The sequence below is a fragment of the Cydia splendana genome, chromosome 10, assembly GCF_910591565.1.
Source record: "Cydia splendana chromosome 10, ilCydSple1.2, whole genome shotgun sequence".
In the NCBI taxonomy this organism is placed as follows: domain Eukaryota; kingdom Metazoa; phylum Arthropoda; class Insecta; order Lepidoptera; family Tortricidae; genus Cydia; species Cydia splendana.
This window is the reverse complement of record NC_085969.1, coordinates 10,297,177-10,423,886: the sequence shown is the minus strand read 5'-3', so window position 1 is coordinate 10,423,886 and position 126,710 is coordinate 10,297,177. Positions and strand designations below refer to the sequence as shown.

Here is a 126,710-nt window from a genome sequence, read left to right as displayed (position 1 = left end):
ACTAGTGTAGTCTAAATCTTAGTTAGCAAAAATATCACATGCAGCGCAGATAAGTAATGGAAAATTGTTATATTAATAAACAAAAGCTTGAGGTTTCAAATACCTATAATATTTTATGTAGAAGTCTTGTATTTCAAGTGTATGCTCAGCGACCTCTATTGGTTTTATGTAACACTTACAATACTTACATGTATCAGAGATATATATCTCTCCGTATAAGCAAAGACATATGTAACTTCGTATAAGATGAATAAAGTCTAAGGAAAAAACGTGCCTCGGGAATCAAGAAAAAGTCATTCTCGGATAGATGGCGCACACACCTTTGGCTTATGCTCGGCTAGATGGCGTGACGACACCGTTTCATATTTAATAATTTTAACACATAGATATTAGTGAATGAACATGGGTCAAAATGATATAAAAATAATAAAATCATTTATCCATATATATATAATTTTTTTTGATAATTTTATACGTTTTCATTTTTAGTTTTAGTCGTGTGTCGATAGATGGTAGTAAATTTACTGTGACTACAAAATTTACTATGACAGGACCCCTCTATACTATCTATTCTCTTTGGTATAAGATAAATAAAGTCTAAGAAAAAAACGGGCCTCGGAAATCAAGAAAAAGTCATTCTCGAATAGATGGCGCCATACCTTTGGCCTATTCTCGGCTAGATGGCGTTGACGACACCGTTTGATATTTAACAATTTGAACACATATCAGTGAAAGAACATGGGTCAGTATGGAACAATAAAAATTAACAAATTAATAAATCCGTAAACATATTTTGATTAATTTATACATTTTCAATTTGATTTTAAGTTTTAATCGTGTGTCGATAGATGGCAGTACATGTACCGTGACTACAAAATTTACTTTGGCAATAGCCCTCTATACTATCTATTCTCTTTGCATGTATCTAAATAAAAGTATTACGTTGGTCGCCTTACGTTTAAGGTGGTCGCCTAACAATTTACAAGCTTCATAGCGCCACCTATCGGGGTTTTCTTCAACCCTTAACCTTTTGTAGAGCGCCATGGGCTTAAAATAACATTAACTACGTTACATCGCACAGTAAAGATGCTTAAAACCGTTAGATGGGGTTCGCTTGGTGTTTTGTGAATCGCAATGTGTTCCAACAAAATGTTTTAATATTATGTTCGTTCATTAATTATGATTAATTAGTGAAAACTAGTTTTCACCCAGTCTCTTCGCAAAGTCCAAGTACATTCACGGCATCACGGCACAGTCGCCAATCTGCACGCAAATTCTTGGCTCATTCGGAATGTATACTTTTACCCCCTTTTATCATAAATGTGTTTTATCCCTTTCTTACGGATACATAAGTCAAAATGACAAATAAAGACAAACGATTATTAGCTAATTGAGGTTTGTAGCGCGTTTATGAATAAGGGGGTTAGCGACTATATTAATTAGGACCCTGAAATCGCTGTTCCATATAAAATATCGACAAAATGACTCGCCCTAATCTACGAATCACCAGACCTAGCCAAGATGCCAATCGTTGACAGAAAACGCCAACCGAAACTTAAATATCGTATGATATAGTCACGTGACACATCCCGATACATTTTCTCGTTTTGTTTGGCCAAGTTTGAAGTAAGTATGTCGATGTATTGTCATCTTGGCTTGATCTTTCTCGTAATTTTGGAGTCTGCCCCATAATAAAATTTGTTCAGTAAGACCTCTATATTCAATTCCCAGAGTACGGTCAGCTAATAATAATATAGGTAACAAAATATTTATGTCCCTATGGCATGTAAATTTTACTACATTTTCGTTTACAATGTGGCTAATTCCGTCCACGAGCGTATATTTCTTTGATTTTCAATCGTAGGAAAAAAAACCATTTGCTTTTGATTGCTGAAACTAAAAGCAATCGCTGCTTTGTCGACGAAATTATCAATGTTGTTCGTTGTTCGAGAAAAACGCTAGTGCACGGAATTGTCCCTGTGACCGAATTAGCTACATTGACCTTACCTAAATATACACAACATACTAACAGTTTGTATGCAGGTACAATTGAATGAACGAGTACTTACTACGCGGATGAAGTTACGGTAAACATAAGATCTATGCAAAGTCGTACGTGTTCGCACATTCAATAATTCGTCTAAGTAACTTCCTCGACCTTAAGCAAGGATGCCTAAGGTCCGTGCATTAAACATCAGGTACGAAGGAGCAGGCCGGAAGTCGCTCCATAACTTATAGCTTCCGCTAGTTTCCGAGATGGATAGGTACACACGAACACACTAGGCGATTTTAGAGTTAACAACATTGGAAAACAAAATAGTTATTATATCATATCATTGAATAGAAATCATGAAATGCACGGAAAATAATGCTTGTTTACATTTAATTTTACTTTTTTTTTAGAAAAACAGTGGAAAACAGGAGATAGGTAGCAGTGTTGGCCGAAAGTTAATGCGAATTGAAAATGTTGGCCATTAACCATTATAAATTGAACCTTACACCGTAACGGACGATTACAGTTTACGATTCAATTTATAATGGTTAATGGCCAGCATTTTCAATTCGCATTAACTTTCGGCCCACACTGATAGGTAGTAACCGTGAAATCAAGGATTATCATGGCATGGTAACTATTTTTCACCTGTCCTGTCTGCATGTCTGTCTCTAATCAAATTCTCCAAGCTAAATTTGACCCAGTTTCCGGTTTTTAATCTAACTGAAATTGACATACCAATTGCAATACGGTGATTTTACTACGGAGACTGAACGTTTTAAGGATGACTCACGTTAGACCGGGCCGTGTCCGGGCCGGAGCTTCCGGCGCTTACTTTTCTATGATATGACAGGCAATCACGTGATGCTTTTCATAGAAAACGATGCGCCGGAAGCTCCGGTCCGGATACGGCCCGGTCTAACGTGAGCATCCTTTAATCTCATAATATGTAAAACAACGGACCGAGGCGTCCGACATGTCATTTTCTATGACGGCTGATCGGTGGTCACATGGTACTTTCCATAGAAAATGAAACGCCGGAAGCTCCGGCCCGGCCCCGGCCCGGTCTAGCGTGAGTCATCCTTGCATTTGGGTTCGTCTCAGTGGGCGATAAAAGTTTGCATACTTTTTATCTAAAATATGCAAATTATAAGTTCACTATCTAGTGAAATTACAATTTTTGGCTGTGAAACAGCACCTCATGTAGTCAAGGTTAAATAGCGAAATCTTAACGAGACGAGAACGGCTTGGAGAATAGAGATTAATTAAATACAACTAGTCGGAGGCCGGATATTAACCCACGAATTACTTTAAAGTAAGCGGCTCCGACGTCTCAGTCGGTAACATAATTATAATTAATAATAGTATATGCGATCGATATTAAATTTAATCTTGCTTGTTACTGCTTTGTTATTTAAAAGCCTCTGGTGTCCATGGGTAATGGTAATCGCTTACCATCAGGCAACTCATCTGCTCGTTTGCCTCTTATATCATAACAAAAAAGATTCTTGAGTGGTAATAGGTAGACCAAAGTTCAGAAGTCTACCTATTTTTCCAATCCAAAAAACCATTGCCGTTGGAGTGGAATACTCAATCTAGGTTCAATGTTACGAATAATAATTCCTTTTATTTTTTAATTTTACTAATTTACTTTTTAATTTTAAATAAGGTGTTTTATTTTTAATTAAACCTAATTCTTATATAGATTTTTTCATTGCTGAGCTGTTATTTTGGGCGCATGAACCTATATCTTGTCTTTATAACTTTAAGCTGCACATATTATATACTTCGTAATACCTACATATATCCATCTTCTCACACCAATCCCTCCAAGTCCAAACTTAGCCGCCTACTAGACAAGTACAAGACGCTCTAATTAGGTCTACTAAGTTAAACAAGTTACTACCGCAATACTAATTAAGTGATACGATGTTCCGTTAAGTTGTGCTAAGTTCAGCCTAAGTTGTATTGTCTTAGTTCAGATGGGATTTGGTTAGGCTGAGGCAATCTTAGTGTAAATGTAGTGTTGTGTGTGTGTATGTAGGTAGCTATTATTTTTCACTTAATAAGACTTAAAATAGTAGTAACGGTACCTATTCAATTGATCGCTTTACACTATAGTATAGTAACCTATTTTATATGAAATAAATGAAGATGAACTAGAGTTCTTTTCCTACTTCTCAAACAACCAGATTTTTATTTTTTTATTATTATGGAAAAACTTCAGTAGAATACAATTTAAGGTGCATTCCCATTGAGTGATAACTACTACTACTATTGATGTAGTTAAAATACATTGGTTATAAGTTTATCTAATTTAATGAATTTAGCAGTATTAGGTATTTTATTACATACGTAATATCGTACTTTACCTGGCGCAGTTTGCCAAAAGCATAATACTATAAAAAATATGACAGTAAATATTATAGTAAGGTGCGACCCCAGTGTCATTATGCCCCAGTTGCGTTATGCGAATATCTATAAAACGTAGTGAAAAAACATAAAAAAGCACTCGAGCGTAACAGATGCGTAACAATAGCTCATTACAAAACAAGTGACTCGTGATATTCATGCCATGTTGATTGAGTTCTTTATTTCTTTATGCCGTTAATTGATAAATAAGTCAATAAAATATATGCAGCAGTCTGCTATACTTTATATTATTTTTATTTGAACAAACAAATTATTTCGTTCCAAAATTATTCAAAATTCCGTTCGAATTGCTTAAGTTTAGAAAAAAGGGAAGGATATTTAGTCCAGATACTATATAGTACAGACAGACTTGTCCCACCACGAATAACGATAGTAAGTAAAATTCCCGTTTAAGAAATTGTTTACCAATGTATCTATCCCAAGTTCAAACTGATTTGCCAATCTCACTTCTCACTTAAGATTGTTATGCGTGCTACTAAGGTATATAAGTACTTTAATTTACCGAATGAATGAAAATTTGTAATATACAAAAATCCAGTTTTCTAAGGAACGATACTCAAGACATTATGCTACTACAACAATAAGCACTAGACTAGCCGCTTGACCGTCAAAAAATGGCTGCTAATGGCATAACAAAAAGCTATTTAACAGTGGGCCCAACTGGGCCATTACGCTGGGCCGAGTGTCGGTGCTTATTAAAAATGTGGCCTGAATATCAAATTGCTATCTCCTATTGTATCGCACCCCTGCCCCGTCCCCATTTTGAACAAGTTTTCACAGTGTAAGGGAGAGTAGATCCAAACAGATCTACATGGAAATATTTAACTACGAATTCAGATTACGATTTTTCATTAGGTTTTAGATAGGTACTAGATATAATTTACCTCGTGTAAAAATTAGCTTCTAAATAATACATTCAAACAAAGTTTAACATAAAACAAAAATGTAGGTTTTTATTTTTAGTCGAGTTTTAATCAAGTAACTAAAACCGAAAAGGCAAAGTTTGTCTTATCAAATTATCAATTCAAATATAATTTTACCCAAAGAGGAGAGGTTCGGCAATGTTTGAGTTTTACCAATGTAACTCGTCAAATTAAAAACGTATCTCTTACTTGTAAGTACCGGAAACATTGGATAGGTACTTAATGTTCATAAGCTTGCTTCAAACCATTATTGCACAAAGCGTTACTGATCTGAATTAGCTAATGAATCGTTTGTCTTTATCTGTCATTTTGACTTATGTATTTGTAAGAAAGGGATAAAACACAATTTAACTGAATCAGGCCTGTAAAGTTTTATGAATAAGGGGGTATGTTTAAATATGTGTAACTATTTGGTAGTCTCTATATCACTTTAACCTGTACAAACTGTAAGTACAGGATGAGCAAGATTGTTATCCAGGGGCACTAGTCCGGCCCGGGGCATTGTTTGTTTTTTACACAATAAATTCAGATGTCACATCGCGCGTGATAAACGATCGGCCTGACACGCGAGTCATATGGCGAATTTGCGCACAAGTGCTTATTTCTGTAGTTTAAGGGGCTGGTGTTTTTTATGGTTAATAAAACTGTTCAAGTTCATATTTCGTGAATGCTTATTAAGTTCCTGACCTGTTTTGCTGTTTTGGTGTATCTACGCAAATCTTAATTTTCATTCTTTTGTTTTAATTTATGTTAGTTTTACCATGCGCTCTCTTAATTTACTTACCAACATTTACCAAAAATAAAAGCTGAGTATATCATCTTCTTTGTGCGAGCCTTACATTTTAAAATTTTCGTTTTAAAAAATGTGACTTATTTAGGTATGTGGTGCTAGTGGATTAAACCTTACCTGTCTAGTTCAGAACCATTGATGGAGTATCAAGGGTTGTTTACAGAAAATCGCAACTAAATCGGTTGATCTGTTTCAGCGACAATAAAACAAAACAATCTCTACCCTAAACGCAAATTTACATGTATTAATATCAATAAATATTCTTACCTAATCAGAACTATCATTTTAAAATATTTGTTGTTATTTTTTAGAATAGTTACCTACTAGTTAGGATATACTAATAGTTAGGATATATCTTCAATTTGGTTAAAAAATACAATAAAGGAAACACTTCTAAAAAAAAAGTACCTAACTAATCAAAATCACTAATATGGCATTCAGTAGATATTTCCGTATAGGTAATATAGATAACTCTTTTAGCCATCCCTTATTAACCAACTTCAAAAAAAGGTGGAGGTTATGAATTCGATCGTAGTTTTTTACCCCTATACAAAACATTAATTTAATACAATATAGTTCTTTTTTTTAAATTAAATATGTACTTAATCTAGTAGGTAGATGAGGTACCTATATTGTATTTCCTTATCATTATTTTGATACCAATTTCAGTGAAACAAACCGTAACGCTGATATTATTACCATCATAACCTGGCAGCTAAGTACCCGGAGTGAACCTGAATAAGTTAGTGGAAGTCAAATCCATTTGGGCGGGCTTCCGCGTTTTTTCGCTGCATTACGGCGGCCAATTCTAAAATATTGAATAAGTAATAATCAAACTCGCGGATAGGATAAGAGTGGAAAAAGTATAGGCGACACACTGTTCAAAGGAGAATTGTAGGTGAAATACTTAAACTTGGCATCGAATTGGTCCGTACTTTGTGGCCCTAATGCGTAAAATGCGACAAAATGTTAAATAGTCAAATTAAGACATGACAATGTGATAAAGGGTTCAACGACTTTGGGACAGGCGTCCGAACAAAATACCACATACCTTCACAAATACAAAATAACCAAATAAACTTCTGTCCACAATCGCAAGCACGAGTAGTAGAAACGTAAATACTTAGTTAGGTATGTAAGTTATACTAAACAACATTTATTTAAACAGTTAAATGTGTCTGTAAAACATTTTGCTTAATTTACTTAGATTAGGTTTAACGAAATCGGTTCATACAACACCAGCCACAAACTGTCTGTAGCAGTATATTCATTGGCCCACAGAAAGGCAACAGCTAAACGCATTACGACCTGTTACGGAGCTTCGTCATACACAAAATATTCCACCTCAACCGCCACCGTTCCCACACCATTATCCTGACCGTACATTGCTATTGCTTGCCAAGCGTGGGTAGGTGCCACGTTCAGGTCTTCAGGCTAAATAGTGACTGTGACCTTACGGCTTACAATCTGTACCAAATTGAATGGTGATTTATCTTTTCGATACTCGATAATGTTGTTTTAGGGATCAAAATATCTACATGGATTGAACCAAGATACCTATCTATACAAACTAAGCGGATTTTTTTTTGTGTTTTCAACAAAACCGTATATATTTATTTGTAAAATGTATCATTTATGTACAAACGCCATCAGATATATCGGAGCGGCCAAGGTGCTCACAAATATCTGAACGCGCACTCTAACGCCTTGACAATAGAGGCGTGTTCAGATATTTCTGAGTGCATTGGCTGCTCAGATATGTCTGATGGCGACTCTACTATGTTGATTTACGTCTGTATGATCGCAGAGTTCATATCGTTTACTGGTTTTCAGAGTGTTCAATTCACTCGTGCTCGGCAATAATTTGGAACAGCACCCCTGATACTTTCAGGGAATTTTCATTTTTTACCGCGCGGCATGAACGTTTTTACACTTCGCATAACTGACATATTTCATAGTGTTAGTCTTTTTGCGCCCTGTCCGTTAGTCTGACTATTAGAGAACAATTTTTGTTAGTGATGTTAATTGTTTTTCGTGTTTAAAATAACATACATGTATTTCCTTGATAGTTTTAGTAATAACAAAATAATAGGTATATCTAGTATGTAATATATACAAAATATGTAGTGTAGCCAATTATAATGTTCCAAACTTTTAGTAATAACCAAACCTAACAACTAAAATCACATTCCATGAATATCCCAAGATAAGACGTAGTTGCATTATTTCCACCGGTTACAATTTTAGGGTTTCGTAGCCAAGTTGTAGTTAGTTTCGTCACGTCCGTCTGTCTGTCCATCCATTCGTCTGTCCGTATGTCACAGCCATTTGACTCGAAAAAGGTAAGCTATATTTTAATTATTTTTTTAACATTAAGTGTACTTTGTGAACCTCTACTTAGTTAGTTAAGACGTTAAAAAAAGGTATAAACTTAATGTAACTTAAATATCTCTAATAAAACAATTTGAAGAAATATCTTTGCAATTTTAATCCCGATATCTGTAATTGACACAGCATGCTAGAGTCAGTCCATTAAAAGTCTGCAGCGGATTTGATAGCCCTCGCAGTGCAAGTGTTATTTTAAACGTCAAACTTCTATGAAATTATGACGTATAAATGACGCACTGCGTGGGCTATCAAATCCGCTGCAGACTTTGCTTGGTCTAACTCTACAACTATGCGGCGAATCGCAAAGGCAACTTGCGGATTCGTTTCAAAATGATGTCGGCATCTTCCACCCTGTTAAAAGCTTGACAAGCTGTCAAACCCCTTACTACCTATTATCGCTACTTACTCGTAATTTTGAGCACAAAGTCACTGCTCTGTTCTGCTTGGGTTGTTTTGTCAAATTGTTTGCTCTTTTGTTGATTTGTTTGTCACAGCTGGATATTTTAACCGCAAAGTAGTTAAAAGCTCGGGAGTTGATGTGATTGACACTTGAGTAAACAATTAAATAATATTTCTAAGGCTTGTCAGATTAGTCAATCGACTACACAATCATATATTCTACTTATTTGGATACCACTAGAACTTAGAAAGGTAAAACGGCTCGTGAATAAAATTGTCATAACTGCCTTATGAGTTATGAATGAAACTTAAAAGTACCAACTCACTAATTCTTTGAAAACGCATAAGTTCAAGCTGCTCGATCGTCAGATGTTCACAAGAGTTCACACCTTTTTTCAAATAAAAATAAACATCTGCGTATCGTGGTAGCGCCGTCGTTTGTTTTTATTGCCGCGCTTCTTGTCAAAACCACTTCAACTGCAACTTAAAAAAAAATACTAACCGCGAAATATAATGTTCGCACTAATCAAACCCCGATCAGCTTCCGGTCTCATCTGTCGCGTTGGACATTTCCGGGGCCTTCATAGAAAAGCAATCGGAACGTCGTAAATGTTAAGGGTCTGAAAAGGCCCCCTGGGGTGCAGCTAAAGGCAGGACGATGTTTCTTGACACTGCCAGAAAAAGTACTTGGTAGCCCTTAAGTCTGTACAGCCGTCAGGGGTGTTATAAGGGCAGCAAAAAGCGTAATTTAAAGCTGACTTAAGGTTTCGAATTAAAATGAAGATGGGACGGGGTCACGGGTATATGGGGAGTTAAAGGGATTCCTTTTGATACTAACATAGAAGGGACGATAACAAATTAGATACCTTAGAGGGAATCTTTTTGGACAACACGTTGTCATTGATTTGGCTTTATTGTTGTTTTTACTTGGGTACTGATTATTTTAATTGAAACGACGAAATACAAGTATGTAAAATAATAAAAACACTTAAATTAAAAAATAAAGTTATTCATAGTTATTAATTAAGTTTCAATAAATTATTTATAAATACCTACATATGTTTCGGAGACAATGTCACATAGATCGACTAGACACAAACTAAACATGGTTTTTACTTGCATTTTAGCATTTAGCAAAACGCCTCTAAACCAGGCCCCAATTTCACCACGGTGACAGGTGCGACAATTGTAAAACATCACTGTTGCTGACGTCACAGGCATCCATGGGCTACGGTTACCGCTTACCATCGGGCGGGCCGTATTCCTGTTTGCCACCATCATTGTATTATTTAAAAAAACTTTATTATGTCGGAAAAAACAGATATTTCTCTTGCTAAGTTTATGACAATTGTCACAAGAAGCACGACAATTGTCACGAAATTCCGACATATAACTCATTTCCTGTCTAGATTCACCGACAATTCTACAAATATGTCGACTAGAAAAAATAATTCTTGTTTCACAACATAATTGTAATACATACAATTGTAGCAAAATGCCTGTCATGTTTGTAAGTATTTCTATAGAAAATATTTTATAAAATTGTAATATGTCACCTGTCGCTTGACAATTGTCGCTCGACATATGTCACTGACAATTGTAGCCGTGGTGAAATTGGGGCCAGGTGATGTTATTGGAGAGTATTTAATAGTAAAACGTGTTTTCAAAAACTTCGAATGTATGATTATTTCTTACCTCAAAAATCGACTTTAATTTCCCATGTGAATTAATTAATTATCCAGTAAAGGTTCCTGTTGCAGTCAATCATAATTGGACTGTGTTATGGAATAATCGATCAAGCCACAGTCAGTTGGCACTGAGCAAATGAGGTCGAAAGATTTGGAATTTTAATTGATTGTAGTAAGCATTTTTTTACAGTAAAATTTTCAATTTTAACTGTGATCCTTTGAACAGATAAATGCCCTTACCGGGATTCAAACGGTTCAAGCCCGGGACTCCAACTTCGTAGGCAGACTCACTGCCGACTATGCTAGGAAGCCGATATAACTTAAGGCTTCTTCTAGTGAAATAATATATGATATGTCTCGGGCTAGGCATATGGTATAATTGACAATGTTGTTGTATTTATGTGTTATGTATTGCTCCAAATAAATATTTTCTATTTCACAATGTCGAGTTAGCATGCGCAACCGGTTTCCGGCACCTTACCGGGAACAATGGATCTAGATCGGTATAGTAATCAGATCAGATGCCTAAGCGGTGGTCCGAAGGGAAATTACGCTTGCAGACTTAATTATTTATAGGCTGTCAGGTACTTGCTTGTGTTAGTAATGTGTTATGCTTAGAATTTCCCTTAAGATGAAATCTCAGACTTAATCAGAAATTACATTTTCTAACGCTAGGTATTCTCAATTTAGAAAAAAAGTAATAACAACTGAATGACTTTGAAAATATTAAATGATGAGGGGTCGATCCATGGATGTGGGGTACGGAGATGAAAAGTTTGATGCTTATAAACTTAATGCAAGTTTTCATATTTAGGGTTTCGTACCCAAAGGGTAAAAACGGGACCTTATTACTAAGGCTCCACTGTGTCCGTCTGTCTGTCCGTCTGTCTGTCACCAGGCTGTATCTCATGAACAGTGATAACTAGACAGTTGAAATTTTCACAGATGATTTATTTCTGTTGTCGCTACAACAACCAATACTAAAAACAGACTAAAATTGTGTTGTGTGAAATATTTAAGTGGGGCTCCCATGCAACAAACGTGATTTTTTGCCGTTTTTTGCGTAATGGTACGGAACCCTTCGTGCGCGAGTCCGACTCGCATTTGGCCGGTTTTTATTCATGTCATTCTTTCATTCATACTCGTATTGTACAATCATGTGCATCGCAATGGTTGAAACAAAATTATTATTAAAAGATCATCTACCATAGTCTCCTGCCACCGAAGGCATTTCAAAAGCTTCTTCAATTTATTGAAATAAATTATAATTTTTCTATTGGTACCATTACATTTTAATTGTTTCAATTTGTTCGATCAAAAAAATATTTTCGACAACATTGGAATGCAGTGCCAATTTTAGGATGGACTATCGTATACCTAAGGCAAAAGAGTCCGAAAGCGAAGGAGTGTCATATTTTCATAGAAATTTGGCAGTAATTAATGATGACATGCCAGACTTTGTCATTGCCAATGCCATGCAGTGTTAGCTATATTAAGCGTGAGACCTAGGTTGGTACAGCAAGCTGCAAAATTGCATGGACACAATATTATGAAGGGAATTAATTTAAAAAGTGGCCATGCTCTTTTGCAGATAGGTGTACATTAATGTATGTAGTAGGATAAATCTAATATTTTCCTCGAATCACAAAAAAAAAAGAATTATGTCTACGAGGAAATAATTTTATTTTTAAGCCAAAAAAGTCATTAAAAAAAAAATCATATGTATAGTCTGCATCAAAAATACAGCATCAGACAATAAGTCAAAAGTATCTACCATTATCTGATAGCTTAACAAACAGAGATGCCTCTACATATATATAGAACAGTTAAACTGTTGCTGATACTTTTAGTTATAAATTCTCCTTAAAATACATAAAGTCTGTATAAATAATTTACAAAGTAATTATATTTTAGAAAGCACCGTCTGCTACATATTTTGTTATAAATTAAAGCCCTAATATATAATTCTCAATACGTCTTGTAGCGTATTCTCTAGGCACACCGAGTGGGCGTGGCCAGAGGTAGGCGTGGCGGGGCGGTCTCTCCAGACCGCCCAGCACTCAGGAGACCCAAGTTTGTTACTGATGTTGGAAATTTGGGAATTGTTGGGGAAAGGGTGTTTTGATGTTGATGGTGATTATTTATGTATTTTTTGAGTAGTGAGAAATCAGGATGAGTGTTTTATATTTGAAATATTATAGTGACATCATCATTATCATCAATATACTTGGCTCATGAAACATCTTCGTCAAAAGCAGAGAACACAAGTAAAAAGTACAAAAGGCGGACTTAAAGCCTTGACGCATTCTCTACCAGTCAACCGCTAATGACGCAATCAGACAGTTTTTAAATACCTACGCTTGATTTATTCATTGGTACTATACATATACCTATATGTTCAAACAGTACCTAGGTCCTAGACGTTTTTAGCAGATTTGCTTCATTTCATGTATATGTCGCAGTCAAAAGTGTGAACTGGTCAAAAGAACTTTTAACCGACAAAAACAGGCAAAACTGCTTTTGACTGAGCATGTTGGTCAAAAGTAGTTTTACTTGAAAATCATTGGTTAATAGTAATTGTGACTGATACTATCAGTCAAAAGCATTCGCAGAAATAGGTAGGTTAGGGTTATTTTTTTTTTGCTACGCCCTAAAAACGAAACTGTTCCCAGAATAGAGATAGGTAGGTTAGGGTTATTATTTTTTTGCTACGCCCTAAAAACGAAACTGCTGCCAGAAATAGGTATGATTTTGAGGTAAAACTACTTTTGACCAACATACTCAGTCAAAAGCAGTTTTGCCTGTTTTTGTCGGTTAAAAGTTCTTTTGACCAGTTCACACTTTTGACTGCAACATATATACAGGCAAATGGAACGAAAATCTGCACTTTGAATGTAATTGTCTATGATTTGCGTGTAATACCTAATAATTACTTCGTGGGGACTACTTGGTTTGTTTACCTTTACTTTACTTCAGTGAAAAGGCAGTGAATGTGTTAGGTACAAAATTGTAGTTGACAAGCTAGACAAAGAAAAGTTAACCCCCTTATTCATAAAACTTTACGGGCCTGATTTAGTTGAAATATGTTTTATCCCTTTCTAACAATGATAACAAATACATAAGTCAAAATGACAGATAAAGACAAACGATTATTAGCTAATTGAGGCTTGTAGCGCGTTTATGAATAAGGGGTTAGTGTATAAACCAGCGGTCGGCAACCTTTTAGCAGCCAAGGGCCACATAATAGCCTGTTGCCGACCGCTGGACGCTGGTATAAACAATCATTCTGGTTATTAACTGAATCTCATGATTTAAATGACCATTAAGATACTTAACTGGAGATGCAGATATCCATAGGTTACGATGATCGCTTACCATCAGGCGGGCCGATACCTGTTTGCCAGCGACGTGGTATAAAAAAAACTTAAATTATTTCATAGAGTAGGTAACCTATTTGCAGTTAAATCAGTCTTTTGTTACCTACTTACCTAATACATAACAATACCTTAATATTTGCATTCGTTTTAACTCGTCGCTGACACTGGCCCACCACGCATACTAGGTAATCGTAACAGCCAAGGAAAACCTGTGTGTAATGGGGTTGCCGGTCGAAGTATTTAGCAGATGGCGCCAGCATAGCTTGCTCTGTCAATCCCTAGAATTGTATAATTTTTTTGTTTTTTTTTAAGGAATTTTATGCCCTGGATGCCCTTTAACCCAAATCTCATAGATGGCGCCATCTAAGGTTAAGTCACAGTCGAGTAATATGTTGATATTGGGGTAGATCATGTACAAATGTACCTATAGACAAAAGTGGAATTCATATTCTTCCAACTTTCCGATTAAGAGAATATCCCCTGAAAGGCTATAAGCGCTAAATCTGGATTCAGCAAGTATTTTCTCTAAGAACAAGTATTTTTTCTACAAAAGTGTCGATGACTTTTTGCGTAGAATTTAATCGGCTTTAATGTTGCCATACATCATATTGTTCTAGAAAACTTAGATTCCGGGTAAAACGCAATTTTTTTCAAGCTTGTACTTACAAATTTTCCAAGATGGTGGCGGTTCGTCGAGGTCCCCAAATGTCAAATATGGTGGACATGAAAAAGAGACCTTTAATTAACATACATACCAAATTTCAGGACTGTTCTAGAGATTTCGTTGTATTGATGATGGGGAAGACAATCCTGTGCACAATCTAAATTATTGTTTTATTTAAACTTAACAAACTCAGCCAAACGTATACTTACTTTAAATCTAATATGGAGATGTACTTATTAGATTAAAATTATAATTACGTACGCCCAGTCCATGACTACCGCGACGGTGATATTAACTTTTATAATAATCAAATGACTAGTTGTAAAAGTAGGTTTCAGTTCCAGTTTTAAGCTTTTGAAGCTGACTGGTTGACTGGTGTTGATCTTGTTATAAAACACTTTTTAAGTCGGTAAAATAGCGAATAAAATCAAAAACTACTATGTTTCCTTTTTAATGTTATATATTTTAGCGATTTAAGATTCCATTAAAATTCCGAATAGAGATTTCTTTTTACAAATACATACCTACGATAATTTACCGATATTACAGCATACTTAATCACGTCATAACAAATGAGCCAACAAAACCTCATCTCACGAGTAGTTAAAGTCAATTCCCAGTGAAATTTCATCATCGTCAGTCTAACGTGGTTTAATAAGTGATCCTCGAGGGCCGTCCCCTGGCGGCTGGTCCAGAGAGATGCTGTGCGTCTCACCACTAAAGGCATCCCTTACCCGCGCGCCGCCGAGCGGTCTCTGAGGGAAACCTCGCACCGACCTTCCATTAGACAACTCGACAACGCTCGCATCGCACGCGAATAAACCTTAAAAATATTTTAATAATAGAAAGATAAATACTGGCTGTTTTTTAAAACAAAAAACTATAGTTTATTAGTATTTCGAATTTTGAATTGATATAGAAATGTGGCGCCACCTAGGGCAGTCGCGCCGTCCCGCTCGTAAGGCGAGGGCGTGTCCCCTGGGCGCCTCCCTCAGGGGGACGGGGGCTCCGCGGCAGGCACTCGGCGCTCTCCCGCGACGCTTGTTAGTGTTCCGCAAATCCACAGCGGGATCGCCCGTACAACCGGGACTCGATCCCCTAACGCACATACGATAACGAATCCTGGCTGTCATTCGCAAACTTTACACTTGCTATTTTGGGCTCACGTGCAATATTCTCTATCTTTTCTAAGTGTTTTTGGATTAGAATTTAAGTAATATTTCGGGTTTTCTAAATTTTTATCGAAGTTTGAAGAATTATGCAACGGACATTATAAAAATTCCCAACTACTTAACAACATACCTCTCTTAATTTTAAAATTGTCTTGCAAATAATCCGTTCGCAAAATCAAAAAGATTCGATTCGCAATTCAAAAGCGGCGCGCTAACCGTTCGTGCGGGTCCGGGAGAGTTCGCGGGTGGTTCGGGCCGGTTCGCGATTCGGTCGGACGAGCTGAACGCGGCGGCGGGCGGGTACTCGGGCTCGCCGTGGCCGCCGCTCGAGCTCGACCCGGTGGGATGGGGACGGAAGCTGTACCCGCCGGCCGCGCCGAGGTCTTCAGGTATTTTTCTTACATTTTCACGTAATACTTGTTACGATACCTAGTTTTTGGTTTAGGAGTATTATTAAGACGAAGTTTTATACTTTTTATTCCTTATTATTGTCATGTAAAGTTTTATGTTCGGCTTCATTTTTATATTGATTTAATACAACTTTACGACCCGAAACATATTCACCACAGTATTCTTGATTTAATTTGTGACAACTCCTTATAAGAAACTCATACCTACTAATTTATTTGCTTATTTGTCGCATTATTTCGACATATGAAGGTATTTCTTGATGTTTAACTTAATTTGCTATTCAGTTTTAAGTCCAGTTCTTGATCTTATTTATTTTGCAATATGAAGAAGGTAGAAGTCGATTTCCAACACGCCAGACCCATAATTAAGTTAAGATTCTTACCTAAATATTTTTATTAAATGTTATAACATTTGTTTGGAAAATAATTTATGTAAGTATTTATTTACGTTTACTTACTTGAAAACAATATAGTCAACTCCTGTATGTACCTAATCTAGATTTTTAATTATAGATTATTTAACTGTTTAAAGTTTTATCAAACTGCAGTTTTAAATTTTAAAACTTAAATACGCGATTAAGTCCCGGGTGCAGTTTGATAATGTTTAATAATCGTGAAAGTTTAAATCAATGTGTTTAAAGTTTTGTTTTATTTTGGTCGAAGTCGCCTAATGTTTCTTTATTATTTGCTTAATCAGTTTTGATAAATTGACATTTTATTTTGCAATTTACATTGCGTCACATCATAGTAGAAGTATTAAGATAACGGTTTTATTACGGATAAATATTGTTAACTTCAATGAAATTGGGTTTGTAAAAATGTCTGGTAAGTATTTTAGCTTAATTACACAATGCCGGTTACCTGTATATTTATTTGAACAAAGTAGCGAGCTTTTAGGTATATTTTATCCTTACACAAAATATGTTTTTTTATTAGCATTTGAAATAATGTTTTCCTTATCAATTATAAAACGTTGGTTAGTTTTGCAAAATTAAGTTTATTTTCAAGTGCTTGTATTTTATGACATTTTTGTTTTGTTTGATTTTATTTCGTGTGTCACTTAAGTACTAAATTTAGACTAATAAATCCGCCATTTTGCCTATATCACAAAGATTTTAAATTTTATTTTATACCTAAACGCAAAAACTGGTTTTAAGTTAAATTTTCTGTGTATTTTTTTTATTTGTTATCACAATAATAAATTAATAGTTGATTGAAACGGATTATATCGCGTATATTTCCGTTTCAATAGTTTTATTTCATGAGTAGAGTAGAAGACAATATTAGGTAGTATAATCATTATTAATTGTTTATTTTTCATTTAAACAATATCACTCATGATTATAATTGTTATACCCCAGTTATTCGTACGTTGGCACTTTTCTTTTGTTCCGATGTAATCGACCGCGAACATTTTTAACCTTATTAATTTTGTGAGAAAAATAAATATAATAAGAATATAAATGTCTTTTTTTTAATGTGACTTAGAAAATTTATGAGTGCATGAATCAATAATATTTATTTCTAACTTACCTAAATAAAATCCATATTTTTATAAGTACCTACATGTTAAAAAATTGGTTAGTTTACTAAAATAAAATAAAATAAATCGTAAAACACCAAAATACTATAGAGGGCGCCAGATATTTTATACTTAACAATAAATTATTGGGGTGATGTAACTCGAAAATTTAAGTATTTTCACCCAGAAAAATAGAATTGATTTGTCCCATCTCCATTCACTAAGCTGGTGGTGCTGTTCCATACCCTGTGCATCAGGGAAGCGGCTAGTTTGCGGGTTATTGTGTAAAAAAACACCTATTTTAATTTATATAGAATCTATTACTTCATATCAGCCATAAATTTTGTGTCAAATGTTATCTAAATTGTTATAAAGGACTATGATACACTTGCTGAGCAGAAGGATCACACAATTGATAGTACCTAGCCGTAGTAAAAGTTGAAGTCAACATTTTTTTCTTTACCATGTATAAACTTAGGTACCGTTATGTCTATCGCCGCTTTCCTCGAATAGTTACTTACATGTTTATACGTAGTCGCTGCGAAGCCTGGTGAGTCTTTTACTAATTCAGTGTTGGTAACTTGTGCAGGAGGCCTCATGTTCGGCCTGCACCACCAGGACGCGGGCGGGCTGCACGCTCAGCCGCGCGGCCCCGTCACGTCGCTCAAAGAAGAGCCGCTCACTCGAGCCTGGATGACGCCCAGCTCACTAGTTGACAACACCAAGTAAGTCCTTAGGCTTTGTTCTTTGAGCTAAGAGCTGGGTGCGTACCAAAGGTGCCAACCTTTAACGCTCCGGAGCGAACGAAACGCAATGGCACTGTCGCACTAATATGGAAGAGGATAGAGAGAGATGACTACGCTACGCTACGGAGCGTTAACTATTGGCAGGTTGGCTAAGCCCTGGCCAGAAAAGGCTAAGATAAAGTTATTTGGCGAGTTTTTGACTTACTGAGCGCTGATTGCAGGAAAATCAAGGTTGGCTACTTGGCTCCAACCTGGTACCTATGTGACTTTAGATAGATAGATAAACAGATAGACAGATAAATCTACTTCTAGTAAAAGTCGTGTGTGATGTTAATTGAATACAATTTTTGTATTAAAGTTTCAAATTCAAGTTTCAAGTTCTTTATTTGGCCAAGTAAATAAAGAACGTTACATCTAGCAAGTCAAATACAGGTCATTGCTAAAATTAATCATGCAATGTCCTAATATTAATAAAATTATATAAATCAAAATTTATTATTAACATAGTAAATTATCAAAATAGTAGGTACCTATTTTCAATTTCATAGAGTGTAAATAAAAGTATTTTACATAAGAAAGTCATTATTAAAGCGAAAGTATATAAGAAATATAGCTTCAGTTTTTCCATAATACAATAAAGTTTCAATATCCCTTTATATTTACACTTTTCATAAACCTTTTAGCTCCCGAAAAGAGCATCACAATAATGTTGTTACGGCAAATCGTATTAGAGCCGCAAAGTGAGCAAACGGCACCAAATGTCCGTGTGACATTAAATAGCTGCATGGGATTAACAAGGGGACTCTATGGTTATTTAAGCCTATGTTTATAAATAAAGATGCTGTTCGGTAAGAATTTATATTTACTGGAATATAATTCCCATAAATAAATAAATGCTTGATATAGGTAGGTCGGCGGTATGAAAACTGTCAATTCCCTAGATAAACTTAAGAAATATGAATAATTGAGCTACAAATTATAACTTTTATAGAATTTATAGATGTATAGGTCCGTACCAAAAAAGCACTGTGAATTTTTTAACAAAAAAAGAAATCTCATTATTTCCAATAATGGAAGAGGAAATAGGTACTTACCTACAATAATTATATTAAGTTGGTAGGTAAGTACACTATAAAAAAAATCGATAAAGAATAAAATCTATATTACTATTAACGTATTAGAAGGTAACAACCGAATTAGTAGGTTACAATCGAAATACATACATATTATGTAAATCATTTGGCCATATTCCATTCTCTATTTTAAAGTAAGCATCTAGTTAGTGATGTAGGCAAAGTTAGTGGAAAGGTGACAGTCTAAAGGAGCCCACTGATTAACAGTCCGCCGGACGGTATCGGCCTGTCAATTGTTCGGAACTGTCAAAATTTTGTTCTAGCTGACAGGTCGATACCGTCCGGCGGACTGTTAATCAGTGGGCCCCTTAAACTGAACCACGAAACGGAGTCCCACTAGGGCCGCCTTACTATTTTTGCAAACTAAACAAATACTAACAAGAATCGCAAAAATCCATACACTTCGTAAAACCATTATTTCCCCGTCATTATTCAACCTGCTACCGACCTGCCGATGCAACAATGACTTCATTATCGACCAATCAGGGGCGAGCGTGCGATAATGAACAGTAACAAGTGCGTATTCATAGAGGGCGCCATTAATCATGCGAGGGGGGACACCGGTGTCCCGCTTTTTTGGGGACGGACTGTTATTGTATCAAAAGCTAAACGTGTTGGTTGTATTGTTCTGTACAGTTGACTTGATTTTTTAAGAAATGTATATAATAAGTAAGAAATGTTTAGAATATCGAAAATAAAGTGAATACAATCGTACCTGACAAACTGAATGATAATGTTTTGCCGAGACAAAAAAATATCATTACCGTAGGTATATAAATTTATATGAATGTACTGTACCTAATCGACACAATTTGAATACATGGTTGTTTTGTAAAGTTGCAGAAAAGAAGTACATAGAAAAAGGAATAGGTACATATCCCTTCTCTGCTTCTATGTTTGATTAAAAATGTAATTAAAGTATCTTTAATTGAGTAAAGTATTATATTCTACTTATATAAAAAAAACAATATATTTACAGTACTGTACAAGTAAGTATCAGCAATTAGAAATGGGGTATGCCGCAACAATATTTAATTTTCCATCGCGCCCATAACTAAGAACACATTTGTTTTCCCAACAACCCCCAAAAATAACGTATTTGTGCAACAAGAGTGAGCATTTGGTACAGTTAGCGTATAATATGACGTATCTATTGATGCTGGAATTAGCGCGCATTGTGTGCACAGAGCAACCGCCCCATCTGTCGCACGCTTCATGTTCAAGTGTTTGTTATTCTATCTGTACTTATTTAAATATTTTATTACTTAATTTGAATCAATGGTGGTTTCTGATCGATTTATTTAATTAAACCCGAATACATATGTTTTGTGGTACAATCTAACTAGCAATATGGGATAATTGTAAGAGTAAAATATAATTATTAATAGTGTTGGTAGGGACTCGAGTCTTTTGAGTCTAAGTTTGAAGAACACGTTTTACGAGACTCGGCGCTTAATACTTCAGAGTGTATTAAGTCTCTAGTCGAGTCCATTATTGAGTCTCTTTGAAGCGCAACCCAAAAGGACTTAACTCAAGCCTCCGAATAAAGACTCCGACAACGTGAAGAAAATAGGCGTTATTGTATATTTGTGTACCTACATAACCCGTCAATTTTACATGAAGAAAATGCATTTTGATTTTTTTTTGTAAATAATGAGAGTTCTCTGAAAATAACTCAAGTACCTATCTACAAAAGACTCGTGTGTTTATCAAGTTGAAAAGAACTCGAGTTTCAACTGAATCATAAGAGTCTTAAAAACTGATTCGAGTGCAGGACTTAAATGTTGTCAAGTCTTAACCTAATTAATAAAATTATTAAGTATGTTTAAAACTATGTTTCTTATTTCACCATCATTACCAATGAGAGCAATGAGGTCGTCATAAGTAATCAATTTAACTTATGTTTCAATAAAACGCCACATGGCACTCAATATTTTTAATAAGTTGAACAATCAAAGTGATTATCCGGTACCATCAGTGATCACGCAGGGCGCGATGACAGCGTCATTTGTAACCAGCTCGGATCATTAACCTCGCTATTAGAAGCTTTTATTAAATTGCATTGGTCTACTTGAACGCCGGTTTAAAAAAACAACTGGCGTCGATTAGTTGGAGTAGGAGTGGAGAATCGGTATTGTTGATTAATTAAAACATAGGCTACTCGAGTAAAATAAGCTCAAATTTAAAATAATGACAATCGCTGTTATATGAAATGGTCGCCAAAAATATCCTCAAAAATGTATCAATTACATTTAAACAATTCGTAAAATTTACTAACTTTTCAATCAAATCAATCAAAAAGAATATTATTCATATAAAGGTAGTGAAATATACTCAAGCATGCACTTAAGCATGCGTATCCATCTGGAGTTATTGGTAGGTACTATTAGATTGATTGCATTATACTAGTAGGCCGATTACTTCAATTTATATCAATATTTATAACTCTTTGGGTAAACCAAGATAGATGATATGTATTTCACTGTATAGTTCATTAAATACCTTTACTAATCTCAAATTCGTTACGCTTGTACAAACTTACATTAACAGTTTACTTGGTAGCTTGGTACACCGTTTACAAAAACAGCTCACTACCGCAGCTGAGAGGCAAAAAATACCGCCTCACGTTTTCGGTCGAAAATATTATGGTCATAAATTCTACATTCCTTCAACAGTGAACGTTCTATTTGTCAATAGACACCCGTATTCATGGACCGCGGGGCTGTGAAACGCTAAGAAAGACAATGGAATAGATTATAATCCTTTTAAAAATGATTTATTGAGTTACCGTTACTGTGCAGATTTTGGGGACTCACTTTGTTTGCGTTGTATTATAATTTTACCGAGCTATTGGCAATGATTAGGTAAAAAACTAAGAAATGATCTATAGAAATATTACCTTATACAAAAAGTCTAGTTGTCAATGATACTGAGTTGACTAGGTACACAATACTATACTTATACGTTATAGTTTAATATTTTATTTTGCGAATCAATTCACATTTAGATATTGTTTATTTTTTAAATAAAACAAACTACCTACGTAACTACCTATATACAATTCGTTTGTAAGATTTATGTGCAATTCAACTAAAATATCGATAACACAAAATAGAGTGATGACACACAGAATAGCGCCACACACCTCGATATCGACACGTGGTCTCGGTCTTAATAGAGGGACCAATGTTTTAACTGAGACCTTATTGGAAGTAGGCAAGGGATATTTTAGCGTATTCCTGAACTCCACAAATGTATGTGTTCAATAAATAATACACCACATCATTAGTCTTATATATCATTGAGGTCATTTACCTACAGGGACTGACAGAAATAGTACGAGTAAGATGCAATGTTATAAATAGTACCTATAAAATAGGATTAAAAATGGCGAAATACTTCCTATGACGAAATTTGTAGAACAAACTCTCTATTTTGTAGGTAAGTTCTAATTTTATCTTGTTTGAAGTGAGGTATAAAATCCCTCAAATGTCTGACTTCTCGACACAGGCCTCCTCTCAAAAACGACACACACACACGACTCAAAATTCCCTGGACCTCAATTTAAATGGATATATGAGTATTGATTCTGTTCCTTCTAAACACAAAACTTCCACAAGACTCTTAAAATTAATTTTAAATACTTACGTATTACGTAATTTACGTATCTCATCGATGTTAGGTAACGTTTCCGCACTATCGGAGCATTACCGTACCGTATTACGCTATGGTCGCCCATTCATCTCTCCCCGCTGCAGAATTTGCGTAAACAAATTGGTTTCGCGATTGCCATTTTATACTCTCGCACGCGACACTCCATTGTTTTATTTATCGCAACCAGTTTCGGCACGATGTTACGCGATTAGGTACCATCGGGCTTTTTTGTTCACGGGCGCGAGTCTTTTGTCAATCTTTGTTGAGATTCACCTTTGTTTTTTGTTTGAATTATTTATGAATTACAAGAGTATAAAGTATCTACACTAGGTCAACATGAAGTAGGTGGACGAACTCAAGTCTCAGCATGTACTAGGTAACTGTCAGATTAAAATAATATTTGTTTTTTTTACGGGTAAAAGCTCGCGTTTGTCGTGTAAGATTAAAAAGAGGTTTTAAAAACTTTAGTGTGTCATACATTTAATCATGTTAAATTATATCAAAAGCAAATTAATGAGACGAGCTGCCGTATTCGAACTTCAAGATATTCACAAAAGACGACACGTACTAGATCCATTCTAGATACGTTATAGTTTAGATATCAACTAGTTCTCTTTTGCAGCGCAATTCGGGCAACCAATGTCACTATTACGTCAGAGTAAGATATCTATTCGATGTGAATTGGATCTCTAAGTCATATCCTGTGGAAATCGTTCAACAGTATTTCCAGAATCGCGCATATGTCAAATTTGACAGGTTAGATCTTAAACATATCGTTATCATATCTTGGTGATGTCTAAAAGATGTCTAATAGATGTCATTTCAAAATCCGTATCGGGCCCGAGGAAAGTTCCTACATACTAATACAGTTACAGATTTAATCGCTTACCACCGAGGATCAGGTAGTGGTCCTGGTCATATTCTAGGAGTATTAGGTTACATTATATTCTAAATGCAAAAGTGGCGTATGTGTTCCTTAAAGCAATAAAAAGAAACGCTTTAGTTGCTACACTAAACTGGCGAACTGGTAATCTGTGGGCCCCTTAATAGGCCACCTGCAAATCTGGGAAAGCAACGACTTCCAGGGTTGCTTAGTTTTTGAATTGATCCCTGTTAATGTTCTGAAAAAATGTTCTTTTTGCACAGTACCGTGGGCGTCGGACGCGCGCACTTCGAGAAGCAGCCGCCGAGCAACCTGCGCAAGAGCAACTTCTTCCACTTCGTGGTGGCGCTGTACGACCGCTCCGGCCAGCCTGTTGAAATCGAGCGCACCGCCTTCATCGGCTTCATTGAAAAGGACCAGGTACCTACCTACATATAATCACATAACAAAACATATAGTTATATCCAGGGTGTTTTTATCACCGTTATTTAGTATCAGCCATATACGAACTTTAAGATACGTCAAATAATAGATATGGCAACGATATGGATTTCTTTGAAGTGAAAGTGACGTTTTGGTTTGGAGGTTTCTACAAACCAAAACGTCACTTTTGACACTTGTTTGAGACTGACATATCCAATTTATATCGTTTCCATATCTAATATTTGACGTATCTTAAAGTTCGAATATGGCTGTACCTACGTCACATACTAAACGAGATTCAAAAACTGGGTGCGTATTAGCCAAGATGACAATCGTTCGCTGCGTGGTGAATAATACGGTAGTCTGTCTCTATCACTCTTCCATATTAGTGCCACAGTAACAATTTCGTTTCGTTCGCTACAGAGCGTAATCGATGGCATATTTGCTACGCACCCGCGTTCGAGAAAAAAATGGCTGTTAGAATGGCTGTGTGTTTTGGCATTTTGTTTTGGCCTCTAAGTTTAGAATTCAAATGCTCTTAGAAATGCTCGTAGATCTTGTTCTGTTTGTGCCAATTTCATTTATAAACTTAACATTTACGCGAATGCGAGAAAAACACCTAATGTAGGCACATATAATGAAAAGCTTAAGGTACTTACACGTGGAAAAAAAAACGGAGGAAAGTTAAGTGGGCATGTTTATTGTTCGTTATGGTTTACGTGTTAATGGTTGCTTCTCTACTGTGGTATTTCATCAGATTTATGGATAAATATTTGATCCCTATGATACAGCATTTAATAAAATCTCGATCCTATACAGTCCATGCCGTAATTACGTATTAAAATCACGCGCACAATGGTCGGCTGTCATGCGCAGCCTGATTGATACTCCATTGATTTCTGATATCATCTGTCTGTCCAACTACGAAAATATGCTGCTCGAAGACATTAAGCGAGGAATATGCAGACTAGAGTTATGATCGGAAATCAACTTTTCCAGCAATATTATTGATCGTATTTCAATTCATATTTTATGAACTTTATTTCGACAAAAAATCCCGGATATATTTTTTATGGATTTTCAGTCCCATCCTAAGCTAGGATTTCTAGTCTTACGGAACCGTTGCTTTCAAAAGCATTAGTTACTTTGTGTGCATAGTTTTCTTTAAATAGAAAATAAATGCCTTTGTTTATATTTAGGTGTATACACGCCATATATTTACGGACATTCACACGTGGCATTTAATTATTCAGATGGCAAACGCGCACATTTTGACACGCCATTATGGCGATACTCGTAATAAAATGCAAGTCTTTCTTGTATTACTAGTAGATCCACTTGTACATATAATTTTGTTCGTTTAAGAAATATTAAGACTGCTCTTTTATTAATTCAAACTTTATTGCATAAAAAACTGAACTGTATACATATCTGGTTTAATGTCTTTTACAAAAAGAAAAGTAAGAAAATGTTCATGTACCATGTCGAAGAACGCTGAAACGGACAATCAATAAAATGATATGGTGTTGACCATTATTTTTCTTTCTAGAGGAGGTTCTTAACTAGACTGTTTTATTTTTTATGTTTTTGCAATGTTACAATATTTTTATATCGACGTAAAATGAGACTTTTACCTATATCGTTTAGTAGTTATTTTGTATACATTACTAAATAACGATTATGTTTCTAGGAAGCCGAAGGCCAGAAGACAAACAACGGCATTCAATATAGGCTACAATTACTTTACGCTAATGGTGAGTACCACAAAGTTCTACACGATCTCTCATAAGCATTGAACCTATTGATCTTAGAACCATTGACAAATAAACACACACAAGATTCAGTTTCTCAAATCCAGTGAGACAACTTACACGTCACTTATTCATAATGTCATAGTCCGGCTGCACACAAACCAGCCAAATCTCGAATGACCGCCTTCAACCTAATTTTAACTCTATACCATTGATATACGGAAGTTGAGACCTGCATGGGATATTGTGGTATTAGATGTTCTGCCAAATCTTAAGCGACCTCCAGCAACCCAATTTGAACTTTACATTTATTGTCATAAGGTTGTAGGTAGCTGCATGGGATAGCTTGGTGTTTGATAGATGTCGAAGACAATACAGACGTCGGTCGCATTGTAAATATTTGCCGTCTTGCCGTTAGAGCGGGATAATGGAAAATTGGCACTGAACAGACTGTCTCTTGGCCTATGAATGATGATTGCGTCTTAGCCTCTTAGACTATGTTTGCTGCCAAGAATAGAGTATCGGAAGATAATGTGATCTAGTTTAGTTTGTATTGCATGTTCTCGGTAGTTCAGTAAAGATTGGAACATGGAAAATAAAATCGTCCCATCCAAAACTAGTTCGCAACATGTTCAGTCAGCAGCAGAAGTTGCTAAGCGGGCGAGGTGTTCAAAACTACCTTGACACGCTCTTATTCTCTTAACAATAAAGTCTCGTCAAGATCATTTTAAACACCTGGTCCGCTTAGCAACTTCTGTTGTTGACTGTTAATTTTTTTTTATATTATGAGATATATTTATGACATTATCACGAAATTGATTAACAGGCCAATTCAAAAGTTCACTGACATCAGAATTGATATCTGACTGAATGATGTCATTTAGTTATCGCGTATTTCGCTTGCACTTGTCCGTACATGTATTGGCGAGAGCGAAATGCGCGATAATTGAACGACATCATTCAAATATCAGTGTACGTTCGAATTGGCCTGTAAGACGTAGTAAGGAATCGGTGTATTGGATTAGATTGCATTTGAATATTTAGTTAATTGTTAGTATTTAGTTAATTATTGTTTTTCATTTTCACTATTTTTCACATATTTGCGTAGCAATGTACAAATTGCAGAACATTCCCAAAAAGCGGAAACGTTCTCGAGAATGTTCTCAGAACATTCCTGCAACATGGAAATTATTGTTCCGCCATCTTGGATTTTTTCAAAAAAAAATTTTTTGTCATAGGAATCTAGAGGCCTCTATCTCCCGCCATGCCAAATCTCAGCGCGCTCGGACCAAATTGAAAAAATTAAAAAAAAAGGCCATAATGATTTTTTTAAATGCAGTTTGTTTTGTCTCGGGGCCATCTATGACATTTGGTCGAGCACCCCCTACCTATCACGCACCGTTTAAAAGTTGCCATACAAAATAAAAGTGGCCAGTTTTCCCGCAATTGCAGCATTTTTCCAAAACAACATTTTTCATAGGTATCTAGGGGACCCCGAGATTCCGTGAGCAAAATTTCAGCGAGCTAGGACAAACTTGAAAAAATAAAAAAAAAAGTCGGCCATATTGAAAAAAACATGGCGGCGTCAAAAACTGCCAGGGTCCCTCTCTGACATTTGGTCGAGCACCCCCCACCTAGGTCTGACCGTTTGGCCGGGCCGTCATACATTTTTCTGACCGGAAGCGGTAGACCAAAAGTCGGAATTTTCTGGGGGTAAGGATACTACACCTAAACTATCGTGAATATTTATGCTATAAACTACGATAAATAAATAAATTCTCGTTCTCGAGAACATTCTAAGAAGTTACCGAGAAATTCTCATGTGGAAAGTTTCGCAACTTTGGAAAGTTCTCGTAAGTACATTGGTATATTTGCGTCATTGACGTTTATTTGTCATCGTCATTTGTAGTGAGGGAAGTAGTGTCACGTGCGTATTGGACGTGCAAATTTTGGTATCGGATGAATTCACTTGGCGCAGATGTAGTATACGTAAAGCTAAGCCAATCTAGCTCGGTAGCCATCCGCCACCCCCTGGTGGGTAGGCAGGGGGGCATCCAAAGTTACACACCCTCTATCGGCTTCTATTTACCTACCACCTCGAGTTTGGTATCATTTCCAGATAAATCGGGCATGAGGAATTCATTTTTGAGACATTTAATGTACAGTTTAATAGAAAAAAATAAAAACATTGACGCTTAAATCAAAATCGGTTTGCTATTTTTTTTATTCAACTATTACTATTATCAGCCGAAACTACAAATGCTAGAAAGTTGAAATCTGCACACTAGGGTACATTTATAATGTGTACAAGAGATAAGAAGCGATTTTGAAAAATTCAACCCCTAAGGGTGTTAAAAAGGTAATGAAAGTTTGTATGGGGTTCATGTTTTATTTTAAGGTAGGAATTTTAAACTTCGTTAAAACATATATTATTGAAATACAAGAAAACTAATTTCAGCGTTTTTGAAAGTTCATCCCCAAAGGTGGCGAAATAGGGGTTGAAAATTTGTGTGGAGATCAAAAAATTTTTCGAGTATGGGGCTTGAAACTTTTTATATGCGTATATTATTAGAATACAAGAAAAGTAATTTCAGCATTTTTTAAAATTCATCCTCTAACGGGGTTAAAAGGGAGTTGAAAGCTTGAATCCATTACAAATTACTTTGACTGCCCCCTCCCCCCTTTTTTTTTGACGGAGTGGGAATGCGTTTATGACTGCCCCCCCTGCCTACCTGCCAGGGGTGGCGGATGTCTACCGGGCTCAATTAGCTTAGCTTTACGTATATTACATCTGTGCTAAGTGAATTCATCCGATACCAAAATTTGCACCTTATGACACTACTTCCCGTACTATTAGGCTAATTCGAGTTGTAGTTTTTCGATCTGTTTGCGATATGATACTGATCTGTCAGTGTCAAAAGTGAAATTATTGGTTGAAGAAATGTCACTTTTGACACTGACAGATGAGTGTCATTTTGGAAACAGATCGAATAACTAAAACTCGAACTGGCCTTATTCATGTTTTTGTTCTTGTTTGCAACCAACTTTTTCTAAGAACATTTTACGTCTATTTTAATTCTTGTCGCGTGAAAAATGCAGAGAGGAAACGACTAGTGCAGGCAATTTCAGGAGGTTAACAAATTGTGCAATGTCTCTACACTGCTACGACTGCTACGCCGTAGCCAGCGCGTAGCCGGCTACGTGCTACTTGTTTCATTTTGTACAAAACTTAAATGGACTTTATGTTATGGAATTACGACTGATATTACTTTGATGCCGTTATTTTCAAGTTGCAGGCAATAACTGCCAATTGCCAAGTGTGTCAATAAATATATCAAAATGGACTTTATGTAGTTCAATTAAAGTTCACAATTGATTGTGATATCTACGGTTGTTTTACTGCCAGCTAGTTTAATACTTATGCCCTTATATTTATACTATTTTTCTTTACAGGTATCAGACAAGAGCAGGACATATTTGTTCGACTAATAGACTCAGTGACCAAACAGGTAAGATTTGTTACGGGTTCGAACCCATCTATTCTCATATTATTACTATTAAGTAAGAATATGAAGTTAATTTAGGTACCTATTAAATCCTTTTTCTTAAATATTCATTTTTATACTTTACCTACTCTATACATATACAAATATTCTTTTATCGGACTTTTGGTTTCTGAAACTTTACTTCAAATAACTTAATTACAAGATTATAATAACGTATTCAGATTTTATTTAACACAGGATACCAAAAACCAATTGCACTAAACCGCTCAACCCTCCCACTGGCCAGAGTGCCCGGGTGCCAAACTGGCCCAACATTTGGCGCCACGCGCGCGCCACGTGGCGCTCAGATTGTCATCGCCGTCGCCCGATTAGACCTAATCCCCACCCTGCCATCATTACCACTATCTCCGGTTGCAATTTTATATTCGATAGAATTTGAGGCGTGAGAGTCGTCAACTCGTCACAATTTGAAGTGACAGAGCGGTATTCGAGTTGTTTTTACCCCCTGTTCGTGATTTACCTGACTATTTAGGATTATTTTATGCAGAATAACGATATAACTGCCTAAATATTAAAATTAGTAGGTACATAAATTTAAGTTTCCACTATCATCTCTTATCACTACAGCTATCTTTAATTAATTTTTCTTAACAGAAGTTTTTCCTCTTTGACCGAATTTTATTTTCATTGAATTAGGTCAAATATTTTTTTTGCATTAATTAAAAGTTGAACTAGATAAATGTCAAATTCTATGTAACGGACTGTTAAGAAGTAATGTGGAATTGTACCCTTGGCCATGCACCTTCATTATCATCTCGTGTTGCAATTTCATATAATCGATAGAATTTGATACGTGCGAGTAAAGTTTTTGACTGACAGCCGGAGAAGGGTTTAGTAATTTAGGGATTAATAATAGGTTATTTGAGAATTCCAATTGAAAACTGGTTACATAACGTGACGAGAGGTTTGTGTAGGTAAATATTGTACAATCTAAATTGAAAATAAATATTTTTATTCCAAAGCCATTTGCAACATACATAAAACAAATTATTTAACATTTGTCTGTTATGTACACAATTTAAAGCAATAAAAGAGTACCCTTTAGACATACCCATTCTATAAATCCGTACACCAAGTACGGATTTGGAGAATGGGTTAGTTACATACCAATGTATCTAAATAATAATAGGAGAAAATCAATCATTTTTAATGTCATAATTATCTTTAATAAAGTCACCAAATATAGCTGTCAAAAACTTAATTTTAAATCAGATTAGTCCATTTATGTACGTTTAACTATGTATATATAATATATGTAGGTACATACCTAGCTTGAAAAATGCCCTTACAATTTTCACGTACGTAAATTCATAAGCAAATTAAGCGTAAAAATCATGAAACTTCGTCCACATATATAATTTCAACACGTCCTACCTCTCAGAGTTGCGTAACCAGAACCCAATTACTAGAGATTTATGCCGCCAACATAATTAACTTACGAACGTTAAACAAGAATTACGTACGTTTCCAGTTGGTGCAGCGTTTCGTGCGGGGTGCACCCGACTTTGTTAAGATTGGGTTTAGGCGTAAGTTTACTGCTTGTACGGAAAAGTTACGTGAAACGCTGGTGGCCATATGGCCTAGCGGTAAGAGCGTGCGACTTTTAATCCGGAGGTCACGGGTTCGGACCCAACGAGTATTTCATACCAAAGAGATTTTTAAACTTATGTACGAAATATCATTTGATATTTACCAGTCGCTTTTCCGTGAAGGAAAAAATCGTGAGGAAACCGGACTAATCCTGGAAAAATAAAAAAAAAACTACCAACCGGGATATATTTCATGCTAAAAGGGGGGGTTGCTCAGGTGGAGGGGATGGGACACCAATGTGCGTAAAGCACCATACCCAAAGGAATCATACTACATTTAATGAATGCTGGCTATAAGTAATTAGTTTTTCAAAAAACACAATTTGACCGAATCATTAACTTACACAATTACACATGATGAGTTTACCTTTTTTTCTGAATATTTCAGCTATTATAACATAACCAATATGCATCATGCAAGCTTTCACAATGTCGTATGATCAAATAAGAATAGGTAAATAACACACATTTAAGTACTAAAGGTACACTAAGTTCAGGTAAAAGCTACACCGATTAATAATTACACCAACATAACTGTACCACTTTGTCACCGACACGCAAGACAGTCGTTCCACAAAAATAGCGATTTCAAGATGGCGTCTAGATAATAGAGGACGATTTAATTGTATTAAAACGTTAGGCCGAGGGCACACGGCAATCAGCTAATGTTGGTGCATGCGAACGGGACACGCAACTCTAGTTTAGGAAAAATGTTATATCAGTGTGGTTCATGTAAGCTGTTATGTTCTGCTAAGCAAAACGCTTAATAGGGAAGTCATGTGATCGTCCATACGAAAAGAGAAAACGTTTTTCCACTTCTAAATATTTCCCATTCTCCATGATTTTTTTGTATGTTATTGACACAATGAAAAACTAGCTTTATGGGTTTTCTTTTTTTTAATTTGCAATACAACTTTTTTTTTATTTAAAAATAAAGCGAATTTATAAACCTAGAATATATTATGCTGAAGCGATCGACATCAAAATCAAAGTGATATGTTAAGATTTAGTTAGTGGAAAACGTTTTCTCCCAAAATGGAATTTGTATGAAAAAAGTAGGTACCTTTTGTCAGTAGCTATTACTTCCCTCTTAACACGGATTGGTTTATCGGAGATGGCATATCAAAGCAAAATAAAAGCCTTTCTGTTCCTGAAAGTAAACCTCTGGTTGCAAAAAACAATTTAATAGGTACGAAATCCTTGTATTGACCCCTTGATCCTTCTAAAAGAGCCACGCGTTTGTTCACCTTACCATGGGTACAAAAAATTTGTTCTTAGTAAAAACAAAAGTTCGTGCGTTACAAATAAGTATATTTGCAAGAGAGAGACTTGTTTTGCATTACTTATTGTATCCATTCCGATCTAACCTACCCCAATCTAACTTAAATAACCGGATTATTTGTGTTCCCATACTAAATCACTATCATATCAATATCTAAAACATCAATTTACTACCCTCTGTTTGAATTTAGTCTTAAGATTGTGACTCACTGGAATGAGATTCGGGCAAATCCCATACGAGCTGAATGGCGAGGCGTGCGCGGCGCACGTGGCCGACTGATTATGTTTACTTAACTACGTTCATACAACATATTAATTTGAAGCTTTTTGTTGGGAAAATGACTTTCGGATGCTGGGGTGGTATAGTATGTTCTTTATAGCGATAATTATAGTCTAGTAAAGTTGGTATAATAATTGTGTAGTTGATAGGAATCATTTATCTGTACTTTCGAGTCAATAAATAACTAGGTCAATATTTGGTTCAATATTTGTCATTTCATGACCTTAATTTCTGAATCGTCATTTCCCCAAACTTTGTTTTCCGTTGGTGCAATATCGCATAATATTTCCAAAAACCTATGTAAATGGTCTTTAGAAAATCCTTGTGTAAATAATGAATTAAGTAGGTACACTAGGTACTTATAATACGCCCCCCATTGCGTCGGTTTAGACCTGCTGGAAAAGAGTGGCTCATAGTAATTAAAATGCGCCTGTAAACTCAAGAAAGTCGGACCGAAACCTAGTTCTGGGCTATGGGTTAAGGAAAAATTGGACATGTTAGTCTTATTTTACTTCAGGATTCTAGATTCTCCCATTTCTAAAACAAAACTGTGACAATACGAGTAAATATGACAAATGTAAATAAGTCGTACTAGCATCGCGCGGAAGCATAATATTGTCTTCAATTTAAAAGTCTCGGTGCGTTGTCGTTCATGTAAATCACGCCCCACGTTGTTTGGTGCACACTACGTCTTGCCGCTGCCTCAGTTTTTATTTCTTGTTTGTCCATAAATTGAGAACAACGTTGCATCCAGGCAAATAAAAGTTTATTTTTGAACATTTCAAAAATATATGGCGGTGCGCGCCAATGTTGTCTTTGTCTACATGAAGTGCTATTTACTAGTTTTCTTAGTTGGGCAACGAAAAACATCTAGCCTCTAGGTGACATCACTTAGTTGCTTTTGCCGAATCGCATCCCAAATTCTCTATCACTACAGTTGCAACAAAATAGGTACCTACACAATTATTGCAGCACTTTGACTACATCTGGCGCTTCCTTAGATCTGTATGCAGAATAGGAATGCAATTAAAATCGTAAACGTAATGACGTAATTCAAGATAAATGTACTTGTATTTTATGCAATTTTTCTCATCAAGCGAAATGTAAATTTCTTTGAGAAATAAAGTTTTTTACAACAACAATGGTGCGTAAATGTTAATATTTGCATACAATGTTTTAATAGACGAGGGATAACAACAAGGAGTAATCATTAGGCATTTTTTGTTCGTTATTAGTCCCTTATCCCTATATTCAATATAGAAATCTTAATGGAGTTTTTATTTAAAACCATAAACATAATTAATATCAAACTTATTACAATAAAATATAACCTAAAATATAAACTACCTACAAAACTAAAACTAATACCTAAAAAATAAATAAAACATAGCATGGGTGACCTAGCCCAATATAGCAACTATGTACATAAACGCAATATTTCACCGACAAAAAAAAAAGAAATCTTAATTAAATAACTTAAAAATCATAGCCTGAATTTTTAGCCACAAAATACATAAAAATTATCTATAATCGTATGTAGATTATAGATTATATTGAACAATAAACTAATCTTAGTGTTCTCTAAATTATGAATGTGCATAATAATTAATATTGAACACCCTCCAGGACAGTAGCGGGCACCAGTGTCCATTTTTTTTTAAATCCCCCCAAATTCCCCAGAGATTGAATCCCATGCGACGGGCATGCCCAGCGCGGCATCCCACAGGATTTGAGGGAATCAACTTGAAACGGTACAACTATGCCACTGGTTTCATTTATATTGTGGCACTGACGTGGTTTTAGTTAAAGGACACTTCGCGACAATACTCTAAGGAGTTTGTTTAGTGACTTTTAAAATAAAACAAATAAGGAGAGATACATGTATTTGAATTACCTTTTTATAAATCGTGAACCTTTTTAATATAGCTCCGTCTGGCGTTCAAACTTTAATTTAACCTTTATTGTTTTCTCTTATGATGAGATGTGTCATAAAGACTATAATATTATATTGTAGCTATCATTATACTAAATTTAATTTAATTTCCTATTAACTTTAAACTAGTTGACATGATTTCGCAACGACGTCCCAGGTTGTAAAGCCGCATTTAAATCTAATAACAGTTCTATTTAAATCTAAACGCATTATGATTCCAATCGTACCTCATCTGCCGCGCACCTGATGCCCCCTAACCTTAAGTCCGACCCCTAATGCTAGCTATGCTTAAATACTTTTTTCTGACCCTTGAACACCTATTATAAGACCCCACGAGTACAGAATCCTACGAAATCCCTGCAACAAAAGACTAATACCCCGTCATTTCATATTCAATTAAATATTTTGTTGGACGAAAAAATGATGTTTTGGAGTTAGGGTGTTATATCATGGTAATGGTGGTGGAATTAGGGAAGGATTACTAAACTGTATCTAGTCGACTCAGAGGCAGTGGCGTCTTCACTACTTAGGGCAGCCAGTTGTAGTAATTATATATACCTACGTCTAAATTTTGCTGTCTCTCCATTAGTAAGTATGTATGTATAACTGTCCGTTCTCTATCTTTCTTAAGTAGGTAAAAATCTGAAAAATATTGAACCCTATTAATACTTACCTAAGGACGTTTCCTAGCAAATTTAAAATGAAAAGTAAAGTATCAAGTTAAGAAGAAGTGTCCTGCCCATAACTATCTCCGTCAATGTAGATATCCTAGAGACACAAAGAAATAGACGAATATGTCGTTTCGTATAAAACTAACCTTAAGGCGGTTGGTGTTTACGTGTATATAAAAATGGCTTAATTTGCGACTTAATACCCATCGTTTTAAAGTTCATTTTTATACAGCACGACAAAATGGTTTTACGCGAACGATAAATAGCGTGGTATCCCTGCAGGGCAGCTCAACCCTAAAAATAACATTGCACATTTGGTCCATATCGTGTAGGTCGGATTAGCCCCCTAACGCACTGATTAGATATTAATGTGGCAGCGCAGGGGGCGCCCTGAACTACTGGTCTGCTACTCGACTCAATTATGGGTAACATTTCAAGTGCAACTGGTTGAAGACTTCTTAATTCGTAGAGATTCACCAATCAGTCAGACAGGGAGTCTTAACAAAGATTTTATGAACTGCAACAATAAATCAATTTTTAAAAATCAATAACTATTACTTGTGTAATTGTTACATATATGCCGTAACTTATTTTTAAAATGTGTTTTTCAATTAAAAGACATGTCAAGATTGTTTACCTTATTTCTAATGCTAAAAAAACGAACTATAGGTATACGTTTGCATACTCACACGTATTTAATTTGGTAATAACCTACTGATTGTATATTTCACAAGTTTCGTTCAACTAATGTTTTATATTGGACCCATTTTCAGGTAAAATTTTATAAATATTGATTTAGATTTTATATAGTGAAATAAATATGTATTTTATTAGACTTGTATATAAAGTAGCGGGCGCATGTTAATCCGGCTCGTAGATAACGCCTCGCGATTATGCGGAAGGGGTACATAAATTAGCAAAAATAATAACTTGATGAAGATGAAAAATCTTATCTTGCCGCTGATTTTTAATTAGATAACTCATTCGACCGTGAAGAAGTACTATTTATCACAGATCATATTTTTTCACTTAACAAAATCCGAATTAAACATACATTTTCATTGTTACAGCCAATAGTGTATGAAGGTCAGGACAAAAACCCCGAAATGTGCAGAGTTCTACTAACACACGAAGTTATGTGCAGGTAAGAACCTCCCCAAATTATTATTTCCGATTATCTATGTGTTCAAACATTATGAAGGAAAAAACTTCAGTTCGTAGAACTGTCATAACGTTCATCTGTCATAAACGTTGTATTTTCTGCGTGTCATCATTCTTACTAACTCGCTATTGATGCCACACATCAAGCATTTTACTGTATCAACAATGCATAAGACACTTATTTGGAATTTAAAGCAAGACTTCATGGATTTTTTTCAATGCATGTACCTTACCTACTGTTTCAAACAAAAATGTAATAAAACAATAGTAGGGAAACTTTTGAAATAAAAATTAGCGTATCCTAACACCGAGATCTAACTTCAAGTCCTTACTCGTAATACTAAACTTCACCAAAACAGCGAAGTGAGAGTCCTTATTAATTTAACCATTTATTTGCGGTTGTTTTTCCGGTCATACGGTTTTATTTCTATCGCTTACCTTGCGTAGGCGAGTCGAATCCGCACCTGAACTAGAATAAGCGCGCTCTGATATTACACATATTAGCAACGGATCCTAGTTCACAGTTACACTAGTTCGACTGAGCGTTGTGCTAGGTAAGCATAGGGAATTTGCGGCCGGCATTGCGTCTCGCCGTTGAAGCGACGTGTGCGTGGAATAGTAGCGTATCGACACAAAGCTGCATCTGTGTGAGCAATTAAAATTTTATTCCACCTTAGATGCAATATCGCGCACTCTTTCTGCGAGATATGTGCGTCCCGTCCGCACGTCTTCAGGGGAGGAGTCTCGGGGGAGTCTGTCCTTTCAATGTCTTTGCCCTTCGCGTCAAGGAGGCCCGGTAGGGCGCGCAATGTACACAACGCAAACATTGTGTGGAGTAGGCTTCTGGACATTGTTTTTGTATATCCACGTTCTGTAATGGCTTGACTTTTATTGATGCACATATTTCAATGACATGGTGTATCTAAATACTGTGTAAATGTTTACTTATGTAAATTGAATTACCTGCTTTTTAAGAATAAACAATACAACCGGATACAAACTTTAAAGAACGGAACAAAAATACGTAACAATAATGACACAAAATTATATTACCTATAGTTTGAAAGTATGTAAAGTATAGAATATTTTTGTATTCACACGAACTTTGATGTACCAATTGTGTTGGCCCATTCATTTTAACATTATAATATATTGACTACAAGACATGACTAGGTATTTAATTTGTTAGTTTGACTTTTAGTATTCTATAGTTCTTTACGCTTTTATCCAGCAACGGTTGCGAGAACTTTCGAATCCCTAAAATCTCTATCAAACAGCATTTGCGCGGGATTTTATTTAATTTAAAGGCCACGTAACCTTTTCACTCGCGACGCATTATACTGGGAGCACTATAAATGATACGGAACCCTTCGGCACAAATATTATTGATTTTCTTCCCTTCAGATGTACGGACGTGGAAAAAGTCGACGAAGATTATAGTTTGTGCAACAATACCTATGAGGTGCAGGGGGCGTATTTCGACTACGGGATAATTTCAACTAATCGCAATATCTTCCATGTTTTACATTATTAACTAGAGTCACACACAACTCATCTTTCTCGCTATCTGGACATATATCATCATCATTGGCCACAGCATCTTTGCAGATGATAGTTGCTGCGACTAAAGAAGGTACTTTGAGGAGGTAGTCTACAGCCTACATCGACTGCCATGACTGTATAGACCAATAGCCGATCGGCATTTCTTGCCGCATCGATCACAGACGTGTCTTGACTCCTGGGGTGGTCCAGCAGCTCTGCGATTTAGTTTCTGCTTAAGTTGGTCCAACCAGAGCTCGTCATGCTTTGCCATGCCATGCATAATGTAAAATATGGAAGATAATATTTCGATTAGTTGAAACTACCCCGCAGTCGAAATTACCCCCCGGCACCTTGCAGAAATATAATTATTATGATAAGGATGGAGGATGAAAGTGAAATGTTAATACTATATGCCAATCACAAACTAGATTTAACTGAATTGTACGTGTGCATAGTTAAACAATTTTATCCTCAACTAACTGACGATGTTTTAAAATGTACGTTTTATTTCAGTCGGTGTTGTGACAAGAAGAGTTGCGGCAACAGAAATGAGACTCCTTCGGATCCTGTTATTATAGATAGGTAAGTGTTTGCAAACTTTGTACCGGACATTTTAATAATGATATTTGTATCCAAAAGGTTATAATATCCTCCTAAGGCCCAGCCATGCAAAAGAAAAATACAAAATTAGCCATTGAAATTTGAACCTATAGTGTAGGAAATAGAGTTGATATTGCGTTGTTGGAAAATTGAACGAAACAAAGCAGAAGCGACTCTGTTCCAATTGAATAGGATTTAAATTTCATCAAACTGATGAGAATGATGAGGTACTATAGGTAGGGCCTTGGGCCTTAGGAGGATATGTAGGCAAATATGTAATTTCAGGACGATACTAATGTCTTTACAATTTTAAAGGAAAGCTTAATACTTACAATTTGAAACTCACCCGCCAACCGTCGGTGCAATATACCTAAGTAATAAATCTAATAATATAACACGTTATAAAGCCTAGGTATATTCCCAATACATTCCACTAAATTTAAAACCAACGTCATATAAGTATTTATCATTAACTTCCTCTTTGTATTACAAAATGAAGGGTGTGAAATTAAACGTACCTACAGAAATGTTAATCAATCTCAAAACTCAGGCAAATGCATTTCCCCGATTCGGTAACTTTGTGTTCGGTTCGCTTTGCACTTTGGCTATTTTTGTTGCCTCGAAATCTGCGGGGCAAAAGTTTATCTTCATTACACCACTCAATCATGATTTGAGAACAATGAAATGTACAAAGTACGTATCTCATAGGTATGTCACTTATTTGCGAATCTCTGAAAAAGTTGAAACATTCTGCGGGCGTATTTTTTAAAACGAATTGTATGTATTTATAAATGTTTCTGTGTATTTTTCACGCCACTATAAAATCGTTTAAAGCCTACTTGCAGAATAAATGTTGCACTTTAAATTTGAATTTCTGATTTTTTTGTAGTATTGGTAGTATTATAGCATTGGCCAACGCAGTTTACCTAAATGCCATATTAAATTAGCAGTGAATATAGCTACAATAATTATAGGTAGCATTAATACAATGGTTCAAACCTAATTTTTATTACAAGAGGGTCGTGAGCAGGCCATTTTGAGCACGTCGTTCGCTTACCTACATCTGCGGCTAGCTTCATATTTTGATCAAAATCAAATTCATAAAATACCACTAAAATACGCCCTTTAATTAGCTGCCGAAATAAAAACAAAAGCCGCCTAAAATACCCCAACGCGCTCACGCTGTGTCATTCATAAATTTAAATTTCGAATGTTTAGATTAAAGCCCACGAGCTACTCAGACTGACAAATATCGAAATTTCAATGGAATTGAACTATTGGTAGGTGCTGTCGGGACGTGCCTTTATTTTTGGTCCTTTTTCGGGAATTCAATAGAGATAGGCGTCTCCCGATCGTACGTCGTTCGATATTCAAAATGTAGGGTTGCGAAAATGAATAAGTAAATGTAGAGGAAATTGATCCAGGAAAATTTAAAAAATACTTACGATAGGTCAATGTGAAGAATACCGTCTATAAAGGAAGATTATGTACAAGCTCCTTACCTTTTAATTGATTTGCACATGTCCTATTAGATGTCAAACAATCTGAGTTTTACAAATGCCTATCGTTTGAATTTGTGAAGTTAGGTAACAATATGTCTACTGAAATATTAAAATATTGTAAACATTGGAAACTTAATTGTAGTTTTTACTGCTGCCAAAATCTATAGTAATTTAATTTGTAGGTATGTAAAAAAATGTTTAGATAAATAGCATTTGCATCGGGACAGCCCTGTCGATCCGTTCGTCGGTTTTTGTAATTCGCTCCATTCAAATTTTTCCTACCTTTGGAAACAAAAAAATGAGCGGCAGCCTTTGTACGCGAACTTTCCTTTGCTTTTCGGCGAGGCATGAAGTTGATCGTGGAAATTTCCTAACAGCTAATAACCTTGATTCAACGTTTGATGTAAATTAAACTGCGGTTCAAACGTGTGAGATTACAATCGATTTTTTTTCGTTGAATATGTATTGGAATCGCTGACGGTGGCGTGGCTTTCACGTTGTTTACGTGGGAGTTCTTCAATGCCCGTACTAGTTTGCATTAATTGAATGACAACTGCGAGGTACTATCACGGTCAGAAGCCACTAATGTACCCCTGTATAATCCATCAGGCCGCGCCCTGTACACTCGCGTACTAATGTGATAATTGAAATTGTGCAATTGCGTGCGAAACGCCGCGCCGAATTCATTACAGTCGTGTTTTTCGCAATTTGCTGCTATCATCCTCCTTTTTTATACGCCGCCCCGGCGACATGATACTTTTTTGATGGTTTAATTATTTTATGCATGCGTCATAACCCAATGGTTTTAGTAAATTAAATGGTAGCATAATAGACTAGGTGCTGCTATTCAATTATATGAAAAACACGGTCATTTTACATAAGTTATTGTCTCTAACTTGAGTTAGTAATTATGTTACAATTACTCCTTTAATAACGTTGAAAAAACAATCACATCTTACGCGTTAAAACAAATCCTGAAAAAACATTCTCACAGGGATAGGTATACCTACAACGGGTGTCCGTCATGAATTCAAAATTTGATACATGCCGGACGCGCGAAACAAAACAGTTTAACAGAAGCGTTCGGGTATCGATAACACGGTATAATTGACGTAACGGTAAAAGCGGCCAACAATCCAGAACCCTTCGAATCAGCAGCAATTTGTTAAGTGGATTTTTGGCCGAGACACGCGCGGCTCGATGCGCCTCTGTACACAATTTCATTATCTCTGCTCGCGCCCGCGGCCGACTACTATTAACTTATGCGATGCTGTATTTCAGCTGTGTAATTTTTGTCCAATTTGTATTTCTGTTTGGTGAAAAATAGTTTCGCTTGCAAATTTTTGAAGGCAAGTTTTTTTTGTAATGAGTTTTCTTCCACTATTTTTTATTTATTTAACTGGCTATAAATTTGTAAAAAATATAACCAGTTTACTTTTCCTGAAGCTCCTTGAGCTATTATTTAACAGATTATAATAAAGAGGTTTCGTCTATTTTTTAATATTAAATAACTTGTACTGCAATGTGCAGGGATATCGACTACTTTTTTCGGTAATTTTAATGACAATTGCGTGTTCAAGGGGTTTGGATTACATTAAAAGATGGACTTTCAAAATCAATTCGCAGCCACGCAACCGTCCCCCAGGCAATCACTTAAGAATTTTATGAAGCGTAATGATTAAGATGTTTCTGTTTGACTGTAAAACGAGGGGACTGGTACTAAACCGAATTGTTGTGTTAAACATATTGTGACTGGAATAGCTATTAAAGGATTAAAAGGATTCCATGCTTTATAGTGAGTCAATCATACCTAGATTGATGGGGTTGATGGGAACTTATCCACAATCGTTTTTTGTTTGTTTAATTTCCGAGCACTTTTTATTGGTATTGGTATATGTCAATAAATATTGAGGATATTTGACGATGACGTTAAAACGACCTTGCAAAACACTTCAAAGAGACATAATGGGTATAAGCTAAAACTTGCTACATGCATACGTTTATTAGGTTGGTACAGTCAGCAAAACGATTATCTTAGCAACCTATGCACTGAATAAAATCATAAAAATTAGGAAATAAAAATAAAGGTGTTGACATATTGAAGCCTTTGTTATTTTTGATGCGAAAATAAAATTGGTAACATTTCTAGAGGTCGACGCTAAAGGGGCAAACATGGCTCGACATATGGCTGACATCTATATTACAATGGGATCTTTACACCCTATTTCGGGAGCAACAAAATCAATTTCCAATTCGATATGACCCTCCTGTGCCTGGTATTCGATAGACTTGAAATCGTTCATTTAGTTTTATAATAAGAAATGTTACTTTAAGATGTTAATTCTTATAATACCATAGGTACCTAGAAGGTTGTGTGGGGCTAGCTGCAACTATTTTATCAAAATTCATTAATTGTAATGTTTAAATATCTACTTAATAATTTTCCGATTATTTATTTATTAGCCATTAGATAGTAACTGGAGATAGTCTAAGAAGTCTAGTGTTTAAAGTTTTATTCCCGTTTCAGGCCTCACCGGCTATAAAAACGACGAACCGTCTCTTAAAAGCCATAACACCACTAAAGTTTACTCCGATCCTGTTTCCCGTTAACTACCAATTTGCATTGATCTAAAAATGAGATGTAGATACTGAAACTCTTTTAAATAAAACGCTTGCTATTTTGCAGAAGCTCGCTTCTTTGCCTGCAGTTTTCCGGTAATTTTCGGTCCCGCGAACGGCGCTGCCGAGAATCACGGCTATTATATTATCTCATTAGATACGCCCGCCGCCGCTGCGCCTTTTCGCCAAATAAATTCTTTTCTAAGGGGCCGATTTCTCCATTAGGTTATTTTTACATAGATACCAAGTGCGTTTAAAATGTTTGCGATTTTACGATGGGGATGAAGTGAGTCAAAGCTACGAATGTGTCTCCTGTCCCTTAAAATGATGCGTTTTGTGAATTTCTTAACACTTTCTAACTTATTCTTATTATAATTCTACTCTACTACCCTTCTCTAGATGCAAAATAATTTGATAAACAGTATAAAAGTTATTTAGTAAATGGCATTTATCGTACCCTAGAAAGATCGCCACAATAATGATTTTTCTGAGTTAATTATCAAATAATGATATATTATGAACTAACTCTCACAATCAAAGAAAGCAAATTCGATTTTCATATTGTAATAAATTTGCAGTGTTAACGTATAACAAGAACAATAAATTCGTATTACAAATAGTTTGCAGCAAGTTTGTTGGTGCGCGACCCGATGCAGTTACACGGGAAAGTTTCGATAAGTTCATAGTCGCTTTATTAATAGCTTTGGGGTTTCTATTCGTAGAAAAGACTTTTAATATTTTTTTGTCCTACAAGGAAAATATTTTATATTGTATTGACTGTATTAATTATAATTTAGGTACTAAATTTACTATGTGGATGCGTTTGTTACAATTTTTTAAATAAAATAAATGAACAGTAAAGAAATGTAAATAGGACTTACAAGCTTACAACACAAATACTTACACTATCTCAAAATCGTAAAGACAAATCACAAATTTCCGTATAAAAAGCGGGACGCAAAGTAATTCGGCACACTTACAACGTAATGTAAACCAAAAAAAGAATACTGGTCCCAAAAGCTTACCCTGGGGAACGCCCGCGCGCTCGCCGGCCCGATACAGACGCGACGGCGGTGATTAGGCTTCTTATCCACGAGATAGCGACAGAAACTGTGTAAGACTTAACAACTATGACCGTTTTCTTATTCCCTCCAACCAAGCATTTTCTTGCCGCCGACTCGACTTATCTAATGCTCGACTTAAAATTCTGTAACTTTTAGTATTTATAAATTTTGTTTTAAGAGCTGCATATTTAAGGCACCAGAAATCTGACCTTAGATCAATAAATCAAAGCGGCCGTAATGAGACGTCTCATTGCTGATTTATATCGGCGGAGGTACTCAGCCCTCTGATTTTTCTACTCGATAAGTCCGGGTGACGATCGTAAATTGAAATATGATAAAGTCGCAGTAATAAGGCCCGGTAATCGTATCGACCCTCACTGCACGAGACGCTCCATTGACGAAGCAAAATGTCATGCTAATATTTCTTATGTATTTTATTTAAACCAGTACCTCTCTTTATACTCATCTAAAATAGGGAATTAGATACTGTAACAGTTATATTTTTTACGGATATTTATAATTCAGAGAATATAAAAATTAAAAAATGGATATTATTTTTATTTAAAAATAAAACTGTTTAAACGATATGACATGAGAAGGCTATGTTTGTAGGAGGCGTTTTAAATATTCATATTACCTATGTTGTTTACTATAAACATTGTATTAACAGATCTTTTTGGCATTTTGAAGAAAGTTTTTAGATTTTTTTCTGTAATACTTTCAATACGCTGACGTAATTTACAAAGTGCATAAATATATTATATTTGTATTGTATTAATAATACATTACAAATATTCTTTATTACCACCATTAACAAAGAAACTGTACACACAAAACGGTAGGCAACAGGCGGTCTTATACTTATAAGTTGGTACTTAGGTCTTTGAATTTTTTCGATTTACGAGTATTATACTAGTATGTAAAGTAGGTAGGTATATATAGTATATTCTTTCCTTGAGTGACCTTACTCTCCAAGTTCCTTTTATAGCATCACCATGTTCAGCTCTTCTATCTCAATTCCGACCTCATTCCCGATTCCAATACGTGATTCGTCGGTTCGCAAATTATTCGGTGAAAATTCACCATCTCGTTAGAATGTGCGATCGGGGCGGCGAGCCGAGCCAACCGCTTGATAAATTGTCTGGAATAATAATGATGAATTGCAACTAGCCCGATCCTGGTGTTGATTCAAATCTATGGAGCAATTCTACTGCCCCTTATACCTAATACGGACTTAAAAGAATTCGAACGCGCTCCGTGAAAGATTTCTGGACTTATTGAGTCCTTAAGGAATGATGCATTTCTTGCAGGTATTTCAGTAAAGAGTAAATAATGATACATAAACTTACAATTACATTAACATCAAGGTGACAAAGACTATGTTTTAATGATGCTTGTAATTATATACACCAGTAAGTAGTATTGACATTCGAGCACAAGTTCGGATGTTCGGATGCCGTGCGCCATAACCAACGCAAGTGGTATATAAATAAACGGAAACACAAGCGGACCACGCTAATGCAATTTACAAAGCAGGCAATCACGAGAGCTAGCCACATTGTTGTACAGTCGCCGTCAAAGAGCAAAGGAAGGAGCTCTGTCCCTTAATAATTAATTGGCGTTTAAACGCGCTGACGTCTTGAGCTCCACAGGGGCTGCATATGCTCTTGTAGGTGTGTTCCGGAACATCTGCTAAATTCCTATTACGCTGCTGTTTGGTCGGGGATCGCTTTGGCTTTGGTAATGGGTGCGCGCATTATGGAGCACTGCATATAACTTAACACTGGAATATTCAATAATTTATACGCGTATTTCTGAAAACCAACTTGAACTTAAATCTTTTAAAGAAGTTTTATTCTTAGACATTCTGGCAGTTTGGCAGCAGAGGACCCTCGTAAAAGTGATTCTTACTTAATGGACAAAATAGTAATTTAAATGCAAGTGCATTTATAAACCGCAATTAGAGGGACGTAAATTGAAGAAGATTGTAGACCATCAATCAAGCAAAAAGGCATGATTACATCCAAATCTAGATATCTAATTGAATGGGCCACTCGTATAAATTGAATTTAAGTGATGTTTTGCTTTATGCGGTTAGATAATGATGATACCGTTGTCATTAAGTTAATGAATATGAAAATGAACTACGATGTTTTAAAAATAGAAACCGTTTTTTATATCAATCACAAAACAATGGTGAGCCTATTAAGGATACGCTGCTACTGTAAACGGGTTGATATGTGTATTGATCATAATTTGGAGGTAAAGATTAATACGTTTTATTTATTTACAATATAAAAACTTCACTGGAATGCCATTATAATATAAATAAAAAACGTCACAGTAAAAACTGAAAATGTAGGTAAAGGATTTTAGATCGAAGCAGTATGAAACCTAAAATATGAATTACCTATATCTGAAAAAGAGACGAATAAAATACCGTATCCTATGAAATAGTAGATACATACTTCTAAGTACTGGCGGAGTCACAGTAACAATTTGTTTGCCATCCGACCCGCCTCACGCGAAGCCATCATAAAAGCGACAATTAACGTTAGTTTGTTTTACTGCCAACTGCTAGGTGTGTTTGTCTTCAAAGATGGCACGCATGAATTCTGTTTAACTTTTACAAATATCAGAAATACCTTTATGAAGTACTCTAGGATCAGGAACAAATTTCCGGAAACGATTTTTTATTATAAACTGGAGAGAATAGAAATTTTGTCATTACATCCAATTTAAGCTTCGCCAATATGGCGGTATTAGAGTTGAAATTTTCAACGAAGAGAACCAAAGAGGGCGGATGATAAAACCCCGTCACTAATTAAATGGGCTCGAGACGTCCTCTTCTTAAATAGATAGGTATGTCGCTAATTTGGAGTCATTTTGTCGAGGTCTACGCAATATCAGAATCCGAATTGGAATTTAATTATTTTCGGGAATATTATTTTTAAGCCGCGAATTAGGTTAGTTAAATTAAAATGAAGTAATGAAATTACTTGTTGAATATGAAATATTTAATTGGCTTGTTGAATATGAAATATTTAATACTAAATCCATCTAGCTATCTTGAATGAGAGTGAGACTGAATACAGTATGTTAAAGTATGTATTCAACAGGAGTTCAATGGAAAGTATACTTTTCAACTTTCTTTCGTAGAAAACCCGTTTTGGCATACATGTGCAGGGGTTGCCTTTGATGGCAGCGTCTTCGATTGTCGCTTGCAAATTCAATTTTCACTTTAAAATGCCACCTCACATCATGTGGGGTGTACTCGTACACCGTATATCGTAGAACAGCAGTTATGTCAGTTGACGGGAGAAGAAACCGGTAAATATAAGTTGTATGTATTTTATTCACTTAGACATTTCTAAATTATGGACTTACATAGAAATTATTCGCATTTATTAGATTTTGTATCAGATTAAATGGTACACATTTTTTGCAGATTAGAAATGCTTACCAAAAAATCGTATTTTATAAAAAAAAACTTGTAACCTGATAGGTATTCGTAGCATCATTATGTATTAACATAGGTATCATTCTTATAGTGTTGATAGCCAAATCTATTTCGACATTTTCGAGTTTAAAGCATACGTGTTGTTCTCGTTTGCTTTGTAAAATGTAAAATTATAAAATACTTAATATTTATTTTTAAGTGTTTGATAATTTTACAAAGCCAATAAAATATTTATTGCTAAGTCAAAATTATAAGTTCCATTATTTTACTAAGAAAGAAAATACCAACGAAAAGGATTAACATTATAAAATGTAACACTTTCCCCTTCTAAGTTACGTGACACTCTCGTACAGTACAACAATAAAATGTATCGATTTATTTCGATGTCAATACGGGACTGCAAAAGAAATTCGGTTAATACCAACGGGGGTATCTTAAATTGCATTGAGCTCCCATTAACGCCTTGTCAGATCGGATTTCGATTTATATTATTGATAAATGGAATGTATTGGTTGTGCTGCAGTAGAAAATGTATAAAATGAAAGTATCTACGTTATTGTATTTAGATAAGTTAACAGCTATGTAAGTGAGGGTGAGTTTTGGTTGAGAATTTTGTTTGAGATCTCTTGTTTAGAGTTGAACCAACAGGAGTTTGCAACGATCTTGATAGCACATGCAATGCAAGTGTTATTTTAAACGTCAAATTTCATTACAAACGTCAAATCAAAATCGTTGCAGAGTTCTCTTGGTTTAACTCTAGCTTTCAAAATATGTATTGATAACTCGGGTATTGAACTTGAAATTCAAAAGATGATTTACAATCGTTCTGATACACTATGTAGGTATAATACATTTAATTCTTGTCTCCCGCAGTCTCTGAGTCACAACGGGGCAGGTGTAATTTCAATACATTTTTTAATGAAATTAACTTGGTGCTTTTTAGATTTGTATAGAATTTACTAATCCTCTAAGTAACTTAAGATCGTATCTCAACAGTTTTCCTCTGCACTAAAAACCTATAACGCACATACGTAGGTACAACTGTCGACGTTTGTTCTCGTTTGCCTTACAATTTCTCCCGTTGTCACGGCGGCTAATGAAAGAATTAGCTTTCATTACAACTGATACGTTCCTTAAAGGGATTCCCGAATGAAGACGAAGTGCCTTAGTAACCTTTCCGATGGAGGATCAATGAGGGACGAGAGGTCGCTTATCTGTGATTAGTTTTTTAGGGACCTGTATAACGCTTTTAAATGTATTTACACCTAACAGAGTTCTGTTGATAGAAGCGCTGGTGGCCTAGCGGTAAGAGCGTGCGACTTTCAATCCGGAGGTCGCGGGTTCAAACCCCGGCTCGTACCAATGAGTTTTTCGGAACTTATGTACGAAATATCATTGATATTTACCAGTTGCTTTTCGGTGAAGGAAAACATCGTGAGGAAACCGGACTAATCCCAATAAGGCTTAGTTTCCCCTCTGGGTTGAAAGGTCAGATGGCAGTCGCTTTCGTAAAAACTAGTGCCTTCGTCAATTCTTGGGATTAGTTGTTAAGCGGACCCCCAGGCTCCCATGAGCCGTGGCAAAATGCCGGGATAACGCGAGGAAGAAGGAAGAAGGAAGAGTTCTGTTGATAAAAGGCAAATGTTTCGTTACAAGTCTGCAGAATAAAATAATGAAAATAATGCAAGTATATATAAATCTACATTATGTCAAGTGTATTAATGTAAGAAATTAGCCTAACTGATTATACAAATACATGTGGATTTTTGAACTAAAGGCCTATTATGAAACCCTCTTCGGATACCGGCAGTAAGAATCTAAAAGCGTAGACGAACCTTTCAACTTAAATGCATGATTCATTAAATCGTCTCGATCCCCCTAAAATCGTCGAGGAACTCGCTCTGCTTAAATTAGTGCGGAATTCATTTTCTTTTTTTAATTCTTCTTCCAAATTCAAATAACCTTTTTTATTACACCGCATAAAAGGGTGGACCAGGACTCTGCCTCCGTGCGCTCTCAAACGCTAATTCCTTCTCGTTCCACGGATACTGATTGGACGATATATTTAACAATGCCACCGACACGCTTCTCTTCGAGAAAATACATCTTACGTATTTTTTTCTCGCACTGGGATTCCTTTATTTTCTTATTTTCCATTCGTATCCGGTACCAAAGGTTGGAAAAACAAGCGAGGTTTATGCGTTAATGACACTAATAGCAATTAGTGGAAGGTCGTGTTTGGCTTGTACGGATGCGGTGTTTAGTTATTCGTCGTTTGGGGTATACAAGCATATTACAGGGCACCCAGCCCATGGAGGGTCTTAACGGGAGGTCGTTTGCTGCGCTGCCAGCCTTCTAAGATTAATGGCATTACGACAAGACCGTTTGTAAGAGACAAACGTGACAAAAAACTGAGTTGTAATTAAGTTGATCGATTTTTATGTGGGCCGCATACTTTTCATTTTTGTTGTGCTAAGTAGATGAATTTTCAGTACCTAATATGAGCTTTGCTTTGTACTAGATAACAAAAGATCTCTTGACATTGGTCAGTGCGTTCAAATCACATCAGTAGTGATTGCTGGTTTGAACTTGTAAATTTGTAAATAATAGCTGTATAAAGCAGGACCCCGCTTTCTTGCAAGTTGCGCAGTTAAGGATGACTTACGTTAGAACAGCTCGGGTCCGGGCGAGGCATCCGACATTTCGTTTTCTATACAAAGCATCACGGGATCACCGGTCACCTGTCATAGAATACGAAGTACCTATCTGTTGCCTCGACCCGGATCCGAGTTCTAGCGTGAGTGGAGTTGCTAAGTCAAGGTATATTTTTTATAAAAAGATGGATGAGCGATGCAGCCTAGTCAACATCGACACTTTGGACATCATAAAATATTTAGCACTCATATCTCGCGGCGCGGTCCGAATATTATCGACTCTCCCATAAAACAGGAAACACTAGCGCGAGAAAGATAGAAATAGGAATTTTATAATGGTAAGAAAAGGATGCATTTATTGTACGATCTTTGGAAATTCGATGGAAACGTTTGCTTTCTTTTCCATCGGGTTTATCGCGGTCGTTATATTTTGATAGAGCAGTTTGGCTGGATCGCCGATATAACGTTTATGTTCTGGTTTCGGCGTGTTGCTCACGTTGGTTTTTGTTTCAACATTTTTTTACCGGTTATTGTATCTATTCCGCTCGAGAACAGGCTCCATGTAGATTGTTTCGGTCGTAAAGCCTTCGCATGTTTCTGTTAGGTTTAAGTTTTGCTTTTGCATTCAGTGATGAAAATTGTTTTTAAATTACTTTTCTACGGAGCAAAACAATCTGCTTACATGAAATTAAAATTATTGACGTACATGAATATGTACAAAAAGAATCAACGCCTTGTACAAAATAGGCTAGATGACAAATTTTCATTTACGATATCAATCGATCAGGTTTGTTTTTAGGATCAAATGTCTATATGGGATCCATTGCAATAAAGCAATACAAAAATCAGAAATGATAGTCAAAGTCTGACAATCGTACTTCACTCGCGAAACGCCCCTAACAAAACTATAAGTGACCGTGACGTCAAGGTCACTGAGAGTCCATCTTGAAGTATGGACTGTATGGAAAAAACAAGATAATTGCGTTTTTGTCGATGAAATATTGCGTTTATGTAAGTACATAGTTGCTATACAATCTTTTTTTTGGATAAAATTTAAGGAATCGAATGGTATCCTTACTTACCTATTTCCTTCTTGGAAGTTAAAAAAAAACTTAAATTATGGAACTTTCAGGTCCTGTATTTTTGTATTATTTCCATATATTATTTTAATATCCACATTATTGTGATAAATTGCTCATTTGCTATCTATTTTACTAGGTTTTGTTATATTTTGCAAAATGTGTCATCATCCTTATTCGAACTTTAGAAACCTGTACAAACCTGGCATACCGACCCAAACTAACTATACCATATACCATAAGTTAGTTTTAACCTCGTAAGGCCCACCATTCAATTTTTTTAATTTGAACCTTCTGTTGCATAAATAGTAGGTATATTGGGATGAATTAAGTTTCTTTGAGAAAACAATAAAATAAAAGAAATGCTACTTTATTTGGTTTAAGAAAGGTTTTAATTAGGTAGATTGAAACGGAGGTTAGGTGCATTTAATACACAGTGGGCCCTGTTAGGTTAAATGACTCAATATAAACAAAAAAATATATGTTCGTTATATAACACTTTAAACTCTCGCGTTTTGTACACATATTTAATTACACAAACGGGTCTACCGCGATTACGCGGGGACTTTAACGGGTAGCTGCAATTTCTTTGTCTACCCCGAACATTTTTATAAACTAATTTCGGGTAGTTTAGTGGTGTTTTATTAATATCTCCGTTGACATTTGTTGGGACGTCAGTCTTTCCGTGACCACAGCTGGTGCAACTCAGCTGAAACGTCGGAATTAAAGGTAAAAACAATGAAATTATATCGCGGTAGACCCGTTTGTGTAATTAAATATATGTTCGTTATATTTTACTACATGTGAACCAGTGATACTTTTTGTTTAAATATGACTTTGTTGACCAAATCGGTATAACAAAATTGGGTCAAACTGAAGTTCTCTTTTAAAATAATTTCCGGATCGCAAGGAACTCAGTCACCTTGAAAGTTTTGTGATAAATATACCGCGGGGTTTGCGAATATGAAACGGCGTACGGTCGACGTCAAAGATATGTTTACGTTTTTCGCCTTATTACAAAGGAGTAAGGTGCAAAAGTGTAAACATATCTTTGACGTCGACTGTACAATCGCGTCCGCAACTATTTCTATGGTATTTATGTATAAAAATGTGTTATCGCGGTTTTTTCTACTGCAAATGTATAGAAATTATAAAAACCATCGTGAAAGTATACGAGTATTTTTGCGACTAAACATTTGGTAAAATATATTTTCACCCTACCCTACCCCTACTACTTACGTTTTATATGAAATATAAACAAAACATAACAGTCCTATCAGGGTAATTTAATCTCATTATGTGTTTGTAAGTACATACTATGTATTAAATATAAGATTGGTATAATAATGCAAAAAGAAAATACTAACAATCGACATTAATATAAGCCAAAAACCGAAATTAGGCAACAATTTCAATTTTATTTATATTTATTTAAGGACCAACTGAGATGTTTTTTAGTACTTACGACTATGACTTATAAAATATTGTTCGTATTATACTCTATATACTATATACAATGTCATTCTGTTACGCAGTACCTACTTTTGTTTAAACGACATGACTATTACGATTTTTTAAAAAGTTATAACGGATAATATACAGATATTCATATTTTAGGTATGTATATCTTAGCAGACTGTACTTCTCGGTATAATAACTCCCCGCCGAGGGCCGGCCGAGATGATACAGTGCTGCAGCCGGTATATTTCTTACTCCACACGCCAATATGTAATGACAAAATGCCCATTACTTTATCTAACTCTAAATTTGGTTAGATTAGATTATCTGTACACATTAGCTATAGCTATAGCTGCTATTATTGTGAACAGCATAGGGTACTGTTGTTGTACTTTTCAATCAATTTTTAAAATGAGGAGGTTTTCTATTTTGTATGATCCGCAATTTCTAAGAGTGCAATCGTACTGTGCCAAATCAAAATTCATTTCGCATCGATTAGCTTTCACATCACGCTCTATCCTTGTTCGTATAGGTACCTATTTAGTCCATACTTATTAGGAGGCTTGATTATAATTATAAAGAATGAAAAGGTAGTTACGTTTACTTTGAAGTATTTACATGCATTATACGACGGTAAAATGAAAAACTATCAATAACATGTTCAATACAAAATTGTCCTCCGAATACTCAATAAGCTTCCATTGTGTAAATAATCGATTATACTTAAATAATATAATCTCCATAGCACATATAGTTAACATCCCAAACTGCGTATTTTCATACACCCGCGAATTTCCCAATAATAAATTATACTCCTTGTCCGCTTACCTCGGGTTAACCGGCTTTTATAAACTACCCGGGTAATTTATAACTATTACCCGGGAAACGATCACGTGATATCACTTTATAGCATATTCGGCGCGTAAATATGAGGGTAGTCTGCAATATGTTGCTGCTTACTTAGGTTATGTGGCGCAGGTCGTTAGCTGTGGCTGCTTTACACGTGGACAGCTTTGAATTATGTTACATTCAAGGTACGGCGAGCTGCAAAAGTGCATGGACACATTATAAATGCAATCTATTCATAAAATTATGCGGCTCGGTGTTCATCATACATCATAGTTGCTGGTCAATGTTAGTGATCTACATGGATTTTATTTCAATTAATGAATAAGCAGTGAACGAGACTTGTAGGTTAAACCTAAACTAACTACTTATTAAAGTACGAGTACTCATGTCATATGGTATGCAAACAAAACATCTTTACAGCAGGGAAATGTTGAAAACTCTTCCTCGGATTAATATGCACAATTCCTTTCTATCGTTAATAAACCTACTCTGACAATAAACATCAGCTGTAATTCAACCAACTAAGAAACTGAAATTAGTCTATCATACATATATTCTTATTTGGGCAAATCCGGTCTTAGGTTAGGTCGGAAAGATCTATTCGATTAGAAGCACAAGTCGATCGCTCGAAGTAAATGAAACCACTCTATTGGAACACAAACGCTTGAAAGCAAACTTCACCTAGCTACAAGTACGTACTTAATGTAATCGCGCAATATCCTTTGTTCACTTTCAGACTCATTAAAAAGGCGATGCAATTTAATGAGTTGATAGTGTGTGTTAACCCCTCGCTACGTTTGCAAATACTGCCAGGTAACTTTACTTAAAATTGAGCTTTACGCTGATATAGTTAGAGTGTAAGTTTGATCGTAGTTTTTCGGTGGAGTATTGGTATGTAGGGGTCGAAGATTAGTGGCACACGCCTACCCGCCGGAGCGCTGAGCGGCTGATGGCGCCCAAGAGTGTAGTTACAATTAGAGCGGTGCCCACAATGAAGTGATGCCCGCGTAATGTAGCTTATGTAGCCCCTTGTCTTTGTATGTTGATTGTGCTGGAAAGAGGTCGGCTTGATAGTGCCTGGTGTGTGTCTTAAATGCAAATGAGGAATTTTTATTTAACAAGTTTCTGCTGCGTTACTGTATTGGGTGCCTACACAGGCAAATTGAGGGACGTGTTTTGGGAACCGCACGCTTACTTACTTGTATTAATAAAACACAACATATACGTAACATAAAAGTTTGTTAGAAATTGTTATAATAGTTCTTAATTTTTTTTTTTGTTATCTGTATGTTGTGTGTATAATTATGGTTGTTAGGTCCTAAAATAGGTACTTTTGATGTCATTGATTCAGCTCGATTGCGAATATCTATCTGCTTTCAGCATAAGGAAAGTTTTAAAAAGGCAGGGAAACCTCAAAACTTCAACCATAATCAGACAAGCTTAAAGAACACAATTCCTAAGTACCTACAGAACATTATTTTATCTGAATTCTGCGGCGGGGAAAGGCTTATGGCCCGCGAGCGATTGCCCGATGTTGGCTGTAGGTATATTGTCAATTGGAAACTACTCCGACCCGAGCAAGCGCTTTTAGATTTGAAAGAGTATCTCTCAAGTATACAGGGTAAATTTCAGATGAATTTCTCCCTCAAATGTGTGTATTTCTGATGGTTTGCCGGCATATTTTTAACCAGCTTAAGCAGTGGTGAAAGGAAATTTTGTTGCTGCATTAATGTCAGCTGACAAAAAATTATACAACTATTCTAAGTATACTGACACTTAAATTATACTGTAGGGTCTTACGATTTCTTAAACAATTTTTTTCTATAACAATATATGTATGTAAATACCTAACGATGCTTTAAAACGGCGTTTTCACCGAACCAAAGTTCTGTAATCTTTAAGAATAGAACACTTTCGCCTATCACGGCCGATTTGAGCAATACTCAGGGTTTCCTAAAAATAACATAAAGCCTTTGATATCCTCGAGTGTACTGGCGGCTGTGAAAGGCGAGGTTTTATCGCGTTGCCATGGAGACGGGCTGCGTTGCGATACGACCTCCGAACGCGTCCAAAAACTACTATTGTGATTGTGACTCATATTTTCTATGTATGTAGGTATGTATGTGTGTGAGTAGGCAGGGTCTTTACATTAATTCTATTCAACAGATTTTTGAGCGAATGGACACATTATTTGAAATCACAACACGTACAAATAATAGTTCTAATGTTATTTTTTTTTTGGCTCATAGATATAGACATGTGCTATTAATTATTTTTAGCGCTCGAATTCTAAAATATCGTGTGCGCAATTTTACTCTAGAATTCTATTGCCGAATGATTATATCAAGTCATGAAATCTATATTTCAAAACCTATGTAAAGACAACTTTTTAAACTAGGATACGAGAACATGCCTAAAGATAAAAATAGTTTTTTTTTTTTCTAATTTTGCAAGTACATACTTACTTAAACCAAATTCGAAAACCGCCAAAAGATAACCTTATACCTATCACTAAAAGTTATTCAAATGTACCGGAATGCACGACAGAAAGTAGTACTTGTCTATTTGCAGTGCCGATGAGACGGGGCAGTTAACCCTTGAATTTGGTACATACTGAAATATTAACGTTTGGCTATGGACGCACGCGGAAAAACAAAGTCGAAAACTGGGCCTGTTATAGGCCCGTCGCATGCGCTCAAAGACTAACACTTCCCAGACTGGTAGGTAGTTTCCGTCCGAGTTTAATGGCTGAATATCTTTAATCTTCATGTATCTATCTGACAAGAGAAATTAAAGCTAAGCTAAGTATTGTAATACCAAATTAATTACCAAAGTTTTGCTAAACTAGATTGTATGATGATAAAAAGATGTGTATAGTAAAAATAAGAAAGCCTTAATTAATAAACTGTAAATACAGTTTTGCAGGGATCTGTCTAGATATAGATAGAAGCTCTGTACCTACTGTGTATTAATAAATAAATAAATCTTCTTTTTGACATATTATCGTAATTTATGTAGGTACCTAAGGGCCCGATTCGGATTTTGAAATAGATATCTTTTAGACATCACCAAGATACGATAACGATATTTCTAGGATCTAACCTGTTAATTTTGACATTTCCGCTATTCTGAAGATACTCTTGAATGATTTCCACATGATATGACTTAGAGATCCAATTCACATCTAATAGATATCTAACTCTATCTAACGTAAAAGTGACATTGGTTGCCCGAATGGAGCTGCAAAAGAGAACTAGTTGAAATCTAAACTATAACGTATCTAGAATGGATCTAGAACGTGTCGTCTCTTGTGAATATCTTGAAGTTCGAATACGGCACTATTTCTTAATTTTGTGTAAATTGAAGTGAAGCTTTAATGGTGCTGTAAGTAATTATCAAATAATTTAGTGAATAAATTAACGTTATCAATACAATGTTACAACTTTTTAATGCATTATATATTTTTAAGACTATGTAGTAATGTGACGAGTCTTTTACCAACTACTAACAAATAAATCAGACTTCAATTCACTCAAAACAAAAACATTCGAATGTGTTCAGCAAAAGTCCATTCTAGTATTCCACCTGTCTAGTCTTTGGAACGAGCATGCCGTGTCGGTATTGAGTGGTGGCACGGGAGGGCGTCCCCCGAGACCGCCTCCCCGGGGGACTGGAGGGGAAAGGTTAAAAGGGAAAAGTTATAAGAGACCGTTGTCAGTGCGCGAATGTTCCACGATGCGGTTTTTCCGAAATTTCAGGTGAAATTGATATTTTGCGGCGACTATTTTTAGCCGCACGTGCGTTTAGCTTCTATGATAGAATATCTAGTTTGTTTTAAAGTATATAATTTTACTTAATATCATCCTGAGTAGCGATAGACTGTATTCGCCACTTAGTTGACACTACTTTTTCCCATTCAAAATGGTAACATAGCGTTGTTATAGTAATCGTCAATAAAATGAGAACATAAGTATAAAATGAGTGCCTAAGCAAACATTTTATTGATCATAACGCTCGAAAGACACAAATCATAATAAAACGTTAAAGGCCACCACACCAAAATACCGTAAGTCAAGTTTTTGCTCGCTCAAGGAATGTCCGATGCAAATCATGCAAATAAACATAGAATGTCGCTAGGGTGCGGGTGGCGCCCCTCCCTCGCTGGTCTCGAAAGAGGGCAACCTCCTCGCCACTATACTGCCTTAGTGGATTTTTTTCATCGAGTAGTGCGACGTGGTAAGATGTTGATGCGAAGAGGAGCATTATCTTGAATGTCGGGCGTTTTTAAGATTTGGCCACGTACTCGTACGTATATAGTCGAGCGAAAAATGTTTAGATATTACATATATTCTAGTACTTTTGATGTCATTGATTCAGTTCGATCGCGGGTATCTATCTGCTTTCAGCATAAGGAAAGTTTTGTTCCAGATCCATTAGGAATTTTAACTTCAATAGGGCCTTTTTATAGACTTGCTTAGGTACCAAAATGAGGATATGGTACTTACTGAGTACCTATAACACTATACCTGAGGAGTAAGTAGGAATGATTGTGTAACTATTATACATAGATATGTATATATTTTTTAAGGTAAACATAGTTACTAAATAGTTCTTGATGAAAAGAAGTTTATCAGTAATTATTTCAATCTTTAGACCAATATTTATTATACGCGGCATATGTTATTGAATATATGTGTCGTACTTATAGGTACTCGCTCTATTTTCTATTCCATAGCATTCATAGAGCAGACACTTGATAACACATGCGAGGGATGAAAAGTGGGGGTAGTTTTTACGAGGAAAATGGAGTTCCCTCTCTGTTCTTGATGCGATAGGTAAATATTCGCGTACTTTTATTGGGGATGGTTTGATTCGCTCCCCGGTCTAGGGCAGGCTTTAGTTTTTATGGAAACTGAAAGTGAACACGTTACGTGTGGATATTGTTTGCGTTCTGTAGAAAAGTCTACTTTAATAGAAACCACAATCTACATCCCTTATATAGAAACATGTATGTCTTTGCAGATTATTTTTTGAAATTGTGAAATTAAGAAATAAACATTTAGAGGAACTTATTTAAAAAAGGTTTTTAAATTTAATTAAACATACAAAAGGGAATATTGCAATAAAACTTGTTGGTCAAGCGTAGTTAAGGGCACACCTGTAATTAATCTTAAGTTAATTGCTTCCACTACGGAAATTAAATATATAAATTGTATTGTGTTGTAATTATTGTTCCTACTGAATTCATACACCATATATGTACTTAACCTTATAGCATACGCTAAAACATTTATTTAAGTGTAAATGTAAACCGCTTAGTTGTCGTTACACAATACGTAAGTATTTTTGTACAATTCACCCAGATGTAAATTTAATGTAAAATTTTGTCGTAAATAACTGATTGATTGGTGAATTTAGCACAGTAAGTACATTGGACAAAAAATGAACGCAGATAAACATAGGTAAAATAAAAACCACTACACCGCCACGGCTGCTGAAGTGGTGGAGTACGTACACCAGAAGACCGGTTACTCGCTGAGGGTGTTCCAGCTTCGATCGCGCCACTACGTGCACTTCAACTCTTTTGTGGTGCGCGTGCCGCGACCGCTGCAAGAGACCATCGAGTGCGCCGACTTCTGGCCGAAAGGTGTCGTGTTTCGGAGGTTCCGGGGCAAACTGCCGAATCCGACACAAGAACAGCCGATTCAACGGAGCCACGCCGTTTTGTCGCATAAATAGTGTTTAGTTTTTAAGTTTATAATATATATATATGTATGTTAGTCTGTAAGGTATTTGTAATATGGGCCTTGTTGCCTGATTTAAATTTTAAATAAATAAATAAATAAATAAATAAATAAAAAGAATGGCTACTAAATTGTGATTGTATCACACCGATACATTCTTCCTTGTTAAATAATACTGTAAATTGAATACTAAAATAGTATCACTAATTTTAAATCACAACATTATGACGTCACCCGTGAGAGGTAGACATTAGGGGGTGTGCAGACAATCGTAAATTGCGACCGGAGTCGAATAAATTAACGCCTGTCGCGTCGCTTGTGTGAATGCGCCTCTAGCAGATAAAGAAGAACATATGAATTGGTTTATTACTTTACGTAAACAGATGTTGAATCCTAATTAGGTTTATGTGAGACAGAGGGTTGATGTCAGAAACTAAAGCTTTGTAAAAAGATGTTACATATTTTGTGGTTGCTTCTAAAGAACTTGATAGAAAAATGATAGTTCTAGGTTGTTCTTGTAAGTGAACATATATATTACATTATAGATAATTGTTATCTTTCATCGAGTTAAAAATATTCTTATTTGCTTCCGTATAAGAATATTTTTGAAATGATGTAAGTAAACAAAACGTTCCAACGCAAACAACGTACTAGATTCCAAGAGGGCCTGCAATACATTTTTTATCCATGTTCTCGGCCCAATATTTCAGTATCCCCTTTCTATGCTTAGAGCCTTCTTATTAAAATCAAGGCTGCCATAGATATCACTTACCGCCCTCGCCGTTACTCTTAAACTATTATGACCATCGCCTCGCAAGCATTCGACTTACCAAAACCAGTATATGCCAGTCTCTGTTTACGTATACTTGATATATAACTCACGGTCCCAGTTATACAAGCTTGCTTAAGTTGGACGCTTGGCAGGTTTTGCAATATAGGGCTTGGACTTAGTGGTCACCACGTACTGAGGAATGTGCTGTCGGTGACCCTCTAGGATATTAATGGTGGTCTTAACTGGATTTTTCCGGTTCCATTTTTATGGTTCGGCGCTCTTTGTAAGTGCAAGGTGCATTGATATTTTGCATTTTTAAATGAAAGTTCATAATGATTTGTGACGTTTCTGGTAAAAGTTACCTATTTTATTATCGGTTGTCATGTGTGATAAGTATTTATTTATACCAGTAGCAACTTATCCACAGCCGCCTTTCGTTTCAGAGCGATGTAGGTATTATGTAGGTAGCTACATAATGATTGTTCCTACAGGTAAGTTGTGTCTTTTACTTTTACTTTTTGGAATTAACACAGTTTAATGATGTGTACAAATCAATCGAATTACCACTGATAATGATCTTACTAGGCCTTTTATCTACTTTATTTATTACCTTTGAACACTGTAAACATGGTAATACAGCTTGCAAACAATGTGTTAAACAGTAGGTAGTTAGATACCTAATATCTACAATGGTACAATGCGGTAGATATATGTACTATTTAGGGAACATTTCAGTAAGAATACCCTAGGTACAGTCAAGTGTAAAAATATGGGTGTAGACAACTTATTCAAAAATATGTCCCATAGTTCTTAATTTGCTGACATAAAAGCTATGGGACATATTTTTGAGTATGATTTGTGCACCCATATTTTTACACTTGACTGTACATACTATACTCTGTATCTTTAGGTATTTAAATAAAAGTAAACAAATAAGTTGTAAATTTTCGGGTAGTTATAACATTTATTGGTACCAAATACCAACCAAACCAAACCAACCAACCAAATACAAAAGCGCCTGGATCTGTAGTGACAGATCCAGGCGTTCAGTGGAACGACCTAACTTTTACCTACATTATTTGATCATGTAATGTTTTCATCTAGCCTCAACTGGCTTAAGGAGCCATTTGAGGGTAGATTTTCTTTACTTTTATTTAAATACCTAAAGATACAGACTATAGAGATAGACAACGTCGTCCTCGAAACGTCGGAGGTAAATCTTAAAACTTAAATACGCGATTAAGTCCCGTTGTGTAGTTTGATAATGTTTAATAATCGTGAAAGTTTAAATCAGTGTATATTAGAGATAGACACATATAACAGGCGGTTTCCGCGTTAAATACGATAGGTACCTACTTACATTTTATGCCTGAATATCTCATACATTCCACATAAAGATAAACGTAGCCAGTTCAAAAGCTCGGCGCTTCTCAACTCCATTCATTCACTCCGCACATTCTAAATAAAATCTCCATTCATTCCGCCGGTGTCGGTTGACAGTACTAGAGACAAGTAAGTAATAAGAAGAAGTAATGTTTAGGTAAATAATGTCTTTAATGGAAATAAACGAAAAAAAATATCTAAAGCTGCTTAAAGGTAATCCTACCAATACAAGAAGCCATCTCTAGTCAGTCATGAAAATTAGGTATTGTGATAAGAAATCTCAAGAATAAGAAATTTATTGAAAACCAAGTTTTTATGGTAGACGGAGTGGCTATACACCACTTAGCGAAGTAAATAACCGCTTATATTTTTTATTGTGTGTTGTTTTTTTTGTGTGTTTAACTTCAACATATGAACTCGTATGAGGACTTGCACGGATCGTACTGACAATTCATCTGATTAGATTTGATCTGTCAATAGTGTAACGTAATGTGTTACTGTAATCTATGGGTCTATGGGATCATTGTCAAACTTTATATAAATATAGCTACCTATTACATTTTAGGTTCTACATAGATCTGTGTAAAATTTGATAGCATTAGGTAAGATATCAGGACGAGTTCATAGTACTCTACTTTACAAAACATATTCGAACGTCATGTGAAGTATAATAATTTTGTGAACGCTACTTCAATCTTCTTCTTTGACCTAGCGTCATACCGGCATATTTGCCAGGAACTTTGTATAGAGACTGAACGTTTCGATATATCGAAAGAGCACCAGTCTTTACTTTTACTTGTCATTGCAGTAGGTAAACTCTAACTCGCGATATTGTGACATAAGGTGTTTAACATAAATAATGCGAACAGATGTGCCGCCGCGGGCGGAGCAAATACTACACGGTTCATATCTGGTTCGTTTTTTGGGGAATACTAGGAGCAGTTATGACCACCCCTTGTTTAAACAAAGATATTAATTAAACACGTGACTTAAGTATAATGAGCTGACACACGAAAGCTCCATCTACCTATCTGCGTATAACGTATACGACGTAGCGGAATCTCCGTGGCGTTTTGGACATAAAGTAGCGTAATTTAAACTGAAGCTAAATAATTCTACTGGCCATTTGTACATCAATTTACGGGTAGATTAAAGTTTACTTAAAGCATATATATATAAATATATACCTATATTACAATATCCAGATCTGAATGCACTAAAACGCCTCAAAGCTAGCCTTTCGGAAGCATATCATCCGATTAAATAGCTGTATCATCAGGTTTTATGATTCTCATTGTTAGCATTGAGGTGCTGACTAAGAAGGAAGTGTTCGAAAATATCTCAAGTTTTTGTTGGATACGAAGGTGTTAAATTATTAGCCGTTAATGTCGCACTCGAAGGCGTTGCATCAGCTCTATATGCATCCATCTGTTGGCACAACAATATTCGGCAGCGGCGTTGCCCGCGGCCATGTAAAATATTTCCGCTGAAGCATTCATCGCGATCGCCCGCCTGATCGTACGCCCAACGTTACGCACCAAACTTAACAATACACCTCCCTACACCCTTATCTACGTACGAATAAAGAGTACTTTTGAGTTAATCCAATATAAAATAAGGTGGTAAAGTTCTGCTATTGTGTGTAATCCGATACGCCGATAGTTCCAATCGACTTTCGTATCGAAATTGTTTGATTGCGTTTCGAAGTTTTCACTGGAGAGAATAAAATGCGGTTTGTTCTTTGATTGTATAATCAAGCTTGTACTATGTAAAGGTGTTTAAAAAACCTTGAACACCGGCTTGATGATATCAGAATCAGTAGGTACCAACTAAAGGCACTTTACTTTACTAAAATATTAAATAAGAAAAAAAATAAACGCACACCTAACCTGACTTATTATTGCCAAATATTTTCGAAACAATAAAAATGCGTAAAAATCTTTTACGTGAACGGCTAAATGAATGGGCATAATTTTAAAATCACCTCGAAGTATCGAAGCAGTTGAAGTGGCTATTAAGTTGACACTATTGGCGTTAATGGAGCAAAAACAGAACGGAAGGCGGTAAACAAATTCGTGAACAGCAGAAACAAATTAATGCCTAATATGGGTGTACGGTGTAAAGTGGAAACAGCTGTGCTGCCATTAGGTGACATAGTTTTATCGCTCCGAACCTCCGGTGTTCGGAGAAACTGTTCATTCATAAAGTGCTCTGAAAACCAAATAAAAAATCATGTATCGCCGATTTTGGCCAAGACACTAACAATCTAATAGTAATTTATTTAGTTAATCTCTTTTGAAGTGTGTTATAAATTGCTGTAGATTTTCTTATTGCTGATTCACCTCGCATGTAATTTTCCGCATAGGTACCTACCTAATTTAATTTTCCCCATGAGCCTGAAACTCAAAGTATTTTTTTTCCAATCGTTAGTTTTGACCAATACGTTTTAAAATTAGCTTAAAACAACATTTTTTCGCTAAATATTTGGTAGTAAATTATTTTAATCAAGGTGCGCATAAATAGTAAATACCCATAACCCATGTAACCACTAGAGTTTACTCAGCTATATATCAGTATAACATCTGTGCATCTGCTAATTTAATATTCTTTGTTTCAGATTTTTCCTGAAGTTCTTTTTAAAGTGCAATCAAAATTGTTTGAAGAATGCCGGCAACCCTAGAGATATGAGAAGATTTCAAGTAAGTTACCACACCTACACAATCTTCGCCATCTCACACTTTCACTAAATCAAAGAACGCTCTTAATTTCCGTTTCTGCCATTTTGGCTAACAGGACCCTAAAAATAGCTACCGATTTGGTTAACTGCCACCAAAAAGTCTTTACGTCTATTGAATATACCAGACAACTATTTTATTTTCATATATTTTTTGATTTTAAGTAGTAAGTGATTTAATGTGACATTGCACAACTAGGTAGGTACACATATATTGAATATGTGTACCTACCTAATTGTGCAATTCATTGAAAACAATTGATGCAGTCAGTATGAAACTTTTTAATGTCGATTAGTTTGAAATAAATGTTATCTAAACTTATTGTAACTGTACAAGGAATTTCAGTTTTTGTTCGAGGGAATCGAGGATGAGGTCAGGTTTTAAGGGGCCCACAAATTACCAGTTCGCCGAGCGATATCAGCCGGTCAGTTGTTCGAAGTTGTCACATTCTGCGTTTAACTAACAGGCTGGTATCGTCCGGAGCCTGGTAATCAGTGGGCCCCTTTAATTTTAGCGAAAGTTAGTGAACTAAAGGAAATAGTCCAAGGTTACCACACACATGGTTTCAAGGTCTGGAGCGATAATTATTCACGGTAGACGGGTAAATGGTCGCTTGTTTACCAGACGTCAGGAAAAATTGCCGCGTTCCTACACGACTGTCTGCTTGGCATCGTCGTAGGTCACGAGCTTTCGCGGGTTGGAGTTGTTAAACTCTTCGAAACTCTCATTAGTTGTAATTAATAACTACTGTCTGTAATAATTATCAACATAAGAAACGTACCTTTTTATTTACAGATTAAGTTTTCTGTCACAGAATATAAAGAGACAGGTCTTTAATATTAGTTAATATAACCTGGAATGATACCTACTTGGTGCTTACTGTATACATCATACGTGCTTTCTTTTACGCTTACGCTTTTTGTATTTATCTAAATTAAGTTTTGAAGGCAAGGCATATCAAATCTTTTTGTCTGACGTATAATTGATATTATAAAATTACACCACCAAATAGTTTACGAAAAATAATATTTAATACCTTTAGTCAATCGCTTGTAATGTGTTAGTATACATACAACAAGACGGTAGTGACTTGCCCGCTCTTCACTTGTCACATACAATAGCATCGCCCTTAACTGTACGAGTAGGAAGGGTTGCGTTCACGACTCTTGAATATTTGAAGCGGCTCCAATTTGGGGGAGGGATGAAATTAAATTTATTTATACGAGTTTATTTATTTACTTACAACCCGACCGTGCTCGCTTATTTTTTATAATTGGTTATTTGTTTTTTGCACGAGTGCTTGTTTATTACCCTTTCTACAATCCTTTGTTGCTAACTTTTAATTGAGTGCATATAGCGTTAAAGCAAATAAATCATAATATTTCATAGTTACCGACTTAAAGAAGCAGAAACTAATTAGTGACACCCCTAACGCGACACGGTAAAGGTGCATTCAGTTACTTATGAGTACAAATTTGCTTCAGTTCGCTAAGACATATTTGTCTTACGTGCCCTCTTTGAAAACTTGGTACAAATATAGAACTTACTGCTATACACACATAGTTGGTAGTTGTGTGATGGTTATGTGTATGTATGGGCTTTCTGTGTGTCATTGAATAATTCAGTGGTCGTACCCCAACGTTTCAAGGGTAAGATTGTCTATACCTATGTATATAGTGTGTGGAAAGGTATATTGTGTATAAGAATATAAACACACCAGTTGAAAATGAAAGCCTAATGTGTAAAAGTAAAAGTTCAAGGGGTATTACAACCTAGATAATTATAGGTATTTAGCAAAGAAAATGTCTCATTAAAAAGTAACTTCAAGCTACTCGTATTAAGTATATACAGGATGTAACAAAAATAGTAGGGATCCGTTTAAGGGCATATTCGGTATCTTGTTTTGATGGACTACTGAATTTAAAGCTTTTGGTTACATTTCATAATAAAAGTATAAAATTAAGTTGTTGAATCTCAAATAAAAACTAATAAACACTCGTGTGTTTGATAACAACGCGATAGTACCCATTAGTATCATTTATAAATCGTGTTTCTAATGCCAATGAACGTACCTATTCTTATAAACTTGTTTTCAATGTTCAAAAATAGTTACAAGCATTGTGAAATAAATGTACCATCTACAGGATGGCTAAATAATAACTGTTTTCCCGTTGCCAGGGAGGTTTTGGGATTATACTGAGCAACAAGGTTGGTCCCATAGTAAAAGTTGCTCAGTATAATCCCAAAACCTCCCTGGCAACGGGAATGCACTTATTTTTTAGACATCCTGTGAACATTATGTAAACCTGCCATTACGCAAACTTAAAAACCTAAAAGCCTCCCCAATACAATCCACTACATAAACATATCGATTGGCCGTCGATCAAAACGCACGCACACCACCACACGATGCAAGGAAGTGCATATCTATTGGAAGAGTTCGTCCATTTGGGCCCCGAGACACTGGCTCCTCCTCCCAAGGGACTCTCCCTTTCGGGCCCCGCGTGTATGTGTGTGTAGGTGTGTGATAAATAGACGACGGTCGCACTCAATCGAGGGTTTTATTTTTGGTTGACTGTAGTTTTTGTGATCTTGAACTTCAGTTCGAAATAAATGTTGGTAGGTACAAAAATAAGAACGGGAGATGCAAATACTTAAAGACTGTGAAATAGTCATAGTCACAAGTCCCAAGAATTGAAACACAATTTACAATTGGTAATACATTTTGTGAGACTTGAATAAGTTGAAGTGATCATACCTGCTTAAACCATTTGAAATCATCGTATAGGTAATGGGCGATGTCACGAGATTTAATTAAACGATATCGAATTTATCCCCTGAAAGCCCAATAGAGACCGTTTTTTTGATATTTTTTATATGTATGTGTGTATTTTCATTGAATTAGCATTTTCTTCCAGGTGGTAATATCAACGCAAGTGATGGTCGACGGTCCGCTGCTGGCGATATCGGACAACATGTTCGTCCACAACAACAGCAAGCACGGCCGGCGCGCCAAGCGGCTCGACCCGACTGAAGGTATTGACGCCGCCTCCGACACCACTTGTACGTTTTTGTTTTTTATTTTTTTTTATTTGTGGCCAGTAATTAAACTGCTAAGTTATAAATACTGGCCAGTTATATTTTTATAATGCTTTTGGAAAAGTGTGTAACGAAAAGCTGTTATGTATACATTGTTAAAGTTAATAATGTTAAAGTATCAAAAAATCCTTCTCATGGTGCAGTGATTACGAATTAAAAGGAAAATTAATAACATGTTCTTGAAAACGAAGACCGGAAGTTGGCAACTTTATTTTTGTCCTACAAAACGCATGATGTGATACAAAAGAGACCCTTTAATGTCAATATGTAATTTAAATAAACTCACAGTCGATCAAACAGAACAGTGTAAAATTCATAATATAAAGTTAGTCATTTGTATGCAAGGAATCAAAGTAGACATTTCGCAAAGAAGTTGGTGGGAGGAGGTAGGGGTGTTGAAGCGAGCATGAAGCGAGTAGGGATAATTTAGTGCGGAATTATGCTCTGAAAAAAAGAATACTTTGAGATCATTGTTAGGGATGTTTTATACGACGTTTCGGAGTAATGAATTAGGTCGAGGTTTGCGGAAACATTGGAACAAGAATTATGTCGTTATTTTTCGTTTAGTTAAAAAAGTTTTTAATTTCTATGTTACTTTTTTGTGGCTATTTGGTGCAGGAAAAAAATATTTGTGATCTTCTGCGTTTCAGATTTGTGACATTAGAAGGCCAAAAGTGACATGTCAGTTCGCAAAAAGATGAATTCTAATAATAGCTATATTGTACAATAAGCGATAGCTATAGTATATTCTTTTGATTCGATTCTTTAGATTTTTTCTATTTCATATGATACCTAAATTTGATAACGAATTAGAATATGTAAATAAACTATTACCTAATACAAAAATAGGACACAAATATTCAATTGAACATCATCATCATACGTGTGCTAACTCGGGGCACGAACACTTAAATTATATTTTGAATTTCACGGGCCTACAAGTCCCGGTCTTTTGGTAGGCTTGCATGAGGATATAGATCTAACATGTAGAGGCCATTTGGAGATCTTTAATGTCATGTAGTAAATAATATTTTCATATCTCACGCTCTGAAAGTGGGTCGTTGTTGTTCTAAAAGGTGCGCAGAAAGTGATACGTTTATGCTCTAGCGCAGAAAAGTGGTGTGCTCCTCTGCGTCCCCGTCCCACGAACAACTGTGTGGAAACAAAATGGAAAAATAGTGTCTTTATTTCCTCGCCTGGAACAATTGGTAATTGTTTAATTTTACTAATCCCACGTTGATCCTTTTTTTTATAAAAAATGATGTAAGTAAATTGTTAAAAACAAATTATTCTTGATTTCTTTCGTTGAATTCTATTTACTCGATTTCATAAGGCGGGAACCAAAAGGAATACACCAAAAATATTTTTTTAAACCTTACCCTTGCGTAAATGAGCAAAGGCAGAATCGTATACAGCCACAGTTAAACGTTTGTACGTTATTAAATGGGTTTTTAAAGTTATTTACCACTATATTCATGAAAATAAAATAAAGTACAAGATAAAAATGTCTTATATTATTATTTATTATTTAAAATACTTTTATTATGTTATTACGTGGTGCGGCGCACCAAGGTCGCGGTGCGGTCCGGTAGTCTGTTGCGGCTTTTAGAACGAAAAAGTATAAAATTAAAAAGTAAGAGGCAATCCCGCTGATTTTCATACTATAATGAACAAATAATTTTAAAATTACTGCAGTTTGTTAAAAAATGTGTTTTCGTAAATATTGCAATCTAAATGATTTTCGCTAGGGTTATTAATCTTCACACATGTAAAGTCTCCGATTGCAAGTAAGTCCTAAGGAAAAAATCATGGCCGTAGGTCTATTAGGTAAGTACTTCAATTACTGATTTCGCGAAATTGCCTTGTCTTGTTTGGTTTCCTCGCATTCGATATGAAAAGTAGAGTGTTTAACTCGGGTGAAAGGCACCATTTCCGTCTCGGACTATTGGCGCTCTCACTGCGTTCGAGCGCCAAACTACCTCGACAGAAATGGGTGCCTTTCAACCCTTGGTTAACAATCTACTATTATTATTAAAATTTAATGGGTACCTTAAGATAAGAGGCTCGCTATTAGACATGATATCGAACCTCTTTACAGTAATAGAGGACTATCAATTAGCAAATGCATTAATATACATTAATAGCACACAATCATATTATCATCCTTTAATATCTTATTTAACATGGCATACCTTTATCACGAGATATTGTGAATAGTAGTAGAAAAATAAAAAAGGTCAACTTAATGAAAGCGATTAAAGAATCCTCTCCACTTTGTGTTTGCGTGTAAAGTTTGCGAGAGGCCAGACGGCGTGAAACCGACTCGAAGGGATTACGCGGTGCGAACGAGAAAATTTGCACAAGTACTTTCTGTTAGCTTTACTACGGAACCTTCGGAATTTCACGCTTTGTTTCCCCCTTTAATGTATTCAGTAAAGACTTGCCAGTTTTCTGTCTAATTTGATCTTTGTTCGAGTTTGGTTTAAAGTCCCATCGCAGGCTAACGCCTACGACAACTTTTGAGTATTCTTTAAGAATAGCTAAACTAAACTAAAGTTTAGAATAACCTTTAACGTGGTCGATTGATGAATTTTGACTTTGTTAACCAAATAACAAAAAAGAAACATCAGTATGTATAATTTGCGCAAATCGATATAGTCTATCAGGTAAGGTTTTATTAAAATTTTCATTTTGCATTTTGTGGCTTTACTGATTTTTATAAATTAATATTTTGTAGTTTATTTTAGATTTTCTGTTACTAATATAAACACAACTATAATTTTATACTATGGCCAGAAAAAACATTTTATATGCATATGCATGGCATTTCTTAAATATTATGTACAACATGAATGTAATGAACAACGAGATTTTATTATTAGTCAAATTAAAAAAAGAACCTCGGGCGTAATCTTCTTTCGTCCCCTTAAATTCACTTTCTCTTCTCGTCTTTATTACCGCGCCGTTTTGTTCGCGAGATTTCTCCCCCTTGTCTTACGGCGCGTATCCCCCTCGCAACAACCTTCTTGCATTCCAACTACAACGTCAACAACGTCATAACAACCATTAAATGACATGCAATCTTTAACTTTAACACATATCATTACATTTCGTTTTCAATTATCACTGCATCGTGTTTCAGTCTTTGTCAACAGTGGAAACTAACTTTTACGGTCTGCAATTGTCCTTTTTTTGAAACAGTCAAAGATAAACGTTCAAATAGGATGGAATGAGTTTTAGTGGTCTGGCGTTTATTCAACTTTTGAGTTGTAAGACGTACATTCAGCCTATGCTCCTGCTTAGTTTGAAAAGGAGTTTGGAAGCCGTTTAAATGTTTGTAAAATTTGGAACGGGTTAGTTGTAGTTTGATGAAAATATATTTGTTTTAAAGTCAACATTTCTGAATTATACATATGTGCCTGTAGAGCTACACTTTTTAATAATTGGTTCACAACTGGATGTCGTTGGGTGAAATGATTGAGATAAAAATATTGAAAGAAAGTTGAACTGAAAGTTTTAGCTACATAAATATGTACAGATATATTTTTTTATTTTCTTGCCTTGAAAATATTTAAATAAAATAGTACGTATGTCAAAGGTGTACGTGTAGAAAATTTTAACCACCTAACTACAAAAGATTTTGAATTTGATTGAATTGATTTTTTTGCATTTCAAATATTGCAACGGTACCTATCCAACCTTTACTTTATCCCTCACTAACAATGTCAATAATTATTTACCAAGTATAATTATTCCACAGCGGGTCTATATCCCCCACTGCCCGTGGCGACTCCGTGCATAAAAGCGATCTCTCCCAGTGAGGGGTGGACGTCAGGCGGCTCAACAGTCATCATCGTAGGGGACAACTTCTTCGATGGATTGCAGGTCGTTTTCGGCACGATGCTGGTTTGGAGTGAGGTGAGCTATTTAGTCTCAAAATGTGTTTGCATACATAATAAGACTCAAAATTAAGTATAAAGGTGGAGTTGAAACTTTGATGCCTAAATTAGGCGTCAAAGTTTCAATATTATTAATATTAAATATTAATACGATATTAAAGAATTAACCAATTTTAAAATTGGTTAGCACCAAAAAAAGTCATTGATGACATTCATATAACATATTACATAATATAAAATTTCTCTAAATAAAAATGTAATATACTTACCTACCTATTTGTTTCAAGAAAACTATGGGTGTGCTTTATTTTCTTGGTCAACGCTAAGTCTTTAATATCACTTCCTCGAATCATTACCATTGTTTACGAGGCTACTCAGCTATATTTTCCTTATTATTTACAATAATTGCACCTTCATCAGTTAATAACGTCGCACGCGATCCGGGTGCAGACGCCGCCGAGACACATACCTGGCGTCGTGGAAGTGACCCTATCGTACAAAAGCAAGCAGTTCTGCAAGGGGGCGCCGGGCAGATTCGTCTATGTTTGTGAGTAATTGACACTATACATCCTTCTCTGATACATAATCAGCGCTGCTTATCCTGGCTATACATCCCTTTTGATAGAACAAATTTTTAAGAGCAATCCTAAAAGTTATTCTTCTCCTAAGGGTTCTTCTTCTCGTAAAGGTTTGTTGATTTAAGATATTTCCACTTTTTCATTATATCCCCAACTGATCTTCCAGTTAAGACTCAAAATATTGAGCTCTATATTATTCAACACTGTCTTAAGGAAATAGTCAAATATATGTAGTATGAAAATACATACTACCTATCCCGAGCTTCGAACATATTTTGGTACTGTACAATCTAAATATTGATCCAAATCGTCGCTCCATCAATCAAACGCATAAAAATAAATACTTTCCCAATCTTAGCAAAACAAAAATCTTCACCAAAAAACAGTAATTCGGCAACTCGAACGCAATCTTGCACGATCCATCAATTAGGCTTTCATTTGGTAGTGGGCTAACTAATGATTGATTCTGTTTTTCTTGTTCCGCATAGCAGCGCTGAACGAGCCGACGATAGATTACGGGTTTCAGAGGCTACAGAAGCTCATACCGAGGCATCCTGGCGACCCGGAGAAGTTACCGAAGGTATGTTAACAAAAACACCTTTTGGAAATATTAAAAAAAATATATCATAGAATCGAAGGATATTAGGTACATTCAAAGTTGTAAACATGACACTCTTCAAACAGTTCCGATAAATAAGAAAAATGTATTGTTCCATCAGCACTCAAAACACAAATTCTTCCCCAGGAAATAATCCTAAAAAGAGCAGCAGACTTGGCAGAAGCGTTGTACTCCATGCCTAGAAACAACCAGCTCGGTCTGGGCGCGCCTCGGTCCCCACCCGCGAGCATGCCTTTCAACTCCTACACGGGCCAGCTAGCTGTCAGCGTCCAGGATACGGCAGCATCGCAGTGGACTGAAGGTGAGACATCGTTCTTTATATAACTTAGAACTTTCATTATGAAACTGATTCAACGAAATAAATCCACAACCATTGAAAGATTCCATTTCAAAATGAACCTTGCGTATCTACTTGGAGCGATTTTAGCTAAATTACATTTGCTAAGTTGAACTTCGAGTCTTTCAGTCTTCCATTTATTTAAGACTAGCTGTGCCCGCGGCTCCGCCCGCGTGGAATTCGGTCTGTGTCAGTAAGCGGCTAATTTCTAATCCTAATTTCTCTCCCTCTCCCCTGGAGGCGGAACTTGAAGTAAAGTTGACAGATGGATTGCTAGAGGACTGTAGTCCAGATAAAATATTTTACAATTAGGTACCACTAAATAAAACTACACTCCAAAGTCAATAGTTTTTTCGCCCTTATTTAAATTTTACACGTGACTTAAACGACAGAGTAGTAGGTGTATATAGGACGATACAGTACCTAAGCCGTAAAGGGGCTCACTGATTAACAGTCCGCCGGACGGTATCGGCCTGTCAGTTGTTCGGAACTGTCAAAATTTTGTTCTAACTGACAGGCCGATACCGTCCGACGGACTGTTAATCAGTGGGCCCCTTAAGGTATATACGCGCGAGAGCGAAAGCGAAGCGGCCTGCCTGGCTAGACCGCCACTCACCGTGGTCTTCTTCAGACTCCTGAGGAAGACCACGTGCCCCTTGTAACCTCAATGCGTTGCGAGACTTTCGGGAATGATTCAATTTTTTTCGGGAATGCATGGTAATGCGTATAAAATGCGAGTCCCAAATCGTTTGACTCTGCAAACGACCAGTGCCGGATTAACATATTTTGATGCCCTAAGCATTTCTAGACCATGGTGCTCCCTCTCCCTAGGGTCATCAAGATTACATTGAATTTTTTTGGTTAATTGAGTGACGTTCATTGCCGCATTACAGCTGAGAATGGAAATTAATCACATCATTTTATCACGACAATTGACAGTGCCGCAGCAGTAACGTTGCAACAGAGTACCTAATGCTGCTGCAGTCGCCACACGAATGTCACCTTAACATATCTTAGAATGTTATTGAAAACGCGAGCGAAGCGAGCGCGAAAATATTTCGATATAAAAACGCAATTTTATAGACAGTTGTACATTTTTACTTTTAGTATGGAAATCAGTCACATAATTTTATCACGAAAATTGACAGTGCTGCAGCAGTAACGTTGCAACAGAGTAATACTGCTGCAGTCGCCATAGCTTAGAAAGTGATTAAAAACGCGAGCGAAGCGAGCGAAGCGAGCGCGAAAATTCTTCGATATAAAAACGCAATCTGATAGGCAGAGTTGTACATTTTTACTTTTAGTATGGAAATCAGTCACATCATTTTATCACGAAAATTGACAGTGCTACAGCAGCAACGTTGTAACAGAGTAGTGCTGCTGCAGTTGCCACATCTTAGAAATAGATTGTAAACGCGAGCGAAGCGAGCGCGAAATTTTTTCGATATAAATAGGCAATTTGATAGAGCAGTCACATAATTTTATCACGAAAATTGACAGTGCAGCAGCAGCAACGTTGCAACAGAGTAATGCTGCTGTAGTCGCCATATCTTAGAAAGTTATTGAAAACGCGAGCGAAGCGAGCGCGAAAATTTTTCGGTATAAAAACGCAATTTGATAGACAGTTGTAAATTTTTACTTTTAATATGGAAATCAATCACATCATTTTATCACGAAAATTGATAGTGCTGCAGCAGTAACGATGCAACAGAGTAATGCTGCTGCAGTCGCCATATCTTAGAAAGTAATAGAAAACGCAAGCGAAGCGAGCACGAAAATTGTTCGATATAAAAACGCAATTTGATAGACAGTTAGACAGTTGTACATTTTTACTTTTAGTATGGAAGTCAGTCACATCATTTTATGACAAAAATTGACAGTACAGCAGCAGCAACGTTGCAACAGAGTAATGCTGCTGCAGTCGCCATATCTTAGAAAGTTATTGAAAACGCGAGCGAAGCGAGCGCGAAAATTTTTCGGTATAAAAACGCAATTTGATAGACAGTTGTAAATTTTTACTTTTAATATGGAAATCAATCACATCATTTTATCACGAAAATTGATAGTGCTGCAGCAGTAACGTTGCAACAGAGTAATGCTGCTGCAGTCGCCATATCTTAGAAAGTAATAGAAAACGCGAGCGAAGCGCGCACGAAAATTTTTCGATATAAAAACGCAATTTGATAGACAGTTAGACAGTTGTACATTTTTACTTTTAGTATGGAAGTCAGTCACATCATTTTATCACGAAAATTGACAGTACTGCAGCAGCAACGTTGCAACAGAGTAATACTGCTGCAGTCGCCATAGCTTAGAAAGTGATTAAAAACGCGAGCGAAGCGAGCGCGAAAATTTTTCGGTATAAAAACGCAATTTGATAGACAGTTGTAAATTTTTACTTTTAATATGGAAATCAATCACATCATTTTATCACGAAAATTGATAGTGCTGCAGCAGTAACGTTGCAACAGAGTAATGCTGCTGCAGTCGCCATATCTTAGAAAGTTATTGAAAACGCGAGCGAAGCGAGCGCGAACATTTTTCGATATATTATTAATTTATTAAATCAACATAATTATTCAATTATTTTTGTTGATATCCGTGTCTTCTAAACTTAGAGTTAATTTGGCAAAATCTTTCCTCGGTAGCTTATTCATGTCACAACGTATTAAATTCAGCGCCATCTGTTAGTTTACCAGGGTACTCAATAGTGGTAGCACATATTTGAAAAAGTTTGCCCCTCCTTCCTAAGTAGCGCCATAAGATTCAGGGGCAAACTTAAGTCAATCGAGTGTTGTGGCTACCCCCCCTTTTAGGGGTTGAATTTTTATAGCCTATAACCTGGCCGGGGATTTTCTCGACAGATTAGTAAAGTTTTCATCAAAATCCGTTCAGCCGTTTTCACGTGATGCGCGTTCAAATAAACAGACAAACAGATAAACAGATAAACAGACAAACAGACAAAAATTCTAAAACCTTTTGGAACGTGTTCTGTTATCGATTCTAAGTATCCCCAGCCAACTTTTTTTCAAATATCTCTGTACAGACTTTCGACCGTCTTCAGCTTTATTATATGTATAGATTTAGAGTGCTATGCTATGCAAGTACCATACCGTATAAGTCAACCATTATCTCAAATCTACATAAATCTGTTACGTTCATATGGGTTATGGCGAATTCTGGTACGTCAGCAGGAGAAGTTGCTGAGCGGGCGAGGTGTTCAAAATAACCTTGACACGAGAGCGTGAATTGATTAGAAAATATTAACTTTATTGTTAAGAAAATAAGAGTATTTTCTTAACAATAAAGTCGCGTCAAGATCATTTTGAACACCTGGCCCGCTTAGCAACTTCTCCTGCCTGACTGTACTACCACATAACCAATTTAGCATAATTATGATTCATATTTAACCTCGTTGGCGAGTACAACTGAAGCCTAACGATAATTTCGTGTTGACCCCAGGCTTTTTCTTTTAGAGGAGTACGCGAGGAGCGGCGGGTCGGTGTCTCCCCGGTACTGCTCGGCCGCGTCTACCCCCCACGCCGCGTCCTACCCGCACCCTCAACACTACCCCGCGCCGCCGACGTCGCTCTTCAACACTACCTCGAGTGAGTTTCATGTGACATAATGACTCTCTCATCAATCGTAGTTGTAACACTACCAGTATTCCTGTCATCGCATTGTACAGTTGTACACTCATCTCTAGCAGAACACCGCGCTGCTTATGTCAAGAGTAAGCTCTAAAAAATTTATGGTTTCGTTACCAAAGTTACTCTTTAACACCAGCTGCAGTGAGAAGGTAGTAATTATACATATTATTACGAAAGTTCTACTCATCTCACCTTGCTACTGTGTCCATGGGTCTGGTCATGTTGACTTCTTCAGGCAGCACTTGGGTGAGTATAGTAGTATTTTGTTTATAGTCAGTAACTAACTCTTATCTACTGCTTGATGTCTATCTCTTTATTTCAGTTCTCGTTCTATATTTTTTGTTATTTCATATTCATTAAATTATGTAAAAATAATTAGTATACCTATTATCGTAAATATAATTTGTGCTAGACAATCTTAACTAATTCTTGCTACAAAAGTTGCCTATAACGAGTTTGATTTCTTTTATCATATAGTAAATCTACCCAAGGTGTCATTCAGGGCTCACTGAGTCAACACAGCCTTTAAGTTCACATTCACCACGCTTGCACGCTTGTTTGTCTAAAACGCTTTGTGTTAACCCCTGTTTTTATCCCGTCCAGTGTCCCTGGGCCCGTATCATCCGGCGAACCTGAATGGACATTTATCATCTGACCATCACCACTATAACGCGTATAACACGAAAGATAGCGGGCATTACAGTGAAAGAAACGAGAATTCAAAAAGCTCGGCTGACTGTCCGGCAAACACTCATACAAAATGCACCGCGAGCGATATGAAAGGGGAGGAGAGTAAAGAGACTAAGCTAAGGAGCGCCTTTGCGGTCGTCAGGCAGAGTCCGCCGCGCGCCGCCAATTTTCAACATCATCAGAACTGGCAACATCTCGCCGTTCAGTGTTAGTAGATTTTTTATTTTATTCGCTTTTGTCTTGTATTATTTGTTTGCTTGCTTTTTTATTTCCTCCATTTACGTTAGTTTTTCCTCATCTTACAATGCTTTTCTGGTTGTACTCTAAGAGACCTGTGTGACCTAATCGTAATAATTAGTATAGGTATTCTGTTACATTAAAAGTTAAACTACCTTATTACTTTTCTCGCTGATAAAATTTAATAATAAGCCGTTCGTGTGCCTCAGTATAAAGGTTAATAACAAATAATATGGATTGTTTAAAGAGATGGTTTGGAAATGTATGTGTGTTGTTAGACATATTTTTTGCGAAATTTTAATATTTTATTTGATTGTCCACAGGAATGGGAGGTCTAGTATCATCGCCTTTTAGTGTAAACCCCTTCTCGCTGCCGACGTGTAGCGCGCAACAGTACGCGCAACAGGCGCAACTAGCCTCCAAGTAACACAACATGTAACATTGCAACCACAGCCTGTAACGTAAATAATGGTCCTTACTTGTAAAGTCGCCTGTTACATCGCGTACATGTTATACCCAAATAGTAATGTGTAAATTGATTTTAGTACTTTGTAAATAAAGTTGTATTTTATATGTAAATAGTAGAATAATTATAGGAACTCACACTTATTAGTTTCTTTGCTAGATCAGTAAAACAATGTAGATTTTATATAAATTATAACTGATGCCCAAAGTTAAAGTAAATTAATAACCTGCTCAAGTCTCGGGCACCGCATCCAGAACCCACCAGAAAGATTGTATCGTATGTCTTTTGTTTTTGTAACATCTGTGATATATTTATTGTAAGAAACGTTGTAAATTTTACTGTAATTCATGTGTAAATTTCTTATTATTAGAACTAATTTCAATTCATGGCTTTAGGTTTTGTGAATGTGACTTCGTGTGTAAATCTTAAAGTTTTATTCGGTAGGTTTATTTTGTGACATTTTCCTAATCGTTTATGAATGCAAAAACAGTCTCGTCGTTAAAAATAAACGTATCCTGTGAGGAAAAAGGTACAAAAATTGTCTACGGAGTAAACCTACATGAATGTTGATCATATCTATAAATCGAAACAAAACATATCCTGTTTGGTAATGTACCCACAAAATGGAATTACGGAGCGGTAAAAAAAACAACGAAAAAGTCTAAGTTGAGGACAATGTATACGAAAAATATAAATTTCCTTTAGAGCTCCTGAAGTGTAGGAGATTTTCATGGCTTTTCTTTCCGAATATGAAATAAGTAGTCACGTATATTGTTTATCAATACTTATGGTATAAGATTTGTACATTGTAATCGTTCAGGAGACAAATTATCACAAAATACAAAATTAAAGTTATCTATACTTACACAATGGTTTTATTCCAACACCTAATAGATGTAGGTACTAACATATATAGAATATAAGCATCCCATGCAATTTATAACAAACTGATTATAAAGTGATTTGAGTGACAGGTCCAGTCAGCTTGGTGAAATGTCAAATTTATCTTTAATATCTGGGAGAGAAACATATGCCAACTCAAAAATGCGCGTTTTCCCAGAGATAAGACTTAGCTAGATCGATTTATCGCCCCCAAAAAACCCCCATATAGCAAATTTCATTGAAATCGTAAGAGCTGTTTCCGAGATCCCCGAAATATATATACATATAAATAAATAAATACACAAGAATTGCTCGTTTAAAGGTATTAGATAGAATATCCAGTAGATAACTGTGCAAGGTTAAATTTACGTGACGACACGACCACAGACAGCCAGAATACGTCTTTTGTTTATTATAAATGTGTATTTACAAATACTTTTTACAAACTTATTTTTAGGGTTCCGTACCCAAAGGGTAAAACGGGACCCTATTACTAAGACTCCGCTGTCCGTCCGTCCATCCGTCCATCCGTCCGTCCGTCAGTCCGTCAGTCCGTCCGTCCGTCCGTCTGTCACCAGGCTGTATCTCGTGATCTGTGATAGCTAGACAGCTGAAATTTTCACAGATGATGTATTTCTGTTGCCGCTATAACAACAAATACTAAAAACAGAATAAAATAAAGATTTAAGTGGGGCTCCCATACGACAAACGTGATTTTTGACCGAAGTTAAGCAACGTCGGGCGGGGTCAGTACTTGGATGGGTGACCGTTATTATGGTACGGAACCCATCGTGTGCGAGTCCGACTCGCACTTGCCCGGTTTTTTTTTGTTTTACCTGTCCCGTTGTCGGTGTGTAATCAAATCCGTAATCAAATCTTGCAAGTTAAATTTGACCCACTTTCCAGTAATTCTGATGAACCAGATGCATACATATGTAAGTCGGGTGAAAATGCAATATTATGGTACCATCGAGCTGATCTGATGATGGAGAGTAAGAGGTAGCCTTAGGAACTCTGGGATAAAACAACGCAAGCTAATTGTTTGGGGTTTTTAGAATTGTCTCTATGAGTATTCGTTGCCTGTGGAAAAAATATTAAGTTACAAAAATGAAATATTTGCTAAAAACTTATTTAATATTATTTATTATAACAGTCCTACTCCTATTATTCTTTAACCGGTATTTACAGGGTGGACAATAACTACTATCATTTTATAATAAGAATTATTATAAACAAAACATAATTTTAATGGCCCATATAATTCAAAACACCAACCCATCCATCACAGTCTCGCGTCATTTTAAAGCATATCTCCCATATGGTACATTCGCCCCCCTTGAAATATTAAACTAACAATTTTTGTGCACAAGGGTGCATTGTGCCTCTAACTAGATAATGCACAGGTTTATCTCTACTCCTAATTGTACTACTAAAGAATGGGGATCGTATTACTTGTGTATTAGCATTAAAATGGCTCCAAGTCTTTTTGTTCATAAATAGAAATTATGATAATTTAGCGTTGAATTAGGGGTGTGATAAATAAATGGTAGTTCAATTAAGTTTTTTTTTGTTAATGGATACAGAAAAAAAAAACATTTCCAAACGGTCAGCTCCATTAGGTACCTATGTAGATACCTGTATAAAAACGTAACTATTGCAATTTTTCTTGACAATATAAATAACCTTTGAAATGTTTCGTAGGTAGGGACACTTTCAACTAGTCTTAGGCGGTTATTAAAAATTGGCTAAGGTTGTAAAGGTCGATAGGCATTAGATTGCATTAAAAACCATTTTTTTTACGGTCACAATCAAAAGTTAATCATAGATTAACGTTTCAAGTTAATTGAAATTCGATAAGGCCACGCGCACACTGGCCGGAATATAACTAGATTACGGAACAATATTGTTAATGAGTAGTTCGTCGCCGTGTGTGGCGCACGCGCCTCGCCGGATGTTGTGGCGTATTTGGTAGGAGTCATCTTATTGTTAGCTTATTCATAAATTCAGTACTTGTGTTCTTCTTTCTAGTTGTTAGAATTTATGACGTTATATATAAAAAGTGGGGCTCCTTACTGCATTCTTGAAAATAGCAATTCTAGAACAGAATAGAAAATTTACCCGACAACCTAAAAATTAAAACCAAATTAACTGAAATAATTTACACAAAGGCTATTTTTTTTCCGTTCTTATCACTACTAGGTTATAAGGTTACTTATCACAATAATAATACGTTCAACAAAGTACTTTACCCTATACATATCATATTACAAGAGGGCGGGATTGTCATTCCGTTCATATTTGTCTGTCCTTTTGTGATAAACAAGTTAAGTGAACAAATCGGCCGGTCGCGTCAGCGTCGCGTGGCCGGGCCGCGACACGTGCCCGTCGCGTGGCGATGTCGCGCATTACCAAATTAGCGTCCGGTGTGCAACTAGCTTTACAATTTCGGTTGATGTTAAGGATAAAAATCTTATCATTTGGAATACAAGAGTACTTTAATAAAAATTAAAGCATTATTTGATGATCGATGGGTCTTCATATTGAAATTGAGTACCTACCTATTAGGAAGGTTTGAAGGTAAGTAGACGTATTTTTTACAATTCATTTAGATACGTGTTTTTGTATTTTTTTTTATATCTACCCTCTAACACAGTGGTAGTGTTATTTATGGAGATATGTATAGTATCCATATCTAATTTAATAAAATCCTTGAGACCTTCATTCATCTGAATTAATTTGTTCTGGAAGCAAATACAGGTACGATTTTCTTTCACATACATACCTAACATTAATGAAAATTGAAAGTATAACAAAGGTTAGTGAGGTGGTGGTGTCCGAATGGATATGACGTCCGACTTTCAATCCGGAGGTCGCGGGTTCAAGTCCTGGCTCGTACCAATGAGTTTTTCGGAACTTATGTACGAAATATTATTTGATATTTACCACTTGCTTTTCGTTGAAGGAAAACATCGCGAGGAATACATCTGCGAAGAAATTCAAAGGTGTATATGAAGTCCCCAATCCGCATTGGGCCAGCGTGGGCTATAGCCCAAGTGGAGGCCTGTGCCCAGCAGTGGAAGGTATATGAGGCTGAATTATTATTATTATATTAGTGAGGTGGTAGGATAGTGAAGAATACAACGTAACTTGAATTTGCTGTTTATTCCTTCTGAAAAATAAAGGAGCATGTTTTTCATTGAATTAAATCAAATTCCAAAACAATGGAATTGAGTTCAACAAGTGTTCATCGCAATACAGATATCAGACACCTTTAATTTAAGTCCGTGAACCTTCGCAAACATACAACGTAAAACGCGTAAGAAAGAAGGGGGCGAAGGGGGCACGGGGTGGGGGGTGGCCGACAATAGGTGTACAGATAACTTTCCTTCTATAGTAGAGTCAATACCGACCCTTGGGAGTTTTACCCTCGGGGCACGGTCGCTTGGGAAAACTAGACCCAACAATATGGAAAAGGATGGCGCGATCTATTTTAGCGAGTGGAAGTAGTACGTCCGAGTGTACTTATGTATTAATAATATATAGAGGAAAAATGTCGAGGACGTGCGCGTGTGATATGTTGCGACTGTTAGCGAGAAAGGGATGGATGACATCAATTTGTCGTGTCGTGATGGGGGTTTATTTTGTTTCTGCATTTGCCATTTTTCAAGGTTTTTGAGTTTGAACGTTTTTGAGCGTACAGTTTTTTTAACACATTTTATTGGACATCGATTATAATCGGTCTATTTCCTTGATAAAAACGCGTGGTTATCTTTTTTATTGTACCTAGGTGCAGTCGAAAGTTTTAATTTTTGACCCATTTTGTACTTTGTCACAGTGACAATAGTATGAGGTCTCTAGCGACTTTCATATGATTTTCACTGTGACAATTAAGGTACGAAATGGGTCATACGAGTAAATTAATACTTTCGACCGTATATCTTATTGTCTATGTCGTTGATACGGCCTATATCCCAAACGGCTCGACAGCTATTGAAATCTGAGACCTTGTCGATTCGCCACTCTTGTGAAAGTCTTCATATTTTGTAACTGTGTTAGTTGACAATGTTGACATGCCCATTATAATTAGGTATGATCATGATCTGTGTAAGTAAATGAATACCTAATTATAAAGTCTCAAACTTATCTAGGCCCCTGAGGAGACTAAAGTCCAATCCATCTTATTCGCCAGCATTAGAACGTATGTAAGTAATAAGGCCATAAGAATGATTTTCGTGATAATACTTGTCGAAAACATTATAAAAGTATTGAAAATAAAGTTTAGGCTAGTCGTATAAGAGTTATAAAACGATATCGCGCCGTGTCAACGAAGCGTTGGCGAAATTGAGTGAGTCGAGTTAAAGTATTAAAAGTTTTCAGCTAGCGATCTTTGCGCGGAGACGGCGCCCGCCGCAGCTCTAGGGTGGCGCAGTGTCGATAAATTTATCGATAGAATAAGAAAACGTTTGGGAAATGCGTTCCCTCAGTAGGTACCTACTCTCTCTTATCTAGATATCATCACGTATATTTTTTCTTTCGACAAAAGGCCGGAAGAATAACTCGACGCACTTTTCAACAAAAATAAATAAACCAACTAGGTAATAATTAGACCCAATTCCCATCTGATAAGAAGAGAACAGTGCCAAAACGAAGCAAAATGGATCTGTGAAAGTTATTTATTCATTATTTTATATGCCGTCAGTGAGTTTATTTCATCGACTCGCTACGTCAGTCTTACGCTGCGATATAATAAAATACGTTAAATATAGTAATGACTACCAAAAATTTCATAATATTTTATAATTTCATGAATTAATACTCGTACGAGTTTCTGAACGATGCGTTTTGACTTTATATTATTATTAAACGTCATCGTCAGTCAGTATACGGTTGAATGACGTTTGAACATTTTTCTGTCTCTTTCTTTTTACTAACAACTTGAAAGGGGCAGGTCGAATGAAATCCAAGTATTTCGAATTTGTATAAGGCCCCGCATGTCGAAACGACATTTGAATGTAAATTTCACTTGAATGTCATTTTGTCTCACGCTGCTTAAAAACAATGAGCAATATCTAATTTTGCTCACTGTTTTCAAGCAGAGAAGTACCCTTGTTCTTTCGAACTGCTGAGGTGAACAATTATTTATTTTACAGTACATCTGGTGCTCCATTACTGTATCCTGTCCTATAATAAGCACATTACGTAACGACGTCGAAAATTTAAAGGGTCATAATAATGTACTATAAAACGTTGTACGATACACGTGCAAATAGGTAATTAGCCACTCGTTGCGAATTTCCTATTTCTCGCACTTGTATCGTAAATAACTATTAGGTACTTATATAGTTTAAAATTGCGAAAATAACAATAATACTATAAAAAACACATATACAATAAAATACTTTCATGCTCTTTTCCGGCTTTGTCGAAAAGAAAAACCATAAGGTTTTCTTAATAATAAATAATAATAATTCAGCCTAAATACGTCCCACTGCTGGGCACAGGCCTCCTCTCATGCGCGAGAGGGCTTGGGCTATAGTCCCCACGCTAGCCCAATGCGGATTGGGGACTTCACATACACCTTTGAATTTCTTCGCAGATGTATGCAGGTTTCCTCACGATGTTTTCCTTCACCGAAAAGCTAGTGGTAAATATCAAATGATATTTCGTACATAAGTTCCGAAAAACTCATTGGTACGAGCCAGGATTTCACCCCGCGACCTCCGGATTGAAAGTCGGACGTCATATCCACTCGGCCACCACCGCTAAGGTTTTCTTATGTTAGGTAAATGTATAATTATAATTACAAAATAAAATATAAATTATAATCAGTATACATAAAAATATCGACTCATCCCATCCCTACTTCTTTTACACGGTGTAAGTTAATAATGTAATAGAATTACGAGGGAAAAACTGTTGAACTCTGCCCGAGCGGCTGGCGACTTAATTGTAGCACTTTGTTTTGCGTGGCTCACTGTCTGATCCATACCTACACATCTACACACACACATAACATGGGCAATAAAGTATAAGAAGTTGGGGTGTTTTGATACTTCACTCGTTATGTAGTCTCGCTGAATTGATGCACGTCGAGCGAGCATATACGAATATTTTTAGATAAACGCGCTTTGCTACGTTGACGGGAAATGTCTGTGTATATTATTAAGACAATAACTGTCTCGTTGTCTTAATAGGCACTCGTAAAAATAAATTTCATTCTACTTTTAATGATAGCAATGATACTTACCTACAACTTGAGTAGAAAAAATGTCAACGCACATATCACTGGCACTGATGAGAATATGTAAAAAAAGTCGTATCTTAGTATCTAATTGATACTACGATACTATTTTTTTTTTACTAATTTGTTACATACTGACGTTTCAAGTACGCGCTTTGGGTCTTTCAAACTATTTCTACTACCTCTTTCATGACACTTCGCTCCTAACCCAACAAATAGGTACATAAATCACAGGTCATAATGGCAGTCTAGGGTTCAGTATCGATTTAGTGTCTGGTATTCAAGGTTTTTGAGTTTTTTTAGCAATGTGACGATACGGCAATAATAATGTGAAAGTACTTATTGTTATTATTAACAACGATGGGACTTAATCGCGTAAAATTAAGTTTTAAATTTACCTCCGACGTTTCGAGGACGGCGTTGTCCCCCTGATCTCGGAGAAGACTGGCTAAAGTTGACCTCAACATCTTCTAGGCGCGCGAATTTTTCGAACTACCCGCACTTAGCCACTAAATCGGAGGTTTTAAAACTTAATTTTACGCGTTTAAGTTCCGTCGTTGTGAATAATAATGAGTAAAAATCGTGAAAGTTTAAATCAGTAGGTACTTATAGTATCTATCTTTTTTATAAAAATAATTATCGAAATATCCCGGTTACCGGTACAAAGTACTCGGTACGAGTGGCCCGTAGTGTTGCGAATATAACTTGTTGGAAACAAAAACAGACTATTTGAATATGGATAGACGCTAATAAAACCCAGTTCGTTGCGACAGAGACAGGTAAATAATAAGGACTTATTCATCATATTGAATTTCGTAGAATATGCTATATATTCTATTTATGTAGAGCACAGAAATAAAAACAAAACTTCTTTTAATTTAACAATCGCAAAAAGCTCACTGGTGCGACCCATCAAAGTGGCTATTGCTCAACTACGCTGAGGCACACAATTTTTATAGAGATTGACAGTCTTATCTATTTACGTATCTCTGATTGCGGTTTGGACTTTTCTAAACTAACGCCTCGACGGGACGGCCAGCAGACAAAAGTTAGTTTCAAAAATCATACGAGCGTAGTGGGAACATTTTAAATTTAGATGAATGTCTGGAATTCATGTTAAATGGGCATGTGCATGTACCGGTGTTTTACATTTTAGGCGCAGGTTACTTGCGAAGCGGGGCGCAGTTTACATTTTACATAATACATAGGTACTTGCTTAAAAATTATGCAGAGTGATTGAGATTATGAATGTGAGGAAATTTGACGTTAGAACCATTTGTCATTTGTCACAGTGACAATCAATTATGAAAGCCGTTAGAGACCTCATATTATTGTCACTATGACAAGGTGGTATCGAAATCAAATTTCTAAACCGATAGGTACCGTATTAAGCGAAAAAAAAATGTTGTAGCTAATCTTTTCTATTATTATAGGTGTCAAAAATATTAGCCATGTAGTTCCTATATTATGATAAATAAAAAAAAAATACAGTGCTAAAATGGTTCCTTGGTCGAAGGATTGCAGACGCGAAACTTTTTCCTTTTAATACTTCGTGACATCAATTTTAGGCAATTCCGTTCGACTGGTTCCGGGGGTCATTCCATTTGCCGAGTTCCAATGAGACGAACAGTCGATAGAACTTCTATACAAGCGCTCTTTTTTTTCGTAAAGTTCATACGAGTCTCGGTCACTTTACACTGGTTTTTCCACGGACTTGACTCGTTAGAACTCGGTGTGTCTATGCGAATGATCACGTATCGATATCGCTTTAGCTATAAATTCAAAACGCAATGAGTACCCATCGTACACAGATACCCCGTTGGCCGGTTTTCGCGCGTACCTTATCAAGATCACATCCAGTTTTATGGGTCTAATCGTGGTGGCCGCAAATTGGACCCCCGTGGCTAATTTTCTAACCTGGCCGATTATAGGATTTCCACTAATTAGCTATTACCGATATATCCAAACGAGTAACGATGTAGCAGTGCGTAATTTGGATAATATTGGACGCAAAGTTGGTTTTTATGGTGTGAACTAAATTTTGCAGACTTTTTTTTTATCAATAAGACTTATATCTTAGGTTAATTTTTGAAGGAAAATAAAATGCAGCTTTACCCATGCTCGTAACAATATTAAGCGCCAACTCTTGCGAGTCAACCGGTATGTGTAAGTAGGTACAATATCAAAGTGGCTTCGGTCGCGAGTACTGAGATCATCACTAGCGACCTAGCTAAGCCCTTATAAATTGGTAAGCTGCTTACCGCTGATCGGTTCCACGCTCCGCTATTATTTCAGACCGCTTCTTGACGGCGATTTTTACGAAATAAGTAGGTACTGTGCTTTGGAAAGAATTTTTAGTACATAATAATATAATACGAAATTTTAATATTCTCAATTTGTATTAGCTAAGGACTTTTTCTATATTAATAATATTTATTCTTTAGATTTACTGTTAACCTTGAACATAGAGAATATATGGTATGGCACTAAGTTTGCATTTTGTAATATAGGTATGATTTCTTTTGCCCAATAAAGAGTATAGAGTAAGAATTAGCCCAGGAAAATGGTCAACTTTAAAAGCAACGCAACGCCACCCTATACACTCTTTGTTTCTCGATAATACGCGGTTAGTTGGTTAAAATATTTTATCCGAAAATACATAATGTATGTATGTATTGTATGTATGTATGTATGAATATATGTCACTTTATTGCACATAAACATGTTTACATTAAACGGAAAAAAAAACAAAACAAAAATAAAAATGTTACTTATGTAGAAAGGCGAACTTATCCCTAAAAGGGATCTCTTCCAGCTAAGCATTAGGTATAATATATTAAGAACGGTTTTTGTCATTGTAGTAGGTCTCCACTTCAATGATTCTAATTATTTAAATACCTATAGCTATACGATTGAGAATTGCTCGTGATTGATATTGTAAATCCATATTTGTTTTTTGCAACGACATTGGAGTATTTAATGAACTGAAAACAAATAATTATTGATTTTATGAATCACCTTTCAAATCATCTAGCAAAAAACATACGCCAGTTTTTATAAAAAAAATACTAGAAAATACTATCCTGAGTATTGACTACTATTGACATAACTAAGATTATTTGCCACCTACTCGTCGTAACGCTTTCAAAACTTCCCAACTTCCATACCAAACTTCGTTAAACTCGTCACAATTTCAGATTTTCAGACGTTCGCGACGCCATCTTTTAGAACCAACCTGCACGTAGTTCAGACCAAAACTCACAGGTGGCGTTATTGTCGGTGGGTGCACTTAGATTCAAACCCAAATTCGACAGCGACGTCTTGAAACACACCAAAGCAAATTGAGAAAGAGAGAGGTGAATTCTCAAGGCTCTGTTTCGCGTTGTGTTTTGGGACTAACCGGGCTACATTGAAGTTGTTTCCTTTTTGTTGGCGCTGTGGGTGTGTCCAAGACGGCCAATAGGAGGGACCTGCCTCGTCGGACCACTCCCACCCGGTTTCTGATGCCTACTGGGAGTTGGAAGGAAAAATGTTGGCAATAGGTAATTTTGAATGTCGTTTGTAGGTGACGTAATTGAGAATTTATGATCGAAAGTGCTTTATAATTTAGATCGGTCTCCTGAGTGGCGGCTCGTAAAATGTTAGCATTAAATAGGTAGTAAATAGAGCCGTAACAATAAAAACACGATCACTTCAAAGGGTCTACTCATATGTCGCAGATATATCGGTTTATTTTTATTGTTAGATGATTGAATTTTTACAACTTTTAAGAATAAATATTTAGTGTAGTAACTTAATAACTTTGCAGGTAAATACGTTTAGGATTTGTTAACAATAATTTAATAATTAGAGAAATACTAAGCTCCGATTTTTTGTAGCAATATAAATGTAAAAGAAAAACCATAGTGTATAAAATTTAGCCCCATTATATTCAATTACGGAAACTGTAGGTCTAACCATAAGATGCAATGTTAAACCATTACGCATTAATGTAAATGACCGTTAAGACCGTAATGACCGCCCCGGCCACAAAACATGTCGAGAGAGCCTGGGATACCCCTGGCCTTAAAGCTACTCACGCGTCTCCTCTCATACAAAATAGTCCGGACGACTCAGATCGCGCCCGCCTATTAGCTGTCTCTAGTTACGAATCGGGTCACTGGCTGAACACCTTACCGTCACGCAATATTGGTACTGTTTTAGAAAAAAACACGCTGAGAATATCAGTTTGCCTGCGAATTGGGGCCAAAATATGCTCCGCCCATACCTGTGCTTGCGGCAAGGACGTGGACCAGCTAGGTCGACATGGCCTCTCTTGCATCAAAAGCGCCGGCCGTTTATATCGCCACGGCACCATTAATGATTTGGTTCGGCGGTCGCTTGCTACCGTTTCTGTGCCTGCTACTTTAGAACCCTCAGGCATGGCGAGAGACGATGGTAGGTGACCGGACGGAGCCACACTGGTGTCGTGGAGACTGGGTAGGCCTTTGGTGTGGGACGCTATATGCGTAGACACCTTTGCACAGTCCCACATCCAGGCTACCCGGGCACAGGCTGGCGCTGCTGCCGACCAGGCCCAACTACTCAAGCGCCGCAAATACTCATCTTTACTGCAAGATTATGAGTTTGCGGCGCTTGCTGCAGTGGAAACAATGGGTCCTTGGTCGGCGGACATGAAAACTTTCATGGGGGACCTGTCGACACGGCTGGTCGACGCCTCGGGAGACCATAGGGCTGGCGCTTACCTCTCCCAGCCCATATCGCTGGCAATACAGAGAGGTAACGCAGCCAGCGTTATGGGCTCAATGCCGCAGGCGGAGGTTCTAGAAGGGGTATTATTTTTATAACTTCTTTTTATTTTCATATATTTTATTAGTATATTTTAGTTTTTATATAATATTATAAGTATTACTTTAATTTTTAAGTAGGTTAATTTTAATTTTAGTTTAGTTTTTAAATCTTTAATTCATAGTTAGTTTTAATGTTTTTTTATTATTAGTACCAATTGTTGTTAATTAATTATTTGTTTACCAAATTACTTAATGTAAGTAATATGTATCGTTATCTGCAATAAAGTATTTTGATTTATGTAAAAAAAAAATGAATAATAATGTCAATAAAATGACCGTTGGTTTCTTGATTCACAAAAAAAAATCGAACTCAACTTAAATTCTGTTTGATTGTGCCATAACTGATTGCTAGAACTTCACGTCAACCTCCTATACTAGTATAACACTAACAATAGAAAACCATTAATGTCAATCGGTTGGACATCGCGAATAGTGGTAATGGAATTATCGAGCCATCTTCTTTATGGCGTGGCGTTTTCAATCCACTGGTTGGACGGGTAATCTACATTAATTTCTCTATAGGTCGTTAGTAATTTCAAAGCTTAACCTGCCTTTTTAAAACTATTATAGTACCTAGTACGTAATTGTTTGTCTTATTAACAGAAGCTGTAAATGGATGGGAGTATTACAAAATTTACAAAGCAAATCTTCGGCTACGGACAGGTCCTAAAAATATTATTCTCCGAATTGGCTAATAAAAAAATCAAAGACTTAAGAATAATTAAATCGCAGTTTATACAAACACACTACTTGCTTAAACACAACTAGGTACTAGCTATGCATACCTACACGTCTACCCACAAGACGGGTGCACTAAAGAGCACTCACACGTCTACTTTAAACCGAAACTCGGGTTACCCTTAAAAGTGCTAAGCCGTGTCGGGACCGCTCTATTCCCCCGGCCAGGCATCCATCAATATCTTTGCATATGTAGTTTGCAGCTATTTGTGGTGTTGTTAACCTGCCCGGAGATATTTCTGAGGTTTTTGTTTATTTTAAACTTTGAGAAGATAGTTGACTTTCCTTTTAAGGGATAATATGTCTTATTTTAGACAGCTTTAGTATGTTCTGATGAATATACCTAGTGTTGGTGGTGGAAATGCAGAGCTACCTGGGGGTTATTATAAGTACTTTTATATTTTTTAAATTTTTATCCACACCGTACATAAATTATATCTACAATGTATCAAAATCATTCGAATCTCAATAGCTCAATCGTCAATTGCCCATATTTAACCCATTCAGCGCTCACGCATCAGCATAACCCATTCATTCAGCATCACGAAACGTTGTCCTTTTGCCTCTACTAAGCATTGCCGCTACATACCGGGAAACCCATGTTATCGGCTACGATGTAGAGCTACGACGGAAGCTCAGCGGTGAATGTGTTAAAAAAATGTAAAGGCATAGGTACCTGCTTATAAGCATATGCCTAATAATGGTCCTGTTCACAGCTGAAAATAAGGCATACTTAGTTTCCTCCCTTAAATATTTAATTTTAATACACATATTTATTTAAATATATACCCGTATACACCAAGTTCATAATTATGATAATCGGTTTACGATTCCTATTCTCCACCGCCACAGTATTACAACAATACTCTTTATAGCACCTATTTAAAACCCTGTTACTGCCATTGTGACTGTTGTGTCATTATTTCATCTGTCACATTCACCCCTTTCAGTCATAATACCAGCTGTTGGAACAATTACTGGCCACATACACTAACAAGCGTTCCAAATTTTGACAAGCAATAAATTCGATTTGGACTTTTGTGTTTCTATTGCCGTTCAATGTACGGTGAAATGATAGTTAGGGTTAGTTTTGTTTGTGAATTGAATCTAGGGCGATTTGAGGCGAGGCATAGTTTAATTTCACTAGTTTCTTTATCTTCGTAAATGATAAAAATAGTTTTTGTAATTTTTTTTCTATCTTTATGTAACTATAATGTTCATTATTGTTTTCTCATGTGCAACATTAAATTAGGTAGGTATCACGATTCTAAGAAATTAAAAGTCAGCTCACAGCGGCTCGGAAAAAGGAAGACTAACATCTTTTATGAAAAATTACAACACAGATTAGATTCTAAAGCTCCTCACTTGAAATAACTCTATGTGTACGTTTTTCGTGTTTTTAGCTTCGTATCCACATTCCCCTGTGCGTTAGCGTCATTAATATCGCCTGTAACGCGGCGTGACAGGTACGCCAAATTGAAATTCTTTCGCGTAAACACGCTTATCTGATTTGCTCTCCTGTTTACATTTAGCTACAAGCAATTCAATTCTAATTTAATTCCGTTCAATCCAGTTATAAGTTACGTTCTTCTACTCGTTTGGATTTTTGTTAGAACACCTAGTTATACAGGTTGGAACATTTCTAGAGACTAAGCTAAAAGGATAGTTTTATCTAAGTGATCTACAATCGAGTTATTATAATCGTAAAGCTGGATTAAAAAGTTAAACAAAATCAATAAAATGAAATATTTTTATATCAGTGACAACCCTACAAAGTTATTTACATTTTAAATTGACACATGTCATGTCATTCAATAGGATCTACTTGCTAGGGTTGAAACATACAGATTTTTGCACTAATGTTTAACAAACTGTATCTCAAAAACGGTTAGAAATACATATTAACGTGATTAATAAGTGAAAAATAAAGTACGTAGCCTAAACAATACCCCGTTTGCGTAAAAGTCCTTCGTTCTGTTCTACCCGATATGAATTATTTACCTATCCACTTATCATTTAGTAATTATTATGCGAGAATTGAACCACAACACTGTGACTGTGTTACTAACGTAGGTTTTTATCTAAATATGCACATTTTTGGTCTGTAGTTTGCTTCGCCTAATATTAATAAGGATAATAAAAAAGGAAAAACATTTTTGCGATTATAATGATACGAATTAAAAAAAAACATGTTACACATATGTTGATAATAATAGACTGTACCTTTCTACCACGACAATGGAGCGAGAAGAGGCATATTATTTCATCATCAAAATTGGTCGTGATTTAAGCAAAGTCGATCCGACTTCGAACGACGTCGGAGAATGGCGTAATAAGCAGGGATCGTACATTTTCCAGCGTTTTTGGTGCACGAAGTGTTGTTAACGGAATTGGTTTAAATAATTTCAACCCTAATGATTAATTAGCGTTTATTAAGTTGATATTAACCTTAATTTACCATTTCAATTGAAATTATCTATACCAATTCCGTTAACACCACGTGAATCGATTTGGTGCAGCGGAGTGGTGTTAACGGAATTGGTACCTATAAATAATTTCAACCCTAATGATTAATTAGCGTAAATTACGTTAATATTAAACTTAATTTACCATTACAGTTGAAATTATCTATACCAATTCCGTTAACACCACTCTGCTGCACCAAATCGATTACTAATAAGCCACCCACCAAGTTAGAGTAGTTAAATCTACACAGTTGGCAAAGAAAACTAAGTACACTTTTCATTAAATATGCGTTATTTATTAAAGCCTATTTATCTATATATGTTGATAATAATAGACTGTACCTTTCTACCACGACAATGGAGCGAGAAGAGGCATATTATTTCATCATCAAAATTGGTCGTGATTTAAGCAAAGTCGATCCGACTTCGAACGACGTCGGAGAATGGCGTAATAAGCAGGGATCGTACATTTTCCAGCGTTTTTGGTGCACGAAGTGTTGTTAACGGAATTGGTTTAAATAATTTCAACCCTAATGATTAATTAGCGTTTATTACGTTGATATTAACCTTAATTTACCATTTCAATTGAAATTATCTATACCAATTCCGTTAACACCACGTGAATCGATTTGGTGCAGCGGAGTGGTGTTAACGGAATTGGTACCTATAAATAATTTCAACCCTAATGATTAATTAGCGTAAATTACGTTAATATTAAACTTAATTTACCATTACAGTTGAAATTATCTATACCAATTCCGTTAACACCACTCTGCTGCACCAAATCGATTACTAATAAGCCACCCACCAAGTTAGAGTAGTTAAATCTACACAGTTGGCAAAGAAAACTAAGTACACTTTTCATTAAATATGCGTTATTTACTAGATACGAGTAGGTAAGTATAACAACTTAAACCTTATTCACCTGCGCATTTTCATTGCCTTTTAACTTCAAAACAAGCAACTAAACTTCATCTAATCCCGATCGGCCACGGCCCATTGCTTGTTCTAAACAGGGCGACATAAACACTGCATTGAATTGAAATCGTATCGCCCGCCATTCATCTTGGTGTCACCCGCGCATTGTAGCAGATGTATTGCATTACAACTGTTTTACTGTTGTGCGGGGGGCGCTTGGTATGGATGGGATTTGTAATATTGGTATTTTATTTTTAAGGCATTTAAGCAAACTAACATTTTCTAATTGGAACCATGGTTTTCTAATTGGAACCATGGATTTCTAATGTTGGATTATCGTAGCTGCTCACTCTTACATGTTTTGACAGTGACAAATTGAAGGATCTCACTGTGGTACGAACTACGAACGTACAGAATAGCCTGGAAATTAAATTAGTTTACTGTATAACGTAACTAAAACTATGGAATATTTAGTAAAAAAAAATATACTCAACATGGATATCTACTTGGAAAGTAACAGACAGGAAATAAAAAAAGTGTGTTAATAAACGTTTTCTATTATAAATATAACTAACCCCTTACAAGGCCATACAAAATATACCCGTCGAAATTTGGGCCCACTGGCCATGTCCACATTATTCCTCAACCCCAGCGCATACGCACAAATCGAATTCAGTATCAAAACGTCAGAAGTCATGACAATGAATAGACTTTGCCATGTTGCAATAAGGGTTACGATATCGTTTAACTAAGTCGACAATTGTACCAACGGCATTGGACATACGCTCTTTCAAACGATTGAAGCAGAGTTGTGTAAAGTACGAAATAATTTCACGCATCACATGCCCCCGGTAATGACCCTGGCAGGACAAACATGACATTAGACTCCGGACGGAGAAGAATGTGTGCTTTGAGGAAATTACACAAAACTCGTACGGGTTACGGTATTTGTTTAGGTCACTGGAAGGTTTTTAGTATTTCATCTTAGAGTTGAATTAAGATAACTGGGTAAAAAATACAGCATTCCTCATATCTCCGAATAACCGATGAATAAATGTCATGTCAGAATTTGAATTTATGTTGCTATATTTATGTAATTAATGTTTTTAATATATCTAATTAATCATCGATGGAAATGTTGAAACCCAACGGTACGGAGACGGTAATGACGGTATGCATGCATGTTAAGTAGAGGTGGTTTGTTTGTTTGTGCACAAACGAAAATTCGTTTCCATACATATAATGGTAAAATGCCCATTTATTTCCAAATTGAAATGATCAATTTAGTTGTAGATTTTTTTTCAGCGTTTATAAAAACATAAACAGGGGGTTTTTAGAGAACAAACTGTTGATGTAGATAAACCTACGTACTCATATCTATTAGTTATAAAAACCTGTATTGCTTTGCTATTTTTAGGGTTCCGTACCTCAAAAAGAAAAAAACGGAACCCTTATAGGATCACTCGTGCGTCTGTCTGTCTGTCCGTCTGTCACAGCCTATTTTCTCGGAAACTACTGGACCAATTAAGTTGAAATTTGGTACACATATGTAAATTAGTGACCCAAAGATGGATATATATATATGTGGTATTATCTATGAAAAGGGACCTTATTGTCGATGGCGCTTACGACACTAACATCGATGAGCACTAAACGTAGTAGTTTAAAATTGGTGATTCTGGCCCATTTTAGTTATTTTGATTTCCAATTTAGCAATTAAGTTTCTTTGATTACCACCACCATATTTACAGACTTTTACAAGGATTTCATGCATTATTTTCTAGTATATATAACTTCAGTCCTTGAACTACGTTATTGCTTGTCAGAAACACGACGGCTCATTATTTTCTCGATAGAATCTTAAGTTGAAAACATGCCTAACACTGTCTTTATTTCCTTATGTTAGAAGTACTAGGACGAAAATGTATATGAAACTTACTTCAGTCGATAGCTTTTAAGTAAATCTTCATTATTGCTTGTCCTTTTATCGATACGTTAATTTTTTCATTCATCATTTGATGAATTCAACATTTTGCCTACTAAATTACACCCTACGCGGCAATACCTTGCGCCTATTCCTCACGCCAGTACGCCCGTGACCACTGTCAGCGTCGGACCTGTGCTAGTTTAGCGGACGTTTCATAAAATGGGTAATCACAGTATAAATATGCAAATATGTTATACACACAATGTTTTTCAACATACTTACGAAGAAAAGCAAAATAATTCTTAAATACGGTGACATTTCAGACATTCGTCCGTCATATTGTCATTTTATAACAAGTTGGGCAGCAAAGGCACACACCCATCTAACCAATCCGGAATTCAGTCACGATTGATAAATTGTGTAAACATATTTTAAAAGGCTATAAAATTAATCAAATTGAATAATTTAGACTGGTCACATTTTTGTAAAAATCGATTTCTTCTGGCAAAACATATTACTTTTTGGCAACCGGGTTTTTTAACCTAATTAGACCCCGCTGAATCCGAATTTGCCGGTTGCTTGATCGAATTCTTGACTGGAAGTGAGATATGTGATATTAAAGGTCCCTTTTTTTAGTTTTTCGTAAATAACTCGTAAACGGTGGCCAATATAAAAAAAATGAACTAATAATCTACACAAAATTTTCAATAAAAAAGATTCAGTACATTTTTAGCAGGGATCAATATTTAAAAAGATAATAAAGAGGGAAAGTTAATTATAATAAATTCTAAGGTTCCTTGTTTTTATTTTTTCGTGAATAATTTGAAAAGTATGACTCATAGCAAAAACAAATCTTACACATAAATCATCATCATCATCATCATCATCTCAGCCATAAGACGTCCACTGCTGAACATAGGCCTCCCCCTTGGACCTCCATACGTGCCGGTTGGAAGCGACCCGCATCCAGCGTCTTCCGGCGACCTTAAGAAGATCGTCTGTCCATCTTGTGGGTGGACGTCCTACGCTGCGCTTGCTAGTCCGTGGTCTCTACTCGAGCACATTTCGACCCCATCGGCCATCTTCTCTGCGTGCAATGTGGCCTGCCCATTGCCACTTCAGCTTGCTAATCCGGTGGGCTATGTCGGTGACTTGAGTTCGTCTACGGATCTCCTCATTTCTGATTCGATCACGTAGAGAAACTCCGAGCATAGCCCTCTCCATAGCTCGTTGAGCGACTTTGAGTTTTGAGATGAGGCCGATAGTGAAAGACCACGTTTCGGAGCCGTAAGTCATCACTGGTAACACACATTGAGTAAAGACTTTCGTCTTGAGGCACTGAGGTATGTCGGACGAAAAGACATTACGTAGTTTCCCGCACGCTGCTCAACCGAGTTGGATTCGGCGGTTGACCTCTTTCTCGAAGTTGGACGTACCTAATTGTACTACTTGTCCTAGGTAGATGTACGAGTCAACAACTTCGAGTACCGAGTTCCCAACAGAGACTGGGATGGGCACAACATTGGCATTTGACATAAGTTTCGTCTTGTCCATGTTCATTTTCAAGCCCACCCGTTGTGAAACTCGGTTGAGGTCATCGAGCATCATGCTGAGTTCCTCCATCGACTTTGCCATGACTACGATATCGTCGGCAAACCGAAGGTGAGTGATGTATTCGCCGTTGATGTTGATGCCAAGTCCTTCCCATTCCAGGAGCTTGAAGGCGTCTTCCATTACGGCAGTAAACAGTTTCGGAGAGATAACGTCTCCCTGCCTTACGCCTCTTTGCAATGGAATCGCCCTCGTGCTCTGCTCCTGTACTCGGACCGACATGGTGGCGTTATTATACAAACACTTCAACACTTCGATGTACCGATAGTCAATATGGCATCGCTGAAGAGACTCAAGCACCGCCCATGTTTCCACCGAATCGAAGGCTTTCTCATAGTCCACAAACGCTAAGCATAATGGCAAGTTATACTCTTCGGTCTTCTGTATAACTTGCCGCAGCGTATGGATGTGGTCTATTGTACTATAGCCTTTTCGGAAACCGGCTTGTTCGGGAGGCTGGAAGTCATCAAGTCTGTGTTCGAGACGGTTCGTGATGACCCTTGAAAACAGCTTATACACATGGCTCAGAAGCGTGATGGGTCTGTAGTTCTTCAATAGGTTGTTATCACCTTTTTTGAAGAACAGCACCACCTCGCCTCTATTCCATGTTTCAGGCGTTATGCCCTCGGACAAGGCGGAATTAAAGAGCTTCTGGAGGACTTTAAGTACCGGTGTTCCACCCGCTCTCAGAAGCTCTGAAGTGATTTCGTCTTTGCCCGGCGCCTTGCTGTTCTTAAGCTGCTTCAGGGCCATCCTAATCTCGTACAGACTGATGTCCGGGATATCTTCGGTATAATGTCGGGACAGCTTGGCTCTTGGATCTCCTACCAAGCTGTCAACGGGCTTTGCGATCGAAGTGTATAACTGTCCATAGAACCTCTCGATCTCACCTAAAACCTCCGCTTTGCTCGACGCTATGCTGCCATCTTCCCGTTTCAGCTTTGTCAGCTGGCTTTGCCCAATAGACCCTTGCTTTGCTTGCGTTGCTTTGTCCTTTGCGAACACTTTGGAGCCTTGGTTTCGCTCAATAGTCTCTTTAATACGGTTAGTATTAAAGAGACGCAGATCATGTCGCAAGGACTTAGATATACGTCTATTGAGCTGCCTATATGACTCCGCGTCATCGGGAGACTGCAACTGTAGCGAGCGTCGTTCAGCCATGAGGTTTAAGGTTTGCTCGGTCAATTTCTGAGGTCTATCTTTACGGCGGGGTCTAAAAAACTTAGACCCTACTGTGTGGACAGTTTCCACTAGCCCGTCGTTGATTTCGTCCACTGAAGCCAAGTTCTCTAGGCAAGCAAAGCGGTTAGAGAGCTCGAGTTGAAAGCTTTCGGGGTTTTGAACATGGGCTCGAGTAGGTCGGAGCGTAGACTTCATCAGGCTGGACCTTTCAAGTTTAATATTGATATTCAGTGTGCCTCTTACGATTCGGTGATCACTACCGGTCTTTACCCTGTTGATCACACATAAATAATAAACATAAAATTTCCTACAAGAAACATGTAGAACACTTTTCGCTAGGATCAATATTTAAAAAGACAAAGCAGCCGGTAAGTTAATTACAATCAATTTTAAAGTCCCTTTTTAGTTTTTTGTAAATAACTCGTAAACGGTGTCCCATAGCAAAATAGGTTTTATGAATAAATAATCTACATAAAATTTCCTGCAAAAAACATCTGAACACTTTTCTCTAGGATCAATATTTAAAACGATATTAAAGGAAGAAAGTTCATTACAATCAATTCACATGTCACTTTTTTTAGTTTTTAGGGTCCCGTACCTCAAAAGGAAAAAACGGAACCCTTATAGGATCACTCGTGCGACTGTCTGTCTGTCTGTCCGTCTGTCACAGCCCATTTTCTTCAAAAGTACTGGACCAATTAAGTTGAAATTTGGTACACACATGTAAATTCGTGACCCAAAGACGGACATCTTACGTAAACAAATGAATTTTAAACATGGAGGCCACTTTTTAGCCAAGGGGGGTTAGTTAACATTAAGAACCTATTTTGCTATGGGCCACCGTTTACGAGTCATTTACGAAAAACTTAAAATAGGGACCTGGAAATTGATTATAATTAACTTACCCCCTTTAATACCTCATTAAATATTGATCGTAGCGAAAAAGTGTACAAAACCTTTTTTGTGGACAATTTTATGTTCAATATTTATGTATAATATTTTTTGCAACTGCCCCCGTTGCAACCGTTTACGAGTTATTTACGAAAAAAAAGCGACCTGTGAACTGATTGTGATTAACTTTCTTCCTTTAATATCGTTTTAAATATTGATCCTAGAGAAAAGTGTTCAGATGTTTTTTGCAGAAAATTTTATGGAGATTATTTATTCATAAAAACCTATTGTGCTATGGGACACCGTTTAAGAGTTATTTACAAAAAACTAAAAAGGGACTTTAAAATTGATTATAATTGACTTACCGGATGCTTTGTCTTTTTAAATATTCATCCTAGCGAAAAGTGTTCTACATGTTTCTTGTAGGAAATTTTATGTTTATTATTTGTGTAAAATTTGTTTTTGCTATGAGTCATACTTTTCAAATTATTAACGAAAAAATAAAAACAAGGAACCTTAGAATTTATTATAATTAACTTTCCCTCTTTATTATCTTTTTAAATATTGATCCCTGCTAAAAATGTACTAAATCTTTTTTTATTGAAAATGTTGTGTCGATTATTAACGTTTAACAATTTTTTTTATATTGGCCACCGTTTACGAGTTATTTACGAAAAACTAAAAAAAGAGACCTTCAAAAAGTGATTATAATTAACTTTCCGGCCTTAATATCTCTTTGAATAATTGATCCTAGCGAAATATTGTACGGAATCTTTCTTGTAGGCAATTTTATGCAGATTACTTATGTTTAAGAAAATTTTTGCTATGCGCCACCGTTTAAGAGTTATTTTATTTATTTTATTTTATTTTATTTTAGTACATGGAAAACCAACAGCGCTATATATATCCAGAAATTACAATAGAATCACAGAGCCAATTATAGGTTCTCACTTATAGAAATATAATAAATTATAGAAAGTTTACGAAAAACTAAAAAAAAGGGACTTTTAATATCAACTATCTCACTTCCAGTCAAGAATTCGATCAATCAACCGGCAATTTCGGATTCAGCGGGGTCTAATTAGGTTAAAAAACCCGGTTGCCAAAAAATAATATGTTTTGCCAGTCGAAATCGATTTTTACAAAAACATGATCAGTCAAGTATACACTCATATTGTATACATATAATTAATAATTATTTAGGTACACTCACCGACCTCACCGTCTTACCTACCATTTTTAGGGTTCCCTACCCAAAGGGTAAAACGGAACCCTATTAGTAAGACTCCGCTGTCCGTCCGTTCGTCCGTCCGTCTGTCAGCAGGCTGTATCTCACGAACCGTGATAGCTAGACAGTTGAAATTTTCACAGATGATGTATTTCTGTTGCCGCTATAACAACAAATACTAAAAAGTACGGAACCCTCGGTGGGCTCAGTGGGCGAGTCCGACTCGCGCTTGTCCGATTTTTAATTTCATTAAGTACTCATCAAAATTCGAATTTACTAATAAATCTTTTTCAATATTAATTGCCGAACTAAAAATCCCGGAACTGACGATTCAGAATACCGATGTCGTCAGAATAAGGACGTAGATGTGCTGCGCGGGAATGGTGCGGTGCGCCGCGCGGGGCGCCCGCCTGCCCGTTCTACCACTCGTTTGCTTCACCCCCTTGAAAACGTAAAACTCGAGTATAAGAGCGCCTTAAATATTCTATACACTTTTTCGCTAGGATCAATCTTCTTCTCCTTCAACCTAGCGTTTTAGCTAAGCGTCCGGTCTTCAGCATCCTCTGGTGTGAGTAGATTTTAAGTAGATTACTTATGTATCAGAACATTTTTTGGTACAGGCCACCGTTTACGAGTTATTTACAAAAAATATTAACAATTGATCATATTTAACTTTTTACCTTAAATATTTTTTTAAATACTGATCCTAGCGAAAAAGTGTATAGCATATTTAATGTAGACAATTTTACGCAGATTACTTATGTATCAGAACATTTTTGCTACAGGTCACCGTTTACGAGTTATTTATAAAAAACTACAAAGGGACCTTTAAACCCGATGACTGATAAGTTCATCAGCGTCACATAACATAAATTGACCTCCGCATTGGATAGACAGCAACATTGAATGTTCCAGTAATCAAAGAAACTTAATTGCTAAATTGGAAATCAAAATAACTAAAATGGGCCAGAATCCCCAATTTTAAACTACTACGTTTTGTGCTCATCGATGTTAGTGTCGTAAGCGCCATCGACAATAAGGTCCCTTTTCATAGATAATACCACATATGTCGAATACCGATGGTCCTAAAAGCGGTGGGCGCGTGGGGTAGTACGATAATGTATTACTTCACAGCTAAACCAGTATGCTACCATGCTACCAGTGCATGAAATAAACATTAGGACTCGTTAACCATACTAGTGCCTACTATACTTCAGTACTAAATGTTTAAAAGAACGAATTGCTATTTTTAACTCAAGGGAGCGATATGAAAGTAAAAAGAAACCGTTTACATCTTTATTCAAGTCAAACTAGGCCGGCTTCAACCCTACATATACGACCTGAGAAGATTTAGCCCTATATGGGACCGGCAACAAACTCAGAGGGACAAATCTTTTCAAAACAAGTTAAAACAACACATAACACATCATTTCTTTATTTCACAAAAGTAAGCTTCTAATGAAACATAAGAAATCAAAATAACACTTGAAATAAAACACTTAGCTAAATGGTTAAAGAACGTGGGATTCTATAAGCTATCAGAATAATCCTTCAGGTATAAACCTTCAGGAACGTAGCGAGTTAGGCACGAGGTTGGCTAACGAGTACGTCCGATCTCTAGCGCGGTCCGATCAAGAAGAAATACCAGCGGCGGAGCCTCTCCGCTCCCGCCTCAGTCAAGTTGGTAAACCTGCTCGACCAGTCTACCAACATACCGACAAAAATACCAACTCGTGCCTACGCTCACTCGAGAGAAACCTCTCGACGTTCCAAAGCCTTCTACCTGTCATTTTAGTTCAACAACACGCCAATAGATGGCGTTACTCTCTACGCGACTTTATTTCAACAATGCGCCAATAGACGGAGTTACTCTCTACACAACTTTATTTATTTTGTTACAACCAAATAATACGTAGCTCAACATTGCTAATCGATTTTATACAGGCGTCTAAAATAATGAACTATAACGCTGCAATACGTCTTTCTGGTGTCAGGTTCCGACACGGCCGTCCTGCGCTACACACGTCCTCGTGTGTGGGTGTATGCATTTGATTCTGTAACAAAATACTCGGCACAGTATCTCATCGCTCGGTCATTCCTGACCCACAATCTGGGTCTCACTCAAATTACTATTAAAATCAAACTTTGTTATCAATCCAACCAGAAAAAATGATTGTTCAAAATTACTTTAACAATCCTCAATTCTCTAGTCAAAAATAGTCCATCGAGCAACCACTTAATAAAAATAATCAGTAATCATCGCCGCTATCTAGCGGATACACTCCATTAATCATCGCCTCCATCTGGCGGATACTCTCAAATTTATGTGAAAACAGAACAATCTCAAACATCAAAAACACAAATCACAACAGCTCTAATTCATTGCTCGACAGTATCACTACTATTGTCATCAATATCAATTTACGGGGAAATCATCTGGCATTAAAAAAATATTTTGGTCAAATGTGATAATAATCATTGTAGGACATCTTAAAATAAATAGCACTCTGACTTAATAATGCCAATTTTACTCATATGAACACAGTACATCAACGGGAATTCATTTTTAACAAAACAACACCAGTCCTTCGGTGCATTGCCAGTCCTTCGGCAGATACCAGACCCTCGTCAGAAGTAACCATCTCAGCCGCGTAAGTGCTACTCCTTGCAAAGAGCATTCTGCACATAAAAAGCAGACCACGTGCACCTCTTACATGCTCCGGCACTTCTGATGCGGTCACTAAACAATACCCAGTCCATCTAAAGCAAAACATTAGTGCCCAGTCCATCGGGCGTGCCTTCAGTCCATCGAAAGCAAAACAGTAGTGCCCAGTCCATCGGGCGTGCCTTCAGTCCATCGAAAGCAAAACAGTAGTGCCCAGTCCATCGGGCTTGCCTTCAGTCCATCGAAAGCATGACAGTATTGCCCAGTCCATCGGGCGTACTTTCAGTCCTTCGAAAGTACAAGCTTTCAGTCCATCGAAAGCAAAAACAATGTTAAGAGTGAATTCCAAAACGAAAATAAAAACGGTTCTTTAAATCATGTTACTCAGAACCATTGGTACTATCAGCGTCAACTGATCAACTGAAACTGAACATCACTGATCAAAATCACTAAAGATAGCTTTCTACTTTAGCTTTAACAACAGAAACTCAGCTTTCTACTTTAGCTTTAACAACAGAAACTCGCTCAAAACTTCTAAGCAGAAGTAAATCCTCTCATAATAATCCCAACAAAATGGGAACTGCTCACCAGATTAATAAAGCATGATGCACGCGTCCCAGTCAAAGGTGGTGGTGAAGTCCAACCCAAGCACGAAGGCTGATGCTTTCCGCCTTGCAGTTGCCGTTGCTGCGGCATATGGCGAGATGCACGATGTGGTTCATCATCTTGATCGGGACACTCTTGACAGAGCGGTGGTTCATCATAGCTGGCTGGTACTGAAATCATCATTTGCACGGTATCAGATTTATCATTTATCATGTATGCAGGCTAAACTCAAAGGTTTACGTAATGCCCTAGTAGTGGACACTAAAGATATGTTACTAATGGATATGAGACTTTAAAAATCTCTGATTGAAATTGAAACTTCAATGAGTGCGTTTTATTTCCTTCTATGAACAAACAAACACGTGTCCCAAAAATAAGTAACACGGTAAAAGGGCCAATACGAAAAGTGACAGCTAATTAGTTACATTCGACTGTTATGCTTCGCCATTACACTCAAAATAAAAATCACTAATAAGCAATCAGAACGAAACCTGTCCTTTTATTTCCAAATCTCCAGCACAGAAGAGACTGCACAGCTGCTTCTGTGTTACAGGCGTGATGGCGTCTCTAAGTTGGCTCGGCTCGGGCTGTAGGACACTGTAACATTAATTTTCATATGCGTAGCTCATGTTTCCATAGTATGCACGATTTGTGATCTATCACGGCATTACGGGCAATAATTTGTCGCAATTTTATTAATTACTAAACAGGATTACAGGAAGAATTACAGGATCAATTTCTAACGGTGCATTGTATTTTCAAAAAAAAAATATTTTTTGAGGGTAGATGCACAAATGAGCGATGAAATAATATCACGTCGTGATAGCCGATATTTGGTTGTAATTAACAACATGGATTTCACTTCAAAATAATTCAAGATCACTTAGATTTAAATCGATTATAAAAATGAATTGTATCTTCATAAAACATCAATCATTGAGGGTAGATTCACAAGTGAGCGATAAAATAATATCACGTCGTGATAGCCGATATTTGATTGTAATTAACAAGATGGATTTCACATCAAAATAATTCAAGATCACTTAGATTTAAATGGACTATAAAAATTAATTGTATTTTCATGAAAAATCAATTATTGAGGGTAAATTCACAAGTAAGCGATGAAATAATATCACGTTGTAATAGCTAATACTCTGTTTTAATTAACAGTATGGATTTCAAATCAAAATAACTCAAGATCGCTTCGGTTTAAATGGATTACAAAAATGAATTACAAAGAAACGTAACGATCCCAGAGATGACGTCACGTAACGACCGCTATGCTCGACTGCCTCAATCACAATTTTATTCACATTTTCACAATAATTCTCACCAAATAACAATGAATTACACTCACCTTTCAATCAAGGTTAGACACGTGAGCTTACCATTACCACGTGTCCAGATTATGGAATGTAGGTCACCAGAAATACACCACGCTCCCAGGTGGCTGTGTAAGCAATACATGAAACTCTGCATCGATCCCACTTGCTGATGTCGAATACCGATGGTCCTAAAAGCGGTGGGCGCGTGGGGTAGTACGATAATGTATTACTTCACAGCTAAACCAGTATGCTACCATGCTACCAGTGCATGAAATAAACATTAGGACTCGTTAACCATACTAGTGCCTACTATACTTCAGTACTAAATGTTTAAAAGAACGAATTGCTATTTTTAACTCAAGGGAGCGATATGAAAGTAAAAAGAAACCGTTTACATCTTTATTCAAGTCAAACTAGGCCGGCTTCAACCCTACATATACGACCTGAGAAGATTTAGCCCTATATGGGACCGGCAACAAACTCAGAGGGACAAATCTTTTCAAAACAAGTTAAAACAACACATAATACATCATTTCTTTATTTCACAAAAGTAAGCTTCTAATGAAACATAAGAAATCAAAATAACACTTGAAATAAAACACTTAGCTAAATGGTTAAAGAACGTGGGATTCTATAAGCTATCAGAATAATCCTTCAGGTATAAACCTTCAGGAACGTAGCGAGTTAGGCACGAGGTTGGCTAACGAGTACGTCCGATCTCTAGCGCGGTCCGATCAAGAAGAAATACCAGCGGCGGAGCCTCTCCGCTCCCGCCTCAGTCAAGTTGGTAAACCTGCTCGACCAGTCTACCAACATACCGACAAAAATACCAACTCGTGCCTACGCTCACTCGAGAGAAACCTCTCGACGTTCCAAAGCCTTCTACCTGTCATTTTAGTTCAACAACACGCCAATAGATGGCGTTACTCTCTACGCGACTTTATTTCAACAATGCGCCAATAGACGGAGTTACTCTCTACACAACTTTATTTATTTTGTTACAACCAAATAATACGTAGCTCAACATTGCTAATCGATTTTATACAGGCGTCTAAAATAATGAACTATAACGCTGCAATACGTCTTTCTGGTGTCAGGTTCCGACATATATAATATATCCAATATATATTCCAACCTGTATAATTTTAAAATACATAGGTTCGACGTTATTTAAAAAAATGACCATTCCCCCCCACTTTATCTCCGAAACTACAGGGTCTAAAATTTTGATAAAATACACAAAATAGTTCTTTACCTATAGATGACAGGAAAACCTATTAGAAATGTACAGTCAAGCGTGAGTCGGACTTATGTACGTAACCCTAGAAACGCAGGTCCGACTCGCACTAGGCCGGTTTTTTTTAAATATTAGTGATAATAAATATCAGATTCTTTGAGCATGCCTTAGATTTACCTACTACATATTTCGAATACACGCAATATGTAAAAGACACGTGCGTACAAAAAAATCGTTTTATTTCAACTTAATGTCACTAACAAATGTCACCTCACCACAATAAAGCTATTAAGATCATTATCTACATCCCGATAGCCAATTAAAATCCAGTGACAAATGTTTGGCTTGTCAGCAATATTTTTAATTGGGACAACCACGTATGTCGTCAAATAATAGTTTGAAGCGCCAGTGACAGTAGAGCCCTAAGCCCCTTCTGGGGCTTTAAACTGTGTTGGCAACAAGGGGGTTTGAATGCAGTTGTGGGGGTCTATTGTGGGTGGTTGTGTGAGTAGGGTCATTGTTTACCCGAACGGCAAATAATTAAGAATGTTCATTGGTTTTGTCAACACAATCTGTGGTGCCGCCGGTGTGATTGCTAAGGGATTGCTTTGTTTGCTCTCCTTCAAATATGTTTGTTGGTACGTCGAACTTTATTAGTTTTTGCGTGCCTATATTGCCTATTTTTTATTCTAGTTCTTTGGGGGATTTAAAATTGCTTGCAAAATATAATCACGAAAATAAATAATTTTAACATCTTGATATATATATATATATATATCTTTTAAGTATGTAGGTAATCGTAGAAAAAAACGTTACGAAAAACGACATATGTACTTAGATCGAATATGTACCAGTGTACATACAGAAAGTAACTTGTGTTTAGTAATTAATAAAGTAAGTTGCACAATTTCGGTCCAGTAGGGGGGCAGATTGGGCCAATTCGCCGCCACAAATTAGGTTTCAGTATTCTTAATTATTAAAATATGTTTTAAAGTATTTTGAAGTACATGAAACGAAGAATTTTTAAGCATAAGGTTCCATTGAAATGTTTCTGTATGCACACTGCACACTCGTCCTCCAAAGTAGAGTGGTTCTCAATTAGGTTGAGTATTTAGTTGAAATGCTGCTGGGATAGGGCGAATACTCGTTAAATTTTGTTCAAAGTACTTTATGTGCAAAACATGGGTCCTAATTTTGTCGTATTTTTGCACGCCCCGCGAATCACATGCAGTAGGTAGGTAGAAAAATAGGTCAGTAGAACTTACGTAAGTATACTTTTTAAATTAGGTATGTACCTATCTTAGATTTACTTGCGGCTTGGGTACTACTTTCTAAAATAGATCTTCATCATTAGTAATTAAATATCGGGTCAAAATAAACCAGTACAACGGTGCAATATCGCAATTATGGCAAATTATTTAACATCCGCATTTGTTTTTTTTTTTCATAATGAGTAAAAACACTCAGAAGACAAAAGCTTAATGTTGAACATAATTGTTAAAAAAATTAAAATTAAAAATAATATTTATATCGTTAATTAACACCATACGGTATATTCCCTAAACTCGAAAGGGTCCGGTATTCGGCTTTTACCGTTTTATCTCCGGTCGCAGGGCGCGCATATCTGCGGCCGCCATCTTGGGGCTACTGTATTGTATTCTATTCATATCGCTTACCATAACATGTGCCTTAAAACAACCAATATAAATATATCTCATATTGCCAACAGTTGGTACGGACGTCAAGGCCAAACTTATATTGGTTTCATGAGGAGAGTTCTCGGTAATATGGAGATAACAGCTCTGTAAATTGGTCAAGTCTTCGGACGCTGTCAAGATGAAAAGCTTTTGAGGAGGGTTAATGAGTATTTTGAAGTTCAGTTTCAATGTTTGCGGTATTTGTATTGTGTATTTACTTTGAATAATTTATTATGTTTAGGTGCTATGAGGGTCTACCGCGAAAATAAAACTTCGTTATCAGCCTCTCTATCGCTCAAGTACCTATGCAAGAGTGATAGAGAGGCAGATAATGAATTTCGATTTTCGCCATAGGCCCTCCGGTGTTTACCTATTAAAGCTGTTTAAAACATATCACATCAGTTAATATTTTTATTCTATTCTCATAGTAACAAAATTTTTTGACCGTGAGAAAGGTAGGTAATCAACTAATCAATAGTCGTACCAAATTTTCTCAACATTATCAAAAGCAAAGCCATGAAATTTTCACACAGACAAATCCAACATTGTAACCATTATAAGGAAAATACAAAAATACCGGTATTATATTGTTTCTCTTGTCGCATGTCAACATTGCCAGCCAGCCGTGACGCGAATGCATAATCAATCAGTAATACCGGCAGCACTGTGACGTGCAAATCGCATGGGATTCCAATTTCGAACAAGATTCGAATCTTTATTTTTCTTTATGGTTTTCGGCGTGACAGGCGTTTTAAAAATCGAAGCTTTGCGGTTACCGGTAAAGGGAGGTGACAATGAAACGGTATGAATGGCCAGTAATTTTTGAAAGCATTCTGTTTTTCGTTTGCGTTTGCTCCTTAGGGAAGCTTTTTTCCGATTATTGATGTTTTGACAATCCGCCTCGGCTTAATTATGATAATGGATGGGAAATGTTTGACTTCGGAGAGTCAGTGCTTTAGTTAGATGTTAACAAATTTTTAACAAAGATCAATACTGTCAGTCTATTTGATAAGTACATCTTTAACACTTCTTCTTCACTGAACAATGTAGGTACCTACCTAAAACAATGTAGTAAGTAAGTAAGAGTTGTATGCGGACGAAATCAAGTGCAAAAATTTTTACAGAAATAATTAATTTTCGAAGCCTCCCAAAAGCGAAGCGAAGAAAGATCAGACAATATTTCAAAAATAGCAACTTGTAACATGATATTGCAGGATAGTAAAGTGAGCGTATTAGAACACAAAGTTATATTTAGATTGCAAATGATAAAATTTGAACTTTGCGCAAAAGTAATAAGAGTTATATGGATGGCAGAAACAGGCTTGTAAATATAAGCGCACGTCATAACCTCTGAGCGAAATTGGGGAAAGCGTGCGAGATAAATCTCGTTGCTAATGTGCATGTTCAAAACGGAGGATTGAATGATATCAGGCATTAAAAAAATACAATATTTTTACCATCCTTTTTAGTTTCCCTGACCAAAAATGATAACACCGAATACCTCACCGCGGTGACTGTCTGTCTGAATGTCACGTTTTTTTAAATAGTTTTATCTGGATTCGTCGAAAGATATTGAAGCATTATGTATGTCGACACTAGTTCACCAATAAATCGTGATATAATGCTAATTAGGTAAATTTAGACTTTGCAAAGCTCAGTATAAAAAACAATATCTGTATTAAAAACAGTAGGCACGGTATCGCAATGCGGACGGCGGCGGCCGATGAGCAATTCCGCCCGCCGTGATTGGCCGAATTTCCCATGAGGCGCGATGCGACAGAACTCTTAATTTCTGCCTCGGACGCGCTGTTTTATCGTCTTGTCGACGCATTTGAAGGGTTACACTTGATCATTACCTGTTGATTATTTAGATACCTATCAGAAAGAAAATGTGTTTGGCAATCTAAGATAATGCATCAAAATAGATACAGAAATCTTAATCCTGCCTTGGACGCGCTATTCTAGCATCTCTTAGATGCAATTGAAGGGTTACCTACACGATAATTATTTCACATAGTTTAAAAAATATGATGAGTACTTGCGTACCTACCTATCTGAAAACATTAAACCTACTATCCGGTTATGTTCAACCGGAACTGTTTTAGGGTAAGCACGAGTTTAAAATATAATTTGACAATCTAGTTACCACCAACACCAGCAACAATAAATTTTGTACAATTTTAAATGCCATAATATTGCTTTGTCATTTCTATTAGTCACTAAAAAATAATAGCGTAAGTAACTACTAGTAACAGTACACAGTTACATGTAGCATTAAGCTTACCACTAAATTCACCCTTTTTCCCTACTACATATATAAAAACAAAAGCGCACTCAAATCTAGCGCGTACGCATCGGACCGGAAGAGTGCGCGCTCATTTTGAATTTAGAATTAATGAATATTAAGCGACGTACTCGTTCGGTGACGCCATCTCGTGGAGTGTGACACAATATACACGCCTCCTGAGGGACATGGGGAATTTAAATAAATTGAGACAAGCGAATTCTTGAATTTTAGGTTATTTATACGGAGTAATGTGATGTGAAGTTGGGGTTTATTTTGAGTGATGTTAATTGGGATTTAAATAATATGTTTTAAGTCTCTTACAGAAGTTATGCTATTAATACGAGTATGCTGTAAAATTATGAAGTAAAGTAGAATAAATTAAAATTAAGTAGATTTATATTTTCCGACGATTTGAACCATTGCCAGATTATCAATTTTCCACGGTGAGTTTGAGAATACATGGAATGACCACATACAACATAGCTTTAAACAACAAACACACGCGACCCGCTAGCAGGCTCCCTGTTCGTAGGTACTTTTCGCTACAAAGTGGAAAAAACCTGCTATCGGCTACGAGCGTAGCTCGCGCTGGCAGTGAATGTATAAGAAAAACCATGTGAAATAAGTTCTAGATTGCCAAAATGTTTATATCTATTTGGCCCCACGGCAGTATCGGTATATTTACTAATGTATCTTTACTTTACTTTGTTGTATAAATTTAAATAACTCCGCGGGTATGACACCAGCGCAGCGCCGTCACCCATGAAATTCGATTGTCCGCTACAAAGGCGCACAATGCGACCGTAGCGGGTTATTCCGTATTCGAGTGCATTATTAGGGTCTCGGACGATGATGGATTGTGAGCACAGGGCCACATGAGATTTGAGGTGCCCTTGTGACTTGGTACACAAAACGGGCAATATTTTTGTTCGGCGATGCGAACAGTTGTTTAATAAGAAGCATAAACATTTTGAACATATAATTTCGTATAGAGTAACTAGTTATGTGCTTCGTATTTTTGTTGATACCTATTATAAATAATTGTACCTAACGCTAACGTCAAATCTTAGGTACTCTAACGCTATCTACAAAATCTTATACACATACATTATTAAATTATGTTTCTGTTTCATTATTTGAAGTTCACATGGCGTATTGAAAACATTAAAACATATCAATATTTAATCTGCTCAAACGATATGAAACTGTTAAACCTTTTGACAGTATGATTCTAAAGCTGATGAGTAGGTAATGTAATATAAAGTATTAAATGTATTAATAACGGGTCACTCACGTACTTTACGTATTGTACGTGAGTGACCCGTTCTTAAGACGAAACGGGAGCTGAGCTAAAAGTCAATTTTGAGATTTCAAGCTGAATATACCCGTCGCTCTGACGGGGCGTGAGAGACTGTATTTGTGTGTGTAATGCACGCACACAGATGCGTACGCTTGCACCCGCGCGCGCCTCATTGCCGACAATTTGCAATGTTATTTTTCGTGCGTTACTGCCACGAGGCGTTCACTTATTACTTACTGTGTTGCGATTGAATTTTTTGACCCGGCTTACGTTTACGGAACTCGATAATCTTTCTACTACTGTGACTTGGCTTTGTTTACTTGACTTTGCTGATCAGCTTATTGTTTTGGACTCCGTGAGTTGTGGTTACCTATTGGACCGCACGCAATTCATCTACCTTTATTCAAGTAATTAAGCGTAATTAGCCGAAACCTTTATAAGAGTGTAATTCATAAGAAGTACATAAGATATAATTTATGTACTGGTTTGCTGTTAGCTTTTAATTGTATCACTTTACATATATGTTACTCAAATAACTAACACGGTTACACTGTTGTAAGAACATTATTTTTCAGGTAGGCCTTATTATACCTACTATAGGCCTTATTACCTCCTAGTACCTTAGTAGTAGTAGTACTACTACGGAAATTGATTCAAAGACTCAAGACTGACTTAAGTGGCAGTAGGGTGTAGGGTTTTTTCTAGGCTTAATGAGTTCGCTAAAGCTTATTTTTTATACTTAGCGCACAGAACCACTAGTTTAACAGTATCAGCTCTAACCACATGTCACCATTTTGTCCTTTACGTAACAAACTCAGGGGCCCAGAATATCCGATGTACCTATCAAATCAAGGTTCTCTACCAAATAAGGCCCGGTTATTATAGTTCGTTATTTTTTAGCATTAGAAAGAAGGTAAACAATCATGACGTGTCTTTTTATTAATAATTATTGAAAAACGCTTTCAAAAATTAGTTTATATTACTTATGAAAGCAAAAGAATATAAAAAAGTATATGATTAATACATACATACATACATACATACAATCACGCCTATTTCCCGGAGGGGTAGGCAGAGACCACGGATTTCCACTTGCTACGATCCTGACATACCACTTTCGCTTCCTTCACATTCCTCATACACGCTCGCCGGTTTAGGGTGCTCTTGCTCATTAATATGATTAATTAATATGATTTATAATTCTAACATATTTGCTATGACTTATTTTTCAATGGTAATTTTTAATAAGACATGTCAAAATCTGTTACCTTAATGCAAAAAAAAACGAACTTTAAGCGTGCTAACTTTCAAAATTTCATTTTTTATAAGATAGTATAAGTAGATGGGCAAAAATTTTGCGTCCATGTCCACCAGTGAGTAAGTGATTGAGATACCTAAACATTTAACTTTATAATGTAAAATGATATAATTTACTAACCTACTCGTTTAATTTCAGGTAGGTTGAATAAGGAACCAAGTAACCATGGGGAGGAGCAGTATTTACTAACATTTTCTTTTTGGGTCTTCAGAGTGTATCGTTTCCTTTTTTTTGCACATATTACACTTAAATATATATTCTCTGTGTAAACCCTTACGTCTTTTAATGACAAAGGCAAGATCAGCAAATGTACAATTTGTATGATCGTGCCTGATATTTGAGATCACAGAAAATAAATATTTTAAATCCACTATTCTGCGACCTTCTAAAATTTTGTTTTATCATGATTCATGATCAAAAAGCTCGGATTCAATAGTCATATCAAACGTCGATTATGCAGTTGATGATGAGCTTGCATTTTCTACCATTGGTGCTGCAAATGCATCAACCGGTGGCGATAAACTTTGCCCTCTTGTAAAACAAATTACTATTGTGATTGTGTCCAGCAAAAGGCCAAAATTCGGTTTACTTTCCTGTTTAAAATATTACTAATTTATTCATATTTCAGATTAGGTACATAGGTAACTGTCTGAATGTTACAATGCCAGCTGGCAAATTCTATCACATTTGTTTGTTTGGTAGTCATGGTAACATTCACTTACATTGATATCCTTATTAAGATCTGTATCTTATTATCCAGACCTTAAAATATTGCCACCGTTGCCCTTTAAAAAAATACTGTTTAAATAATTGGCTACTCAAACAATGCTTCTATAGTATAAATAATGACTACACAAAAATGGGTAGTATTGTATATAATGCACGAAATAAGGCCCGATTCTTAAGCGGGTTTAAATTTTGAGGCCAAGTCCGCTAATACTATAGACAAAATATAAAGTTTAATAAACACAAAAAAAAAAACATTGATGGGCCTTATTTTATAATTTAGGCCTTACTTTGTAATTTAAAGTAGAGTTAGGCCAAGAAAAATCTATAGCGATTTTGATAGAACACGCAGTGCAAGTATTATTTCAAACGTCGCTTCTATGAAATTATGACATATAAATAACACTTGCACTGCGTGTGCTATCAAAATTGCTGTAGACTTTTCTTGGTCTGACTCTAAAATATTCTTGATTACACCACAAACATAAAAACAAATTTAAAAAAAAACCGGCGAAGTGCAAGTCGGACTCGCACACGAAGGGTTCCGTACCATTATTTATAAAAACGGTCACCCATCCAAGTACTGACCCCGCCCGACGTTGCTTAACTTCGGTCAAAAATCACGTTTGTTGTATGGGAGGCCCCACTAAAATTTTTATTTTATCCTGTTTTTAGTATTTGTTGTTATAGCGGCAACAGAAATAAATCATCTGTGAAAATTTCAACTGTCTAGCTATCACGGTTCGTGAGATACAGCCTGGTGACAGACGGACGGACGGACAGCGGAATCTTAGTAATAGGGTCCCGTGTTTTACCCTTTGGGTACGGAACCCTAAAACCGATTTACAATGTAGATAAAGGTAGCAACAGGCGGTCTTATCGCTGTTAGTTCTTATTCTTCGTTTGTTTAGCATTAGAGTGACGGTGACGTGTCTTTTTTAAGCATGCAATCGTATAATTATTTAGTTTTTTTTGTAATAGTTATGTACTTAGTGGTTAATATTAGTATTTACAATTTTTTTTTTTCAATAATGCTTAAAAACGAAGTATAGACATGACAACCAAATATTAACGCCATTGTAGGGCAGGATATACAGAACATGAATCATTAGTACTGTCACGCTCCGTGATTGTTGAGCCATTTAGGGTTCTAGCTAAATTGGACATTCCATAGAGCACGAGTAAGTATGGAACAACCAATTCAGCTAGGACCCTAAATTGCTCGACAATTACGAAGCGTGCCTGTAGGTACCTAAAAATTTTGTTAACCCATTTTAACCATGCAATAAAATATTTTTGATTTTGATTTCTAATTTGAAATATTAGAATCAAAAAGTTCATAATAGATTGTATATCATAACTACAAAAATGTGTTCCCTACTCTCAACCCAAAACCCCTTGTATCTTAGGATCTAGATATTTTCACACAAGACGGTTTATCGATAACTTCTTACATCACTAGATTATCGACATTAAATGTCGACTATTGCCCATCACTTTTCTGGCTGTGTACGTATTTAGAAACTTGACTCCGCCCCTAAAATTAGTGCGATAGGGACAACTGCAGCTGAGGCGAAAAATCCTGCGTAAAAATGACAAAAATCGAGGTTTCGTAGTCCTCTTTTTCCTCCCCCAAAACTTAACCAATCGTAACCAAATTTAGAAATCTAAATGATTATGAAATTATCTGTGTCGGACCGTTTTGCTTTTTTGGCTAATTGATATCAGTTTTGAATACCACGCCTCTCATTGCGGCATAGTCTATTAGGCCATTTTGGCCGTTTTTGAAGGGCTCTAGCGCCTTAAAAAACAAAAATATCAAAAAAAGCAAAACGGTCCGACACAGATATTGACAATATTAATCTGTGTTGAAAAAATCATTGCTCTAGCTTCAAAAACCACGGAGGAAAACGAGGACTACGTTTGTATGGAGGAATGACCACTCCTGTTGGCTCTTAATATTTTTAATATGTCTGTGTCTCACGGAAGTTTTGTTAATATAAAGTAGGTAATTAATAATATGATACGAGTCAAACTCAAAAGACTGTAAAGACTTAAAATTGTGGAAGAATGCCTACGAAATTGCGCCTTCTTCTCGACCATAAATCAAACTGATTAGGTATGCATTTTATTCAATTTTCAATTCGTGAGCCCCACAGTCCGAAGGCTGTTTTCTCCTTCAGCCGCAGGCTTGGTAAATATTTGACAACACGCACCGCGAACTGTCTTATGCCTAATTTATTTTGACAAATCATCTTCCTGCTGAATAAAGGTGAGGGGGCTACTTATTACGAAAAAACTAGACAAGTGCGAGTCGGACTCGCCCACCGAGGGTTCCGTACTTTTTAGTATTTGTTCAGATTATCAGCTGTGAAAATTTCAACTGTCTAGCTATCACGGTTCATGAGATACAGCCTGGTGACAGACAGACGGACAGACGGATAGTGGAGTCTTAGTAATAGGGTCCCGTTTTTACCCTTTGCGTACGGAACCCTAAAAATGAACTTGTGGACTCACGTTGTTTCAATACTTACCTGGGTACAATTAACTTAGATATTTAATTTACTTCTTGTTCTAAGAACATGCAATCGCTTATTTTACTGTATTTTTCTCATCACAATTTTGCGTTTTTACCTACCTACCTAGAGTACCTAGAGTAGATTAGAGAATAGTAGAGTTGGGTACCTAGAGTCGCTACAAAGCTAACTTTTCATAGAGAGAGAACAGAGTAGCAGCTCTTAACGTCCTATAAATAAAACCGGGCAAGTGCGAGTCGGACTCGCGCACGAAGGGTTCCGTACCATAATGCAAAAAAAAAACGAAAAAAAAAGCAAAAAAAAACGGTCACCCATCCAAGTACTGACCACTTCCGACGTTGCTTAACTTTGGTCAAAAATCACGTTTGTTGTATGGGAGCCCCATTTAAATCTTTATTTTATTCTGTTTTTAGTATTTGTTGTTATAGCGGCAACAGAAATACATCATCTGTGAAAATTTCAACTGTCTAGACAGTTATCACGGTTCGTGAGATACAGCCTGGTGACAGACGGACGGACGGACGGACGGACGGACGGATGGACGGACGGACGGACGGACAGCGAAGTCTTAGTAATAGGGTCCCGTTTTACCCTTTGGGTACGGAACCCTAAAAATTACAATTATAGTGACACATCACACTTTTGTTACTTCTAAGTCTGTGCATAGTTAGCTTAACGGTATCTATACCTATTCATTAAATTGCTATAATCTGTATCTTTAGGTATTAAAAAAAAAAGTAAACATACAATTTGTATTGAAGAATTCTACGGTTTAGACTCACTTGTTTTTAGTCACTCGCGCGACATGTTTCGGAGAGCCTAGGTCTCCTTTCTCAAGCACTGACAGTAACACAGTGACAGTAAACAATTTGTACATTTTCGAGTAGTTCTAACATTTATTGGTTAACCATCCAAATACAAAACCGCCTGGATCTGTAACTGAACGACCTGACTTTAACCTACATTATTTGATCATGTAATGTTTTCAACTACCCTCAACTGGCTTAAGGAGCCATTTGAGGGTAGATTTTGTTTAGTTTTATTTAAATACTTAAAGATATACAATATACAAAGTATAGTTTTAGTGTTACACGTGGCCTGTAGATTAAGACCGAATGAATACCCCAATAAGATAAATAAAGTCTAAGAAAAAAAACCGGGCAAGTGCGAGTCGGACTCGCGCACGAAGGGTTCCGTTCCGTACCATAATGCAAAAATCGGCAAAAAAAAACGGTCACCCATCCAAGTACTGACCCCGCCCGACGTTGCTTAACTTCGGTCAAAAATCACGTTTGTTGTATGGGAGCCCCACTTAAATCTTAATTTTATTCTGTTTTTAGTATTTGTTGTTATAGCGGCAACAGAAATACATCATCTGTGAAAATTTCAACTGTCTAGCTATCACGGTTCGTGAGATACAGCATGGTGACAGACGGACGGACGGACGGACGGACGGACAGCGGAGTCTTAGTAATAGGGTCCCGTTTTACCCTTTGGGTACGGAACCCTAAAAAACGTGCCTCGGACGGCCAAGAAAGAGTCATTCTCGAATAGATGGCGCCATTACCTTTGGCCTACTCTCGGCTAGATGGCGGCAACGACACCGTTTGGTATTTAACAATTTTAACACATATCAGTGAAAGAACATGGGTCAGTATGGAACAATAAAAATTAAGAATCATTTATCCGTAAACATATTTTGATTATTTTATACATTTTCAATTTTATTTTAAGTTTTAATCGTGTGTCGATAGATGGCAGTAAATGTACCGTGACTACAAAATTGACAATGACAGGACCCCTCTATACTATCTATTCTTTTTGCCCATATGATTGAATATAGTTTGAAGCTAACTAAGGTAAGTAAACGTTGGTCGGGTCTCGAGAGGACAGCCGTCATCTGACGTACGTAACGCGCTTGTTAACTCGCCTCATCCATTATGAACGCGAGTCAAACGTATCTCGACTGGAGGGTATAGGGTGATGTTTTACATTACTTCTATGCAACTTAATATTATTAAATGTAAAGCGAAGTTTTGTTCATTTACAATGTTTACATATAGATTTGAGAGGATCCATGTGGGTTCTTCAGGATTCGAATCAGTTTTCATCAAAAATATTTGACGCAATTTGGCGCCTTTATTCCTCTATAAACTTAATTGAGCCCTCCGTGCTGCGTCCTCGATAATCTTTTTTCATGTGCATTTTTTTTTTAAATTTGTGTGAAAACCTTGAAGCTCAAAAATATTTCCTTGGCAGAGGTATTTTTAGGGTTCCGTACCCAAAGGGTAAAACGGGACCCTATTACTAAGACTCCGCTGTCCGTCCGTCCGTCCGTCTGTCCGTCCGTCCGTCCGTCTGTCCGTCCGTCCGTCCGTCTGTCCGTCCGTCCGTCCGTCTGTCACCAGGCTGTATCTCACGAACCGTGATAGCTAGACAGTTGAAATTTTCACAGATAGGGTTATTTCTGTTGCCGCTATAACAACAAATACTAAAAACAGAATAAAATAAAGATTTAAGTAGGGCTCCCATACAATAAACGTGATTTTTGACCGAAGTTAAGCAACGTCGGGCGGGGTCAGTACTTGGATGGGTGACCGTTTTTTTTTTTGCCGTTTTTTGCATTATGGTACGGAACCCTTCGTGCGTTTGCCCGGTTTTTTATTAATTTCTTAGACTATTTAGAGGTACATAATACAATATTGACTTACATGAAACCATTTACAAATACGACGGGATTTGACTTTCAAATGAATGCTACGCAGTTCGTAGCCAGTAACTACTAACTACCAACAAGCAATTTTAACTTTAACATTTTACTAACCGCTAAACTTTATTTATATTTTGTGGATAGCCCGACACTGTAATTTGAAGTAGTTGTTATTTTACACAATAACTTTAACTATTACGAAAAACAGTCACAGTTATATCTCATGAGCACCCTGTGAATAGCTGGATAAAATAAAGGCTCACCGAATGTCGTCTGTCGCGACCTCTGGGACACTCGCGGCTAACTTATTTAACTTTGACTTCAACTATCTCGGTACAATATTTGCGTACGTATTGTACATGCTATTTTGGTGAAATATTGAACAAGTGAGATTAAATAGATTACTACCTAGTCTTAAGTTGATAAAAGCGACTGACCTCTAATACAATTTAACTTTTATCAGTCAGGTAAGAACGATATTTAGTCATCTTTATAGTATTTTTAGGTGCCTGGGTGTATGTAGGTTGTCCGAACATACTTGCTTCGCTCTCCAGAAAAATGCTCTATAAGACTAACTAATTCACGTATTAATGATTTAATACCACCCATCAATGATTTAATCCAAACCTAGATAATAAAATCTTTGTTTTTTTTTGCGTAACTTGAATCTAAGGTAACAAAATTATTGTAAAATTATATTATATTTGATTTAAAAAGGAAAATAATTAATAATTATGCGAAAAAAAACGGCTGCTATTTAACTGATCACCAGATTTAGTAAAATTTAATACCAAAAAAATCTATTTTACCACCCTAAAATCATGAATGATCACCAAAATTATAACACCATTTTAATGTGAAATGATTACCAATTTTATTACATTTTACTATCCTTTTAAAGGAAATGACACCAAAATAATCATTATTAACCCAAAAATAGTCAATGATTACCAAATTTCAATCCCCATTTTAATGTGAAATGATAACCAAATTTTTACATCTTGCTATCCTATTAAAGAAAATGACACCAAAATAATCATTGTAAACCCAAAAATAGTAAATGACCACCAAAATTAGAACTCCATTTTAATGTAAAATGATAACCAAATTTTTAAATTTTGCTATCCTATTAAAGCAAATGGCTCCAAAATAATCATTGTAAACGCAAAAATAGTAAATGATCATAAAATTGTAACCACATTTTAATTAAAAATGTGCAATCATTTAATATATCGTTATCCTATTAAATTAATTAATCCACTTCGTCACCTTTTTCTAGTAGCATTTTATTTCTGTAACAGTCGCAGTTCTAACCTAACCTAACCCACTTTTCTAGTCGCATTTTGTTTCTGTAAGGGTCGCAGTTCAAACCTAACCTAACCCACTTTTCTAGTAGCATTTCTTTTCTGCAAGGGTCGCAGTTCAAACCTAACCTAACCCACTTTTCTAGTAGCATTTCGTTTCTGTATGGGTCGCAGTTCAAACCTAACCTAACCCACTTTTCTAGTAGCATTTCTTTTCTGTAAGGGTCGCAGTTCAAACCTAACCTAACCCACTTTTCTAGTAGCGTTTCCTATCTGTATGGGTAGCAGTTGAAACTTAACCTAACCTACTTTTCTAGTACCATTTCGTTTCTGTAAGGGTCGCAGTGCTAACCTAACCTAACCCACTTAACTGATAGCAGTTTAACTTACTTTTCTAGTAGCATAACGAAATGCTACTAGAAAAGTAGATTAGGTTAGGTAGGTATGCGGTGCGGGCTACGGGGGTTTGAGCGGGAGGGGCTAGTAATTTTGGCATCAGTTTACTTTATTTGGTAATATGTATAAATTTTTTGGTAATCATAGTGGTTTATTTAGTCTTCAAGATTTGGTGATCATTAATGATTTTTGGTGATCATTCAATATATTTGGTATTTGAATACAATTTGAAGTGCAGTCGTAATTAAAGTGGTGGTACTTTTGTATTTTTAGGCCTTATTTTTTTGGTGTTCAGTAATTTTTTTTGGTAAGCATGATTTTTTTATTTAGGGTACCAAAGTATTTTTTGGTGGTCATTATATTTGTAGCCAAAAAAAACTATAACACCTTAATATATTACTTATTTCAATCAGGGAATACTTCCTCAATACATGATAGTATTGATAGTAGTTGTATTCGCCAATACCCAACCCATAAAATAATACTGCATCACGACCACGTAATAAAATATCTATCAAGAAGGTTATCGAAACGATACGGGGAGCGATGAAAATACATGTTTAAACAAATATGGCGGAATATCCAATTTGAAGTCCCATCTAGGCAAACGTCCGTTCGTCCTTCTTTAATGTTTTACAGAATCGACTAGTATCGGTAGCCCCACAAATATTTATAAATGATTGTATCCGAATATTTGTAATGTTTTCACAGTTATTCCATGTGTTTTATGCTTGAAATGTTCTAATAGTATTCTCAATTGTTATTTTTAGCAGCCTGTACGGCATTGCCTTTTAGGTTATCTGTGACACCCGTAGGCCAGATGGCGCTGGCAGCCGCCGCAAGTGGATGCGTTCAGTTCTAGGAGGCCGTGCCGTACAGCTGAGATCGTGGCCTACAAAAATGGACTCGCCGGAAGATCAGCGCCGACTCTCGGGTCAGCATTATGCTGAGGCGAGCCCATTTCGTGGTACACAATATGTAATTATGTTTGTCTTAAACCTTTTATGTTACTTTTATATGTACACTAAGTTTATGATGATGAGTAAATGATATATGATTTTACTTTTGTACTTAATGGTGAAAAACTTTAGCTTATTTAAATATAAAACTCATGTTACCTCTTTTTATTTTTGATGCTGAAATCTAATTTTTAGTACCTGAACGATCATAATTCATAAATTGTAGAGTTACATAAATGCGGAATAATTAATTTAAAAACTGATATCACAAATTAAAGTAACTTAAATGACAAATATTTAATAAATACTGCTACATACCTATATGTATGTGGCAATGTTATGTACATGTTTGGAATATCGCACAATTTTGGCGTATTAGCTATTTTAAAATGAAAATTACTAAAAAAAAATTATCTACATTTCTATGGTGGAGCGGCTTTTGCCTCCGAAAGTCAAGGAACGGCGTTATCTGCGGGTAGTCAGATACGATACGAATAATTACGTGGGGACCGTTCAAACCTACGTTAATATTACAAGAGGTCGACTCGTTCTGAACTGAGTTTGATTTCGTTTTAGGGGGATTTTAGGCATTCGCCTTTAGTACCCGACCCGTACTGTCACTGACAATTTCAAAACTGACATATAAACGTCTACGTAATTTACTTTCTATACATCTCGCTCGCGCTAATAAGCGAGTAGAGACTGTTCGGAAAGAGAAGAGTCGTGGAATGTATGGGGCTCAATACATTCCACGACTCTTCTCTTTCCGCACAGACTATACCAGTACGGCTACCACCAGTTTTGACATTGACATAACGCTCACGTTTACGTAATTTACTTTCTGTACATCTCGCTTGCACTAATATGCCAGTACGAGCGAGATGCATAGAAAGTAAGTTACGTAAACGTGAGTGTTATGTCAATGTCAAAACTGGTGGTAGCCGTACAGCAAGATGCATAGAAAGTAAGTTACGTTCTCGATAACGTTTATGACAGTGCTAAACTGGTGGTAGCCACACAGCATTCCATACGGCCCGATTCGAATTCTAAGATACGTCAATTAATAGATCTATAGAAACGATATGGATTAGATATGTCAGTGTCAAATGTGACGTTTCTTCAAACAAAACGTCACTTTTGACACTGAAACATCTAATCCATATCGTTTCTAGATGTATTAATAGACGTATCTTCAAGTTGGACTCGGATAGTCGGTTTCGAACTTAGCGCGCGCGGCTAATCGCAAATACATAAGGCTATCAATGTTATATTTATTGGTTCCGAGTAACGCTTAAAACGTAAGTTTATAATTAACAGCAATATTATAACCCGCACAGGTAACAAGATGAGCAGGGAGCGACCGCTCCTGACCAAAACTAATCCGTCTCCCTAATTGTGTTAGCGACAACTTTGATCCGTTCTCCACCCTCCCCTAGGATATGATCTAACAACGAATTTGATTAGTTATACTTGTTGGCTTCGCTAATAAAGGGCAAAAAGTTCACTTCGGATAGTTTGTGGAGTTGTAATGTTATTTAATCGGCTTTTGAAGAAAGTCAGTGGTACATTCTATAGAGTATCTATGTATAATTATTTACAGTCCCTGCGCGAGATGTTTGGAGAAAAAGGAAATGGAGAGTGTAGTGAAGCCCACTCCCGCAGATCTTCATAACTTAAAGCTATCTAAGGAGTGGCAACTGACGTAGATGAGGCTTCATGAGTTCATGTTAACCACTTTATGGGTTAGCGCCTGAGAGGAACTAATTAAAAAATATATTTGATTGGTTCACTAATCATAACTTCCATCCCATTTAACGTTTCTAATTAAATATTCAAGTTTTGTTTCAATTATGTTATTGTAATTTGCAAAAAGACATCCGAAACCATAAAATTTGAAAACTTTTGTAAACGACATTACATATTCAAAAGAACGGCCGGCTAACGTGATTGGATGTATTTTTTATAAACCAAAAGCCACACTCCGCTTAAAAATAATAAAGCAACCGTAGCGAAGTTACTCTTCAAAATGCATAGCCTATTACAAGAGAAACTTTATTGTGATTCTGTGTTTAAACAAAGAGGGGTGTTTTCATAGACATTGTCGTGTATAGCTAGTTTTTAATCATACATGTTTAGTTTTAATCGTTCTTATATTATGTTGATCTACTTTTGTGTGTTTATTTTATTATGTAACTTGTGTCCATTTTTTATTAATTTTATTATGTTATGTGTATAATTTTAAGTGTAAATTGTTCACCAATAAATTGCATACCCTTTTCCCTTAATTACGAACAATATGTAATAGACTAAGCTTATTGGATGAATAAAACAATTTCTCACTCTGCACGTAACACCCACGCCTTGAGTAGGCGTGGCCTAAAGTACCCACGGTGGGGATCGCGCCGAGCGCGCCTATATATACGCGCCCACCCTGGGTGCTTGTCACTCACTCATCAATAGCCACAGAGGCACCAGCCTCCCAACACTCTCCAAGTTTTCTTAAACATACATATGTGTTTTTATTAAACTCCAACTACACTCCCGGTAATGGTGGTAGCGGTATCAAGAAGGTAATCTGCAGCAGCCAGCCAGCGCGTTCCAGCCGTCGTACGGGTTCCTGACTTCGGAATCTGCGAGCCCCACAGTAACTACGCTCGACATTATGGTCCTTCGTTTGCCGAATGAAGAAAGAAACAAGTACGCGCTGAATTTTAAGTAGAACTATACTTAATTCAGGAGAACAAAGAAATAAGAAAAACGAACGCGCTGAGCCCCCGAAGTTCGCTTCGGCTCAGACCCTATCTACCAACCTTTTCCGTAACCCACCATTACCGGCTTGCCGGTGGACCGTGCAGTGTCGTAGGTTCGCCTCCACTCACGTGTCCTGGCAACTTTAGTTGCATGTGTCACATGGTGATACCATCACACTGTTTTCGAACGCTCTAGGCCTTGCACTTTAGCCATTGCGGGAGATTCAGTGCACCGAGGGATCCACGCTTAGGGGCACTGACGCTGCGCTCGGTAGCGTCAGAGCATAGGCGTTAGGCAGGTAAATTTGTATATAGTTAGGGACCCCCCGCGTGTGTCAAGTGTTGTGTTGTGTTGTGTGCGTAAAAATCAAGAAAGAAGAAGATGTCGCAAGACGGAAGATCACTACGCTCACGCAAACGGGACCTGCCTGTCCCCACGCCTACGCCCTCGTCCGGCAATACTACGTCCGGCGCGACCAATACGTGGAGCAAAGGCACCAGTGGCGACCAGAAAACTAGTGATGAGAAAGAAAATGAGTCGGTACACTCAGACGAGCGTCATAACGATACAGTGGTAGTTCGCAGTCGGTCGAATACTTTAGTGCCACCCGTTGTTGCGCCGCCGCCGCGAGCGCCGTCTGTTCGCGAGTCAGTTAGGTCTGTTCGCGAATCGGTAAGTAGGGACCGCGATAGTGAATTAACCGTGCTGTTAGCAGAGCTCGAGGTTCGTAAAGCCGCTCTAGTCGTAGCCAAAGCAGAGTCCGATACTGCCAAGTTAATGCTGCAGATTGCCCAAGTTAAGGCGCAGTCTGACGGCGGCAGTGTCGAGTCCGAGGCCGAGGTACGAACTAGAAGTTGGGTAGAACGACAAGCGACGCTACAGCGCGAGATCGCGCGTAAAAACGTAAAAATCCCGCCGCCGAAAGAGACCGCGCCGCGCGCCGCGCCCGACCGGGCCAGCAAACCGCAACCGCGACTTTTAGAGGTACCACACGGTACCTACCCGCCAATGTATCACAAGCCGCCTGAGTTACCCCCGTTCGGCGGAGATATCACCGAATGGATATCGTTTAGAGCGGAGTTCGAGGACACGTCGCCCATGTTTAGTGCCGTCAATAATGTCAGTAGAATCAGACGCGCGCTTAAAGGCGAGGCCCGGACGGCCGTAAAATCAATCATGTACACTGTTCAGGATCCATACGAAATTATGGAAGCGCTAGAACGGCAATTTGGCGACCCCGAGGAAATTGTACTTACGGAGCTGCATAATATCAAACGCATGCCGCGTTTGTCGGAAGACAATGCTAATATCTCGTCGTTTGCCGCGCATATCGCGAACGCCGTCGCCACCGTAAAATCATTGCGTCAAGAAAAATATTTGCACGCGCCTGAACTAGTGAACAAAATAGTGGACAAATTAAATTTGATAGTGCGTTACGAATGGGCCAAATATAGGCAGACTAATTCGGAAACTCCCGGCTTAGCCGCTTTATCTGAGTTTCTCAACGATATTAGTACTGCAGCCAAACGCGTAAACCGCAGACCGGCTACTAGATCGCGAGCTGTAGTGAACACGGTATCTTTTGAACACGAACCTAGGCGGTCGAGCAACGCTCCCTCTAGATCTCGCGTCCCCGCGTTCTCCCGCGACTGTAGCACAGGCTCGGAGTCAGATTTCCACGAAGATTACCCACGCGAAACGGAGAGTAGATCGCGTAGTAAACATACTGTCGCACAAGTAAAACCGCGCGAAAATAACAATAAAAAAAAACCCGCGTCAACCGGAGCTAGACCCAAACAGCAGATATCGTCCGTCCCTGTCTCGCGCAGTACGTGCGCCATTTGTAAGAGCGGGAACGAGCACAAAGTCAGTGCGTGCTCAAAGTTTTTAGCCGCGACGATATCTGAGCGATGGGATCTGGTGAAGGGTGCTAGATTGTGCTACAGATGTTTGGACGTGAATCACCGTAGGCCGTTTAAGTGTAAATACGTCGCGTGCGGTGTAAATCAGTGCGAAGCCGGACACAGTAAGCTGTTACACGGACTGAACGCGGCCGCGCCCGCGAACGGTAACAGTACGCCGGCCGTATCTGT

At 36.6% G+C, this 126,710-nt stretch overlaps 2 protein-coding genes across 2 annotated transcripts in view; both read left to right on the top strand.

Moving 5' to 3' along the window:
• The first annotated feature begins 16,096 nt into the window (after window positions 1–16,096).
• LOC134794272 (transcription factor collier) lies at window positions 16,097–78,736 on the top strand. Its single transcript, XM_063766030.1, has 16 exons — window positions 16,097–16,216; window positions 18,349–18,484; window positions 24,439–24,595; window positions 26,289–26,352; window positions 29,803–29,858; window positions 36,740–36,813; window positions 38,886–38,954; window positions 64,174–64,255; window positions 67,210–67,327; window positions 71,151–71,308; window positions 71,710–71,836; window positions 72,359–72,447; window positions 72,613–72,787; window positions 76,300–76,431; window positions 77,077–77,370; window positions 77,724–78,736. Coding segments are annotated over exons 2-16 (1,725 nt in total). The 5' UTR covers window positions 16,097–16,216; window positions 18,349–18,356; the 3' UTR covers window positions 77,726–78,736.
• A 46,262-nt stretch (window positions 78,737–124,998) lies between these two features.
• LOC134794566 (uncharacterized) overlaps window positions 124,999–126,710 on the top strand; it is a 5,619-nt gene continuing 3,907 nt past the window's right edge. Inside the window, exon 1 of the mRNA XM_063766375.1 lies at window positions 124,999–126,710. This exon is cut by the window's right edge and continues 3,907 nt beyond it. Coding sequence (XP_063622445.1) covers window positions 124,999–126,710 — 1,712 coding nt within the window.

Bases quoted from the DNA above. Each gene is read 5' to 3' on its own strand.
- LOC134794272 (XM_063766030.1), top strand. From the start codon at position 18,357: ATGTTCGGCCTGCACCACCAGGACGCGGGCGGGCTGCACGCTCAGCCG. The intron at 67,328-71,150 runs GTATTGACGCCG...ATTATTCCACAG, and splicing joins GCGGCTCGACCCGACTGAAG to CGGGTCTATATCCCCCACTG. The intron at 72,788-76,299 runs GTGAGACATCGT...TTTTTCTTTTAG, and splicing joins AGCATCGCAGTGGACTGAAG to AGGAGTACGCGAGGAGCGGC.